This window comes from Theropithecus gelada, chromosome 1, assembly GCF_003255815.1.
Source record: "Theropithecus gelada isolate Dixy chromosome 1, Tgel_1.0, whole genome shotgun sequence".
In the NCBI taxonomy this organism is placed as follows: Eukaryota; Metazoa; Chordata; class Mammalia; order Primates; family Cercopithecidae; genus Theropithecus; species Theropithecus gelada.
This window is the reverse complement of record NC_037668.1, coordinates 71,784,585-71,921,226: the sequence shown is the minus strand read 5'-3', so window position 1 is coordinate 71,921,226 and position 136,642 is coordinate 71,784,585. Positions and strand designations below refer to the sequence as shown.

Genomic DNA, 136,642 nt, shown 5'->3' with positions numbered 1-136,642 from the left:
TGAGTAGGGATAAGGGTATGGGCAGCTTCCTGGGTCATTACCGGCATAAAGTTCACAGGCCCTGGTGACCCACTTCACAGACTGGAATAATTTCTTTCCCAAGAATATTTAAGAAACTAATTTGAATAGGGAGCCCTGTCCCAAATGTGAGGAGTCATGGGAATACTTAATTATTTTCCATTGCTCAGCCTCAGGGAGAAAGAGTTTGTTGTTTTCTAGCAATCATCCTGAGGGATCCTTCTGTAAGCTTTTCTATTATGTCCATTTAATTTCCTCAGGGGTATAGTGTGGTGCTGCTGACATGGGCGGAGTACCTGGCATTAATGCAGTGCATGGGAATACTGGTGTCTCCTTAGCTGTGGCTTTAGCTGCTCTGTCTGCCGGAGCATTTCCTCAAATAAGCGAGGTGTCTCCCTTTTGGTATCCCCGGCAGTGACTAACTGCTACCTCCTTTTCCCAAAGGAAAAGGACAGCATCTAAAAGTTCCAGGATCTCTGAGTGATGTTGTATGGGGGATCCCTTAGCTGCTAATGTTCTCCTTTCTTTTCATATGGCAGCATGAGCATGGAGCACCAGGAACCCATATTTGGAATCAGTGAGTATATTGACCGTTAAGTCTTTTCCCAATTGCAGGGCTCTGATTAAAGCAATTAATTCCACTTTTTGAACGGAAGTCTAGGGAGGCAAAGCTTTTGTCTCAATGATCTCTTGTTGGCTAACCACTTCATAACCTGTCTTCCTCACCCCTCATGCATAAAGCCACTCCCATCTATAAACCACCCAACACTGGGGTTAGGCAGGGGCTCGTCTTTGAGATCAGGCCTGCTAGAGTAGGTCTGTTCTACGGTTTCCACACAGGAGTGAATGAGTTGGGGATCTGTTTGTTGGGACATGAAGCCCATCAACAGAGTCGCAGGGTTTAAAACTTTACCTACTTCAAAAGTAATAGCTGGGTGTCAAGCAGAAGGGCTTGATATTTAAGTAAGTGACCTCCTGTTAGCCATTGGTGCCCTTTTGTCTCTTAGGTTCCCTATACTTGGTGGTGGGTCATGACATCTAATTGTTGTCCCAAGGTAAACTTAAAACTGGCCTCTTCTACCAATAGAGCAGTGGTGGCCACAGCTTGCAAGCATCCTGGCCATGCAGCTGCCACCTGGTCTAGCTGTTAGAAAAATAAGCCACTGGTCTGTGACTATTCCCGAGCCTTTGAGTTAGGACACCCAAAGCTGTCCCTTGTTTTTCAGCCACATAAAGCCATAAAGTGAAAGGTTTTTCTAAGTTAGGGTGTCCCAAAGCAGGAGCTGTTCCCAGCTTTTCTTTTAGTGTTAAGAATGCCTGTTAGCAGGTTCCATCCCAATTCAAAGGCTCATGATCACTCCCCGTTAGAGCTTCACAGAATGCCTTTCCTCTAAGCTCAAACCTGGGAATCCACATCAGGATTCCCAAAAAGACTATTACTTGCTTCTTAGTCTGAAGGGGCTGGAGTGCCAGGACGGTCTCTTTTTGCTTCTGAACAAAAGTCCTTGTCTCCGGAGTGAGCACATACCCCCAATATTTAGCCTTTTGCATAGAGATCTGGGCCTTGTTGGGGGAAACTCACTATCCTCACTTTCCCAGAAAATTAAGGAGCTGAATTGTGTTCCTGTCAGTCTTCCCTAGTGAGGCTGGAGAATAATAGATCATCTACATATTGCAAGAGGGATCCATTAGTTAACTGTAGTTCCCTTAACTCTTTGGCCAATGCATTGCAGAAGAGATGCAAGTGGTCCCTAAAACCTTGAGGGAAGGACTGTCCAGCTAAGCTGAGATGTGGCATCAGTGTCTGGATCAGTCCATTTAAAAGTAAAAATGTACTGGGAGTCTGGGTAGAAAGTTATACAAAAGAAAGCATCCTTACCATGAACCAGTGAGCATCTTCAGAGACATGGGTAAATATTGTGCAAGGATTGGGAACTATTGGGTGGACTGGGACTGCTGTCTCATTAACTGCTCTCTGGTCCTGAACAAATTTATATTCCCCATTTGGTTTCTTTACAGGTAAAATGAGGGTGTTACATGGGGACTGGCACAGGATTGTAGGAATCCAAACTTTAGGAACTTCGTTAGTAGGGGCTGGATGTTATTCTGAGACTTGGGTCTCAAAGGATATTGTGTCTTCCACATGTAATTAACACTGGGTTTTAAAATAACCTGGAATGGGGGTACATCAACAGCTCTAGCAGGAACTTCCATGACCCAAACAGAGGGGTCTACTTGAGAAGCAATATGTGGTGGGAAGAGCATCTCCTTATCCGTGTTGAGGTAAGCACTTAGAGCTAGAAGTGTCCGTTCCCAGCCTGTTGCCTTCTTATGAGGCACTAGAAGTTGAACTGTGGCCTATAATTGGGAAAGTAATTCTCTCCCCAGTAGAGGCATAGGACACTCAGGCATAAGTAAAAACCTGTGGGAAAATGTATGGTCCTCCAGGGTGCAACCAAGGGAGTGGGTAAATCTCCTAATTTTTGGCTGGCCATCAATCCCCATTACTGTACAAGAGCAGGAAGACAGTGGCCCTGAGAAATGGGTTACAACTGAGTAGGCTGCTCGCATGTCCATTAAGAACCCAATATTTTTGCCTGCTCTGTCCAGGTTTACCCAAGACTCCTCTATGGAGATGTTAAGGTGTCCAGTAGGAGTCGTAGAGGACCGCAGGCCCCATCAGTCCTCTGCTTTCTTGGTCATTATGGATCTGGGTGTCTCAGACTCCCCTTTAAGCCTGTGACAGTCCTTCTTCAAGTAGCCTTCTTGTTTACAAAAGGCACACTGGGCTGGGCACAGTGGTTCAAGCCTGTAATTCCAGCACTTTGGGAGCCTGAGGTGGGTGGATCATGAGGTCAGGAGATCAAGATCATCCTGGCTAACATGATGAAATCCCAGTCTCTACTAAAAATACAAAAAATTAGCCTGGCGTGGTGGCGGGCGCCTGTAGTCCCAGCTAATCGGGAGGCTGAGGGAGGAGAATCGCTTGAACCCAGGAGGCAGAGGTTGCAGTGAGCCGAGACTGGGCCACTGTATTCCAGCCTGGGTGACAGAGCGAGACTCCATCTCAAAAAAAAAAGCCGGGCACAGTGGCTCACGCCTGTAATCCCAACACTCTGGGAGGCCGAGGCGGGCGGATCATGAGGTCCGGAGACCGAGACCATCCTGTCTAACATGGTGAAACCCCGTCTCTACTAAAAATACAAAAAAATTAGCCAGGCGTGGTGGCGGGTGCCTGTAGTCCCAGCTACTTGGGAGGCTGAGGCAGGACAATGGCATGAACCCCGGAGGTGGAGCTTGCAGTGAGCTGAGATCATGCCACTGCACTCCAGCCTGGGCGACAGGGCAGGACTCCGTCTCAAAAAAAAAAAAAAAAAAAAAAAAAAAACAGGCACACTGATTTGATTTTGGCCTAGAGTCCAGAAAGCAGTGGGACTCTCATCTGAGCATCCCAGACATTGATCTTCCCACATTTTCCTAGGGTGGGTAACCTTGAAACAGCTGAGGGTCTAAAGCAGCCACTAACAATTGTACTTTTTTGGCCAACTTTTTGGCTTTTGCCTCTTCGCCTGTCTTGTCCCTATTGTTGTAAACCCTAAAAGCAATGTTTAAGGGTTGGCTCACGGGGGTTTGAGGCCCCATTGCTACCTTTTGTAGCTTCCTCCTGATGTCGCGCAGATTGAGTGATAAAATGCACACACAGGAGAACTCACCTTTCTGGGGAGTCTGGGTCTGCATTAGCATATTTCCTGAGTGCCCCAAGCAAACGGTCCTGAAATAGAGCAGGATTTTCATCTTTGTCCTGAGTTATTTCTCTCACCTTGTCATAATTGACTGGCTTAAGCACACACTTTTTCATGTTAAACAAATTAGCCTATGATTTCTGCATTTAAGATCTTGAAACCTGTCTAGTAATCCAGTTGAGAGCCTAGATCTGGAACTGCATCTCCTCCCACATGATATGGCATGGCCTGCGTCATGAGTGGCTACTCCATCTGCATGTTCACGGGCAGTAGCTAGAATTCTTTGTTTTTCCTCTACAGTACAACAAGTACATAGTAATATCTGCATGTCATGCCAAGTTAAATCAAAGAATACGGTCAACTTAATAAACTCTACAAACTTCCCTGGATCCTCTAAAACACAACCAAATTTTTCCTTGCATAAAGCCAAATCAAACATGGAAAAAGGCACGTATCTTGTGGTTGCTCCTCCATGCCTGTCACAATGGACATACTTCTCACAATGGACACAGGTCCAATTTTGGCAGCCGATATGGGGCCCAACTCCTGGTAGTACCGGTTGGGTTTACTTCCTCTGGCAGCGGGGGATATGGACCAGAGCCCGCTGGATAAAGGGCAGGGATGCCTGCTGACTTTGAGGTGGAATTCTGCACTAGAGAAGTGGTGGCCCCCCCACTCAGAACTAGGGGACTGGAGAGGCTTCAAGTGGGGACACAGGCCTCATAGGGGAACAGCTAAGACAGGGTCATCTACAATACGGTGTGCTTCTGGGTGGCTGGGAGTACCATGAGCCAGACACATTCTACAGCTAGCCCTTAAGTTAGGATCCTGGTAGATGGCCAGAAACGCCTGCACGTAAGGAACTTCTTCCTGTTTTCCTTCCTTTTTACAAAACAAATTCTAATTGTACAATATCATTATAACATAAAGAATCGTGAGGCCAGGTGCAGTGGCTCATGCCTGTAATCCCAGCACTTTGGGAGGCCAAGGCAGCCAAATCACCTGAGGTCAGGAGTTCGAGACCAGCCTGGCTAACATGGTGAAACTCCATCTCTACTAAAAATACAAAAAAATTAGTTGGTCATGGTAGCCTGCACCTGTAATCCCAGCTACTTGGGAAGCTGAGGCAGGAGAATTGCTTGAACCAGGAGGCAGAGGTTGTGGCAAGTCGAGACCTTGCCACTGCACTCCAGCCTGGGCAAGAGAGTGAGACTCTATCTAAAAAAAAAAAAAAAAAAAAAAGAATCCTGCCTAGGCCACATCTGTTGGTTTGCCAATTTGTATTGAACCCAAACATAGTTGCAACAGAAAATAAATTTTTTCTTTTTCAATTTGTCTAATTTGAATTTACTCCAATTGCCTAAAAGACACCCTCATGTCAAGTCCTTCAGGATGCTCGCTGCTGCCCCATGTCTAGTAAGGTTCTCTACGGGGGTTTTAGTGACCTAAGCTTAGCAAATGCCTAGTTACTTTTCCCTTTTAAATTCCCACTTTCTACAAAGAGGGTGTAAATATAGACAGCAAGGTGTAACAAAAGTGGATTATAAGCTACAAATGGGCAGTAGAATGTTGGCCTAAATTCCACAGAGAGTTTAGGCAGAAAGAGGCTAAACAAATGGTGACAGTGGAAGGGAGGAAGGGCGGGGGTAAGTAGCATTGCCCAAGGGGAGACCTCAGGGGCCCTGACTGCCAGAGAACCTACCTAGTAGCAGAGACCAAAAACAGTGTTGAGGTGGCCACCTTTCTACTGCTGTTGGTGGCTGTCCACCAGGTCAGGGGCCTGGGAACTCTCAGTCCCCTTCAACCAAGAGGGCTTCAGCAAGGCAGTTACGCAGTTACAAGACAACACACAGGAAGAGGTCTGCAACTGGCTATTAGGAAAATAATAACTTCTAACTTCAGAGCAGAAAAAGGCGAGACCAAGATTTCCCCAGGGGAGAATTAGCTTTTTCTACCTTACCTGAGGATTGAGGTCTCCAAGAGTAAAGATGACAGGTAATGCCTAAGGCTTAGGAAACCTGCTGGGTCACTTTAGCTGTGAAGGAGGGTCTGTTATCACTGAGCAGACTTCTAGGTAACCCAAATCTTGCAATGATGTCTTTAAGTGAGAATCTGGACCCTTCTAATGCTTTTTTCTGTTCCTGTGGGGAAAACCTCATCCACTCAATGAAAGAGGGAATGTCAACACCGAAAACCCCAGAGCATTTTCAGCAATATCAATGCTGAAAAACCTGGAGTGCCTGAATTTCAACCAACGAGGGTCCCCTCACCAAATGCTGAAGAGCCCAGGGCACCGGGGGGTGGCCAACAGCAAACCTCAGGCCAAGCTGGAGGTCACAGAACAACACAACAGGAGGCCTTGCACAGCCGAGTGTCCTGCCTTAAATCATTCCCCAAATATAGTCAACAGAAAATCAAAGTGAAAACTAAGACTGCCAACAAAACATACATCTTAGGACTCAAAATAAAGCAACTGGTGGAGCAACAAAATGGAGTCAGAAGGGAAACAATCAGGGAAAAGGGTGACAAGGACAAGGAAGTGCTTCAGGGTATCCAAATGATGAGAGACTTTTAACTGACCTCTTAGCCAAAGGCTTTTCAATTCCTTAGCTTACCTGATGTTATGGGGTGGGGGCAGGCAAGACACTCACCCATCCACAGCAGCCAAAATGGTGGGGACCAATCTTCCACGTGGCACCCAGGTGAAGGTCTCTTCAGGATCCCCCAGCTTAGGTGGGCTCAGCTGCCATGGTGGGAGGGTCCCACGTGAGGACTGATAACCCTCCAGCCTGCTGGTTCCCACATGAGGCAGCAGCAATATGGCCACTAGCCTGTCTGCTTGGCTCTACCACTTGCCAGGGAAAATGATGGCTCTAAAAGGAGCCTTTGGTTAGTGTTACAACTCTTGCAGCCTCCATCACTGACTGCTTCTCTATTTCTTGCCATCTCTCCACTTGTCATCTTGCCAATCACTGTCGCTTGCCATCTCTCATTGTCTCTCACTGTCTTGCCAACTGCCATCTCTCATTACCACCTTGCCAACTGCCATTTTTTTCTCTGTCTCTCATGCTGTCGTCTTCTCTCTTCTGCCCCATGTTTGGTGCCATGTTGCTGCAAGGCAGGTGAACCTTAGGGCTTTGCCCAAGAAGATTCTTGGTTTTGCTCGGGAAAGAACTGAAGAGTGAGCCGACTGTAGAAGAAAACAGCCTTTTTTTTTTTTTTGGACGGAGTCTTGCTCTGTCGCCCAGGCTGGAGTGCAGTGGTGCGATCTTGGCTTACTGCAAGCTCTGCCTCCTGGGTTCAAGCAATTCTCATGCCTCAGCCTGCTGAGTAGCTGGGATTACAGACACATGCCACCACGCCCGGCTAATTTTTGTATTTTTAGTAAACAGTTTCACCATGTTGGCCAGGCTGGTCTCAAACTCCTGACCTCAAGTGATTTGTCCACCTTGGCTTCCCAAAGTGTTGGGATTATAGGCGTGAGCCACTGCAGCCGGCCAAGAAAACAGCTTTATTGAGGAGGCAGTGTAGTGTTAGGGCTCTGTGACTGCTTCTGTAGAATAGGCCTACCCCATAGGCAGTGTGTAGACAGTAGCAGCTCAGGGCAGCTTGCCAGTCATATTTACGGCCACTTTTAATTACATTCAAATTAGGGGTGGATTATGCAGAAATGTCTAGAACAAGGGTGGTAACTTCTGGGTTGTCAGGTCATTGCCATAGAAAGGGGTGGTGTCCAGTTGTTGCCAAGGCAATGGTAAACTGACATGGCACTGGTCGGCATGTCTTATGGAGAGGTGCTTTTGCCTCTTGCTAGTGTTTTTGCCTTTCAGCTAGTCTCAATCTGGTCCAGAGTCCAAGTCCTGCCTCCTGCCTCATTGGCAATGGTGTGCTGGTAATTATTTTACAACTGGCTAAGAAAGAAACTCTGATTTGTAAAAGTTGCCAATTTCTGTGGTGTAAATAACTTTTATCATTGCTGAACTCACACATTGCTGGTGGCAGCATAAATTGACACAACCACTTTATAAAACCATGTGATGCTATCTACTAAAGGTGTAGATAAGATGTGCACATGCCAGGAGACAGTAACTGTACTCCAAGATGTACAGTATTTCTCGGCTTAACTGGACATCCTGAATCACCCCAGGCACGAATGTTGGGAGAGTTACTGGCTATGTGTTCTTTTCCTACTTAAGTCACCTTAGTCTACTCCAAAAGATACACATTATTTGAAACTGAAAAGCTAGAATGGATAAATTATTATATATTCATGCAATGGAATAGTATACCACAATGGAAATGAACAAGCTGCTACTACACATAACAACACAGATAAACCTTATAGATTGAAAACAATATATAGGCTGAGTGCGGTGGTTCACACTTGTAATTCCAACACTTTAGGAGGCCAAGGCAGGTGGATTGCTTGAGTCCAGGAGTTAAAGACCAGCCTGGACAACATGGTGAAACCCCATCCCTACAAACAATACAAAAATTAGCCAGGCATGGTGGCACATGCCTGTAGTCCCAGCTATTCAGGAGGCTGAGGTCAGAGGATTGCCTGACCCTGGGAAGCAGAGGTTGCAGTCCAGCCTGGGTGGCAGAGTGAGACCTTGTCTCAAAAAGAAAAGAATATATACTGTGTAATTCTAATTATATGAAGTTCAAAAACAGGCAAAACTCCTCTATGTGGTTAGAAGTTAAGCTAGTGGTCACCCTGGTGGGGGCAGAGGACTGGGATTGGGAGGTAGCACGAGAGAGGCATCTTTGCTGGATGGTTATTATTATGAACTAAATGTTGTGTGCCCCCCAAACTCATGCATTGAGTCCCTAATCCCAAATGTGATGGGATTAGGAGATGGGGTCATTGGGAAGAAAATAGGTTTAGATGCAGTCATGAGGTTAAGGTCCTCATAATGGGATTAGTGTCCTCTAGACCAGGGCCTGGTTCGGTGGCTCATGCCTGTAATCCCAGCACTTTGGGAGGCCAGCACGGGCAGATCACGAGGTCAGGAGATTGAGACCATCCTGGCTAACATGGTGAAACCCTGTCTCTACTAAAAATACAAAAAAAAAAATGAGCCGGGTGTGGTGGCGGGCACCTGTAGTCCCAGCTACTCGGGAGGCTGAGGCAGGAGAATGGCGTGAACCTGGGAGGCGGAGCTTGCACTGAGCCGAGATCATGCCACTGAACTTCAGCCTGGGCAACAGAGCTAGAATCTGTCAAAAAAAAAAAAAAAAAAAAAAAAAAAAAAGAAGAAGAAGAAGAAGAGACCAGAGCTTGCTCATGCTCTCTCTACACTGTGAAGACACAGTGAGAAGGCAGTCATCTACAAGCCAGGAAGAGAGCCCTCACTAGAACCCAACTCCGCCAGCACCTTGATCTTGGACTTTCCAGCCTCCAGAATTGTGAGAAATAAATGTCTGTTGTTGAAGCCACCCAGTCTGTCCCATTTTGCTATAGCAGCCCCAGCAGACTGAGACAGTTATGTTTACATAGATGTGTTCAAGTTGTGATGACACATTAAGCTATATGCTTATGATTAATGAATTTTTCTGTGTGAATGATTTATTTCAATAAAAAGCTTATTAAACCCAATGCACTGCATGCACACACAAAAACAAAGAAAATGAGTCATTATCAGAATAAATCAACTTTGCAACACCTCTAACTTGTAGGTAAATGTTACTGTGTTCAAAAATTAAACAAATTATACTGTGGCCAAATACACAGAAAATTTCACCAAGAGAAACTTAGGTTAATAATAAAACAATGTATTTATGTACTTAGGAGAAGCCATCCAAACATAAAGAATATTTCCTAAAGCCCCAAATATTCATTTGTAACCAACCAGCTTCAAATCCAATCATATCAAAGAAAGCCTCCAGCTCAAAACACAAAGAGTGCAGCACCTTCTCCAAAGAAGAAAAACACACATTTTAAGAAAAAAATACTCACCATTAAGCAGAAACCTCTGACTCATCTGTTCTTATCTTCTTTCCCATAAAGCCCTTTCATTTCCCCACTCTGACAAAAGCGTCCTTTTAGCTCACTGTGGGTAGGAAGTCTCATGGTCTTCTGTCTGCTCTGAGTGAATGAAGGGGATCCGTGGAATCAGTATTTCTCAGCTTAACTGGACATCCTGAATCACCCCAGGCACCAGTCCAATTCTGTTGGGACAGTTACTGGCTATGCGTTCTTTTCCTACTTAAGTCACCTTTGTCTACTCCAAAAGAAGCGGAAAGTTCCTACCTCCAAGTTTTGGTTTTCCCACATTTTTTCATCTCTCTGGGCCATTGCCATTAGCTACTCCCACATTTTGCCTCTGTAACCGTTTCCTTGACTTCTGCATGGTAAAGTTAGGAGAAGCCACACAGCCTCCAACACACACGTATGCACACACACACACACACACACAGTTCTCTTATGGTCCCACTTTCCAAACACTCTTCCGTCAATCTTCCCTTTTTTGGATTCAGCCCACCTTTATCGGCCACATCCAGTAAATAATACTATGTAAATTCACAAAGTGTCCACTAGAGGACACTACAATCCTACTGCTAATACCAAAGTGTTGCAGTATGGCGTCTGTAGACTCCCAAGGGAATCTTCCTCTTCCCTATCTAAGCTACCCATGTGTTCCTATCTAATTATTCCTTGTACCAGGCATCTAAGAAGGAAATAGGTGATATAAACAAGGAAGGAAGTAGCACCCCGACTCGTGCTCTTATTCTCAAATCCTTGGTCCCAGGGCAGGATGCTCTCACGATCTAGGCATTCTTTCCCTGAAGATGGATGTGACTGATGGCAGATGGGCTATTAGTGACGTTGATGTCACTGTGCTGGTTCCCCAGCAATGCTCCAGGGGAAGCCAAGAGTTGAGCTGGGCCTCAGATCATCAACCAAACCTCAAGGATTTATCAACCGTGGCAGCCCCATCTCATGACTAGGCTGGAGCCTGTCTGGACCTGGTTCTTCTGCTTCCCACCATCTGTCCTTCTCCTCCCTCCATACCCCACCACCCTTCACCCCAGGACCAGTGCTTATGGTTCTGTCTCCTCAAGGTCGTCATATCAAAATTAACAGCCAACCTCTCATTAGCCCACTTGGAGGAATGGGTGGCTCAATGCTATGAGCAAAATTGCTTCATCTTAGAAAAACAAAAATGGGCAACCCTTTACAAAGAAAACATTTCTATGACCGAGGCTTACTGACTAATACAACATTACTTCTTCTTGTATATTTTAAAATAAAAACAAGCATATCTAAACATAATATTTTCTAATCGCAGGAGGCAACAACAACAACAAAAGTAAGCATAAATACTCTCAAGGACATGTCTGTAGCCTAGGACTAGTACGGAGAAGGCTTTTTTTTTTTTTTTTTTTTCTTTTTGAGACTGAGTCTTGCTCTATCGTCTAGGCTGGAGTGCAGTGGCACGATCTTGCTCGGCTCACTGCAACCTCCACCTCCCGGGTTCAAGCAATTATCCTGCCTCAGCCTCCTGAGTAGCTGGGATTACAGGTGCACGCCACCACACCTAGCTAATTTTTGTATTTTTAGTAGAGACCAGGTTTCACCATATTGACCAGGCTGGTCTCGAACTCCTGACCTCAAGTGATGCACCTGCCTCTTGGCCTCCCAAAATGCTGGGATTACAGGCGTGAGCCACTGTGCCCAGCTAAGAATGCATATTTTTAAGCCACACTGCCTAGATCAGATTCTAGATTTGCTATTTACTAGCCACATGAACTTGAATCAGTTACTTAACCTCTGCACATCCATTTCCTGAGCTGTTACAATGAAGAACATACAGTATGTACTTCCTAGGATTGTTCTGAAGATTAGATGAGTGTGCACATATATATATATATACACACATATATATATGTACCCATACACATATATGTGTGTGTGTATATATATATAGTGCTTAGGCTGGGCATGGTAGACCATGCCTGTAATCGCAGCACTTTGAGAGGCTGAGGAAGAGGATTGCTTGAGCCCAGGAGTTCGCGACTAGCCTAGGCAACTTCAGCAGACCCCATCTCTGCAAATAAAATTTTAAAAAATTAGCCAGGTATAGTGGAATACACCTGTAGTCCCAGCTACTTGCAAGGCTGAGGCAGGAGAATCACTTGAGTCCAATAGGTCGAGACTGCAGTGAGCCATGATTGCCCCCACCAGACTCCAGCCTGGGGGACAGAGTGAGACTCTGTCTCAAAAAAAAAAAAAAAAAAAGTGCATAGAACTGGCCTGGTACTAGCAAGTACCCAATTAATGTATGTTAGCTATTATTATTATTATTGTTATTGTCCTTTACCAAATCTTGTGGATGAATTCTTCATACATAGGCTGACACCTGTTTTATTTTTCTTATGTTCCATGATAAGATCATCCTAAATAGAATATTAAGAAAATGTCTACATACACCAAGACTGGGTGACAATGATGGTGTTAGGAGGGTCTGGAGGGCACAGATCTGACACATCACCTAGTGATGACACTGGGTTATATGCAGCTTAGTTATGCGTGAGTCTGTGTTGCTGATGGCGGTGTCTAGAGAACATTGGATGCAAATGACTGTGGGAGGGACACATTCTGGATGAAAATGGGCTCAGGGCTAAACTGGGGTCAAATAGTTTGGGGATAACACTGGATTGTGTGTGAAAGTATGTTGAGAAAGAATTTGAGTGAAATAGTGTTGCGGGTAAGACCAGGCCTGGATAAAATAAAGTTTTTGTGACAGTGGTGTTGGACAGTGGGTGCTGGCCACCGTTTAACTATTGTCTCTTCAAGAAAAATAAGACACTGATTTGTAGTATTTCCAAATTCCAGGGTGTAAATAGTCCCATCATGGTGATGTCAAGTCCCCAACATGATGTCATGATGAGCATCCTAGGAAGGTTCAGAGAAAAAGGAGAAGAGAGTCCGGAATTGAGCCTCAGACATTTCCAGGCTTGGCAAGAAGAGAAGTCAGCAAAGGAGACAGAAGGTGCTGCCAGAGGAGAAGGAGGACAGTCGGTGGAGTGTGCTGTCCAAAAAGCTAGGGAAGAGGGTTTCAGGTGGAGGAGGAAGTGTCGAGAAAGTTGAATGTTTCTGAGAGGTTGGTAGATTAGCTCACAGGGCAGTCCCGCAACATGAGGTCACCTGTAATCCTCCTGGATCAGACGCTGTGCCAACCCAGGTGCACCGACAACCTTTGCATAACCATCTGTCATCCTGGTCACTCGATTGCCTTCTGTCCTTCTGGTAAGAACATCCCGCCCCTGCGGAAAACAGCCTGTCCTTCCTCCAGGCAGGTGACTCCGATCTCAACCATGGCACCTCGAGAAACTATGGGTGATCATGGCCAAGCTCGGCCAAGCAGAGCCGTTCTTCGGAATTTATAAGTGCAATACTATACCGAAACGGGGAAACACTTCTCTCTTTTCCTCTGATACCATTAAACTGACATGACGTCGGACTGAAGTGGCTTTTGGCAATGGAAAAAACCTGTGTGAAGTAGAAGCCAAAATGAGAAAGGGGAACCTGGATGTGTTCCTCCATCCAGGTCTACTCTTGTTTTCTCCAGCTCTGAACCAATAAACAGCACTGGCATTTTGAACACTTTACAAGCATCAGCTCAGTAATCCCAACAACCTTAGATGGGTATTACCCGGGTACCCCATGTTAGAGATGAGGAGATTTGCCCACGGCCGCAGAGTGCAAGAGCTGGGATTTCACCCTGGGTAGTTGGCTTCAGAGTCTACAGTCCATTAGGCCAGATGGTTCTTTGTTGTTGGGGAGTTTCCAGTGCACTGTAGGATAGTGAACAGCATCCCTGGCCTCTGCCCCCCTAGATGCTAGTAGCACCCCCGTCTTCAGGTGTTACAACCAAAAATGCCTCCAGACACAGCCATGCATTCCAGGGTGGGTGGAGAGCCACGGCTACTGTTCTGCCACCTTCCGGTTCTTTTTTAATTGCTGTCACTGAGTCACCTAGATGACTCCGTATTCGCCACAGCTCAGGCTCACCTAATCTGTGTGTCAACTACAAATAACCCCATGTCCCTTGAACCCTGAGTCATCCCAAATGCATTGCCACCCGGACTTTGTGTTATCTAAAACCCCACGCCAGCTACAAATCGGTGTCCCCAAGACTTTCTGTCAACCACAGTTCAGTCATTCAGACTTGTGTGACTCATTACCCAGTGGTGTCCCTGCCTTCTGCCAACAACCACAGCTTCCCAGAATCAGGGTCACAGAGCTGTTCACAGGACAGAAGGCATACATGGAGAGAGGGACAGAAGGAAACACAGGTGCACATATTCAAAGGCAGGGAGAGCCAGAGAAACCCACAAAAGCAGAAATACACAGAGAACAGGCCACAGCTGGTTACACAGAATAGGTCACTGGCACCTACCAAGGCCCCTGGCAGAGCCCAGTGTCTTTAGCCCCTCCCCCACCTCTGGATTAGCCCTGGGGGCAGGCAGGAAAGCTAGGTTCTGCGGGTAAGGAGCTTAGACCCAACGTGACAGCTAATCACCCACATAAAGCCTCAGTCTAGGTCACAAAGCCCTGAGTGGCCTTGCCCCACCACACCGTAGTTACCCCTCCCTCCACGGACTCAGGTAATGATGCCCCGCCCTCAGTGTCTCATCAAGCCCACACCCAGGTGGGCAGAGGAAAGAGTTCAGACTGTCTCCACTCCCTCTTGCTCTCCGGCCAGAGTGCATGCAAAGGGTGTTGACAGGGGCTAGGGGCCCAGGACAGAGAGCTTGGGCTTCCCAATAGATCGGCCCAGGAAGGATCTGGCCGAGACCAGAGAAACGCTTTTTCCTGAATCAGGAGACCTGCTAGGAGCAACGGCCCCTTCCCTCTGGACACGGTGATCTGCAGGGCCCTGAGGGTTTCCAGGATGAGAGAGTCAACCTATGTTTTAGGGCAATAAAAGGCTGTGAAGGAGCCCCACGCCTCTCCCAAGCTGGCCTGGCATGGTTGCCATGGGGATGCCCCAGTTGCTCCAGAGGTGGCTTCTGGTCCCGGAAGCGAGGATGGCAGAGACAGTCAATCCTCCCACCGAGGCGGGTAGGGGTGAAAGGTCAGTGCTGTCTGGGAACATTCCCGACCATAGCTAGGGGCTGACAGCCCAGGGTTCTCCCCCATGCCTGCTTCGCCCAGCTCACACCCCTGTCTCCACCACTCCCTTCCCCTCCAGCTCCCACTTCCTCTGCTGCTCCCTCTAAAGGGATGGTCTCAGAGTCTGACTCTGCTGCTAGTTAAGTGGTTCAAGCGCAGGGTTCTGGTGTCAGGGCTGACCAGCAGGTCAGATGTGTAGACTCAGGTGAAGAGTTCACGAATGTTGCCTCAAGTAAGGGCTCAGGGAGGTTCCAGGGAGGAAAATGGGTATGAAGACCCAGTATTAAGGTTCTGGAAAAAAAATTAGGCAAGACAGCAGTATAAGGGTTCAGGTTTGGGGCACACATGTCCTGAACACTGTATGGGGCTTCAGAGGACTCAGGGGTAAGGGCCCAATGTGAGGGCTCAGCTGGGGCTCAGTTTTAAGGGTGTGGGATCTGTGCTGGTGTGGTAATTTTTTACTAACCCTTTAGTGGTAATTTGTTACTAAGAACGATCGTTAAAGTACTAAACTTTAGATGAACACCTTTTTAAATGTATGCATTGAAAGGGATTTAAGGTCACCTTTAATTTTTATCTATGCATTAGAGAGGATTTAAGGTCAGTTACATACCAACAGATTTCTCCTCATCTCTCTGAGGTTGGGTTTTCTTATCTATAAAATGAGAATAATAACAGTATCTAGCTCACAGGGTCATTGTGAGGATTAAATGAGAAAATGAACGTAAAGTTCTTAACACAGAAAGTGCACAAAAATAATAGCTTTTTTACAAATGTGCTTAGAGGGCCAGGCACAGTGGCTCACACCTGTAATCCCAGCATTTGGAGGCCAAGGTGGGTGGATCACTTTCAGGAGTTTGAAACCAGCCTGGGCAACACAGTGAGACCCCTGCCTCTCCAAAATAAAACAAAAAACAATGAGTTTTTAGCACCTGCCAGTCATGGTGGCACATGCTACTCGGAAGGCTGAGGTGGGAGGATCACTTGAGTCTGAGTAGTTGAGGCAGCAGTGAGCTGTGATCACACCACTGCACTCCAGCCTGGGTGACAGAGCAAGATCATCTATAAATAAATAAATAAATAAATAAATAAATAAATAAATAAATAGTGTGCTTGGAAATGAAAGAGAGAGAATTAACCAAGATCACCAGAAATTGCTTCAAACCCACGGCGGGCCAGCTAGTGTCACATGTCCTGGAGGCAGTAACTATGAAGAGATCCATTTTTCTCCCTCACCAAGGGAGAAAACAGGGGCTGTGTGGGGAGCAGGTGACAACAGGCACCTTCCACAAGGGAGGGAGATGCTGCCAACCACGCTGGGAACATGCTAAAAACCAGTAGCTCATATGCGCTGTAATGTAGTGGCAAAATAAACTTATTCTTTAATAGTACATTAATATGAACAAAGGTTTAGGGCAAAACAAATCAAGTTGTTTTTGTTTTGTTTTGTTTTGTTTTGTTTGAGACAGAGTCTCACTCTGTCGCCTAGGCTGGAGTGCGGTGGCACAGTCTTCGCTCACTGCAAGCTCCGCCTCCCGGATTCATGCCATTCTCCTGCCTCAGTCTCCTGAGTAGCTGGGACTACAGGTGCCTGCCACCACACCCAGTTAATTTTTTGTATTTTTAGTAGAGATGAGGTTTCACCGTGTTAGCCAGGATGGTCTCGATCTCCTGACCTCATGATCTGCCCGCCTCAGCCTCCCAAACTGCTGGGATTACTGGCGTGAGCCACTGCACCTGGCAAGTTTTCTTTTTAAAGCAAAACTCTAATTTAGTGGTTTTCAAACTTTGTGGTCTCAGGACCCCTTCACACTTTTAAAAATAATTAAGAACCCAAGCCGAGTGCGGTGGCTCATGCCTGTAATCTCAGCACTTTGGGAGGCTGAGGTGGGCGGATCACCTGAGGTCAGGAGTTCAAGACCAGCCTGGCCAACATGGTGAAACCCCTGTCTCTACTAAAAATACAAAAAATTAGCTGAGCGTGCTGGCAGGTGCCTGTAATCCCAGCTACTCAGGAGGCTAAGGCAGGAGAATCTCTTGAACCCGGGAGGAGGAGGTTGCAGTGAGCTGAGATCACACCATTGCACTCCAGCCTGGGTGACAGGGCAAGACTCCGTCTCAAAAAAAAAAAAAAAAATTAAGAACCCAAAGAATTTTAAGTGGTTTTATCTCATGATCTTCAAATGGATTCAAAATTAAAACTGAAAGTTAAAATATATATTAATTCAAAATAACTATATTTTTATTATATTTTAACTGAAAATATACCTATGAAAGATAGCCGTATATTTTCTTTTCTCTGCTGCGTTTTTGTTTTTGTTTTTTAGACCCAGTTTCGCTCTTGTCACCCAGGCTGGAGTGCAATGACGCAATCTCAGCTCACTACAACAGCTTCCACGTCCTGGGTTCAAGCGGTTCTCCTGTCTCAGCCTCCTGAGTAGCAGGGATTACAGGCACCTGCCACCACGCCTGGCTAATTTTTGCATTTTTAGTAGAGACGGGGTTTCACCATGTTGGCCAGGCTGGTCTAGAACTCCTGACCTCAGGTGATCCATCCGTCTCTACCTCCCAAAGTGCTGGGATTACAGACATAAGACACTGCGGCCAGCCAGATAGCTGTATATTTTCTAAAACCAAAATGTTAGTGAGAACAGTGGCACCGTTTTACACTTTTGCAAATCTCTTTACTGTCTGGCTTGTAGAAGACAGCTAGATTCTCAGCTCTTCTGCATTCAATCTGTTGCAATGGGTTGCTTTGGTTAAAATATGTGATGAAAACTCAGCTTCATGATGTATGTAGTTGGGAAAGAGAGGAGTATTTTAATAGCCTTTTCAGTGAATTGTGGCTATTGTTCTTTCTTCCATACCAAAACTCGAGGTGGTAGTTTCTTAAAGGTTAGTTAGTACGTGGACATTTCATACTCTGTTAACGTTACACTCCACTGGTTTGCCTTGCACTTTGAATAGATCTTTTACTCATGCATGGTTTTGTAACATTACTTATTGGTCATTTGGAAAATATTGGTTCACCGAGTTATGCAGATCTCCCGAATGTTGACACATTTCATTATACAATATTTTTTAAAAAGCACACTCATCAGTGCTATCACTGGTCTCATTAGAATTGAAAGCTTTCAAACTCAATGTAAGTAGATAATCAGTTTTCCAAATCCTAATTTTCACTTGAAGACGCTAATTTTGTCATTGGCAACAAACACTAATTTTCTTCTCCTTGCATTGATAGGCTCACTTGATTCACTTTTGAGAAAAAGTATGCCAAAGACCCAAGTCTGATAACTATAGTTTGTCATTTGTTCTTTTAAGTAAAACTGTTGTTTGGTGCATTCAGTTCACAATTCAATTGCGTAAGTGCTTTTCCTTGAGATAAGCATACTTCCCATTTTGTCACACAAAATATTTCAAAGACATATAATCAAGGCTTAAGACTTAGTAAAGTTAATAATGTTACTGCTTCTTCTAGACAATATAAAATAATCAGTACAGTGTGGTACCGACATAAAGACATACAGATCAAAAAATGTTCAGTATCTTTTATTTATTTTATTTTTTTTGAGACGGAGTTTCACTCTTGTTGCCCAGGCTGGAGTGCAATGGCTCAATCTCAGCTCACTGCAACCTCCACCTGCCGGATTCAAGTGATTCTCCTGCCTCAGCCTCCTGAGTAGCTGGGATTACAGGCATACGCCTCCATGCCCAGCTATTTTGTATTTTTAGTAAAGACGGGGTTTCTCCATGTTGGTCAGGCTGGTCTCAAACTCCCGAGCTCAGGTGATCTGCCCGCCTCAGCCTCCCAAAGTGCTGGGATTACAGGCGTGAGCCATTGCGCCCAGCCGATGCTCAGTATCTTACAGGCGTGAATCCAAAATAGATCTGTACATATATGGTCCACTGATTTCTTTTTTTATTTTTTGTAGAGATGGGGTCTTGCCATGTTGCCCAAGCTGGTCTCAAACTACTAGCCCCAAGTGATCCTCCTGCCTCAGCCTCTCCTAGCGTGGGGATTACAGGCATGAGCCACCACCTCCATCTTCACGATCCATTAACTTTTGACAAAGATCACAAGTTAATTCAATAGAAAAAGGACAGTATTTTCAACAAACAGTGCTGGAACAATTGGAAATCCGTAATCAAAACAAGAACAAAGACAAACAAAGCTCAACTCCTTCCCTTGCATAGTTTAATAAAGCAAAATGGATCATAGAACTAAAGTAATAGCTACCGTTATAAAACTTCTAGACAAAAACATAAGGGGAAATCTTTGAGGGTCCTGAGTTGGGTAAATATTTTCTTAGATAGGACTCAAAATGTACAAACTATAAAAGAAAAAAATAATTTATTTTTATCAAAATGAAAAGCTTCTGTTCTTTGAAAGGCACTGTTAAGAAAATGAAAAGATAAGAAACAGACTGTGAAAAATAATTGTGCTCTTACAACTCAGTGATAATAATGCAAACTCATTTTTTAAATGGTCAAAAAGGCCAGGCATGGTGGTTCATGCCTATAATCCCAGCACTTTGGGAGGTGGGAGGATCACTTGAGCCCAGGAGTTCAAGGCCTGCCTGGATGACATAGTAAGACCTTGTCTCTATAAAAAATAAACAAATTAGCCAGGCATGGTGGTGTAGGCCTGTAGTCCCAACTACTCAGGAGGCTAAGGTGGGAGGATGGCTTGAACCCAGGAGGTCGAGGCTGCAGTGAGCCTTGTGCCACTGCACTCCATCCTGAAGGACAGAGTGAGACCCTGTCTCAAAAATAATTTCAATTAAAAAAAAAGTCAAAAGATTTGAATGAATACTTCACTAGGGAAGATACATGAATGGCAAAAAGTCCATGAAAAGATGCTCAAATCATTAATCATCAGGAAATTGCATATTAAAACCACAATAAGATGCCACGGTACACTTATTACAATTGCTAAAGTTTAAAAGGTTGATAAGTTGGTGAGAATGTAGAGCAACTAGAAGTCTCAAAATTGCTGATCAGAATGCAAAATAGTACAGCAACTTTGGGAAACTGGAAATTTCTTATAAAAGTACCTATCATATGCTCCAACAATCGCACTGCAAAGTATTAATTCAAGAGCTATGACAATATACGTCCACACAGAGATCTGCATGTGAATGTGCATATCAATTTTATTCATAATACCAAGAAACAGAAAACAGCCTAAATGTCCATCAACATGTAAATGTTTAAGCAAATTATGTGTTTATACAATGAAATACCAATCCATAATAAAAATAAAGTAACTACTGATACATGAAATCACAAAACAATGATTTTACTGCTTCACAAGGACAGAAAACCAAACATTGTATGTTCTCACTCATAGGTGGGAACTGAATGATGAGAACACTTGGACACAGGGAGGGGAACATCATACACCGGGGCCTGTCGTGAGGTGGAATCTGGGGGAAGGATAGCATTAGAAGAAATACTCAATGTAGGCCAGGCATGGTGGCTCATGCCTGTAATCCCAGCACTTTGGGAGGCCGAGACGGGCGGATCACGAGGTCAGGAGATCGAGACCATCCTGGCTAACACGGTGAAACCCCGTCTCTATTAAGAAATACAAAAAACTAGCCGGGCGAGGTGGCGGGCGCCTGTAGTCCCAGCTACTCGGGAGGCTGAGGCCGGAGAATGGCGTGAACCCGGGAGGCGGAGCTTGCAGTGAGCTGAGATCCGGCCACTGCAGTCCAGCCTGGGTGACAGAGCGAGACTCCGTCTCAAAAAAAAAAAAAAGAAATACTCAATGTAAATGACGAGTTAATAGGTGCAGCAAACAAACATGGCACATGTATGCGTATGTAACAAACCTGCACGTTGTGCACATGTACCTTAGAACTTAAAGTATAAAACAAACAAAACCGATGCCTTTAAAAATAAAATAATAATAATAATTTTACTGCTTCACCAAGGACTTTTAAAGAGAAACTGAGGCTGGGCATGGTGGCTCAATCCTGTAATCCCAGCACTTTGGGAGTTCCAGGTGGGTGGATCACTTGAGGTCAGGAGTTCAAGACCAGCCTGGCCAACATGGTGAAACCTTGTCTCTACTAAAAATACAAAAATTAGCCAGACGTGGTGGTGCGCCCGTGTAATCTCAGCTACTCAGGAGGCTGAGGCAGAAGAATCACGTGAACCCAGGAAGTGGAGGTTGCAGCGAGCTTAGATTGTGCCACTGCACTCAAGCCTAGGTGATGAAGTGAGACTTCATCACAAAAATAAAAATAAATAAATAAATAAGGCAAAACTGGCCCTTTTTTTTCCTCCTATTGTTACTATTCATGCACCACGGTGGAGAAGAATACAAAGACTACTGGTACAGTTGAGTGCCGTGCCTTGATTCACGCTTAGGTGCCAACAGTTTCACCCACTGTTGCTCTTACGTCATGTGCAAATATCGATAAAGTGAAAGTGGCAAATAACAACTTAGTATTCTCAGGAAAATAGCTTTTGCCTTGTGGATCCCCTGTAAGAGTTTTAAAGATTCCCAGTGATCTGCAATCAACACCCTGAGAATTGATGTTCAAATTAATTAGAATAGTCACATTGACTTTTTAAAAATGACACTTCTTTTTAGATATCACTCAAAGGCATGTAAAATGCTTTCACAAATATCCTATGGAAAAAAGGAAGACCAACTCCATCTGTGGTACTATTTGCTTTACTTCCTCGAAAAGTAAAAGGGGGGCTGGGGGAAGGAGAAACCGAGTAGTCCCCTGGGAGTGTGTTCGGCATGTGAAGCCATCCATCATGCAGTCATGGTGAGCAGATGCAGGCCTAGGACCAAAAAGGCAAGTGGCGCTGGGAACTCAGGGCCCTTCGTCACCTTTCGCTACACAATCCCACTGGCTATACATCCCTCCACAACACAGTCATACCAACACACACACACACACACACACACAGAGTCAGGCCAGCCCCTCACGCCATGGCTAATCTCTCACAAGCCCAACCATGGCTGCACTCACACAATACAATCACACAGCCACACCAAAGTCACAAAAAAGCCAACACACCAGGTCACACTATTCTATATTCACAGATGGAGAATCTCAACGGCCATACACTCAACCATAGGTATACTCAAACTAGCAGAGTGGCTCATAATGTAAAACATCTACTGGGCCCTGTGGCCATGCCAGCACATCCCCCCAAGTATATTGTGCATGGGGTGAAATAATAGCTTTTGGACACAGGCCAACCTGAATTCAAGTTCAGGTTTTGGACACAGGCCAACCTGAATTCAAGTTCACGTTCTACCACCTATTAGTTCTGTAACCTGCAGCCAATTATTTAACCTGCCTGAGCTCTCATTCCAGAAAACGCAGGTAATTCCTACTTTGAAAACCTGATGTGATGGCATAAAATAATCAGACAAGGGGCAGCACCTTGTCTGGCCCAATGTGTCCTGGGGAATGCAGCTGTAACTGCCATGTATGGCTTTTGTCACCAGAGGGCACCAGGGCCACAATGTGTCTGGGGAGATTGCTGGAAGAAAATATGCCGAAAAGGCCAGGATTCCTGGGGAGTTTCAGGGTGAGTTTAGACAGGGTAGTGTGGGATGTGTGGGGGGCTGGGCAGTTTTTGGAAACCCCAGCTAGGCCCCGGCCACCCAAGTATGCCGTTGGGTATGGTGGGCAGCTCCCGGGGAAGATCAGATCTAGGAAGGAGGATGGATGAGTGCTCTCTATGAGCCAGGCCCTCTTCTGTGCCAATTTCACACACATTAAATCCTTTAATCCCCACAACAATACCGTGGTTGATAGTCACTGCTAATATTAATAGTATTCCTGGTGAGGAATATTGAGGAAGCTGAGGTCTGCTTACATAGCCATTAAGTGGAGACCTGGAATACAAATGCAGGCAGCCTGGCTTCAGAATCCATGACCCTAACCACAGCTCCACACTGCCCCCAACAGTGACCCCGCATCTCCCCTTGCTGGGGTTCTGCCAGGACTCCCTGACCCTGGCTTTCTTCCCTGGAGTTCAGCCAGCCTCAGCTGGCCTTTCCCCTCTTCCGGCCTGCTCCCCACCTGCTCCCTGGGCCAGCCCATGGTAAGAGGCTTATCACATATGTGTGGGGGACAGATAAGGCAGGGCCCCGCACAGGGCTTATCCAGCCCTGCCATCCCTGCTGGGGAGCTGCCAGCAGATGGAGCCCCGCCCGGGGCCTGGGGTCACTCCTTGTGATGCCAGAGCTCTTTATGATGTCATCATTTGTAGTGACATCATTGCTCTGTCCCTCCTTTGAATCTGAGAGGGTTACTCAGATAGGAGTTGGGGAAGTAGAGTCAGACAGGAGCCCTACCGAGGCTCTAGGTCAGTGGGCCGGGTTGGGCTGGAGTGGAGGACGGAGTGGTGCCAGAGGATCCTCCCCAGGGCAGATGGCTATTTTTGGTGTCGACTGCTCGGCTTATAGCCACCCCTCTTCCTGTCTTCCCAATCCAAAGAGGCTCTGGGTCCAGCAGGGGCAGGAGCAGTGGGAGAAATCTTTAGCCCTGCTGCAGGGCGGCTCCAGGGTCAGTCTCTAGCTCAGGAACCAGTCTGTTCCTCCCTACAGGGAGGCCTGACCCTCGGTACCTCGGGTCTGAGGGGAAGGGGGGCTTTACTTCCAATCCTTGAAATAGCAGTGAGGCAAAGAGGGATTATTAGGCTGGCTGGACAGACAGACATAGCCAGACCCGCCATTATAGTCACACACATTAGCTTGCTGCTGTGGGCTGCGGGCACAGCCTCACGCCAACACCATCACACAGCCATTCATTCTCATAGCCATGCCCGCAGCCACACATGGACCACAGACAGCTGAGCCACACTGACATAACAGCACAGGCACAATGTCATCACCTGTCCCATCTGGGAGAACAGGAACCCCTTCTCTCTCACGGTTGTACTCCCAGAGAGTAGCTCAATTCCCAGCACATGGCAGATGCGCACTAATATTTGGTGAGTGAATAAATGGACATTAAATGCCACAGGGCCTGTGACCGGGCTGAGGCCAGAGGAAACGCCATCCCACCTGCAAGTCTGCTCGACCTCTCCAGACCCAGGATGGGAGCATCGAGGAAGCTGCCAGCACTACCCCAGCCCCAACTTCAGTCACGGCCACTCCTCAGATCATAGGTCATTGAAGGGACCTTGGTAATGCAGGGACCCCACTCCTTCCCTCTAGGTCCAGTGAACTGGAACACTGGCACTCTGAAAATGGGATGTTATGAACATGGGGTGGTCTGGATGTTGGGTACCCCAGGCCCCCTGGGAATGGGGTACTGGGGGCTCTGGGGTTTGGGTCCTTTACAGTGTTAGGTGCTCTGGCACCCCTGACATTGGGAATTCGGGACTTCGGGCGCTCAAAGCTATTTAGGAGTCTGGGTGTTCAAAGCTCCTGAGATTGGGGCTGCCCCTTGGACAAGGCCAAAGTCAGTACTTCCTGTCCATATGCCTGATTCTACCTGGAGCCACGGAGGTCCAGCCTGGAACCCCTGTTCTGAGCCCCATGATTAGCTTATGCTGTCCCGGAGCTGGGGTCGCGGGGTTTCAGGGGGAAAGAAACCACAATAGGATGGCCTAAGGGGTACCTGGAGCCCCAGAGACAGCTCTCGGATCTGGAACCAATCTAACCTGCTTCTCTGCGTTGGGACAGGGCAGGGGAGGTGCCAGACACTGGCCACTGGGCTCCAGGTTCAAGAAAGGAGGAATCTGAGAGCAGAGCCCAGGCAGGCACTTCCCAGTAATGCTTCCTGGCTACTGAGGCTGGGGTTCTAAGGAGGTGGAGACCCCTAGCCATGCCTGGCTTCAACTATAGGCAACGTCCACCTTCCCCCACCTTCTCAGCAGGTCCCCAGCACCCATCCATCAAGGTGCCCCGTGCTCCCAGCTCTTGCAGTGACCACCAGAAGTGGCCCAAGTCTGGCATTATTCGTATTCCTACTAGACACACACCTAAACTGACTTACGTGCATCCCAAAACAGAGGCCTTGATCCTGCAGGCTGATGACACCACTGGAGGAAACCAGCCAGCCCTGGGGGCTCTGACGCTGGATGCAGCCCTCCCAGGAAATAGCTCCACTGGCTGCGGTAACTGGAGGCTCCTGAGACACATCTCAGCCTGCAGTGGGTGGGCCCCCCAGCCCGCTGCAGCCCTGCCCCAGGAAGAAGCAGGCCAGTCAAACTGGCTGACCCCATCAGTTCCCCCATCCCCTCCCCTGCCCCAGTCTGTCCTCAGTCCTGATCCCCCTGCTTGCCCCACAGTGGCCCAGGCTGGCCATGCCCTTCCCACTCTGCGGGCCAGCTGCTCAGAGCCAGGGGCTCACAGCCAGGGACGGAGGCTATCCCAGCTCTGACCTGGGCTGGGCCCAAACCTGCCTCCTTTGGGCCTCATTCTGATTGGAAAAAACAGCCTCTCTAGTCCCTGTCTCAAGGAGATGGCTTTTCAAACCAGAATCTTTCTCACAAATGTCTCCTCAGGACACAGCTCACTGTGCAGTTTCCTGAAGCTCTTTCTGGGTCAAGGTGGGTAAAACACACATTCATGAATCTGTTTCTATGTATACAAATAGACTTTGTGCTCTGCCAGTGTTAGTTTAATAAAGCCCTCTGGCCAACATCCCCAATCTTCCTAAACACTCCAAGGAAAATGTTCTCTTTTCTTCACCGCATGGGCTAAAGTGCCAGGCTGCCTCCCTGTCCCCAGGTTAGTCCCCAAGCCTTCTTCTTTCTGACGGAGCCTCAGAGGGCTGGCCCCTGAGCACCCATCCCCCTCTCTTCTAACTGCCCAGGCCCCAAGCCCCTAGGCCTGAGGGCATCCTGGAATCTTGCTCTCAGCACCCCACACCTGCCTCCCTTCATATGGATTCCCTGAGCCATGAAAACTCTCAGAATCTTCACTGTGTTCTTAGCGCTCAGTGCCCTCTTCTAGGCCTGTCCCCAGCCCAGCCTACTGCTGGAAGGGAGAAGGAGGGAGGCCTTTTCCCCTTCATACTCTTCCTTGTCCGCCTTCCTCTACTTGGGGGCCTCTTTAACATCCTCCATCTACCTTCCCTGGGGTGGTATCCCTTTTGATGAGCCCCAGGGAGGAGGCAAGGAGGAAGATCCTAAAAACAATTTATGGAGGAAGTTAAGTCCTGGCAGGAGAGATGTAGAGGGCTTGGACCCCATCTGCCCAGTCCCAGGAATTGGGCACACACACAACTACACAGACCTGCTGCAGTGCACACAGTCTTCCACAGATGTACCTACACAAATACACAATCAGGGGCTCAGGCGTCTGGGGGCACAGACACAACAGGTTGCCCAGATCCAGGTGTGTGTGCACACAACTCACACAAGAAACACCTGCACTTGGTTTGTAGAATAAAAATCCCAAGCATACTATATCTACTAGGTTTGGGGACAAAGTGAAAATGAAAATAATCTTGCTGATAAGACTAAGGTGTCTTCCCAGATCTGATCAGGAGTCCAATGTGAATAGGAGACAACAGAGAGCTCTCTTTGTACTTTGGCTCTGAGAAAGGTTTGTGGAATGGACTGCGTGTGGCCTGAAAGAGCTTGCATTGCAGGGAATGCCTGGGCTTGATGCCTGTTATCTTGTTCAGTGTCTCTGATAAATTAATAAACTGCAATCTCACTCAACAATTGGTTTCACGTGAGTTTGGCATGTATTGGGGGCTGACAGTCCCAAGGAAAAAAATTAAACTGTTTCATGACCAGAAAATGGTGAGGACTCAGGGTCCAAAGTAGAAATTGCCTCTGTAGGTTGGGCCCCTTCCCTGAGCAGATGCCCCACTCAGGTTGGGGCAAAAACCAGTTCCTCTGACAGTACTAACTGGCCACTTTCCCTGAAAGGTGGTGGCTCTCACAAGGTATGCAAATGTGGGAGCCTCATTCCACATGCCAGGCACCCCTCCCCAGAGGCAGCCTGGAGCAACGGGCTTTACATACACACACATGCATTTCCTTAGCCCCTTCTCTCCATTTCACAGAGGAGGAAACCGAGGCTCACAATGCTCCTTTTGGCAAAGACTTTTTTTTTAGCTGAGATTGTAACCCAGGTCTGTCTCACCACGGAAGGAGGAGGGATCCCAGGTTGGTGTCTGCAGCGCCTGTAATACCACCTCAAAAGTAGAGCTGACCAAGCCGGTGGTTCAGGAGGGAAATTTGAGAAAGGGCTCCAGGGAGCCCTCTAGTTCCAAGGAGTAGGACCTAGGCCTTACCCAGCAGTGCCCACAGTCTCTAGCGGCTCTGCTCCAAAGGGAATGGAATTTGCTCTGACTTCTCTCTAGGGGAAACGCAGGCGCAGAAGGCCAGGGGCCTGGAGGGCTAACTCCAGCCTCAGCCCCCCAAAGTGCCCCAGGCCTTCTGGCTTTATTCCACCCTAGCCCGAAGGGGACCACATCTGCTTGCTCAAGGGCCCCAGCTGGAGGGCAGCGAGGCAGGGGCGGAGAAGGGGGCTCCTTTGTGGAGCCCACTCCCAGGGGTTCGTGGGGATCAATCATCTGAAAGCTGGAGAGACTTGTAATTTTATTCCCTGGGAGGAGGAGCCTGAGAAGTCTGCACGGGGGGAGGGGATGGGATGGAGAGGGGAGGACGGCCAGGGGAGCTCTTCGGGTAGGGGAGGGACTTGGCTAGATCTCCCAAGCCTTCTCCACTCTTCAAACTTTCACCAAACTCTTAGCCCCCGCCTCCCCGAAACCAAAACACAACAGGCTGTGGAAGAGCTGCGAGCGGCGCGGCGGGGCGGGCGCGGCACAGAGCCTCGGGAAGCTGATGCAACTTTCACTTTAAGAAAGCCACCTGGGCGCACCGCGGTGCGGACCCAGCACGCCTGGGCAGGGGGCTGCAGCATGGTAAGGGGGCTGGGGGAAGGGAACGCTGGGGCCCGCGCCTCCGTCGGTCCTGCCGTCGGTCTGAGCCGACGCGGGGCTGAGCCCCAGGACCAGCGTGTGCATGTGTGTGTGTGTGTGTGTGTGTGTGTGTGTGTGTGTGATCGCGCATGTATGCGGGCATCTGTGGGTAAGAGTGTGGGTGCACGCACCGGGATGTCTGTCTCGCCGCAAAGGTCGGGGTAGGTGCGCGCGGCTTGGTGTCACCGCTGTCACCAAGGAGCTGAAGCGGGAGGGAGAGGGAAGCGGGGGGAGCTCCTGCGTGGGGTGGGGGGGGGGGGGCGCCAGACGCCAGTTCGATCGGGGGCGGCGGGCGCAGGCTGTGCGGGTAGCGCCGGAGCCAGAGCGTGGCACGGTCCGTCCGGGGAGCCAGTGGTTCTGCGCTCTGGGGGCCTGAGGGGGTCGATAATCGGCCGTGCCTGCGCCTAGCGTGCGGGCTCCCGCGCGCTCCAACGCCTCTCAGCGTCCGCCAGCCTGGCTGCCTGTCTGGTCCCTCCAGCCGGCCTGCCTCCCTATCTGCCCTCCCGGTGCCGGTGCCGATGCCCGTGCCCGTGCGCCCGCGGGACCCGGGAAGCCGCGCGGGAGAGTCCTGGCGCACTCAGCCTCTCTTTGTCCGCGCTCTGGCCGCGGCTTTGGGAAGGGACTGCGAGAGAGCGAGGAGTTCTTTGGGGGCTGCTACCCTGGAAAGAATCCGTGCCCTCCCCACCCCAACCCTCATTACCGGCACGCCTAGGGCGGGGCCGGGCGGCCGCAGGTGAGGGCAGGGGCCTAGCAGCCCTGGGCGCCCACCCCCGGCCGGCGCTCCGCACCCGGCAGCCACTGCAGATCGCGAGCCGGCGGCGGGGCCGGGCGGGAGAGTGGGGCTTGCCCCGAGGGCCGGGAGGGGCCGGAGCCGGCCCGGGGGCGGGGCCGTGGGGCGGGGACCTCGGCGCCCCGGTACTTTTCCACCGCAGGGGCCGGGGGCGGGGCCGCCGCCTCCACGCCAGCTGAGGCCCACACGTGGCGGCTGATGTAACGCCCGTGCCCCCACATCTCTCTCCCGATTAAAGCGGACGCGCCCCGCTTCGAGGAACCGGGACGCTGCGGGCGGTGCCGCTGCTCTGAGACCGACCGCGCCCCTGCCTGCCGGCCCGGGGCCTCCGCGCCTCGGGCCCGCAGATACCTAAAGGAGCCGCACCCCCTTTCGGGCCTGCTCTCGGCAAGCCACACCCCCTCGCGGATCACTCTTAAAGGAGACTGGACCCCGGCTCGCTGACAGCTTCCGCACAAAGCGCGGTCTATTTCTCCGCTGAAAGGAGCGTGAGGGTGCGGCCGTTGGGAAATGAAAGCTGCGGGGCGAGGAATGGGGAAGGAGAGAATAACCTGAAAGGTTAAAGACTCCCAAAGTGAGGGAGCATCAGAAGGTTGGAGAGTAGTGGGTGAGGGGACTGGTTCTAGCGACTAATGGGCGACACTGAGCATGCTCAAGTGTTTCCAACGACCGCAGAGAAAACGCCCCCTTTACTTGGCCTATGCGGCGACTGCGGCTGTACCCGCTCAGTTCCCGGCTCTGGAAACACAGAAGAAGCACACCTCTGCCCTGGAAGAACTCTCCATCTAGTGGGGAGCCAGACTTGGGCACGAGGAAGCATGCCGCAGTTGCTACGTGTGGCAAGCGTGCTGAGACGTACACAGTGTGGGGGTACAGTAGGAAGGCTGACAGCAACGGGGAGAACCTAGGAAGGCTTCATGAAGATAATAGCATTGGGATAGGTTTTGAGGATGCGTAGGATATATACAGGTGAATATCAGGACAAGGGTGCTCAAAAAAGAGGGAACGGGTGCTGGGGCAAAGGCATGAAGCAGGAGCCTTCTGCAAATGCTGGGTAGTCTCACGTGGCGGCAGATGGCCACAGGTTGCTGACCTGGGCTCCCAGGTAGAACTAAGGGCTGTTTCCTGCTCCCGCAACTCCTCCACTTCCTCCATCACAGTGAATGGAAATTATCCTTCTTCGTCTACCTACCTACTAAACTGTGAGGTCCTTGAAGCCAGGGAAAGAGCCTGTCACCTTTCCATCCCCAGTGAGGACTCCAGGGCTTTTCCAAGATGGACCGTTAAAACTGATTGACCTGACAGCCCTGATACTCAGCGGTGAGACTGTCAAGATGGGCCAGGGTTCTGTGACTGATGTCTCAACATCTGCCTTTGGGTGACTCACACGCAGCTCAGACCAGCTTGTCCAACCCAGCCCTCCTGTCCCCGCACCGAACCTGCAGCCTCACCATCGTTTGTCCTCCGGGATGGGCTTCCTCCCACTGCACCAACAGAAACCAGAGACTCCTTCTTATCCCTCCCCCTACCCAGTCCGATTCATCACCAAGTCTTCCCATGTTACCTTTTATATTTATCTGAAATCTGTGCACCTCTCCTCACCCTATTGTCACCTTCCTAACCTGAGCCCCCTCATTTTTGACCTGGCCCCTTTCTTCCTTTCCTTTCCTTTCCTTTCTTCCTCGTTTCCTTCCTTCCTTCCTCTCTTTCTTTCTTTCTTTTTTTTTTTTTTTAGATGGAGTTTCACTCTTGTTGCCCAGGCTAGAGTGCAATGGTGCCATCTTGACTCATTGCAACCTCCACCTCCAGAGTTCAAGCGATTCTCCTGACTCAGCCTCCTGAGTAGCTGGGATTACAGGCATGTGCCACCACGTCTGGCTAATTTTGTATTTTTATAGAGACTGGGTTTCTCCATGTTGGTCAGGCTGGTCTCCAACTCCTGACCTCAGGTGATCCGCCTGCCTCGGCCTCCCAAAGTGCTGGGATTACAGGCGTGAGCCACCGCGCCCGGCCTGGCCTGGCCCATTTCTAATTGATTTCCTCTCTTCTACTTCAGCCTCCCTCCAGTCCTTTCTCCACACTGTATCTAGGGGGATGGTTTCAAGATGCACATTCCACCAATTGCTTCTCCTTGAAGTTGATCTTTTGCTTAAAAGCTTTCAATAGCCACCCTTGCCCTCAAGATGAAGACCAAAATCCAGACCCCAAAGGCCCTGGCCAGGCCTCTCTGTCCACTTTAATCTTTGACCATTTCCCCCTGACTATCTGAGCTCCAGCCTCAGAGCCTTTCCACATATTGTTTCATTTGCTTGACTCTCTCTTCCTCTTCTCTTCCTCATTATTGCCACTTTGCCTAATTTACTTCTTTAGACCCTTAAACATCACTTCCTCAGGGAAGCCCTCCCCTAGTCTTACACAAGGCCAGGCCCGCCTACTGTAGAGTCTCATAACACAATCTTTCTCTTTACATCCTTTATCTGAGTATGCAATTCTTTATTTTTTTATTTTTTGAGACAGAGGTTCCCTCTTTTTGCCCAGGCTGGAGTGCAGTGGCACGACTTTGGCTCACTGCAACCTCTGCCTCCTGGGTTCAAGTGATTCTCTTGCCTCAACCTCCCAAGTAGCTGGGATTACAGGTGCCCACCACATCGCCCAGCTGATTTTGTATTTTTGATAGAGATGGGCCTTCACCATGTTAGCCAGGCCGGTCTCAAACTCCTGACCTCAGGTGATCCACCTGCCTTGACCTCCCAAAGTGCTGGGATTACAGGCATGGGCCACCGCTCCTGGTCTCAGTTTGTAATTCTTTAAATTTTAGTCATCAGTTTAACTCTTTCCCCTTAGTCTGTAAGCTGCAGGAGTACAGATACCTTTGAGTTCTTGGTGCCTAGCACAGTTCTGGCCCAGAGCAGACCTGCAATCAATATTGCAGAATAAATGAGTCTAGCTGTGGTCAGCCATAAATGCCTGCTAAGCAGTTTAGGCCATATCCTGTTGGCTGTGGAAAACTATTGGAGAGAATCAGGGATTTAGGGCTTCGGGAGGATTAACAGATTGGAGGGGAGGAACATGTGGAGGGCTTGTGGTAAGGACAAAAATTAGGCAGAAACTTCAGAACTTATGAGGAAATTACTATTGGCCCCATTTTCCAGACTGAGAAAACTAAGGCTCAAAGAGGTTGAGTAACTTACTTGAAATCATATACCTAGTGAGTAGCTGAGCCAGAAATCCAGCCCAGGCCTACCAGATCCCAGAGCCCGAGCTCTTTATCTTTTTTTTTTTTTTTTTTTTTTTTTTTGACGGAGTCTCGCGCTGTGTCACCCAGGCTGGAGTGCAGTGGCGCGATCTCGGCTCACTGCAAGCTCCGCCTCCCAGGTTCACGCCATTCTCCTGCCTCAGCCTCCGAGTAGCTGGGACTACAGGCGCCCGCCACCACGCCCGGCTAGGTTTTTGTATTTTTAGTAGAGACGGGGTTTCACCATGTTAGCCAGGATGGTCTCGATCTCCTGACCTCGTGATCCACCCGCCTCGGCCTCCCAAAGTGCTGGGATTACAGGCTTGAGCCACCGTGCCCGGCCCCGAGCTCTTTATCTTGTGCTGAACTGCCTCTGTGACCCGCTACTGCCTGTCAGCGGTGGCCCACAAATGCTTCAGGGGCATGTGTGGGGCCTGGTGTTGTGGATCTTCCACACGTAGAAGGGGCTGGACGCCATGGGCAATCATTTGGTGTTTTCTGAATGGACGGATGGGGCCACGTAACAGGAATGTCAAAGGCAGGAGAAGGAGCAAAGCTTTACACCCAGCTCATTCTCCTGGAAGCCGCCATGAAGCAGTCTTTTCCCTCCAGTCCACGAACTACCTGAGGGCAGGGACTGCATTTGCAGTCAGAGATGTCAGAGTCAGAGATGTCAGGTCTGAAAACCTAGTTCAAGTCCTCACTCGAGCACTTACAAGGAAGGCATTTGACCTCTCCGAGTCCGTCTCTCTGATGGTAAACTGGGAGGAATTCCAGAATAACCTGGGTGAGGGCCCTCTGCAGCCTAAGTTTGGAGACACAATGTCCTCAGTTCACTTACCTGACCAGTGGGCTTAATAATTTCCAACCCGTGACGTGGCTTTTTTGTTTTTTTTTTTTTTAAGACAAAGTCTCACTCTGTCACCCAGGCTGGAGAGCAATGGTGTGATCTCGGCTCACTGCAATCTCTGACTCCCGGATTCAAGCGATTCTCCTATCTCAGACTCCCGAGTAGCTGGGACTACAGGCGCATACCACCACACCTGGTTAATTTTTGTACTTTTAGTAGAGATGAGATTTCACCATATTGGTCAGGCTGGTCTTGAACTCCTGACCTCAGGTGATCCGCCCATCTCGGCCTCCCAAAGTGCTGGGATTACAGGCATAAGCCACTGCACCCAGCTGACATGGCTCTTTCTAATGCCATCTGCTGTTATTACTATCATCATTGTCATTATTAGTCCTTGAATGAGGAGAGGTGGCTTTAAGGGAGTCAAATCTAGAGTTTACAGCTTGAGAGGGAGGCACAGGGGTGAGAGAGGACAAAGTATGATCTCATTTTGAGGGAGCACACCCCCATCTTTCTTTACTTGCCCCCAGAAGACCAAAGCCATGAGCTGGAACCTCTTTAGGAGAAGAAGTTGAGCCACAGGCCAGCCTGGGTCACATCTTGTCCCCACCCTGCCCTAAGAGAAGCTCTGCAGGAGACCAGGCAGCCAGGGCAAAGGGCCTAAAAAAGCCAAGGGCTGATTTGCATAGGCAAAGAGCAGCCTCCTCATCTCTCCTCCAGCCTTCCAGAGACTTCCTGGGCTTGTAGGTGAGAGGTGACCCTTGACAGGTGGCTGTGGGTAGGGCAGAGTTGCCCAGAATAGCCTTGGGAACAGACTCCCTGGGAAGGCAGGAAAGGCTCCAGAGAGAGGCAGGGCCGAATCCTTCCTGGGTCTAGGCCCTGAGGAGGGGTTTCCTCCCATGAGACAATTCTTTTTTTGTTTTTTTTTTTCTGAGACCGAGTCCCGCTGTCGCCCAGGCTGGAGTACAATGGTGGTGGGATCTCGGCTCACTGCAACCTCCGCCTCCCAGGTTCCAGCGATTCTCCTGCCTCAGCCTCCCGAGTAGCTGGGATTACAGGCATCCGCCACCACGCCCAGCTAATTTTTGTAATTTTAGTAGAGACCAGGTTTCGCCATGTTGGCCAGGATGGTCTCGAACTCCTGAGCTCAGGTAATCAGCCCCTAAAGTACTGGGATTACAGGTGTGAGCCACCACGTCCGGCCAAGATAACTCTTTTTTTTTTTTTTTTTTTTTTTTGAGACCGAACCTCGCTCTGTCACCCAGGCTGGAATGCAATGAGACAACTCTTTAAGGCTCTCTGAAGATGGATTTCTCCTGAGGCCTGTCAAAAACTAACCTTTCTTCCATCCCATCTGACATTAAGCCCGTGTGCACCAGCACTGCCATGGGGCTGCTCCTTCCACGTGGCTGCTGCCCCACAGCTCGCCAGCCCCACCTTGCCCCTCAGATGCTTCCCACAAGATCCTGGGCTGGCCTGGATCCCTCATTCCAGAGGTCCCGCCTTTGCTATTTCCCTCCATTTCAATTCAACTAACACTTCTTGTAAGCCCAGTGCCGTGCAACGTGCTGGGCACAGAGGGCAAAAGAAACAGTCCCAAGCCCTCGGGGAACTCACTGACTCATGGTTGATGAACTTAAAAGCAAATAAGTGTCATACGAAATAAGAATACTAGTAGAGATTTGCACAAAACAGAAAAGAGGAAGCAACTTTTTTATTCTTTTGAGAGAGTGGGTCAGAAAAGGCTGCAGAGAAGAGGTGACATTTAGCCCGGTGCAGTGCTGAGGATTTGTAGAATTTCACCTGGTGAACTGCTGTGGAGGGGACAGCTGGGAGTGCAAGAAGGCGTGGCTGCACAGGGGTGTGTGGCTGGCCCAGAGCTTGGTCCAAGTGAATGACATGACAACAAGCCCAGCTGCCCTGGAGCCCACACTGGGTGCCACCCAGATGGGGAAGGGCCGTCCTGGCTGCCTGGCTGGGGTGAGGATGGGGAGAGTGTGCTGACCGGAGCTGATTCCCCTCCGGGAAAGGCTGAAGCCATTCACACAGGCCATGAAGGAATTGGACTCCATCCCAGTTCGGTATTCATTTTTTATCTTTTACAGGATTGGGCATCTGGAGAGTCAAAAATAGACCTTTGCCCATTGGGACACGAAGCCTGGAGATCAAGAGATCCAGGGGAAAGGTTGGGGGCACTGGGAAGGAGCTGGATCTGAGGGTCTTCCAGAAAGAAAGGAGCAGCATGCGGACATGGCTTGGCAGAGGGCCTGGGCCGGCTGGTGGTGGGTGGCTCTGCACTACCTGTCTGGAGAGCCCTGTGGGCCACATGGCCAAGTCTTCACCTCACCCTCTGCTCTCTCCACAGCTCTTGAGGTCTGTGGCCTGAAAGGCGCTGGAAGCAGAGCCTGTGAGTGTGGTCCCCATCACCAGAGCCCCAGCCCACCGCCGCCATGGTAGGAAAAGGTGCCAAAGGGATGCTGGTGAGTACAGAGGCCAGACTGTGGGGAGGAAGGGGAGTCCCAAGCTCTGCCCCCAGGACCTCCTGCCAGCTGCTTGCCATGACAGGAAGGCTTAGGAAGGCCAGCACTGCCAGGGCTCCTGAGTTCCCAGCTGACCCCAGCATGAGCAGGTAGCCCCTCATCTACCAGGTCAGAGAGTGTCAGGCTCCAAGCCCACAGAGCCCACGAAGATCTGCCAGAAGGCAGGAGGTGTGCGCCCCATCCTTGTCACAGAGGTGCTGCGGACAGAAGGAGGTCACTCATGTGCTGAGAGGACAGTGCAGCTTGGGGCTGTGCAGGCGGCTTCCGTCTGTGCTGATCAAGGGCTCCTCCCTCAGACCCTGCCTGGTTTTTCTCCACTTCTCTGGGTCCTTCTCAGTCTGAAAAGTAACAACATTTTGTTTTGAGTGCTCTCCTGAGGACTCTCAGAAAATCTCTCTCCACCCTTTCCCCATGTCCTGGCTTTTCTTTGCCCTCAACCTTAGAGCACAGGGGAGGTAGTGGTGAGGCCAGGAGACACAGCGGGATGGGTGAGATCCTTTCTATTTTTTAAATTTTTTTGAGACCAAGTCTCACTCTGTGCCTGGGCTAGAGTGCAGTGGTGTGATCTCGGCTCACTGCAACCTCTGCCCCCTCCCGGGTTCAAGCAATTCTCATGCCTCAGCCTCCCGAGTAGCTGGGATTACAGGCATGTGCCACCAAGCCTGGCTCATTTTGTATTTTTGGTAGAGACGGTGTTTCACCACGTTGGCCAGGCTGGTCTCAAACTTCTGACCTCAGGTGATCCACACGCCTCGGCCTCCCAAAGTGCTGGGATTACAGGCGTGAGCCACCGTGCCCGGCCTGGGTGAGGTTCTTAAAGGTAAAGGAGCAAGACTAGCTGATGGAGGGACCAGGTCAGCACCAGAAGCAGGAACCAGGAAAGTGATGCCAAATCCTGTCCCAGAGGCAATGGTTGTCTTCCTTCTCTTGAGATCTTCCCTGGGGACAGGCTAGACTGGATGGCTGCCGGGGGTGGGGACCAGGGACTGACCATGGACAGTCCCTCCCTCAGCAGCTCCCATCCTGTCAATCTCCTGTGTTGCTTTTCTCATTTAATGAAAGATTCACTGGCCTGGGGTCTTTACTGAGCCCTCCCCAAACAAGCCCTGTCTCTCACCAAAGATTTCTGGGACTCAAAGTACCTGGTTTAAAAGAACAACTTGGCCTGGGCGTGGTGGCTCACGCCTGTAATCCCAGCACTTTGGGAGGCTGAGGCAGGCGGATCATCTGAGGTCAGGAGTTTGAGACCAACCTGCCCAACATGGTGAAACCTTGTCTCTACTACAAAAATTAGCCAGATGTGGTGGTACGCACCTGTAATCCCAGCTACAGTGAGCCGAGATTGTGCCACTGCACTCCAGCCTGGGCAATAGAGCAGGGCTCTGTCTCAAAAAAAAAAAAGAAAGAAAAGAAATTTTAAAAAATTTAAAAAGAACAGTTTGTGGGAGAGAACCGGGTGGTTCTGTTCCAAGCTCAGGATCTTCTATCTGGCCCTGTTCTGAACCTCCTGCATCCAACCCCTGGCCCCATCCCTCTGGTCTAGCCCCCTGCTGATTGACTGATTGGAGTAAGTCTGAATGAACCAAGCTCCTGAAAGTATTCCTAAGATTCCTGAAATCTGGGTGCTCAGAAATGGGCCCAGATGGAGGTCTTATGACCTGAACACTTGCTAGGGGTGAATCCCATCTGAGAACCCAAACATGGCCCCACCTTTCCTGGAGAGGTCTTGGAATTGCCATGGGCTTGTGACGGGAAGTGGGGTGTGGCCCTGTCCCTTCCTACCATGGAGATTCTGAGCCCCATGAAACCTCTGAGTCCTCCATGGTTGCTCTTCTTTCTCTGGAGTGACTTGGAAGGACTGGGAGGAAGGCAGGCGGAGAGATGTGAGCAGCACAGAGGGCATGGGTCCCAGTGTCCCAGAGTCCCTGCCTGAACTGAGCTTCCCGGACTGTGCTCTGCCGGTCGGCCCAGCCAGCCTGTCTGTGGATGGGAATGCTGCCTTGGGACTCCTGTTCCCAGCACTAGGATGTGCCTAAAGATAGCTGAGGCTCGCTCTCCTCCCCGCTCTCTGCCCTTTGGCTTTTGCCCACTGTTGCTGCGTTTGAGGCTCATAGCATCCGTCCCATGGGCACCCCCAGTGGTTGCTTGGAGATTCTATTCCTGCTTCCTTTTCAGCTCTGCTGATGACCTTGGACTATTCCACTCTATTCTTGGGTTCCAGTTTGGGACTGAAGCCACCTCCGTTCAGTGCTTGTCTCTAGACACAGCCTCTGAGGTGCACAGGGCAGCTGGTCCCAGCCGAACCCCATCTCTGCTAACACAGGCAGCCCAGTCAGCACGTTTGTGTCTTCCGTGTCTTCCTATGGCCAGTAACTAAGGAAGCATCATTCTGACAGGCTTCTTCTTTGGATACCCTGGTAGATCAAAAGAGGATGTTAAGGGGCGTGTGTGTAACCATGCACTTGGACCATCACAGTTCTCTGTGGCTTCTGCTGCTCTGTTTGTACCCTGGCATGCATGGAGCAGGCACTGGCCCCTACCACGGGATCCTCACTTCTATCCCCCTTTACCCAGGTTTGGGTGTGAGGACACTGGCCCTCTAAGTCTCTTCAGTGTCGGCAGACACCCTGTGTTATCCTTGGAGCTTCTGCTGGATGCTACAGCCAGTGCCCCATGGGTAACAAGCAGCTTACCAGCACGTGCCCAGGCCCACATGCCCGCTGCACGTGTCCCTCCCTCACTCCCAGCCCAGATGGTCTCTGCCAGGCCAGCTCAGCTGCCTCCCTCACGCCTCAGCAGCTCCTAGGACAGGGCTGTGCGAGAACCCAGCTGGCCAGGGTGCCTCCAAGCCTGGGAGCAGCTGGGATGCTTGGGGGCACTAGGGGGTGGGTGGGGTGGTCCTTCCATGGAGACCTAGGCCCTCGTACACGTGTGGAGCAGGGCCACCTAGGTCTCAAAGGGCAAGGGGCTGGAGGAGAGGGACCCAGGACAGGAGGCAAGAGAGCCCCCACTAGCTCAGTTTTAATCCTTCACCCACCAATGTCACACCATTTCCCAGGCTGGCTACCTCAGTCCCCTCCCTAGTGCCACTACCCACTCATGCAGAGTCTTGGGCAGTCCGGGCCTTGGCGGGCTTCCTTGACCTCTTCTCATGTCTGAGCACGCTGATTGTTTCTGCCACTGGGAAGCCTCACAATGAACAGGAACAGACTCATTTGGATTAGGGCTCTGGGTGCCAGAGCATCCAAATCCCAGGAGGACTTGCAAGCACCACAGGCCGCCAGGGGCTGCCCCACCCTGACCTGTTCTCGTATGTTTTGCCCTGAGGGTTTGGGCACCTCCTGTCTATAGCATCCGTCATAGGACCTGGCACATAGTGGGGACTCACCCAGCCCAAGTGTTGGCATGTAGCAAGTGCTCAACTAGTGCAGGCTTGGTGCCTTACTGGGAGGTCACCAAGCACAAGGTTTGGCACACCTTGGACACTCCCTTGGTAGAGGGCCTGTCCCTGCCTGGGCACTCACCTAACCCAAGTCTTAGCATGTGGCAAATGCTCAGCTAGTGCAGACTTGGCACACATTAGACACTCCCTTAGAAGACAGCCTGTCACCCTGTAGGCATTCGTCTAGCACACTGCCAGGCACGCAGTGGGTGCTCACCCAGCTCAGAGCTGGGCACACACTGGGTCTTTACCTGGCACAGAATTCGGCATACCTGAGGTACTCCCCTAGTGCAGGACCTAGCACACCATAGGGGCTCCTCACCTGGGGCTGACACACAATGAGTGCTGTCTCAGCATCGGACATGGCACATGGTGGGCATTCTGCTGATGCAGGTTCTCGCACACAGCAGGTGCTTCCAGCACAAGATTTGACACCCAGTAAATGCTATCCCGGCTCAGGGATTGGCACACAGTGGCCATTCTCCTTAGATAAGGCCTAGCACAGTGGAGGTGCTCTTCTAGCCAGGACAGCCTAAGCAATGACCTTCCGCTGATCCTAGATTAGCAGCTACCGGCTCCTCAGTGAAATGGACAGTATCTAGATCCAGAGGAAAAGGCCCAGCCTTCTTCAGCTTCCTCTCAGGTCAGGGGGCCTGCCCTCCCTCATCCTCCCCACTTCCTCTGTAGCCCACCTACTCAGGGAGGCCTGTAGCCCGGCCTCCCACACAGCCGCCCTGCGGCCCTCCCCCATCCCTGGCACTTCTCAGTCCCAGCTCAGCGGGACCTTCCCTCCAGAGTCACAGGGGACAACAAAGACCCTAGCCTCCTTGCCCCTCTGGAAGCAGGCCCACTCTTATTAGGAAAAGTCAGAGGCGGGAGCTGGGGGAGTCAGCCTTCCTAAGTGGGGCTGGAGCAGCTGGATCTCGCTAATGAGGTCTCATTACGGCCAGGGCCCAGCTGGGCTGCTGCCGCCTCCTGTCCCCATGGCCAGAGCCAGGGAAAGCCATCCAGCCAGGGCTGCCTGTTCTGGGCACCCGGCCCAGGCCAGGGCAGCCAGAGCCCAGAGCCCACCCTGGGTGGAAGTGAGCATTTGGGCATCATGGGTGACTGGACCTTCCTGGAGCCAGTGGCCCAGCCAGCGCCTTGGCCCTCAGTCTGCGCCTGCAGGAAGTCAGGGGAGTGTGTCTGGGGACCAGGCACATGAGGCTGGCTGAGTGAGCAGCTGAGTCAGTAGGATCTGAGGCCATCCTTAGGACACTTGCTTGAGCCAAGGCCTGTCCCCATCTTCCCCAAACCAACATGGAGATAATAATGGACCTACCTCATGGGACAGCTGGGAGGACCCAGTGAGTTAACATATGGGAAGTTAACTTGTACCATACTAGGTGAGTGCCCACAGGGTGACGGGCTGTCTCTGAAGCAAGTGTCCCACGTATGCTGAGCCAGGACTGTGCCTGGCCCACAGCAAGCACTTACTATGTGTTTTCTGTTACCATTATTACTACTGCTCACTAGGTTCAGTGATTGGCGAGTGGTATCCCCGTTTTAGAGATGCAGAAACAGAGATCCGACATGTTAAGGGACTTGCCTAGGGTTATATATGGTGAGAAACTGACAGAGCTAGGGTTTGAACCCAGGACTGTCAAACTCTAAAGCCTGTGACTTTTTATCTTATTTTAAAATTTATTTTTTATTAATTTTTTGAAACAAGGTCTCACTTTGTCACCCAGTTTGGAGTGCAGTGGTGTGATCATAGCTCACTACAGCTTCCAACGTGTGGGCTCAAGCAATCCTCCCTTCTCAGTCTCCTGAGTCGCTGGGACTATAGGTACACACCACCACACCTGGCCAGTTTTTTGTAGAGACAGGGTCTCACTATGTTGTCCAGGCTGGTCATGAACTCCTGACCTCAAGTGACCCTCCTGCCTTGGCTTCCCAAAGCAATGAGATTACAGGCCTAAGCCACTGTGCCCCGCCTATCTTTTTATTTTTATTTATTTATTTATTATTATTATTATTATTGAGAGGGAGTTTTGCTCTTGTTGCCCAGGCTGGAGTGCAATGGCGCGATCTTGGCTCACTGGAACCTCTGCCTCCTGGGTTCAAGTGATTCTCCCGCCTCAGCCTCCTGAGTAGCTGGCATTACAGGCATGTGCCATCACGCCCAGCTAATTTTGTATTTTTGGTAGAGACGGGGTTGGTCTCACCATGTTGGTCAGGTTGGTCTCGAACTCCTGACCTTGTGATCTGCCCTCTTCTGCCTTCCAAAGTGCTGGGATTACAGGCGTGAGCCACTGAATCCGGCCCTGTTTTTTCATTTTTAATGTCATCCTGTGCTTGACAAAACTCCTTATATTCCCTATGGGGTTGCCACACTCACCAAACTCACAGGAAAGCTGTTCTTACACCAGAATTCATGCACGTGTCCATCTGACTGATATTTCCTGAGGTCCTACGATAAGCCAAGCCTTCTGCTGACTGACCAGTTTCCAGAGGGCCTGACACCTTCCCAGCACTGGAACACATATGCCCACCTTCTGAGCCACTGGTCTGCGGTATCTTGGGGTCAGCAGGAGACTGGCCAGTGTGTGTGGCCTCAGAGAAAGGGACTGGATGGGTCTGAGTGGCATCCCACCACAGTCATGGTGACTGCAGTCATGGTGACGACACCACTGAACCTACCAGCCCACGCTGCACACACTCCCAGACTAGCACCTCAGCTTCTGGGCATCACGGTGCAAATCCTCACGGGTTCTTATTCCACAGCCCCCCTTTGTCTGGACTCTGGGATGACTGCCCCCTTGGCTAACGCCATCTTTGTTCAGACAGGTGACAGAGCGTGGTTCACTAGGCCAGGGCTTTCTTGCATGGTCAGTCACATTCTCCTAGGAAGACACCCCATCATCCTGGCATGTTGGGAGTCCCCATCTCTGGTGGGGCGGGGGGTCAGGTACAGCCCTAGCAGCCCTAGGCCTTGGTTTCTCCCAGCCTGCACCCCTCCGAGGAGCCTGAGCTGCTCTGGTGGTGCCCTGTGAACTGTGCCTTCCATCCTGCTGCCAGTCATCATCCAGGGCCCAACAGGGCAGACCCCATCACTCATCAGACACCCAACTACCCTACCAGGAGCCCAGCCTGTGGGCTCAGACAGTGTCTGGTCAGCTCTGTGGGGGGAGTGAGCCACCCTCTCGCCCGCTCTGCCCGACTCTGTGGTGTGTGTGTGTGTGTGTGTGTGTGTGTGTGTGTGTGTGTGTGTGTTTTGTTCCAGTTACTTGCTGGGAACAAGGGAAAAACAGAACAAACCCCACACACCCCACTCTCCAGCTCCGGAGCACCCGTGCTGGGCTGCATGGGGACTGGCCGGAGGGGCAGGGCCAGGGGAGGGGGTAGGCAGAGCTTAGGGAGGAGATGAGGTGAAAGTAATTGACGCTGCCCAGCCCAGCAGTGAGAGAGGCAGGGGATGCGTCAGTGTCGCCCTGGAGCTGGCAGAGGTGTGAATGAGCGGCGGAGACACGCGGGCTGCGATCGCTCGCCCCGGGATGGCTGTGGCTCATGGACCTGTGGCCCCCTCTTCCCCAGGACAGGTCAGTCACCTTCCAGGAGGTTGAGCCCCCTCTTTGGTGCCAGGCAGGCTGAGAGGCTGGGCTGCGGGTGGGGAGAGGGGCCGAGTGGTCCGTGCCAGGGAGGGGCAGGCACAGCCAGCAAGCGAGACAGACACCAGCCAAAGTGACCCAGAAAGTTGCAACTGTGCAAAGGAGTGCAGGAAGAGTTAGCTGTGTGGCGGGGGCGAGGGGGAGGAGAGTGGGGGTGTGAGGGCTCCCCCAGCCCAAGGACCTGCTGAGAATCTGCTCTGTGTATCAAAGCTGCATTGTCCTAGCTCCCGGGGAGACGGGCCGGAGGTGCCCAGGAATTGTACTAATCAATACAGCCTCATTGTCTGTGCCACGGCAGTTACTCCTATGGGGAGAGTGGGTGAGGGGGCAGGGAAACGTGGTACATGGTTTCAGTGGTGAAGGGTGGGGGAAGGGGATGGGGCAAGAGTATCAGCTGGAAAGAGAAAGACCCCACAGAACATTTTCCAGGGTCCAGGGCAAGTGCCCGCATGGGCTGGGAGCCGGTGTGTCCTCACCCCTGGACGCTGGCGACGGGTGGAGATGTCAGCGGATGGCAGCGAGGGTGAGGAGACTCAAAAGCTACCCTTCTCCCCTGTAGGACATCCCGACTTGACCTTCAGAAGGCAAAAGAGGGAATGTCCTCTGAGGCGATGTGGGATGGGTCTGGGAGGAGCAGTACGCAGGGCTGCCCTCAAATCTCAGGACTGCTAGGGTCAAGAACCAAAGCCACTTCCCAGAGTGCCTGCCTGCTGCCAGTCGGTGAGGGCAGACGCCGCCCCCAGCCGCTACAGCGCAGGACGGGGCCATTGCCTCCAGTCTTCCCTGCTGGGCTTGTCTGGGGTGGGAAGCGAGGAGCTGTCTAGGGCCCACCCGGGATCCTCCATCACTCTCCCCAGGGCCTCCTGGAGTGGAGCCCAGCATGCCTGGGGGTGCCAGTCATCTGTCTGCTGCCCACAATATTGGCAGGTCCCTTGCTGCCAGTCAGGGCTCTGCAATGGATAAGCACAAGGTGTATTCTTGTCTCTCTCACCTGCTATATGAAGGCCTGGACTCAAGGCACCTGGAGTCCTGAGAGGTGCCCACAGATGGCTCTGAGGTTTTCCTTGAGGCAGGAGGCACTAATGGCCACTGGGGACTGCTTGGCCCGGGGGAGATGTTCCCATGTTCTGCCCCTCCAGCCCCAGCCCCAGACTCTCCCGTATCCAGGTTACTGAGGCCAGAGATCAGAGCTGCAGCTGGGTCTCTCTGCCCCTACTCAGTGCCATGTAGGTGAAGGACAGAAGATTCTGTCATTTCAGGGTAGGTGCTACCTGTGGGCCAGCCTGGGCCCCGGACTGATGGGAGAGAACAAACACCGAGGGATGCCTGGCAGGAAGGAGGTCGTGGGGTCTTCCGAGGCAGCCACAATTTACTGTAATGGCTGTTCTGTCTACATTCCCCAGTGGGGCTTAGAGAAAGTTGCCAGCGATCTGATTGGGCTCAAAGTCAGTCTGGGATGTGAGGTCTTGCCCATTCTCCTCCATGAAGTTTGTCTTGGATGGGACTTCATCCCATGAGCAAACCCTGGGGCTGGAGAGTCCTAAACACAAAGCCTGCTGGGTTGCAGAGGGGCCCGCCCAGCCAGGGCAGCTCCAGGGTTCCTCAGTGTCCACCCAAAGCCGGAGGGGGAAGCTCACAATTCACAAAAATATTCACTGGGCACTGATCTGGGAGGCGGGAGGCTCACACCAGAGCAGAGTCACCGTCCAGGGTGGAGAGCTGGGCTCTGAGTCTGTGCAAGAGCAAAAGGCGGGAGTGCATCCTCAGACTGGCCCTGGTTCGCTCTGGGAGTGGGCTTTGCCACTGCATTTCCTCTTTACCTTTTTCTCTATTTTCTAACTTTTTTGTGATAGCTTATAAAGCTTTTATAATCAGAAAGAAAAGGGCAAACTTTTTTTTTTTTTTTTTTTTTTTGTAATCTGGAAAGCTAGTGGGAACTAATGGAATGTACAAGGGAAAGTCAGAAGTAGCAAAATTCCAGGTGAGGGAGAGCTATGGAATATGAGTAGCTGCTGAGGCTGTCTGGCCTGGGAATCTGGCAGATCGATTGATAGTGAGGTTATCTAGTCTATGGCCATGCCATCCTGAAAGCACCCGATCTTGTCTGATAGTGAGTTTATCTAGTCCGTCCCCTGCTTTCATAGATAGCGATGCTGAGATACTAAGACTGGAAGTGACTTGCCCAGGTCTGTGCTGGAGGAGTGGGCCCTAGAGCACCAGGGCTCTTGCCTGCACCGGTGTCCTACCTCGGCCAAGCCCAGGGCAGAGTGGGAGATCTGGATTCTGCCCTCAGAGCTGAGCAGCCTTAATTCCAGGGGCTCAGCCAGAGCAGTAAATCAGCCAAGCAGAGGGCTGTGTAAAGGACTTATGTAAGTGACTTTGCTCAGTGTGGCTCTCCCAGCTAGGCAGGGTCGGGGCGGGAGGCTGTTAAACCAAGCAAGATCATAAGTCCTTGTGCCAGGGTGGACACTGCTGTCTCGATGACTGGTTCTAAGGGTAAGGGAACATCTGAAGGCTGTGTGTGTGTGTGTGTGTGTGTGTGCGCGCCAGCTTACCCCACCCCACCATAGAAGGAAAGCCTCCATTCCTTCCATGGCTGGGAGAGCTTGGGGACAGGGCAGGGTAATCTTGTCCTGGAGACCACCTGCTGGGCCCATGACAGTGGCAAGCAGAGGCTGCTTTGTCCTGGCGGTGGCCTCTCAGAGCTGCCAGGAAGGGTGACAGGGTACGTAGGGGCTGTTTAGGGAGCCTGCAGAGGAGGGGGCCAAGCCAGAGGGAACCACGCTGCTATGGTTTAATTCCCCACTGAGATGTGAGCAAGTGAGTGAGGGTGAGCAGAGGGGCGCAGATGGTGGTGACAGTAGTGGGGGGTAGGAGAAGCCTGGAGCAGAGCCCATCCATGGGGCTGAGCTGGCTCAGGCAGACAGGCAGCCAGTCTGGGTCAAATTGTGAGCACAAAGGGATCTTTCCATGGGCACCTCAACTGATGACCACTGCAGGGACAGTTCATATCAGTGACACAGCCGTCCACCCAGCAGATCAAGAAAAACTAGAAGCTTAGAATAGGAAAGATTATGCAAGAAGGGAGGAAAAAAAAAAAAAAGCCATACAGTATTGAAAAAGATTTAGCTGCTCAGGAGGGAAGTCAGGGAGTGGTCCCCAGAGAAGATCTGGACGAGGAAGGGAACTAGAGCACCCAGAAAGTGCCTGGATTTTTTTTGGAGGGTCTTTCCTGCAGTTTGCTTGGAGAAAGGTAGGCTTGCTCTGTCCTCCGCTGAGAGCTCAGCCCTCCCCAGCCAAGCCACCTGAACATAGACAGCCCTGGAGTTGAAGTCAGAGGCCAAGCCTGAGCCAGGTTCCCGTGGTCGAACACCACAGTGCTGGGACCCAGGCCCAAGCAGAAGTGGGTGCTGCTTCTGCAAGGATCCTCTGCACATAGCAGACCTTTAGTGTTGTCAGGAACTTCCTGCCAGAGCCCCATCGCCAACCGCAGTTCAGCCCCCGTCCTGGGGGCTGTGGCCTCCCTGGGTTACAGCCCGCACGGCTGAGCTGGTTAGCACACGGCTCATTAACGGGGCAGCGGCTGGCTCTTGAGGGCTCAGGCAGGCGGCTGTCTGTGGCACGTGGCTGGAAGCATCACCACCTTCCCCGTACCCTCCCATGCCAGGGAAGGAGCAGACTTCAGGGATCCAAATGTGGTCCCATTTGGTCGGGGGGTATGGGGCATCTGTCCCTCATCCTGCTGGGAACAGGAGACAGGCCTTGGTCTTCAAGCCTTGGGAACCTGGATCTCTGAAAAGGGCCTTGCCCTTCCCCTGCCCATGGGGCCATCTTGGACCATCAGTTGTTCCTTTCACAGCTCTAACTGCTGCTCTGTGACCCCATCCGTGTACTGTGCTGCTGGCACAATCAGGCATTGTGGCCCTCAGTAAACAACCCTGGGACAGAAGAAAACTGGCATTGTAGGGTCAACATATAGGAGCCCTATTTGGCTGACATTTGTTTGGGACCAGAGAAACCACCCCCAGCAGGCCTCACAGCCTCCAAAAAATGGCCCCTTGACTCTGTGATCTTGCCACACCTGCCCCAGTGAAGGCCCCAGGAGGTGGTGACGTGCTCAGGCAGGATTCTGTAGGGGCATGTCACAGAAGGCACACTCAGGCCGGGGGCCACCCTCTCCCAGGGCCAAGCATGTCTTCAAGCCTCTTCATCAGGGAGGCCTTCCTTGACCTCAGTCCTGCTTTCCCGCCTTGTCCTCCTTCCATAGTCTTGTGATTTTGAGATGATCCCCTCTATGGTCACACTGAAGCCGCATCTAAAGATGATAGGTGTGTACATTTCATTAATGGCTTGCACCCCCACTGGACTTCCATCTCCGAGTGGGTAGGAGCTCTCTGCTGAAGTCCCACTTCCTGGCACAGTGCCTGGCACATAGCCGGTGTCAATAAATCTGCCATTGCATGAATGAATCAACGAATGAATGAAAGAAGGCTTGTTCAGCCACCGATTTGTTCTGGGTGCTGCCTGAAGGAAACCCATGGTCCCTGGCACTGCGCCCCTGCCCTCTGTGGAGTGTGTGAGGGTCACATCACGCCAGGATCGATGCTGGATTGGGTGCACAGGGTGGCTGCCCACAAAGGTGTCTGTGCTGCAGTGCCCACCCATCAGGTCTTGGTGCCTCCTTTGCCCGCATTCCCACCTGGCCTATCCAAGGCACTTGGGGCCCAGGGAGACCATTCGTCCCGTCTGTGTTTGTTCATCAGCATCAGGGTGTGATAGCATTTCACCTGCACCAGGCTGCCTTGCTTATTGGCCAGAGTGACTGCTGTCCTTGAATATGTCTCTTTCAAGTGGAGGGTCAATGTGACATCATTGGCATCTCTCTGAGGCTACGGGGCTCCATCTCTGATGCCGGGTCTGTCTGTTTCTCTCAGGGGAATAGCCCAGCTCTGGGAGGCTGTCTCTGGCATTAAGGTCTCTGTGTTTCTGTTGGTGACACTGAGCCCCTGTCTCCCTAGTGAGACCCCTTGGGGCCCTCGGGTTCTGGTTAATTTCCTGCTCACTGTGAGAGGGAGGTGGAAGGAGCATGGCACTTATTAAGGGACTTCTTTAACCAAGGGACTTGCAGAGCCAGTTCCAGCTTTTGGGCCTGGGGTTTCACAAGGGGCTATCCTCAGTGAGGCCCAGGCCACCAGCCCAGTCCTGCAGGCCCCACATTCTTCCCTGGGGCAAATCCCCGCATCTGCTTCTCCTGACCTTCGGCCCCCTCCCCTGCAGGTGACGCTTCTCCCTGTTCAGAGATCCTTCTTCCTGCCGCACTTTTCCAGAGCCACTCCTTCCATTTCCCTAGCAGAGTCTGCCCTCAAAGTCTGGCATGAGGCCTACAACTCTGGTCTCCTTCCCCAACTCATGGCCCAGCACTCCCTAGCCATGGCCCAGGTCAGCTCCCCAGGGCTCCTCCCCAGTCATGGGCAGTATAGCTAGCTCCCCGGACCCTCCCACCTAGAGTCCCAGAATGCCCTCCCCAGGTCTGGCCCGGCTCAGCTGCTCCCCCATTTCCTCCCAGCCCTGCCCACTCTGTGCCCCCAGGAAGAAGCCTTCAGCCGGGGGAGGGGTCTAGCCTCCCCTCCTCCGCTGTCGCCTGCCCAGGGGCAGCGTGCTCAGCCTGGTGATGTGGTAGGCAACGGGTGGGGGGGCTGTCTGGACACAGGCCCCTTTGTGCCCAGCCTGACTTGGCTGCTTGGTATGAGGCTCAGCTGCTCCCAGGTCCTTACCCAGAGGTGCAAGGGGAGGTTTTGGAGGGGCTTAGGGGCTCCTGGCCCTAGCTCCCTCTTCAGTGTCCCGCCTCCCAGACGCTGGCAGCAGCTCCTCAGGTGGGCTGTGCACCTGGCACTGGGTGCTGTGGGGCTGGTGAGGGAAGCTCTGCTTGGTGCCCTCTGGCAGCCACTACTCTCTGCTTCCTTCCTTGCCAGGCCTGCCTGAAGCTCCTGCCAGCAGAGGGGAAGCCCGGGGAGGGGTATTGGAGGGTCCACGGTTTCCCTGCTGGGGAGGCCCAGAGGGTCAGGCATGGAGCACAAATGCCTTGCTGATGGTAGCTTCTCTCCTGTCCCCACAGAATGGTGCTGTGCCCAGCGAGGCCACCAAGAGGGACCAGAACCTCAAACGGGGCAACTGGGGCAACCAGATCGAGTTTGTACTGACGAGCGTGGGCTATGCCGTGGGCCTGGGCAATGTCTGGCGCTTCCCATACCTCTGCTATCGCAACGGGGGAGGTACCCAGCGGGCACAGGGCAGGGACCACCCACTTGGGTAGAGCCCACCCACTAGGGCCTGGGCCACCCTCTCCCTGGCACAGACCCACTCCAGATAAAGGCTGGCCTCCGGCCTTGGCCTCCTTTGCCCCCATCCCTGGCTTAGGCACCCTTTGCCTAAGGCAGGCCACCCCAGACCCTGGCAGTCTGTTGTTCGGGCCTGGCCCTACCAGTTGGCCCCCTTTGAGGTGAGGAGAGGCAAGAAAGGACCTAACCCCCACTCAAGGCTCCCTGTTCTATTCCCTGGGGTTCAGCAGCCCCCCTAAATGGTTCAGGGTATTTGAGGATCTCAGCAACTTATGCTTGTGAAATCGCTTGGTTAAACCATCAAATCCCACCCAAGTATGGAGGCTCTGGGGCCTGGATTCCACTCTGAGCAGACTTCCTGAGAGCCTCTGTCAAGTTCAAAGACAGGCTGGGGGTGGTGTGCCTCAGCCCAGGCTCCTGCTCAAGCCTGGCACACTCCTCCCTGGGTCCTACCCAATCACGAAGGTTTTGCTGTTGAGTTCTGAGCAGGAAGCCCAGGGTAAGATCCCTCCAAGCCCACTCCTGAGCCAGACCTCTCCCTGCCTACCAGGCGCCTTCATGTTCCCCTACTTCATCATGCTCATCTTCTGCGGGATCCCTCTCTTCTTCATGGAGCTCTCCTTCGGCCAGTTTGCGAGCCAGGGTTGCCTGGGGGTCTGGAGGATCAGCCCCATGTTCAAAGGTGAGGCCTGGGCGGGGCCCTCGCTCACACACACACACACACACAACGGCCTCTGAGGGCCGTGCCAACTCGCCCATCTGTACAAACACGGCTGACCTCTGTAGAGCCCTGATGCTGACCCCAAGCCCCACATCAATGGCCTAAGCCCTGGGATGCATCCTGGGACCCATGTTTACTTGGCCGCCACCCTCCCCTCCTACCACGTGTACACACAAAACTCCTTTGGCCCCCTGGCCAACTTACCCCTACCAAGACCTTGACCTGGCCTTCCTATGGCCCTCCATCTCAGCCTGCCCCTTGGGACCTTAGAGATTATTAACCTTGGGCCGGGCACAGTGGCTCACGCCTGTAATCCCAGCACTTTGGGAGGCCGAGATAGGCGGATCACCTGAGGTCAGGAGTTTGAGACCAGCCTGACCAACATGGAGAAACCCCATCTTGGCCTGGCGTGGTGGTGGTGGCTCATGCCTGTAATCCCAGCACTTTGGGAGCCCGAGGCGGGCGGATCACAAGGTTAGGAGATCGAGACCATACTGGCTAACACGGTGAAACCCTGTCTCTACTAAAAATACAAAAACAAAATTAGCCCTGCCTGGTGGCGGGCGCCTGCAGTCCCAGCTACTCAGGAGGCTGAGGCGGGAGAATGGCGTGAACCCGGGAGGCGGAGCTTGTAGTGAGCCGAGATCGTGCCTCTGCACTCCAGCCTGGGTGACAGAGGGAGACTTCATCTCAAAAAAAAAAAAAAAAAGGAAAAAAAAAGAAACCCCATCTCTACTAAAAATACGAAATTAGCCGGTTGTGGTGGCGCATGCCTATAATCCCAGCTACTCGGGAGGCTGAGGCAGGAGAATCACTTGATCCCAGCTACCCGGGAGGCGGAGGTTGCAGTGAGCTGAGATCGCGCCATTGCACTCCAGCCTGGGCAAGAAAATAAAAAACTCTGTCTCAAAAAAAACAAAAAAAACAAAAAAAAGCAACAAAAAAAAACCACGCCGGGTTCGGTGGCTCACGCCTGTAATCCCAGCACTTTGGGAGGCCAAGGCAGGTGGATCACAAGGTCAGGAGATCGAGACCGTCCTGGCTAACACAGTGAAACCCCATCTCTACTAAAAATACAAAAAAATTAGCCCAGTGTGGTGGTGGGCGCCTGTAGTCCCAGCTACTCGGGAGGCCGAGGCAGGAGAATGGCGTGAACCCGGGAAGTGGAGCTTGCAGTGAGCCAAGATTGCGCCACTGCACTCCAGTCTGGGTGACAGAGCGTGGGCGACAGAGCAAGACTCCGTCCCCCCCCAAATAAAAAAGAAAAGAAAAAAAGAAATTATTAACCTTACCTCCTCCTGCTGGATGCGTGAGGCTCCTCCCCCCTGCCCCTCCCCTCCTGCAGGCGTGGGCTATGGTATGATGGTGGTGTCCACCTACATCGGTATCTACTACAACGTGGTCATCTGCATTGCCTTCTACTACTTCTTCTCGTCCATGACGCACGTGCTGCCCTGGGCTTACTGCAATAACCCCTGGAACACGCGTGACTGTGCTGGTGTGCTGGACGCCTCCAACCTCACCAATGGCTCTCGGCCAGCCACCTTGCCCAGCAACCTCTCCCACCTGCTCAACCACAGCCTCCAGAGGACCAGCCCCAGCGAGGAGTACTGGAGGTGAGGCACCCGTGGGACCTGGGGTGGCGACCCTGTCCCCACTGGGCAGCCATCTGAAGACAAAGTCGGGTGCCTGCTGCAGGTTCAGCTCCCTGCTGGGCTGGGAGAGGGTAGAGGTGAGTGAAGAGGTTTAGGAGAAGAGCCTGATGTACAGAAAGCAATGGAAAATGGAGGCTGGGCGCGGTGGCTCACACCTGTAATCCCAGCAATTTGGGAGGCCGAGATGGGCAGATCACGAGGTCAGGAGATTGAGACCATCCTGGCTAACACGGTGAAACCCTGTCTCTACTAAAAATACAAACAAAGAAAAAAAATTAGCCGGGCGTGGTGGCAGGTGCGGGAGAATGGCGTGAACCCGGGAGGTAGAGCTTGCAGTGAGCTGAGATCGCTCCACTGCATTTCAGCCTGGGCAACAGAGTTAGACCCCATCTCAAAAAAAAAAAAAAAAAAAAAGAAAGAAGGAAAGCAATGGAAGATGGATGTTGAGTTGCAGGATGTTTACAGAGCAGCCGTGAGGAAGGCCGTCAGAAATCCAGCAAACCAGCCTTCAGAGGAGACTCAGGAAAGCAGGGGCAGATCCTGGGGAGCATAAGAGTGTGGGTAAAGGCCCTGTCTCCGATGAGCAGAGGCTGGCCCCAAGGCTGGAGAGAGCCTGCTCTGACGAGAGTAACAGGTGTGGGGAGAATGCATGGGCTTCAGGTGGCCTAGGAAGTGGTACTGCTTTCATAAAGAACTTGCCAGGATTAGGCTTAGACTTGATGATGCAGAACAAAAGACGCCATGGAAGGTCTCTGAGCCGGGGGTGCTGTGATCAAGACATCGTGGCACATTTTGTTTAGAGGCGACGAAGAGACCAGAGTCTTAGGCCATCCTGCTGTGCCCTCCACCCACTAGTTGGAAATTCCCCGTGTCTTGCTGGGGAACCCCTGGGCATAGAGCTTTGGGGGCATGCTGGCAGGCCTCCACCACTCATTCCACAACATTCACGCCTCTGCTCTGCCAGGCCCTGTGTCCCCACGGTGGGTATGAACGGCCCAGAGCCCCTGTCCTGAGGAGCTCACAGGGTAGTGGGGAGACAGATCGCTAATCACAGTAGGGCAGGTGCCTCGGTCCAGGTGTGTGCAGGGGTGTCATGGGGACACAAAGGGGTAGTGCTTGGTGCTAAGGGGATGGGGCAAGACCAGGCAGTCAGGGCTTCCCAGAGAAGGGAGAGAGGAAAATAGAGAGATTGGGAGCCACATGAGCAGGTGAGCAGAGGGGCAGGAGGCAAACTGGAGCTGGGGTTGGAAGCAGGTGGGATGCTGAGTGATAAGACAGAAGAGGCCAGCAGGCATCATATAACACAGGGCCTCCTATGCCAGGCTAAGGGTTTGAGGCTTTCTCCACATGTAATGGAAAGCCATGACTGAAATGCACGAGGGTCCGAGGATACCGCAAGTCACCACAGGTCCTCTAAGCCCAGGCCCGAGTGCTCTGACCCTGAAGGACCCAGTTTCCCTGTGCCAACCTCTGTGCTGGGCTGCAGACACTCAAAGACAGGTAAGATGGGGCCACTATTCTCAAGGACCCAGAGCATAGCGAACACAGCTGCTGTCCCCCAGAGAGGCATGGGCAGACTCAAGCACTCAGTCACCAGACAGGTCATTTCTCTTTTATTTTTAAATTTTTAACATCCTAACATTTATTTTCTTTTTTAAAAACACCTGGAACTGAATGGACAGATTTTTTTTTTTTTTTTTTTTTTTTTTTTGAGACAGAGTCTCACTCTGTTGGCCAGGCTAGAGTGCAGTGGCGCGATCCCAGCTCATTGCAACCTCCGCCTCCCAGGTTTAAGCGATTCTCCTGCCTCAGCCTCCCTAGTAGCTGGGATTACAAGCACCTGCCACGATGCCTGGCTTGTTTTTGTGTTTCTAGTAGAGACAGGGTTTCGACATGTTGGCCGGGCTAGTCTCGAACTCCTGACCTCAGGTGATCCACCCACCCTGGCTTCCCAAAGTGCTGGGGTTACAGGCGTGAGCCACCATGCCCAGCTGATTTATTGAGCACCTACTAGGTACTGGGTACTGTTCTCAGAGGGGAGAGAGGGTGGGGAGGAAGACACTGTCCTCACAGAGCTGCTGTCTGACGGGAGAACAAGCAGATACTGCCGAGTGAGGCATTTTACTACATTTGAGGCATGATGTGGACTGGGCAACTTGATCTAGTCTGGGGTGATGAACCTTCCTGGAAGCTCCCAGAAACACAAAGCCTTGTGCACCCCCACCCCCGGATGCTCCAGTGGTGGTTGTCCCAGGGACCGACTCAGAGATTCCCAGCCCTGGGCCCACCCAGGGCAAAGCTCTAGAGATTTTATCCAGTAAAATCAGAGGAGAAGAGCCTTCAAAGAAATCTGGCTGGTGGAGCCGCTGCACTCTACTCCCCAGTGCGGGCTGGAGCCAGGCCTGCCTAACTGGCCACTGTCCCATGCAGGACACCTTCTCAGCAGGATGGCTCCCTGCTGCCCTCTCCTGGAGAGTCAGGGAAATGGCCCTGAGGAGAGCAACCCAGGCTGGCTTCAGCAAGGGAAGAAAGGAAGCACCCTTATTGTTGATCACCTACTACGTGCCAGGCATATTATCTAAGTAGATATTAGTATTCATATTTTCAGATTCAGAGACTGCCGTTTAGAGGTTAAGGAGGTAGGCAGCAGTTGCTGTCAGAATCTGCGTGCGTTGCGCCCCTCTGGTGCTGCTGTTGCTGGGTGTGCCGCGGTGAATTAGGTGGGGGCGGCTGTGCAGGTGTTTAGTCCACACTTTCCAACAACCCTTTGGACAGCTGCGCCATCTCACTGGAGTGCCACAAAAACCCTGTTAGGTAGCTTGTGTAGGGATTTTTAAAATCGCCATTTTACAAATGAGGGAAGCGAATCAAAAGTCAGATGAAGAGACTCTAAGTGAGAGAAGCTCAAAGGGTAGATTTCTGAGCCCATGTCTGCCTCTCACCCACTCAACCTTGTCACTCAGAGTCCTCCTCTCCCTCGCCACCCTCTTCACAATCTTGCCTTCCAGTCCTCTGTGCTGCTCTGACACTTGCTACTGGGCCCTAAACATATGACAAGGCCTTCTCACCTCTGCCGTCCCTGTGGGGCCCAGATCCTGTCCCCCAGGGTCTTCATGGCAGCTCTGGAGTCACACAGACCCCTCTCAAATCCTGGCTGTCCCACTTATTAGCTGTGGCCTTGGGAGGTCGTTCACAGTCATTTGTCCATGAAATTGGGTGGTCATGATACCTATCTGGTTTTAAAGACAAAATGAGATAATGCAACCTAAATCACTAAGACTGCTGATAGGAGCTCAGGCAGCACAACCATAGCCCCTGTGGGACCTGTTCCTGAGGGTCCTGTTCTCAAGGAGCTTACCACCTGGCTGGGAAAATAAGATATGTCATGTGGAGACGTTTTTAAAGCAATGCAGAATAATTCTGGAGATGTCATGTGTCAAGAGGCCACTTGTAAATATGTTGGGTTCCAAATGTCCTTTGGCTATTTGATCTCAAAAGCATGTGCTCCAAAACCAAAACCAAACAAAAAACAGAATATGGTGCCATAAAAATAAAGCTAGAATTCATCATTTGGTTTCCAGGCTAGCCTTTTAAACTCTTCAGTCCCTAACATTGTAATGCTGTATACATGCAGTCAAAAATAATATAGGCCAGGTGTGGTGGCTCACGCCTGTAATCCCAGCACTTTGAGAGGCTGAGGCACCACAGCCTCCCAAAGTGCTGGGATTACAGGCGTGAGCCACCACACCCGGCTAGGGTGCAGTCTTTACTGAGCATTCCACTGCCCACTGCCGCCCTCAGTTTATCAGAGATAGAGCTAATTGGTGCACATAAAATGCTCACTGGTGGCTTCCTGGAGGACCCACCTGACCTCAGGTGATCTGCCCGCCTTGACCTCCACAGAGCGCAGGGATTACAGGCACAAGCCACCACACCTGGCCAGGGTCCAGTCTTTACTGAGCATTCCACTGCCTCCCTCAGTTTATCAGAGATAGAGCTGATTGGTGCAGGTGAGATGCTCACTGGTGGCTTCCTGGAGGAGGGGACACCTGACAGGATGAGGAAAAGGCATTCCTGAAGGGAGAAACATGCAAACAAGGACCTGGGCTGAGCCCAGCCGGAGACTGGGAAGACCACCCAAGCCTGGGGTGTGGCCTCCAGGAGCCCTTGAAGGGCCTGGGAAAGGCTGCAGAGCAGTGGACTGTGTCGGGCTCCCCAAGGGCTGCAGCAGGTGGAGGGGGATGGGCCGGCCAGGGCTGGGCCCCCGAAGTAGCTCCCATGTCACACAAGGTGGCTGCCGGGACCTCATGACAAAGGAGGGTATGGCCCAGGTGGGCCCTGAGCCTTGGGAATTTGTTGCTGGGCAGCGGGGGCTGGCCATCCGTAACAGAGTCTCCCCTTCCCAGGCTGTACGTGCTGAAGCTGTCAGACGACATCGGGAACTTTGGGGAGGTGCGGCTGCCCCTCCTTGGCTGCCTCGGTGTCTCCTGGGTGGTCGTCTTCCTCTGCCTCATCCGAGGGGTCAAGTCTTCAGGGAAAGCAAGTACCCTTCCCCCAGCAGGGTCTGTGCCCACCCAGAAAGATCCTGACCCCTACCTGGGTCATGTGTGTGTTGCAGGGAGGGGATGCTGAAGGGACTGCAGAGCGGGAGAGGGACTGGGGGCTGGTGGTGATTAGGGAGCCAGGGTGGTGGTGCCCAGGGGAGGGGAGAGCCCGGAAGAGTCCATGGAGCCCTCTTGTGCCAGGTGGTGTACTTCACAGCCACGTTCCCCTACGTGGTGCTGACCATTCTGTTTGTCCGCGGAGTGACCCTGGAGGGAGCCTTCACCGGCATCATGTACTACCTAACCCCACAGTGGGACAAGATCCTGGAGGCCAAGGTGAGAAGTGAAGGAAACCGGAAACCAGAAGCGGGTTGGGGAAGGGCCGGGGAGGTGCCTGCCTCTGCCCACAGCTCCTCACCCGCCGGCCCCTCCCTGCAGGTGTGGGGTGATGCCGCCTCCCAGATCTTCTACTCACTGGGCTGCGCGTGGGGAGGCCTCATCACCATGGCTTCCTACAACAAGTTCCACAATAACTGTTACCGGTGAGTGCTCCCTGCCGGGCTGAGGCTGCCCCCTCCCTGCCCTCTCTGCAGCCTGATCCCAGCTCCAGTGCAGCCATGGGCCCACCAGGCCTCCTTTCCCCTCCTGATCTTGAGGTTCTGGGAATACTGGTTCTGGATAAAGTTGTTGGAGAATGGGGAGAGAGGCTTAGGCAAGAGAGAGAAGAGAGATGGGGACAGTGATGTGATGTCCCAGGGGTCTGTGAGGACTCAGGCAGCTCAGGCTCACTTAAAAATGCCCAGAACAGACCAGAAAAGGAGTTGGGGGCCAGGCTCAGTGCTTCATGCCATAATCCCAGCACTTTGAGAGGCCAAGGCGGGAGGATCACTTGAGCCCAGGAATTCAAGACAGGCCTGGGCAACATAGTGAGACCCCATCTTTCTTTATAAAACATAAAAGAAAATTAGCTGGGCATGGTGGCACACACCTGTAGTCCCAGCTACTTAGGAGGCTGAGGTGGGAGGATTGCTTGAGACCAAGAGGTCAAGGCTACAGTGACCTGTGATAGCACCATTGCATTCCAGCCTGGGCAACAGAGTGAGACCCTGTCTCCCACCCCCCAAAAAATAGTTGGGGGTGCCCTTGTTCCTAGAACTTTCCCTGTCTCCATGTCTCCCTTGGCCCAAATTGGGGACAGGGAAGCTAAACTCTCTTTTCCTCCCCATCAGGGACAGCGTCATCATCAGCATCACCAACTGTGCCACCAGCGTCTATGCGGGCTTCGTCATCTTCTCCATCCTCGGCTTCATGGCCAGTCACCTGGGCGTGGATGTGTCCCGCGTGGCAGACCACGGCCCCGGCCTGGCCTTCGTGGCTTACCCTGAGGCCCTCACACTACTTCCCATCTCCCCGCTGTGGTCTCTGCTCTTCTTCTTCATGCTCATCCTGCTGGGGCTGGGCACTCAGGTATGAGGTGCAGGACGTGGACCGGAGGCTTGGGGAAGGGAGGGGACAGGAACAACGGGCAGGTCCCCCATCTGACAGCCACATCCTGCAGTTCTGCCTCCTGGAGACGCTGGTCACAGCCATTGTGGATGAGGTGGGGAATGAGTGGATCCTGCGGAAAAAGACCTATGTGACCTTGGGTGTGGCTGTGGCTGGCTTCCTGCTGGGCATCCCCCTCACCAGCCAGGTAAGAGCTGAGTAAGGGAAGGGCTGGCTCAGAGTTGCCAGGATATGCAGGGAAGGATGGGGGAGCCCAGGCTGCAGGCGCCTCCCACAGCCGCCCACTGTTCCCCAGGCAGGCATCTACTGGCTGCTGCTGATGGACAACTATGCGGCCAGCTTCTCTTTGGTGGTCATCTCCTGCATCATGTGTGTGGCCATCATGTACATCTATGGTGAGCACTTGAGCCTCCGGCCTCCCGTGACCCGGCCCCTGGCCCGCCCACTCTGTCCTGTGGACCTGCTGACCCCTCCTCTCTCCAGGGCACCGGAACTACTTCCAGGACATCCAGATGATGCTGGGCTTCCCACCGCCCCTCTTCTTTCAGATCTGCTGGCGCTTCGTCTCTCCCGCCATCATCTTCGTGAGTTCCCTGGCTGGCCCCTCCCTTCCCTTGCTGCCCCTTGGCCATGTGTCCATCTCTTGGGACCCAGCGGAGGGAGAGCAGGAGCTCCCGCACCTGGCCGGAGCTCCATACCCATGACTCTGGCCTTTGGGAGGCTAAGGGAGGTTGGAGAGAGTCAGAGAGGCGTGTGGTGACTCAGAGCTGCCCAGGCCCTGGCCTCAGGTTAGGAGAGGAGTGCCACAGCCTGTATTTGACTGCAGACATTACTCAGGCATTCCTGCCTGGCACCCTGGGGGACTCAGGAGTCAATACGGATAGCGTGTCAGCCTCTGCCTGCTGGCCTCATCTCCCATCCCTCTAGGGAGGGGTGTTCCAGGGCCTTGGCTATGTGGTGGGAACCAGTGTTCCAGCAGCAGCCCAAGGCTGGTAGACCAGGCTGTGAAATCAGATGTCAGCTCTGCATGGGGGCAGTTTGCAAGCCTTCCAGGCAGTGAGGTGGGCTGGCTTGGGTGGGGGGTGTTCCAGGTTTTATGAATATTCAACAGCTGAGAAATTCCCATCAGGGAGCTGAATTGGTGGAAGGAATCCACCATGGCAAGGAAGCAGGCACTTTCCACACACCGTCCCCATGTAACCCGTGATGGAGCTCTCCAAGGTGTCACTGTTATTCCCACCTTACAGATGAGGCAACTGAAGCACGGGGATAAGTAATTGGCCCATGGTCACACAGCTAATAAGAGGCAGAGCCACAATTCAAATCAGGTAGTCCAATTCCAAGCCTGGGCCAGCGCCACACTAGAAGCACCTCTGCAGGAGGGAGGAATGGTCCAGGGGCTAAAACCGTATGACTTAGCTCCCTCCTGTTTGGGGTGAGATTCGGGGAAAGCAGGTATTGACAGTGTAACAGTCACTCCACAGAGGACAGGCAGGGCCATCTCTGAGTGACAGTGAGAGGGCTGGCCCAGTGGCCCGGGCAGTGTTCAGAGCCACACTCTTGTCATGTTTAATGCCTCAGTGGCACAGGGGGCTCAGCACCGGACTTCCCCTGTGGCTCATGTTTCTGAATAAAGGCCTGTGGAGGGCTGAGGTCTCCACCCCATAGGGTGTGGGATGTTCCCTAGCTGGCACAGGCTCTCCCTCTGGCCACTGGCCCAGCTTTGAAACAGGAGGAGCGGAAGTGTTGGTGGTGGAGGCAGGGGAGGGCAGGTACCACCACCCCAGAGTACCATGCCTTCTGGGGCAGTGGCCCAAGGGGAGCTCAGCCTCTGTGGCTCGGAGGGTCTCCCAGCATTCAGACTAGATTGATGTCCTAGGGAGAGACCAGGGGGCACCTGCCAAGGGCAGTGGGGAGGAAGGAGACAAGCACAAAAAGGATCTGTAGGGGCACCCTTGGCTGGGATCTGGTGTCTCCACAAGATTGAGGCACAGTGGGCGGGGCCCTTCCTGTGCCTAGGAAGCCAGGCCGGAGTTACCTTTAGGGGAGCCTAGAGTCCTCTCCTTGGGGTAACTCCAGCCTGGCTTTCTGGGCTGTTGTGTTTTCTCTGGGGGCTTTCTTTTTTCATATTTCTGAAAAGCTCTTTTTGACAAACTCCACCCTTCTGTCAGCTCAAATGAGGGATTTGTCCACACGTAGGTCAGGATCTGTTCCATTTAGGAAACCTGTTATAAGCTCCCATCGTGTGCAGCATCCCCGGAGGGTCCTCCAGTTTGGATGTGGGTCTTGCATTCTAGAATATGGCCCTGTGCTTCAGGATGGGGCTGGAACCTCAGGAGGAGGATGCTGGGACACCCTCCCACCCAGGCCCTCCGGGTGACCCGCCAGCCACTGCCTGTGTTTCTGCCTCCTTTCACTCCTTTTGTTGCTGCAGCCACAAGTCTTATTTCCAGTCTCACTCATCTCTTTCCAAGGAGGCTCCCTAGAGCACCACAGCCCGACACTCACCATTTCAGCCCGTGGAGCTTCCCCAGGCTGAATGTCCCTGTCCCCACGGCCATAGACAGGCAGGGCTTTGCCCTACCCTCTTTCCATCCTCCTCTGCCTCTCTGTACCAATCAGTTCAAATCAACACAAGAGACTGTGGCAGGCACTGTACTGGGCACTGCACCCCCAGAGTTGATGCAATCCCAGGAGCTCCCAGGTCTATGGGAATATTAAACCAAGCCACTCTAAGGGAAGCAGGTGGAAAACGCCGAGGGGAGGCCCTGCAGGAGGAAATGGGGGAAATCTGGGATGGCTTCTTGAAGGAGAGGGCACTGGCATAGGGTTTGACAGAGGAAGATGCAGAGGATGATTCCCCAGAATAAATGAAGAGAGGATGGGAAACACTGGGTGTGACTGAAACACTGAGGGCGGGGTCGTGTGGCAGGCAAGACAATTTGAGGTCGCACTGCCAGGTGACAGCCTAAAGGTCCAGGATGTGGCCTTACTTCAGTCGGCCAGGGGAAGCCATAGTGAGTCTTTGAGCAGAACTGATTGAATTCCAAAGGCAGCAGCAGCTCGACTGTGCTCGGCCAGTTCAGGACCGCGGCAAAGACAGATTTCCCTCCGCAGAGCCTTCCCACCCATGGTGTCCCGGTCCCCTGGCCCTGCCTGCTTCTTCCACAGCCCAGATGTTGACAGCTGTCCCTGTTCTGCCCCAAATGCCCCTTTCTAGTTTGGGAAGCCAGAGAGGAAAGGGTGCTGGTAGAGGGATGGCCTGGGTCTGGGCTCTGGGCCGGCCTCACGCCCACTCCCACACCTGCCCCGTGCAGTTTATTCTAGTTTTCACTGTGATCCAGTACCAGCCGATCACCTACAACCACTACCAGTACCCAGGCTGGGCCGTGGCCATTGGCTTCCTCATGGCTCTGTCCTCCGTCCTCTGCATCCCCCTCTACGCCATGTTCCGGCTCTGCCGCACAGACGGGGACACCCTCCTGCAGGTGAGGGCGGGGGAAGGCTGGGTAGCCAGGTGAAATGGGAGGGGCCACCTGGAAGGGGCTTAAGGGCTCCCCCCTGACGTGCCCTGCCCCTGTGCCCCATGCCTACCTCATGCAGCGTTTGAAAAATGCCACAAAGCCAAGCAGAGACTGGGGCCCTGCCCTCCTGGAGCACCGGACTGGGCGCTACGCCCCCACCATAATCCCCTCTCCTGATGACGGCTTCGAGGTCCAGCCACTGCACCCGGACAAGGCCCAGATCCCCATTGTGGGCAGTAATGGCTCCAGCCGCCTCCAGGACTCCCGGATATGAGCACAGCTGCCAGGGGAGTGGCCCCACCCCCATCCCGTGCTCCCAACACAGAGACTGGTGAGGCAGTGGCCAGGTGTCTCGCCTGCCCCCTGCCACGCCCTGGCCAGGACGGCTGCTGTCATCTTGGTCACTACTGCTAGTGCAGTCATTCGTGCTCGTGCCCCCAGTGTTTACACGTCCTTTGGATGCCAAGATGGCAGCTGTGGGGAGGGGTGGGAGTGAAGGGTTGCTGGGAGGTCCAAAGCACTTTGGAGGGGTCTCAGGCCAGGTCCCCAGTGGTCTGGGCGGCTTTACGTGGCCTCTGATACCCTTATACCCTGCCCTGAGCTGAGGTTCTGGGTGGGCCTCCAGCCCCATGGCTAGTGCTCCTGCCCTCAGAGCAGACCCCAGCCTCTGCCAGGCACATTTGGCTCTTCCTCCCTAGGGGCAGGATGAGGGGCTGGGGGCTGTGCAGTGTTACTTGTCAGGCTGTGCTGCCCAGCCCTGTTTATCTGTGTAATTATTTTTGTAAACGTTGTATTCTCTGTGGTTGCCACCTCTGCACCCCCAGCCTCGGGTCCAGTCTGTCTTCCAGGCCTGCTTGCACCTCACTGGGCTGCTCCGGGGTCTCTGCCCCTCATTCCAGCCCTGGCTGTCAGGCCCAGCCAGCAGAGGACCGTGACCCAGCAGCCTGCCCAAAGCATTTGTTTCTGGGGGATGGGGTAGGGGCTGCTCCACAGGAGGTTTGAGCCCAGCGTCCCGGGGAAGGGGACCCTGCACGACACCCCCTTGCCCTTCCTCCATCAGGCTAAAGGCCCAGTCTTCCCAAATGTGCTGCCCTTGTTCATGTGCCAAATGGCCCCAGCCCACATGCCCCTCCCCTCTCCGGAGCGGGAGCCCCCAAGTGTCTGAATCCCTGAAGTGTCCATTTGTCCGTCCTCTGTGCAGTGACAGCCCCGGCCAAGCCACCTCTAATCCTCTGTAGCAATAACGGTGCGCCGCCCATCCCTGCCCATCGTGCACCACTAAGATTTTAAAGTCCATAGATTTTAATGAAATTTCTATTCCTGTCTCTGAGCGGCTGCTGTGCTTTGTCTGGGTCCCCCAGGGGACAAGAGTCAGGCTGGAATGGGACCTCTGTCTGCCAGGCCTTTGTGAAGGCCTGGGAAGAGAAAGGCCAAAGGCTTTGATGATTGGGACCGATGCCCGGCCACTCAGCTCCAGACACCAGGGATCTGGCAAGGGGGTGGGGCAAAGGCCAGACAGACCAACAGCCTTGGGGTCCTGGCGAGAGCTCATCCAAGACCGATCTGAAGCTGGCTGGGCCAAAGAAGCTCAGGCAGCAGTGGCAGACGGGTGCATCCTGGCAGAAGCCAGAGCCTACTCGGTGACCAGCCCTTCAGGCTGGGGCCTGGGATGCTGCACTGGACATGGGCGTGGAAGCTGACCCTTCCCTGGGGCTGTACTGAAGCTGCCGTCCCCAGCGGCGGGTAGCGGCCTGGCCTCGAGGTCGAAGGCAAGGCTCCAGAGGAGGTGCAGGCAGGCAGCACTGGAGAGGTGCAACCCCACAGAGAGGAAGCAGGGGTCTGAGGCCCTGCGTGGAGGACCCGAAGGGCCACTGCCTAGACAGAAAGGAGTAAGTGTGGGGGGTGGTGGTCTGATCCTTCAGTCCACCCTGCCCTGTGTCTACTGTTGTGGTTTACCTGTGGTTGGGAGAGACACAAGAAGGCCCCACAGATGCCTGCAGCTCCTGCTCCATGGCCTTCTTCTGTTCCTTTAGCTCTGAAGGAGAGATTCGGCTGAGCCAGTGCCCAGCTCTTCTAGGGTGTGTACAAGTGCAGGGTGGGAGCAGGAGGCTGGGTGTTCTGGGCCCTGATCTCTGTCCTCACCTGCCAGGGTGGGCTCCAGGGCTGCCTCCGAGGGGTGGCAAGGCCTCATATACTCCTCTTCCAGGCAGCGCTGCAGGGAGAGGCAGGGAGAGCTGTCAGTGCCCAGACTCAAGGTAGGGGTGGGGCAAGGCAGGATACAGAGGCCTAGATCCCTAGGGCATGCCCATGTAGCCCCTTCAGCCCATCCACCATGAGGGCAGCCATGTTCCCCAGGGAATACCAGCCTTGCAGAAGAGCTGAGTTTGGCAAGATAATGGTAGGGCCTGTACCCAGACCCAGGTAAAGGAAGGAGGCAAAAGACCTAAAACGGTTGGCCCTGGCCTTAAGGGCTCAATTAGAATCCTGGGCCTCTAGGATTTTGCAGGTGTACACAAGCATGTATCCCTGAGAAACGGATGCAGGACTCACACAGCCTGTACGCGCACCTATGCATGCACACAGGTACATGGGCCTCACCCAGGTGAGAAGCATGAGTGTCTATGCTCAGCAGTGAGGCTTGGGGGAGAGCGCAGGGCTGTGGCTCACCTGCAGGATGGGGATCTCCCTCTCCAAGGTGTGACACTCCTCCTCCAGAAGGCCCCTGGGACATGAGGGAGCAGCAGCCAGAACCCAAGACATAGGACCAGGGCTCAGCTGAGTCCACCACATGGCCCCAACCTCCAGCCTCAGCAGGATCCCCACCCAACCTGTCCTTCCTCAGCCCACACTGCCCTCTGCTTCTTGGTGGGCTGCCCCAGCATAGACTTCTGGCCCCCACAAGGCTCTTTCTGGGCAGGAAGTGTCTTCCCCTCACCTACCTCACCCTGGCAGGCATCCTTCTCTCTCCCGCACTTCTGCACTGTGATTCTACTTGCCTCCATCTTCCCTCACATCACAGCCCTTCCTCTGCTTAAAATCCTCTGTGGCTACCCCCAGAGTCAAGATATTTATATTTATTTTTAAAACAGGGTCTTGCTCTGCCACCCATCATGACTCACTGTAGCCTTGCCTTCCAGGGCTCCATCAATCCCCTCTCACCTCAGCCTCCCAAGTAGCTGGTACAGGCGTGCACCACCATGCCCAGCTAATTTTTGTATGTTTTGATAGAGATGGGGTTTTGCCATGTTGCCCAAGCTGGTTTCGAACTCCTGGGCCCAAATGATCCTCTTGCCTCAGCCTCCCAAATTGCTGAGATTATAGGCAGGCTCGGCCATGGCATCTGTACTTGGCTGCTTCCTGAAAGCAACCTCACTAGCTCTACAGCAGCCAGCTCTTTCCACCTCTCAGCCTGACACACATGGGTCCCCCCACCCAGTATGTTACCTTCCTCCTCTCTCACAATCCCAGCACGCCAAGATCCATCCCTGTCTCCACCCCTGCCTACACACATGCAGGTGCCCCTGGGCCTCACCTCAGATGTCTGGCCACCTGGTCAATGTTGGACACGTTCAGTTGGTCCTTGATGATGCTGAGATCTCTGTGACCGCTGCTGGCAATGAAGACACTATTACTCTCCCCATGTTGCTCACCCCAGGCCTTCAGGACCCAAATATCACTTCTCCTAGACAACTGTCTTTCTTTTCTCACAAAAACAATATAATATAGTGCAAAGAGTAAGAGTTTGGGAGCCTAGTTTTGCAAATGAGCTCTGCCACCCTTCATTGTGTGTGACTTCAGACAAAGCACTTATCCCTTCTGAGCTTTAGTTTCTTTTCTTTTTGTTTTTTTGTTTTTTTGAGACAAGATTGTGCTCTGTTGCTCAGGCTGGAGTGCAGTACCACCATCTTGGCTCACTGCAGCCTTGACATCCCAGGCTCAAGTGCTCTTCCCACATCAGCCTCCTGAGTAGCTGGGACTATAGGTGTGCACCACCACACCTGTTCAATTTTTTGCACAAACGGGGTCTCACTATGTTGCCCAGGCTTCTTCTTTTTTTTTTTTTTAGAGACAGGGTCTTTGTCACCCAGGTTGGAGTGCACAGGTGCAATCATAGCTCACTGAAGCCCCAAATTCCTGAGCTCAAGCAATTATCCCACCTCAGCCTCCCAAGTAGCTGGGAATCCAGGCATGTGCCACCACGCCTAATTTTTTTTTTTCACTTTTTGTAAAGATGGGGTCTCCCTGTGTTGCCCAGGCTGATCTCAAACTCCTGGCCTCAAGCCATCCTCCTGCCTCAGCCTCCCAAAGTGCTGGGATTACAGGCATGAGCCACTATGCCCGGCCTTTAATTTCTTCTTGTGCAAAGTGCAGACTTTGCCCATCTCAGGCTGTGTGAGGATTAGAAAAAGAAGTTGCTGCCATTCACTTATGAATGTTTTATCTCATTCAGTCCCAGCTGTAAATACCATTTGTAGCCATCCTCTTCAGCTCTCCCTGCATCCCTAACCCAGCCCTCACTCCTGTTCTCTAGGCCAGAGGAGCAATCGCCTGCTGGACTTTCTTCCCTTTTCCTACAAAGCTCTTCTCTCTTTCATCTCCCTGAAAACTGCTCCTCATACGACAACACGCAGATCAAACCACTTTCTCCAGGAAGCTTTGCCTGTCCCCAGGCTAGGCAGGTGTTTCCTCTGGGTTTCGGCAGCCCTCATGTGCTGATCTCTACCACAAGTGGTGGTGGAAGTGCCCAGCCCGTGACTGGAACCTCCTGCATGGAGCCAGGTGCAACCCACCAGTTGGCTAGGGCCCTCTGCCAAGCAGGGACAGATCCCTTTCTCCTACCATCACCTTACCTGGGCCTACCACCTCTCATCTGGAATATCTCCTGTTCTGGCAAATCACACCTGGGCTCCTCCAAGGCAAAGTGCAGGACCCTGGGGCTATACTGGACCCAAGCTTGGGCCTGGTCCCTGCAGAAGGTGCACAGGAAGGAAGATGAGAGGCTCCTTTCTGGAAACCACAGAAAAGGCAACCCTGGCTCTTTGTTAGGGGCAGGGCTAGCCCACCTGGTATCTGGGGAAAGGACCCAGGCCTGAGGCTCCCACCTGCCCTCATAGATGGCTTTGTGGTGGAGACCCTGGAGCAACTGCCGGAGTTCCTGGCGCAAGAGGTCCTTTAGGAGAGGCGGTGGTGCCAGAAGAGAAGAGGGGTCAGAGATGGGGCGGGAGCTGGGGGCTTGAGAGGATCGAGCCTCTTGGAGCAGTGCCCGTAACATCGCCACCTGCAAGGAGAGCTGGGATACCTTGCGACTGGGGAGGGGAGTGACCGGAATGGTGGGGGCTGAGGGAGTGAGGGATGGGACAGAGTCAAAGGGGAGAGGGCCAGGACAGTGAGACCCAATAGGATCTCGGGAGTTCCCCGGCAGGGCCAGGGACCCGCAGGAGGTGGGAAATCACACCCAGGGGCGTGGCCCACCTTCCCTCTCCCCACCTCCGCCCGCAGCTCCAGGCTCAGGTCCACCGCCGCCTCCCCCAGAATCCTCTTCACTTCGGGTCGCTCCCGGAGCGGAATGTGCTCCTCCACCAGCTCCCACAGCGAGGGGGAGTGCCGAAGCATGACCCACCCGCGCCGCCGTCCCCAGCTCGGACCTACAAGCCGCAGGTCAGAGTGCGGGAGGTACCGCGGGTCCGCCGGCAACGCTCACCAAGCCTCGCCCCTCTATGAGGACCGCCCTCTCCCAAGCCCCACCCATGCTCTGCCGCCGGTCCCCTCAGCTGGGATTGCCCCGTCCAGAACCGCCATTCCTTGGCGCGCTCTTCTGCCAGGCTTTTGGCCAACTCGTATGCCGCGGGCCCAGAAGCCAGGCAGTGGGAACCAGCGCCCTAGCCCCACCTCTTCCGCGTGGCCATCACCCGGGAAACCGCGCCGCGACTCTAGGCCCCGCCCCCTCCCGTGTGTGGTCCGGCGGCGGCGCCTGCAGGCTGGGAGTTCAGACTTAGTGCTCCACCGAGCCCTGACCCCAAGCACTTTGGGCTCGGCCCTGGGCACCTTTAGGCCTCAGGGAACGTGTTAAGACCTGAGAAATCTGGGTCCACGGGTTTATTACTTCGTCGCCTCCACTGGCCCGGAAGCAGTGCAAGGACAAACTTCCCCTTAAGGCCAATGGAAGCCCAGGGAGTGGCAGCGTTCCGAGAACCAGGATGGCCCGGATCCAGGTTTTGTTGTTGGGCCAAGTGCCCTTCCACCACAACACACTCAGGGTAACCATGTTCAGGGACCCGACCCCCACCCCCAGACAAGGGAGCTGCTCCATTCACGTTTTTTACTAAAGCACCCACACAAGTTTCTGTGCAATGTACAAACACGAGCCGGCCCTGGGGCTCCTGCCTCCTCTCTCAGACAGGGAGGTGGGAACCAGACTTACTGATCCAAGCCCCACCTGCCTCCCATGCAAAGGCCAACCCCAAGATCCCAGGCAGCGACACAGCATCCCCTCTGGTCCCCTCCTGGGGCAGCTCCTCAGCAGGGGGCGCACCAAAGCTTGCCCCCTACAATGTTGAATGAAAAAGGTTTCCCCTCCCCTGGGAGCAAGGGGGTTCCCAAGAGCTGAGAATTCCCCCTGGAAGAGACACTGCCCCCTAGACATACCTCCCACCCTTCCAGGCCCTAGGGGACTCAAGGGGGGAAACTGAGGCACAGAGAGGTGGAGTGACCTAGCCCAGGCCACTCCGCGAGGCAGTGCAGGGGCTGGCCCGACCCTGACAGTGACTGGGGCTGGGCTAGGGGGAGGGGTCAGGAAGGAGGGTTGACTCCAAAGAGGGCCACACTTGTGAAGAGCCTGCCCAGGCAGGAGGCCCCCAAAGTGGGTTCTGAAACTTCCGGGTATAGCTAGGGGGCCTATTGAAGACCCTCGGAAAACAAAGCCCACAGTCTCAGTCCTGGAGGTCCTCCACAGAGCAGCTGCCAGCCAGGCTGTGGTCAGTCCTCTGGCAGGCAATCCTCGGCACCGAGAGCCTCTGTCCATTAGTGTCAGCCCCGAGGGGGCCACGACGGGGGCCGCCCAATGTCCACTGTGATATTGGTGAAGAGTGGTTGCCGAGACACCTCCAAGACCTGGTACCGCACTGACCCAATGCCGTCCCGCTTCATGGTCAGCTTCGTGTTTTGAATCTTGGTAAACCTAGATAGGATGGAAATGGTCTGTATCAGGGCTAACAACTGTAAACTACAAATAAAATCCTACACCCCCCAATCAACTAAATGGACCCCCTTTGGGCCAAGGGGACCCCAGAGAAACCTTAAAAACAGGGTTTCCAGCCATGATGGGAAGGGACGTCAAACATGCCTTGTTATACCCACTCCCTTTTGCAGTTTAGACACAACAAATGACCAGGATTAACGTCAAAGCAGAGATCACAAGACTGACAGAATGCATTCTTTGTGTCAATAAGATACCTAATTATAAATAGGATCTAAGGCCAGCCAGGCAAGGGTTAAGTCATGCACCTCTGCACTTAAAGAAGAGACTATGCTCTAACTGCCGCAAGGATTTTCTTTTTCTGTAGCAGCTAAGCAAGTACTGGACTTGAGATAACCAATATTAAAACAATTTGCATAATGTGGTAATTTATTAAAGCTAAAAATAATAGAAAAAAATTTGCAGCTCACCCACTGCCAGATGCTGACCCCTACGCCCCTGTTCCACAAGCCATAACTATAGCTTTGGTGGGACAAGAGACTGATTTCAGTAACTTTCTCCTGATAAGACCATCGGCTGTGAACTGGTTCTAGCCAGTTTACAGAGGCTGCACACTTGAGTACTTTTGTCTTTTTGAGGTATAGGGCCTAACTGCAATACATTTAAATATTGTCTCCACCCCAAAGTGAACATGGATGATATATAACATGCATGTTTGTTCAATATGCATATGTCAGGACCCCCTCCATGAATATTCATAGCTCCTCCAATAACCTATTGACCAATCCATTCAACTAAAATCCCTATCTCACTCCTCCCTCCCTCGAAGTGCCTGTTAAGGCTTTGGCTGGAGGCTCTGCTTCCTAGCCAGTGGGATGGCCAGCCTGCAGGTTGTAACCCTTTATAAAGGAGAAATGAAGTCTCCTTTTCAAATTTGATATAGTGATTTTTTTTTTTGTTGTTTTTTTTTTTGAGACAGAGTGCAATGGCGCCATCTCAGCTCACTGCAACCTCCGCCTCCCAGGTTCAAGCAATTCTCCTGCCTCAGCCTTCCGAGTAGCTGGGATTACAGATGCCTGCCACTGCACCCAGCTAATTTTTATATTTTTAGTAGAGATGGGGTTTCACCATGTTGGTCAGGCTGGTCTCAAACTCCTAACCTCAGATGACCCGCCCACCTTGACCTCCCAAAGTGCTGGGATTATAGGTGTGAGCCACCTCATCCAACTGATCTAGTGATTTTTAAATTACCACCACCAAACCCAGTATGGGATCTCTGTGGCCTAAGCTTAAGCCATCCTGGCTCCTTCCAGGGTTGACTTGGCAGGAGCCCTTCTGCTCTTGCATTGGCCCTCAAAACAGAGATCTCACCTGCTTCAGTCAGAAAACAGAAGTCTGACACCCTCACAAATCTCTCAGCTCAGACTTTTTTTTTTTTTTTTTTTTTTGAGACAGAGTCTCACTCTGTCGCCCAGACTGGAGTGCAGTGGCCGGATCTCAGCTCACTGCAAGCTCCGCCTCCCGGGTTCCCGCCATTCTCCTGCCTCAGCCTCCCGAGTAGCTGGGACTACAGGCGCCTGCCACCTCGCCCGGCTAGTTTTTTGTATTTTTTAGTAGAGACGGGGTTTCACCATGTTAGCCAGGATGGTCTCGATCTCCTGACCTCGTGATCCGCCCGTCTCGGCCTCCCAGAGTGCTGGGATTACAGGCTTGAGCCACCGCGCCCGGCCTTTTTTTTTTTTTTTTTTAAAGACAGAGTCTTGCTCTGTTGCCCATGCTGGAGTACAGTGGCGCAATCTCAGCTCACTGCAACCTCTGCCTCTTGGGTTCAAGCGATTCTCCTGCCTCAGCCTCCTGAGTAGCTGAGACAACAGGTGCACACCACCAGGTCCGGCTTTTTGTTTTGGTTTGGTTTTTTGAGATGGAGTCTTGCTCTGTTGCCTAGGATGGGAGTGCAGTGGTGCGATCTCAGCTCACTGCAACCTCTGCCTCCTGGGTTCAAGAGGTTGCCTCTCAACCTCCTGCCTCAGTCTCCAGAGTAGGTGGGATTACAGTTGCTCGCCACCATGCCCAGCTAATTTTTTTGGTATTTTTAGTAAAGATGGGGTTCACCATTTTGGCCAGACTGGTCTCAAACTACTGACTTCAGGTGATCTGCCCACATTGGCCTCCCAAAGTGCAGGGATTACAGGCATGAGCTACCGTGCCCAGTCTTTTTTTTGTATTTTTAGTAGAGACAAGGTTTCACTATGTTGGCCAGGCTGGTCTCGAACTCCTGACCTCAAGTGATCTGCCTGCCTTGGCCTCCCAAAGTGCTGGGATTACAGGCACAAGCCAGTGTGAGGTCAGCTCAGACCTTTCTATGCCTGAGACCAGGCATCCTACAGGCATCTCAAGCGCAACCAGATGCATCATTTTTACTCCCCACGCCTGTGCCATTTTCTCTGTTCCTCATTCTTTAGTGACTCTTTCGCTAGCTATTTATTGAGCACCACCACGTGCCAGGCTGTGCTCTAAGCACCAAGGCTACCGCCATAGCCATGACAGGTGGGGTCCTTCCTCTCAGGGCAAGTTGGCTTCTCTAGGGGAGGCAGGTAACAGAGAAAACATCAGAGTGCTAAGAGAGACAAGAGGGCATATGTGACATTGAGCTGAGGGCAGGAACAGAGCACTCCAGGCAGAGGTCACAGCACATGCTGACCCTAAATTGGGAAGATTTTGCACAGCTGAGTGGCTAAACCTGAATGGGACACCTGGAAAAGCAGAATATTAGCCTGAAGGTTCAATCACACTGTGCAAGGGCAGGGCTCTAAGTCAGAGTGAGCAGTTCATATTTTCATTCTCACAGAATGAAATGTGTAAAGGCTCTAAGAAGTGTTTAACCCAGTTTGGGGGGCAAGCCATAAACAGGGAAACCAGTTAGAGGCCACTGCAGTAGTCCAGGCAGTATCCCAGAGGTTGAACTAGGGTAAAGGTAGTAAAGGGGGAAAGCAAATGGACTCAAATGTTTTAGGGGTGGCAGTGATACAGCTTGCTGATGGATTTGGATATGTAGGGTGAGGAAAAGAATCATCCAGAACTCCCGGATTTTAGGCAACCGCAACTACGTAGAGAGAGTTCGCAGAGTTTGTGAACTCTGAATTTGGTATCAGGCTGGCTGGGAGAAGGGCCTACAGGGTTTGTGAAATGTAAACAAGAGCTTCCTGACGCTGCTCTGTGACTTGTGCTAAACTTTCTGGGGGTGGGAGACTCAGAGTAGTCATACCCAATCCGTGAACCCAACATTCACAGAGTTCTTTAAGCCAGAAACTTCTTGCTATCTTGCCGCCTCTACAACCAAGCCAGACATGTGTAATTGATGGTGGCACCCAGGCAGGCTACTCCTGAAACAGGACCAAGGCTCCTGGTGTGTACTGTGGAGCTCCACTCCTCCCCCAGATGCCCTGAAGCCCCTCTTCTCTTGGTCTCTTACCCGTTTCCTGCTGACCAGTTTTCATCAGAACTGCTTTTTCATCAGCTCCCTGCACTCCCCAGTGCCTCATGCTTCTCCGAGGCACCAACCCCACACCAGGGCTACAAACCACCTCCCCTACTCCTACCCCGTGTTCAGAGTAGAAAAACCCTCCTGCTCAAGCTGGAGACACGGCATCTCCATTCCCCAGACCCTGTCCCACCATGCTCCCTTGGACTCCTTAGATTCCTTCAGGCCGGGCTGACTATCTCTCCTGCTCCACCCAGCGGCTATGCCAGGCTTTCGCCTTGCTAAAGCTCAAACAGTGTGCCTTCCAAACACAAACCCCGCCCCGCCTCTCCCTGCTTCAGGTTCTTCCATGACTCCCCAGTCCTCTGGGACAAAAGTTAAACTCCCATCTGGTATTCAAGACCCCTGACACTTACATGGTGAAAGGGCAACAGAAGAAAAACCCCTAACATCCAGACCTGACTTTCCCTCCGCCCCACTGTCACTATCAGCCTTCAGAGATCTTAAAACCAAATAGCTTCAGACTCTCGGCATGTATCATACACGTTCACATTCCAGACTCTTCCGGATATGATTCCCCTTATCCAGGCTGGTTTCCTCTATTAGCCTGGGGAATGTAACACTGTGCCCAAGGTAGGCGTGAGGCAAATCTTTGTTAAATGAGTAACTATTTCAAACTCCAGTTTACCATCGCCTCCTCCAGGAAGCCTTCCATCACCAATCCCTCTTCTGCCAAGAGAACACCTTGCCTTGATCACCTTGTGCTATAACTGCCTGTTTCCATAACTATTTCCCTGCCTAGAATGAACTTTGTAAGGAAAAGCACAGATTGGGTATGACTACTCTGGGTCTCCCATCCCCAGAAAGTTTAGCACAAGTCACAGAGCAGCCTCAAGAAGCCCAGGAAGCCTTTGTTTACATTTCACACACCCTTTAGGCCCTTCTCCCAGCCAGCCTGATATCAAATGTGGCTACCTCCTAAGAGATACACCCACCTCCTTCAATTTCAGAGGGGTGGGCATTGTGTTTCCACACCCCCTTCCCATCCTGCTCAGGTCCCCTTTGTCGGGTCCACAGGAGCTGTGCCCAGCACCCACTGGCTCTTGTCCTATCTGTCCCAGCAGGGATCCCACAGGTGCACAAGTGAGGTCTGCGAGGGCACCAACAGGAATGCAATCTACTCAATTACTATTTAGGCCTTGACATTAAATTCTAGTCACCTCTAGGAATCGGGCCAGGGGTAAGTGATATTGGGCTGAGGCTGGGCTGGGGGTGGGGGACAACAATCAGGGGTACCAGCAGTCACCTCTAGGACTCAAGGGCCTTGGATCACCTCAGGGAATCAGTGGCACTGGGAGTCACCTCTTTGGAGTCAAGGATGCTTGGAGATCCCCCACTGGGGGGTCAGGCATTGGGCAACTTGGGGTTAAGAGCTGGGGATATTGGGAAGTTGCCTCTGGGGAGTAAGGGGTGAGGGTGCTGGGGTTACCTCTGGGGAGTAAGGGGTGAGGGTGCTGGGGTCACCTCTGGGAAGTAAGGGTGAGGGGTGCTGGGGTCACCTCTGAGGGTTGGGTTCGTTATGCTTGTCACGGTCGTGCTTGATCATGCGGTAGCGGCCGATTCGGATGTCTGGGCGAGAGATCTTCATCCCAGTGAGGGAGATCCTGAGGATAGGGATGGACAGACTGGAACAGACCCCAGGAAGGGCAAGGAACCCCACCCAGTCTGTACCTCACCCCCCACCCACCCAGCCTATTCCCCACCCCGTGCTTACTCACCGGTTGAAGATGTCATCATCCTCGCCACCCCAGCCCCAGTACTCGTTGGGGAAGCCATTGATTCTCAGAAACTGAGCCTTACTCAGGCCTGACACACCTCCAAAGTAGCCAGCATAGGGCAGCCTGTGGCATGGGAAGTCAGGTGTCAGTAAGGGTCCCAAGGAGACTCCAGGGGAAGAACCAGAGACTGGGTTGGGGGGAATGTCCAATGGGGTCCAGGGAGGATCCAGCCTCGCCAGTGGGGTCTGGGCTGGGGCCAGGAGCAAGCGGGGCCCTGGGGCTGGAAGTGGGTCTGTGTCTGGTGGCGGCAGGAGGGCTGGGTCTAGTTGAGAAGACAGCCCTCACCGGAAGCCAAACTTGTCCATGGCAATGGCAAAGTGGCGGGGTTGGTCGCCGCAGCGGTATAGGTTGCGGTCATCCATGGGGACCAGGTCCACATCGCTGAAGATGAAGCAGTCATAGGTGGCATCCTCCTTCAGCGCCTCTAGGAAGCCCACGTTGAGCAGCTTGGCCCGGTTGAAGGTGTCCTCACCATGCTGGGTGAGGGGAGGAGCAGGTCAGCTCTGGGCCTGTGACCAGCAAGCACCTGCCCTTTGCCACTCTCCAGAGCAGTCTCTGGGGATTTACCAGCCCCCTCGCTGCCTGGCTCCTCCAGACTCTCAAGATCTAGTCCAGCTTCTCGACCGGGATCTGGCCTGCAAAGGCCTTTCATATGTGGCTCCAACCTCCTCTCTGGCCACTGCCCTCATATCCTGAGGCCCAGCCACACAACATCCCTCAGCAGCCCCAGAACATGCCAGACTCTTCCTTGCCTCCAGGCCTTGGGGTTAGCAGTACCTGTGCTTGTCACACTCAGGGCTGGAGCGGCTCCCCTGACCAAACTTCCCCACCCCAGTACACTTATTCCCTCCTTCCCGTGGGCTTCCTTTATGCCAATACCCAATGACAACGATGGGTGGAGTTCTCATCTCATTCGCTCATTCAAACACGCCCTGTGGCTCTCTCTCCTTTGTGCTAGTGGGGATTCTGGAGATGGCCAGCCCTGGTCCCACTCCTGCTGTGTATAGAGTCATGCAGTGAGACAAACAACGAATGCCCCAAATGACCAGTGTCTAAGATGCAGGAGCCATGGGGACTGCACCAGGAGCCTCAGGCTCCCTGGAGCTGCATCCAGCTGCCTGGGCAGCCTCTGAGACCAGGACACGTCTGGGCTAGATTCACTTCTCTCTCCAACAAAATGACAAGCAGAGGGCCTACAAGCAGTCACAGCCCAGTGAGTCTGGGGTCCCCTGAGAATTGGGGCTGCAGGAGTCCTGGCCATGCAGGCCTAAGCACCAAACTCTGGACTAGCAGGGAGCATTCAATGGGAGGAGCTGACCCCTGAGCCCCTGCCCCAACCCACAGCCTCCAGGCTAGAGCCAGAAAGGTTCCTGGAGAGGGGCCGGTGAGTGGCCTTTCTGGAATGAGTGGAGAGAAAGGCCCTCCTCTCCACCAGCAAAGCCACTGCCGGAAGAGGTGGGAGCTGCTCCCCTCTGGAACCCTGACCTGCCCAACCCCGCCGGCTCTCTTCCCTCCCTCTCCTGCACCTCCTCTTTCCCCACCCTTGGAGAGACCGTCACTTTCCTCCCAGCTCATCAGCACTCCTCCTGACCTCTCACCAGCCAGGAGCCCTGTGTCTCTCCCACATGGCTCATAAACATGCTCAATCCTCTCCCATCTGAAAAAACAAACCTCCCTCCAGCCACCATCCTACCTTTTGCCTTCCCTTCTCAGCAGGAATTTTTTTTTTAAAGAGTTGTCTCTAATTGGTTACTTCCATTTCGTCAAATCCGATTCCTTCTTCAACCCACTGCAATCTGCTTCCGCCCCCACCATGCCCCTGAAATGGCTCTCGCTGGGCCCACCTTGTTGCTAAATCCACTGGACGAGTTTTGGTCCACATCCCTCCTCACACCCCCACAGTGCCCATGCAGCTGCCATGTCTCCTTCCTGACACTGACTGCTGGGTTTCCGGGATCCCACACTCCCCTAGGTCTCCTCCGGCCCTTCTGGCCAAGCCTCTCAGCCTCTGTAGTGGCCTCTTTCTCCCTCCATCCCTGAAGTGCTGGCTTCCTCCTCTCATGCCCCTTGCTACCTGGCAGGTCAGACGTTGTTGGTTTTAGGGACCAGACCGTCTACATCCTGGTGCTCCCAGATCCCTCTCTCCACTGCAGACCTCCCTTCTGGGTCCAGACTCATTTGTCTAACTGCCTGCTAAACATGTACTTCCCACAGGCACTCAAACTCATCACACGCAAGAAAGGATTCAGAGTCACACTCCCCCAGAACTGGCCCAGCTCCTGTGTCCCCATCTCACTCACAGGCACAGCCATCCCCACAGCCAACAGCTGAGGCGGAAACCCTTGCGCTGTCCTGACGTCGCTCTTTTCTAACTCTCCACTACTTGCGCAACATCCCCACTTCTTCCCCGAGACTCCCGCCCCACTCATCCGCAGGGTCACCGCCTCTCTCCTAGGCATTGTCCTCTCTTCCAGACGGGCCACCCTGCCTCTAATCTCCCCTTTCCATCCATGCTCCATATGCAACCAGAGCAACCTTTCTACAAGGCAAACACACAAGTCACTCTCCCCTTACAACCTTACATAGTGCCCTGCCACCTTTGCGCTGGACTTACTGCCAGCATGCCTCCCAAGACACTTCTCAGTTTGACCTCCAACTCCTCCAGCCTCATCTTTGCTACCCAGCCCACATGCTGGACATACAGTCCACACCTCAGCCAATAAATGGTGAACACAAGGCCAGTTCTCTCACTGGGCCTGCATCCTCCAGGTCCCTCTGCCTAGAATACTGGCTTCTCTAGACCCTGATGCCTGTTCATCTCTCAAGACCCATCTCAGCAACTGCTTCCCAACCCCAGGGCTGGGCCAGGGCCCTCTGTGCTCCCACGGCCCCCTGCTCCACCTCCACTTGCACCCCATCATACAGGAGGGACCCAAGTCCAAGACTAGGAGGTCTCTGTGGTTGGGGGGTGGGGGCGACCTGCATCAGAAGTCCCTTCTGGGACCCAGTGGCCAGTCCTAGCCAGGCCCACCAAAAGCCTTAAGATGCTGAGCTGAGTGCCCTGGCCTCAGCTGTGGCTGGCACCTACCCCAAAGGGTTCTGCAGGCTTCACCTTTCTTTCAGGGTCTAACTCCCTCTCCTCAGGGCCCTCAACACCTCCTCCTACAGCATACCCTAGGCCTGCACCACCATGGGGTGAGGCCTGCCAAGGCTAGAGAGTGGGGCTCAACCCCTTCTGAGACCATACACACCCCTGCCAGTGTGCATGCCAACATTCACATGCACACACTGTGTGTACACATTCCTGTGCACACTGACAAACACAGACTACCCATGCCCAGGTACATCCACATATCCACATGGCCATGGGCAGACAAGGACCCACAAATGCCCCAACCCACATATACACCAACAGGCACATGGGCCCCCACATGGGCACCTGGTTGATGACATAGACACCGTAGCGCAGCCGCTGCCGCCTCAAGATGGGGTGTAGATAGTGGAGCCAGTAGCGCAGGTGGTGTTCCCGGTGTCTAAAGGGGATGATGACCGCCACCGTCTGGGCTGGGGTGCAGTCGGGCGGTGTGTATCGGCCACCCATGAGCACGCCTGGGTTCTCCCTCTGCACCCGCTCCAGGGGCATGGGTGAGGTGAACTCGATCAGCAGTCTGCCCACTGCAGGCAGGACAGTGTCAGGAATCAGGCCAGAATCCACAGATACCAGCCCCCACCCTCAGCCTGGGGGTGGGCTAGGGAACCCCAAGAATAGCCCTCTTACAACAGACCTGGACTCTTGGCACCCCCATGGGTCCGGATGCCATTTCTCTAGTCAAATCAATAAAACACTGTTTCCCCACAGGTAGGCCCTACCCTCCAGGCTCACCAAGACCAGGTGGCGAGTCAGGACAGGGTGGCAGCATAGGAGCCGTGGGACCGGGCCGGGCACTGGGGACCTCAGGGAGCCCGGAGCTAGAGGCGGTGGCGTTGGGCCGGGAGCAGTTGCTGCTGCTGCTGCTGCTGGCAGCTGGGTGGAGAGCACGGGCAGGTCCTCGGGCACTGAAGCGGCTGAAGAAGGCCAGGTGCTGGGCGTAGACGTCAAAGTAGAGGATGACGGCCACGAGGAAGTGCAGCAGGCAGAGAAGGAGCACAGCCTTGCAGACGCGCTCCAGCGTCCCCCCCAGCAGTCTGCTCATCCCGCAGGCGGCCGCTGGCCCGCCCAGTGGGCCCGGGCATCCGGCTGCCGGCCTGAGCAAGGTGGGAGGGAAACAGATCCAGCAGGTCAGGGCAGGACAAGCAAGGCTGCCCACCTACTTCCCACCCAGCTGCCCACAGTCGCGGGCCACACCTCACACTGACCTGCTCATACCCTTTCCCGCTCACAGACTCACGGACTTACCTGCAGACACCCAGGCACAGTTCCCGGCAACTCAATACTCACATCCTCAAGCATACCCCACTACTAAGCCACATACAATTACCTTCCTCCACCTCACTGACACACACACTCAGGCACTCACCCTAATTGCACAACTCTACACACACACTCACGCATTCCCAGGAACACAGACATGTGAACTCTGACCACACTGGTTTGTACCTAAGCATGGAAACATGTTTACCTATAGACCCCCGTGTGCCCCGGTGCCTCTGAGAACAGACACCCCACAGGGCAGCATCCTTAACCCAGAACTCATGGCTTTGGGAAGAGGGAAGAGACGGAATACTGTGCACGTACCATGGAGGAGCACCTTATACTCATGACTGCATTTAGTCCTTCCAGGAGCCATGGTGGGAAGTGGTTTGGTCATTCAGATCCCAGGCCAAGCCAACTGGGACCAGGCTGGGAAGTTGCCCTCAGCATCCGGGAGGCCCAAATACAGACTGGATGTTTACAGAATCCCTTCCCACTGGAGCAAAACGTCAAAATATGGGGCGGGGCAGGGGACACCCCTCGCTTAAGACCTCAAAGCCAGCCCCTTGGGACTGGGACCAAGGCTCTGGGCCCTGTCCAGCACAGCTGGTTCTGATTCCCGGAACGGGATGCTTGGGCCTGGAGACGGGCACAGCACTGGGCATGGCAGGAAGGGGTCTTGCCTGGGCGACGGCTCCAGCTGTGGTTCCAAGAGAGCAGCAGCCACTTCTGGCAGTGCTTCAGGGAGCAGGGCGAGTCTCACAGGCACACAGAATCACAGGGACACCCTGGCCCCAGCTAGTCACCCACACTCAGACACACAGAGAACTACAGTCACAGACACACCCGGGTGACAGTAACACACGAAGTCCCACACTCACAAACAAAGCCACTGCTCCTGGACTTCCACAGCCATACATCCAGGCTCCCAGGCTGCTCACATCCAGACCCACGTGCAGACATTCCTACTCTCCCTCCAGCGCAGGGGTTCTGGGTCAGGCTGGTGGCCAGGCTGAGGGGTGCGTTTGGGCGGGGCTGGCAGGCTGAACACGTGGCACCCGGGGAGGGGCAGGCCGCACAGACCGGGTAGGTATGCAGCCTGCGGGCAGGGGGAGTGGGTGGAGGGCAGGGGACGAGGCAAAGGCCAAGGGGAAACGTGTATGGAACGCCTCCCCGCGCCACGAGGCCGGGGCGAGCGAGGACAATGAGGGAGGCCGGCTGGACGCGGGCGGAGGAACCCAGGAGGGGCGCCAGGGTGGGGGCGGGGTGGGGGCAGCCAGGCCAGGGTCTGGCCGCCGGCGCCTCTCTCACCGGCTCCTGGGTTGGGATCTCGGGGCCGCGCCCGGGGTGCCCCTCGCGGGGCTGGGTCTGGAATCTCGGGGCCCTGGGTGGGGGCCGCGCGCGCCCTTCTCTCACCCGGCGCTCGGGGCTCAGCAGGGGACGCCGCTCCGGCTTGGGCAGGGCTCCCGGCTCCGGCGGCTGCTGACGGTTCCGTCCCCCATGGCCCGGCCCCGCCGCCTCCCGCCGCCCGGTCAGCGGCCACCGCGGCCCCCGGGTCGCCTCCCGCCGCCGCCGCCGCCGCCGCCGCGGGCCATGGAGCCGAGCCGCCCCGGGGGGCAGGGCGGGGCCGGGCGGCCGGGCAGACCCACGGACCGGCGGACCCACAGAACACAGCACCGCCGCCTCCCTCCCGCGCTACGGCGCCTCGGAGGGGCAGGCCCGGCCCGCGCGCCCGCGCGCGCGCCCCCGCGGCCCCCGCCTCCAGCACGCCCGCACCAGCCGCGCGCCGCTACGAGCCCGCCCTGCCGGCGGCGGAGCCCGGGCGCCCAGGAGGCACGGACCCCGGAGCGGAGGAGGAAATGGGTCAGGCTGGTCCAAAGGGTGGGCTTAGAGATCGGACCGGCGAGCGGGTGCAGACTGTCGAGTTCTTTAGCGGGGAGTGGGGATTGGATTGGAGCGCGAACTCCCTAGGAAGGGGACCTGGAGGTTGGGTAGACTCAGGCTGGGGGGTTAGGGATTTGTCAACTCTAATTGGACCAAGATTCAAGGTCGGCCAGCAGAGAGGGGGCAGGACCCTTAAAGGCGTGGGCTGGAGGTGGCTGGGGGTACTAGGGTAACAGGAAACAGGGTCACGGAAGGAGAAAAAGATATTGGACAGGGGTGGGAGGAGCTGGGGGCCCTAGGAACAAGGATCAGAGTACAGGTTTCTGGGAGGGGCTGCTACTGGGACAGGACCACCACTGAAGGCAGAGACCACTGCCTGGGCTCCAGGCCTCACAGGGACGGAGATGATGGTCCCCGAAAGTACAGCCAGGTAAGTAGATGTTGTTAGACAATTGGGGCATGGTGGTCAGAGCCCTGAGCAAACGGGCCTAGAAGGACCACAGGCACAAACACACCCAGGGGCCCATATCTGCACACTCCCTCATCCCCAAACAAGTCTGTTTGGGGGCCACAGAGTCCTCCACCCAGCACCCTTGCCTCCCCAACTAGGAGCAAGCTCTGTGCAGATCAGAAGTGTGCAGTCAGAAAGCTGACAAGGGATTGGCATGAGGCTTGTAAAGGCCTTTTTACCCTTCCTCTGTGAACGGTGGCGCAAGAGGGCAACAGAAGCTGCACTGACCCAGACAAATACCAAGTTTATTTCACAAACACTAGGAAGATGGGTTGAGGGTGGAGGTGGGGGACACAGGTGTACAGCTGCAGAGTCATCAGCAGCAGCCTGCTCCCGGCACTGAGAGCCGGCCTGGACTGCAGTGCCTCCAAATCAACACGCAGCGAGAGGTAAGTGCAGGGAGGGCCCTGACCACCAAGCCTCTGAAAGGCTAAGGGACACAGCTCCAGCTGTCCCAGGAAAACCATCAATAAATAAGAGTGAGGCACGGCCCCACCCACACATATCATCTAGTCACCCATCTTCACTCTGGAGGTCTGCAAAAGAAGAACAGGAAAAATCAGGCAGGGACAGAGGAATACGTAAGGCAGTGACAAATGACAGAAAATGAGACCTAGCACATGGTTGGATGGACAGACCACAAGAGATTTATGACTAACCAGGATGGACACACTGTGACAGACAAGGCAGACAGACAGGGACAGACAACCACAGAGTTACGCTGTGGGACAGATGGAGAGAGGAGGCATATGGATAAAGCTAGTCACTAAGAGTCAACCCAGTCAAGCACCCACAGTCACACTCAGACCCTCAGGCTGATCCTTAGTCACAAACTCACACACTGTCAGACAGACTAGACACACACAATTTAGACAATGCTGTCCTGACAGGCATGTCACAGAGAAATACACATAGCTCCGAGAGGCAGTCAAACACACCATGATAGACTGATATAGACAGACAAAATTCCATCCTAGTCTAGATCACGAACACAGACTGGAGGCACGAAGAGCATGGCAGATAAAATGAGAGAACAGAAAGAGGGAGAGACTAAGTGAGAGCTACACAGATACAAAGCATTAGAAAGGGGGAAAAACAAAACAGGGCTGTTGTCAGTGATACCAAATCAGAGACAAAAATAGCCCCTGCAGGAGAAAACCAGAAGATGGAAATGAGGAGGTGGAAGCTGTTTGGGGGAATCTATAGTTATAGGTAGAGAAGGAGAGCACTTCAGCTTCTCCAGAAGGAGGGTAAGGCTAGGTTGGGGACAAGGACACAGAGGCTCCCCAAGGGGATTCATCACCTGAAGAATTGCGACGATGACCCCAAAGAGGCCAATGGCACTGCCAAAGATCTCCACGATGAGAATCTTTACAAAGAGGCTGGGGTTCTGAGCATCGGCCAGGGCAGCCCCACTGCCCACGATGCCCACGCAGACTCCACAGAAGAGGTTAGACAGGCCTACGGTGAGGCCAGCCCCAAACATGGAGTAGCCTGGGAGGATAGAGAGGGGTGCAGTGAGGCTAAGCCAGGAATGGGGGAGATATGGGCCAATTGGGCCAATCCCCATCCCCACTCTGCAAAGCAGAAAAAGCAGGTGAGAGAATATCAAAATGGGGGTCTAAGCTGGGAGGGGAGAGAGTAGAAGCAGGCATGAAATCCCAGCATTTTGCATTCATACACCCATCCACCCACCTGCATGGTAGTTCCGATGGCCAATGGCCTTGGGGTCCGTCGCACTGAAAGGCTGAGGGAAGAAGAAAAGTAATCAGAAACCACCCTGATGCACCCCATCCAATCTCTAAGCAATGTGTAGAACACACCGGAATGGATTCCCGCCACCACCCTGGCCTTCCGTACCTCAGCCATGTTGCTAATGACAATTGCCATGATGATGCCGTAGATGGCCACAGCCTCACAGAAGATGATGCTGGTAGTGGTAGAGGTTAGGAGTAAGGAGTGGAAAGGAGAAAGAAATGAGAAAGAAACCATCCTTCCTGCCCAGTAAGTCCCCAGTAACCTTTCGCCGCTAACATCCCATCCACAAGGCGGCTTGTCAGAAACAGTATGTCAGATCACACACACAGGCAGCGCCAACACAGCTAGTTCTGACAAAAGTCCGAGGGCCCTGACACTTACCTGACCAGGTTCTTGGTCTTGATCCTGGGGGCCTTCACTCCTCCACCAATGATGGAAGAGCCAGTAATATAGATACCCCTGGTGGAAGGATAAAAAACTGATGAGCAGAGCCCAAGCTGTCACTGCCCTCAGCATGACTAAGACCCCAGTGACACCACCTGCCATGACTCAGCCCCTGCCCCCAGTCCCACCACACCAGTACTCACCAGGCTGCCCCAACCACAGACAGGGAGATAGCTAGGCCAATGCCCAGGTTGGACCACATGAAGGGCGAAGTCTCCGTCAGGAACCTGTTGTGGAGGCAAGAGAAGAAAGCAATTCAGCCCTAGCAGGGAAGTAGAGCACAAAATCTTGGCCCCCCAACCCCCCTTCAACCCCCCCACCACTTCTGCATGTAACAACTGACTGCATATTTCCCAAAGGTCCATGTCCCAGGCAGGCGGTGGTGTGGCTCGAGAGGGACTCAGACCAGAGAAAAGAGGAGAGGCTGCAGGGAAGAAGCTTCAAGGGGAATCCTGCCCCTGCCCTCCCTTACCATGCCACATCAAAGCGGAAGCCCAAATCAAAAATGGTGTAGCAGATTCCTGCAGCAATGAGGAAAAAAAAGGGGGTTACGGGATGCTCTGTAGAGATAAGTTCCTCAACCTAAAGTAGCTGCCGAACTGAAGGGCCGCGCCGAGCTGAAGGACCACCTCCCTGAAGGGGCGTCCTCAGGTTGCCTGAGGGGGCGTCCTCAGGCTGCCCTCAGGTGACAATACAGCTATTTAGACAGATTCCTGTGCTTAGGCCTCCATTTTCTGCCACTCCCTTGCTAAAACCACCTCCCAGACCAAGCACCTGTGCAGGCAGGAGCGCCACCCGCAAGCCTGAATCCGAGGCGGGACCGAGGGAGCAAGCGCTCCAGCCAGGCCCCGCCAGATCCCGCCGGTCCAGTCCGTTCCGCTGTTTACCCAACAAGCTGTGAGTGGGGGAGGGCAAAGCGACCGGGAAAAGAGGAACCGGAGCAGCCGGCTTGTGACCAAGCAGGCCGGTCAGAGCAAGAAAAGGGGGACGGCAGTGAGACGTGGGGGCGGGGGGAGACAGCGATAGTGGCAGGAAGGGAGAGTGCTGCCCTCGCGGCCCCTACCCGCCCGCACCCGCGCCCCTCCTCAAGTAGCTAGAGATCCGGGTCTCCTCTGTCGGGGTCAGAGGCCCTCGCAGGCGCCAGTCCAAAAAGCCCGGGGTGCAGAGCGCGCGGGGGGCCAGTATTCCCCGCAGGCCACTTCCCCGGTGGGTTCTGGCCCGGCCAGCTCGGCCGCGATGCTGCCCCCGCCCGCCAGGACCCGGCCTCACCCACGGCCAGCGCGCAGGCCCAGAAGGCCACGAAGACCCCGGAGTAGAGCAGCGCTAGCCCCGTCATGGCGGCGACGGCGGCGGGGGTCGGAACCGTGGGGCCGGAGTTACAAACGCGTCCCAGCGTCCACCGTCCGCCCCGCAGTCTGTCCGCCCGCCCCGCAGCGTCACCTGACTCCCCCACGTGACGCGCCGGCGCCACGTGACCCCACGCCGGTCCCCGCGCAGCGCCGCCGCCCGTCTAAAACAAGGCGACGCCGGAACCGCAGGCGCTGGGGATTGTGGTAATTGTAGTCACGCGTCTCGGCGGAGGCTCGGGCGCCCTCCTTACTAGGAACTTCGACATCTGGCCGGTCCTTTTCGAGTCTCTCCACCTCGCCCTGCCAGCCCTGTTTTATTCTCTAGCCTGCTCGTGGGCCCCTAAGGCGTCCTCTCTAGCCGTCGTGCGTCCTAGCCAGTGGCGGGTGGCGCCGCGCGTGCCCTCTGCCTCACCTTGCTCAAAGCGTCTCTCCGCCCAGCGCGCCTGTTGGCTGTGGTTCCGCTGCCTGGCTAACACCTGCCGTCCTCCGAAATCGTTCTTCCGTCAAGCCTTCCCTAACCCAGTGGCAGGGAAGCGCGTTTGCTGGGCTCCCACGATGTCCTGATGATGCTTATTAAGCTTCAGTAAGATGTCACTCCCCTGTCTTAATGCCCTGATAGCTCCCATTTCATTCAGGAGAAAAGCCAAAGTCCTCACAATGGCCTGCTAGGCTCCCCACGCCCCTCAGCTGACTTCACCTTCTAATACTCCGCCACTCTCTCTTTTGCCTGCACTGCCCTCCTTGCTATTTGCTTGAACGTCCCAGCCATATTCCCACGTCACTGCCCTTGCACTTGCTCCCTCTGCTTCTCCTAACTATCCATGCGGCTCATCCTGTAACTTCCTTTCAGTTTTTGCTCACTTTCTTGAAAAGGCCTTCTCTGACCATTCTGTGTAATATTCCACCCCCCTTAAACGCTCCTCTGCTTCCCAGCTTTACATTTCTCACGGTACTTACTGATCACCATTTGGCATACCAAGTCTTTTATTTGTCCATCTCCCCCTGGAAGAATGTAAGCACCATGTCTTTTGTGTCACTCACTGGTGTATTTCCAGTACCTGGCACAGAGTGTGTGTCCTCAGTACATATTTGTAGAACACGATTGATGCCCACTTTGTCCGGGTTACCCTGTCAGCTTACAGCTCTACCTCCACCATTAGACTAGGCATTCCCTGAAGGTAGGGACCACATCTCCTTTGTTCACCTTCAATACCCTAGACAATCCCTCCATGACAGGATTCTCAACAAATGTGGGGAAGAAGAGGCGAGTCTTTTCATTTCACCCCTCTCCACCCTTAGGGCCCAGCAACCCCACTTGCTTGAAGTACCCACCATGTTGGTTCATGCCTGTGTTTAAGCCCAAATGTCTTTTTCACTCTTTTTCTCCTGACAATTATTTTTTTCCTCCAAAAGATCTAGCTTAGGTGTTATGCCCTCTGGGAAGCCTACTCTCAGTCCTTGTCAGGTGTCTCCTGTGGGATCCAGCTGTCCCTGGGACTTCCCTCCTCCCAGATAGGGCTGTTTCACTGTATGCTGACTGCATATTTAACTCTCTTTCCAAGTACACTGGAAAGGAATCTGGTTAAATACAGTTAACATCTACATCCCAGGACCTGTGCAGGACCTATAGTATTTCATGCATTAAAAAGAAACAAAGAGAAAAGGTATCTGGTTTATTCAGGTTGCTGTGATCTCCCTGAGAAATAAGAGTCAGTATAGACTAACACTGTCCAACAAACAGAACTTTCTGCCATGATGGCATTATTCTGTAGCTGCACTGTCCCCTCATGTGGCTGTCTGAACACTTGAATGACTAATGTGACTGAGAAACTGAGCTTTTAATCTTAATTAACTTAAATTTAAGTTTAGCCACATGTATTTAGTGGCTACTGTACTGGACAGTGCAGGTCCAGCTCGACCAGTGGTTCTCAACTGAGGGCAATTTTGCCCCCACAGAGAACATTTGCCAATGTCTGGAGATATTTTTAGTTGTCACAATTGGGGAAGTGCTTCTGATGTCTAGTGGGCAGAAGCCAGGGATGCTGCTAAGCACCCTACCATACACCGGACAGGCCCCACAACACACAATTATCTGGCCCCAAATGTCAGGTATGAGTTTGAGAAACCGTGGTCTAGACTGTCTAGCACCTGCCTTTTGACAAGGACAGACCCTCAACTGGAGACCAGGAACTGGGATTGGCCACAGGTCCTGGGCTGCCCCCAGGAAGACAGATGGGTCCAGAGGCCTCAGGGAAGTCCCTAAGCCCTTTATTCCATCAGCCAAACAACAAGCATTTACTGGGCATATGCTTAGCTTGTGCCAGTGCCAGGACAGATCAGAGATGAATCCTATCCTCAGTGAAGGCTGCCTGCTCTCCCTCCTTCCAGGGTCCTTCAAGGATCTTGGCAGGGGGATGGGAGGTTGGTGCAGGGAACACTAAAGGTCCTAGCAGCCATTCATAAGTCCATCTATGTCTCCGGCCCCACACGGTATCAGCCGCTTCCCTCATCCTCATAGGCGATGGCAATCCCTCGTCTTCCACTCACAGCTTCTGTCACTGGTGTCTGACCCAGGCGGGGCTCCAGCCCTTGCCAGCTCCGGGAACTAAGGAACGAGGCTGTAGAGGGAGGGGGCTCAGTCTGAGTGCACTGCATCTGGAGAAAGAGTTCAGCTGAGAGTGGAGACTTGTACATTTACCTGCAGGACTGCTCTCAGCCAGTTCCAGCTGGGGCCGTGGGGTCAGGGCCAAGCTTCCAGAATCATTTGATGACTTCCAGGCAGGTGGGGGTCGGAGATCTCCAGTAATGAGTGACACATCTGGGGTTTCCCACAGCTCTGACTCAGGTGGTGGGAGAGGCACGTGGAAGGGAGAGCCTGAAAGGGAGGAGGAAAGAAAATCCATACTCACCCCCTGACTCCGTGCCCCAGGTTTCCAGCTTAGGCAATGCCCCACTACTCACCAGGCAATAAGTCTGCATAATGTGTGAGGTGGGGAGCCAGGCCTGGAGGTGGCCAGGCAGGGTTGCAGGCAGCTTCCAGCTCACATGGTGCCAGTATAGGCCGGAAGAAGCTACCAGAAAGCTGGGGGGCTAGGGCACCCAGAGGACAGGCTAATAGCACAAAGACATCCACCTCAGGGAAGTTGGCAAGCTTGGCGGGGGTGGGCCGCCCCAGGGCCAACACATAGCTACGCTTGCCGGCAGCCTGAGTCAGGTTCCGCAAGTGGGCCAGTGCCTCACGGTGTTGAGCTACACCCAGTGTGCCTGCCAGCAGCCCTACAACGTGGGCATCTCTGGCCCTCTCTACCAGATATCGTCTTCGTGCCCTTAGCCGTCCAGCCCGGGCACCCTCATCCTGAGTCTTCCCTGTATCTGGGCAGCAGGAGAAGAAGGGTCGACCTGGTGCCCACCCCAAAAGCAGCCGACTCAGGTCTGGGTCAAGGTCTGGGTCAGGGCTGGCCTCAGAGCCCCCCACGTAGAAGGCACCATACTCTTCTAGACGCCTCCCTGGGGCAAGAGAGAAGTAGCGCCCAAAACGCTCCAGGGGCTTAGGCTCTGGACTCAGGGAACCCACTGGCAGGGGAAAAGCTGGGCTGGAGACTAGCAGGTCCAGGTACCGTGGGCGCAGGAGAGTAGCCAAAGCCTCTGGAAGAGAAGGAAGTAGTGTTGATGTTGGAGCCTGGCAAAGCAGGAGCTCCCTCATCCCCAGGAGACTAAATATGACCCAGTAGGCTGGGGCCAAGCCCATATCAAGAGTTCTATGGATGTATACGGAAATGGGGAAATTAAGGCAGAAAGCAGTTGGCCCACCCTTTGTGCATACACAGGCAAAACCCCTTACCCAGGGCATGGGCACAGGCCGGCTCACTCAGCAGCGCCACAGGCGCTTTGGGGTCTGGGTTCTGGGCCTCAAAGGCTTTGACGCAGAGCTCCAAGGCCACAGAACGTTGACCAAGGACGAAGGCGACGGGCAGTGGGCGGGCTGGGGGGCTTAAGCAGGCAGGGCCAAAATGTATGAGAGCCTGAGCTCCAGCTTGCTCAGCACCCAGCACATCCATGCAGCAGCTGCAGGGGAGATAGCATCAGTGAAACGGGTTTTCTTCTGGAAGCGAGTTGCTGTCATCACTGGAAAATGTGGTCAGTGGATAAAATGGTTTCATTAAAGGAAGACATTGTCAATGAAGGGAGCTAGCATCAGGAGGGGAGTCATTACCATTATCATCAAGGAGAAACACCACCATTGAAGGCAAACACTGTCATAGATGTAAAACCCCATGAGCCCCGGATCCCCAGGCCTGGCCCACCTAAGGCCAAGTTCACACCTGCCGTAGGCTGTGTCCCCCAGAATGAACATCTTTGACCCTGTCGTCTCCTCCAGTCGTGCAGCCACAGCCACAGCATCTCCCAATAGCTGGTCAGGGAACTGCAAGGCAACCTATAAGCATAAACCATGGAGTCAGGGACAGCCTCTCTCCCACCGAGGGCTTCTTTAAAGCAATATTCCAGGAGCTCCCACTCAACCTTCAAAGCCCCCGGTCCCAGAGGTGCACTCTGCCCCACGTAGTAGGTGGAAGGGAGGGATGGTCAACGCGCTGCGGACAGACTGATTCCCCCACCCTCTCGCCCTCACAAAATCCCCCAAGATCCGGATCCTCTGGGAGACCCATCCCCACAGAGGCGAGCCACCCTTCCCTAAGTCTGTCCTTACTCGTTCACACCCCAGGTCGCGGATAAATCCAGCGACTCGCTCCAGCTCGTACACTCGGTCCAGGTCCGGGAGAGGAGTGAGCAGTCCTGGCACCCCCGCCTCTCGCTGCAGCGCCGCCTCGGCAGGGCTGCTAAACATCGACTCCATGAGGCACAGCTTGGGTTGTGGGATGCAGCGGGGACCTTCCTGGGACAGCTTCGGGGTCTGAGTACTCAGGAGCAGCACTCAGGGGATCAAAATCGCCTTGTGGGGGTAGGGAAATCACAGTCGGCCTTCGGCCAGTGGGCATCCCCTTCAGCCATCCGAACTCCTGTTTCCCCGCTACACGTGGGACTACCGGGGAGGTTACTTCCGGGTTTTAGAGGCGGGGCTGATAGCGATTTTGCCAGTCCTAAATCAGCACAGCTCCCGCCCTCCAATCCTCGCCACCAAGCCCCGCACAGAGAACCAATGTTCTGCCTGAGTCCCAGGCCAGCCGGAAGTGCATTGAGGAAGGCGCGGAGCCTTGTGGGCATTGTAGTTCCCCTGGCGCTCCTTTCAGGCGCTGGGAGTCCGGTTCAGCCCACCCGCGGCCATCAGGAGCACCAACTTCACTGTTAAGCATTTCACGTGCACGCTATCCTCTGGGCAGTATGACTGCATAATTCTTTCATTCATTCTTTCTTTTATTTTTGACAAGGTCTCGCTATGTTGCTCGGACTGGAGTGCAGTGGCGCAATCTCCACAACCTTTACTTTCTGGGCTGAAGCCATCCTCCCACCTCAGCCTCTTGAGTAGTTGGGGCTACAGGCGCGCGCCACCACATCCAGCTTAGTTTTGTATTTTTTGTAGAGACAGGTTTTTGCCACGTTGCTCAGACTGGTCACCAACTCCTAAACTCAAGCAATCCACTCACCTCAGCCTCCCAAAATGCTGAGATTACAGACTTGAGCCACCGTGTCCGGCTACACTGCATAACTTTAAACTTGGTGCCGACCAGCTCGGGTTTGAATATTGTGCTTGGTCACTTGCTGCTGAGTATCTTAGGAATGTCTCTATGCCCATTTCCTTATCTGAAGAATGGGGAGTTGTGACAATAGTACCTCTTAATAAGATTGTTGTGAGGGTCAAATTAATTTATCTACAAAACTTTACAAAGTAGTTCTTTGGATATCGCATGCAGTGAAAGCATTTGCTATTTAATCGGCCAAATACTGAGCACTTACTGTACATTACGCACTTCATTTTTAGAGTTTACAGTCTTTGGAGTAAGAAATATCCCGAATGGTACCAAGGACATGACTGGCACATCCTCAGGTCACAGGAGATGCTTTGCACAGCCCCAGCCATCCTCAAACACGCTGCTTCCCATCAATACCCCCAGGGCATACCCCATAGACCTCTACCCTCCAGCTCCTCACATCCCCTCTACCCCCCATGTTTACTCATGTGTAAACACTCTCACATGCACCATCACTTGAAATGCCCTCTTTACATACCTCTGTCAGACAAGGAAACTGAGGTTCAAAGAGACTGCCTGTGTAATAAGACACGAATTCAGTAGCACAATCAGCATCAAACCCAGATCTACTGAACAGGGAAGGGATGGGAGGAATGTGGGAGTAACCAATTCCCCATCACCCACAAGGAGATTGAAAGCTCAAGGATAAAAGTGGGGAGAACTCAGTCCTGCTCTTCAGATCTTACTGAGGAGAAGCCTGGGGTACCTGAGAGGCAGCCTAGGTGAAACTATAGCTGAGGAGACAGAAAGGGAGGCCACACTGCTAAGGGAAAAAAGCAAGAGCAGGTCAGGAGCTGTCCCTGGTGCTGACTGATCCCTGACCATCCTGTGCTGGAGGTCCTGTGTAAGCGGGGAGCAGTGAACATATGGACACTAGGTCCTACTTTCCTCTTTTCTCCTCTGCGGCTGAGATCTTCTCTCCCTCACCTCCCTGTCACCCACCCACCCCCCCTCCCCACACACACGCAGTCCCTTTCAATAGCCCTCCTCAACCATATGCAAGTTCGATGCTGTATTTAACTCCACACCAGACACCCCTCCTGGAAGTCAAAACCCCACTCCATTTCTTCACTACCAAATGGACCCAGCCCTACCCCACTTGCAGCCCAAAGCCTCAAGTCCTGTACCTAGGAAGCCTGCTATTCCTGTCAAAAGCTTTCTCCATGAAGCCTTCCCTCACTTCCTTACCATTCTCCCAGGTTGGCATGGTAGCTATGGACTAGATCAACCTTTGTTCAGGGCAGAATAATGCAGGACAGAGCTAGGGGCCTAGTAATCAGCGCTGTTGATTAAATAAATGTATGCATACATGCATGTTGGGACTAATTTAATGGGGATGGCGGGGTTGATGACACTAGTGCAACCACCCCACCCCAAGGGCAATGGCAGTATTCTGAAGGGCTCCAGCCTAGGTGTCTTGGCTACAGCAATATCTCTTCCAACCTGGGAGCTAGAGGGTGTTCCTACTATTCCCTCTCAGGCCTGGTCCAAGCATCCTCTCATCCTTCCCCCAGGCCTTCTGGACCCAGGCTTTCAGTTAGGTGGTGGTGGCAGCAGAAAGGAGGCAGAGACAGCAGTGAGGGTCCAGGTTTACTCTTTGGGGATAGGGAAGGGTGAAGAGAAGGGGTGGGTGGGATGGGGGCACCCCTCAGTAGTCAGCTGTGTAATCTGTGCCATGGAGACCCCGGCACAGCAGTGTGAACTCCTTCACCATCTCCTTCACCCGCCTCTTGTTCACTCGCTCGCTGAAGGAGAAAAGGGAGAGCAGGTTAGCACCAGCCACCACCACTGCCCCCTCTCTGCCTGAGCCCAGGCCCACCCCAGCTCTGCTCACCGAAGGATCTGCTGGCTGAAGGTATCCTTCTGTTCAGGGCTGAGGCGGGCAGAGGGAAAACCAGGTGGCTGCAGGGCCTCCTTGATCCACATGCTCAGGAGGCTGAAGCAGTGCTTGTTCAGGGCGAACAGGATGTCGGCAAAGCAGTCCATGAGGCTGCGGGAGGCCTGGCCCCCAATGGCCTGAGGGAGAGGGGTTCTCAGCACACCAGGGTGTTGCCCCTTCTGCAGCAAGAATGCCTAACTGCCCCAGGCCCTCTGGACAGTTCCTAAGCCAAACCACATCACGGTGAGCGCTTTTTGAGAGCCAGTTGATCCCCACAGCAATCCTAACAACTTTCAGCCATTTAATTGAAAAAGAAACAGAATCTGAGAGCTTAGGGAACCAAAGGCTCAAGCCTCCCAGAAGGCCAGCTGCCTCAGCAGTGTGGGGCCCTCACTCCCATCAAACCCCCCTTTGCTCCATCTCACCTCCAGCACTGCTATGAGCAGCATACGACCGTCTTCCTGTACCACCTTTCCCACAGACTCTACTTCCCCACACCGAGGCAGCAGCTCTGTCTGCAGAGGATGGAGAGGCCCATCAGCCCAGCTCCTTCCCAGCTCTCCCTGAGGACAAGACCTGTACACCCCAGCCCTACTGTCTGGAGTCCTGGGCAGGCAGGGCATTGGGGTGGCAGTGGGTCAGGGTTCAGCATGGGACTCACAAAGAAGCCACAGGAGGCCTTGACAGTAGGTGCCTCAGGGAACTTGAGGGCCAGCACAGCTGTGGGACAGGCAGAAGCAGATCAGTTTAAGGATCCTCCTAGGGGAGCCCCAGGCCCACCCGTCCGTCTCGCCCCACTTACCACACTGGAACACAGCTTTGACATCCAATCGTTCACACAGGAACAAATCTGGCTTCCGCTTCAGAGCCTGCAGGAGGTGGAGCTGGTAAGCCCAGCCCCAGCCAGCTCCAAGGACCATCCCCCCACTCACCTGCCACCCTAGCCCCCAACTTCACACCTCACAGGTAAAGGCTGCCAAAACCAGCTACCCAGCCATCTCTGGGGGACCCGGACCACCTCAGAGTTCAGTAGGTCAGGTGAGGACAGCTCAAGGGATGCTATGTACGTGTATGTGTACATGAATGCACGGGTGTATGTGAGAGAGGTTGGGGGTGGGGATAATGCAGAAAGTTTGGGTTCCAGACACCTTTCCCTCTTCCCTCCATCAGGGCCAGATGTCTTGCAGGCTCTAGGTTGCCAGCAGTGACTTCATGTTGATTCACAGAGGGAGTTAAGCACCCCAGGTTTGTGAATAGGGCAGCAGGAAGAAGAGATGGCAGCCAGACAGGGAGCCCTCAGCCCAACAGCCCTCCTCCCATGTCCCTCCTGTATTCCTGAGGCACCCTCTAGCTCCTGCTCAAGAAGAGGAAAAGTACAGCAGGAGCCTTGGAGCCTCGGCCCCATCTTTCACCCAGGGTACCCTGTGTCCAGGCCCTCTTCGGCCATACACCCACCAAGGAGTCAGTGCTGCTGTGGGTAAGGGGGAAGAGATGAAGTGAAGGGGACAGATGGCCTGCCCCGAGTGGTACCAGGACATGACTGGCACATCCTCAGGTCACAGGAGATGCTCTGCACAGCTCCAGCCATCCTCAAACACTGCTGCTCCCCAGCAATGCCCCCAGTGCATACCACGTAGACCTCTACCCTCCAGCCCCTCACATCCCCTCTACCCCATGTTTACTCATGTGCAAACACCCCCACATGCACCATCACTTGAAATGCCCTCCTTACATACCTCTGTCACACCCCTAACATACACACGCTCTCCCCATCTGGAACACACCCTCATTACACAGTCACACATCACACCTGCACATCCCCAAACCATGTCCACACACCTACACCCTCAGCCTTGCCACAGTCCCCCTGTGCACTCTCCCAACATACCCATCCACAAACACACATTCAGACACCCTCCCCATCAAAGATACACCCTTGAAAACACCCACACACATATCCATCCAGGCCCAGAACACTCCCTGTTCTTCCCTCCTCCCAACCTCCCCCTCCCCCAGAAACTAGACTTGTAAGTTCCAGGAGAGCAAGAACTGTGCCTGCTTTTGCTCACCATTATATCCTCAGTACCTAGCAAAGTAGAGCATGTATCACACACTCAATAAGTATCTGTGGAATGATTAAGCAAAGAAACACTCCATTTACCCCAACTCACAGGTTAGGGGGTCTGCATGCTAGGAACCCCTAACACACAGAAGCCCCCATCACTAACTCCATGCCCCCACAGCCCAACATGCATCTCCAAACCATACTCTGATACAGACATACCAATGACTTAACATACACTCCTATCCTCCATAATACACACTCCCACAACCCAACACACACACACCTCCAACCCATGTCCACGCTCTAAATCCATCAAGGCCTAACACATCAACAAACAACACAAAACACACAACACATCAACATACAGCATACATCAAGGCACACATTCACCCCAGCACCCAACACAATACACATACTACTTACAGGTGATTTCTGTTCCCTTCCCAAACCAAACTCAAAACATACAAAATAAGGTCTCACACACTGAAACACATACAAAACGCAAACACATCCTAATGTGGAGCCTGCACTCCACCTCTCAGCAGCAGCTCAACCTCTCCAACAGCCCAACTCTGGGCTCCACCGTGCACATTCCTCTTCAGCCCCTCGCTTTGGAGCTGCTCCCAGCCTACCTCTCAGGAGCAGGCTGGGGGCACTGAGGCAGGCAGTTCCCGGCAGGAGCACGGGGACAGTGAACCCCAGGCCCTTCAACTCCAGCCCTACCTGTGAACTTCTTGGGCAACAAGAAGCTGATGGGCGCAGTCACCACCCCCTCCCTTTCCCATTCCCCACCCGAAGCCAGCCCAGCTCCCTCCCTTCGGGATCAGCCTCTCCCTGGTCTTTGTAGAAGACTGAGCTAGTTGAGGCATAGGGGCACTAAAGGAGGATGTTGGGTTGTCAACTTCCACGGAAACAGATGAAGAAACTCTATTCAACTGAACAGAAAAAAAAAATTTGTCAACAGAAAGCTAAAAATAGGCTTAAATTGAATTTCAACATAAGAGAAAGAGAAAGAGAGAGAACAGAACGTGAATGAATAAAACTAAAACACACCTGTGCCAGGAGTTGCATAAATGAATCAACAATATCAGGATGATCCCTGGGCCCTAAAATATAATAAAGATGGAACTTAAGAAAAAATTATACAAACAGCAACTCAACCTCATATAGTTATGTGGGACTGAGAGCCTGCAGGGAGACAGCGTGGGGGCACATGAGCAGCAGGAAGCAAGATAAAGAAACAAAACATACAAAAACCATGAACTGGGAGAAGCCCAACAGAAAGAGACGGCAAAGTGAAGGACGGGCCTGCCCCAGCTCCCTCCAAGGGGCCTTCCGCCTACTCCCCACTCCTCCTCGGGCCATCCCCTCGTGTTCCCTTGGTACTTGAGCAATTCTGGACTCCACATAGCTGAAGAAATGGCCACCACACTTACTGTGGCCTCTGGCAGGTTGGGGTAGACCTACACCGCTCCTAGCACATACCTCCCAGCAGCCAGTTATTGAAGAGGAGAGCCGGGATGGCAGGTGGGGGTGGGGGGGGTCAGTCCTTGGTATCTCTTTTTTGTGGTTTATCTGAGGGCCCTAGAAAGGCCAGGGCATCAGAGCCTGAGTAAGTGCCACCTCACTTCAATGGCCTTAGGGCTCTTGATCTGGCAAAGGAAAATAATCTATTTGGTCCACTTAAACCAGAGGACTCTTGCTTAGGTATGGCAGTGCCCAGCATGCTCTGGAGATGGCCTGGCAAGTCACTGGCAGGGAACCAGAGGAGGAAACAGCATCATAAGGCCAAAAACAAGAGCCCCACCCCAGCAAAGCTCCTCCACATGGACACAGACTCAGCAGAGAGCCAAGCTCAGGGCTGAGGACTAGTTCCCATCATCTGGACATGCCAAGAAATAGGGAAAGCAGTCAACGTGTCATCCCATGGTCCAGTGGGAAGGCAGAGCCCGAGGAAGGAATGGCTAAGATTGGGATGGCGTAACAGGTATGGGAGCCATCCTGTCCAGCGAGACAACCAACAAGCCCAACAAATATGATGTTGGACACTTCTGCCTCCAGTTCTGATGATTCCTGAGGCAAGAATATGGCATGCACCTGGAGCTCCTACCCAGGCTTCTCCACTCTGAGGAGGATGTGGTGCAAAACCATCTGCCTAAGACACCACTAAGTAGCTGTGTGATCTTGCGCAAGCCACAAATGCTCAGTTTCCCCATCTGTAAAGCAGATAATCTCTGCCCTGCTTCCTTCTCTAGGCTATGAAGAGTCACCAGTAAATAAAGCCTGTTCCTTTGGTATCTGAACTCTGAGTTATTTAAGTCCTAGAAAGTGAGGCCCAATGTGCACCCTGCAGGTTTGATATTCAGCAGCCACCCTGTTAGAGGTGGGCCAGACAGTGAGAAGGTTCCAAGGGCAGGGAGCCCTCCCTCTTCTTTACTTAACAGCGTCTGTGGCCTGCTGTATTCTGGCCTCATTCTGGGCACTGGGGATGCAGAGAGAAGAAACTCAACCCTACCCTTCAGGGGCTTAGTCTAGTAAGAGAGACAGACATGAAAGCTGATTATTGTGTGTGATCGGTGCTGTTTCAGCAGTGTGTACGGGATGCAGTTTCAGTACAGTTAGAAGCACCCAATTCTGCCTCAGAAAAATTACTTTGAGAAGTGATGCAGTCTTCCTCCTTTGTAAGGCATGAAGGAGTGAGAGTTCACCCAGTAAAGGGCATAGGACATTCCAGTCAGAGGAGCAAGGCACAGGGATCAAATGGGACACGGTAAGGAAGAGGCAGTGTGGCTGGAATGTTGGAGTCATGAGGACATCGGCAGGAGAGGACAGGAGAGGCATGACAGAGCCTTGTCATGTGGGTGGGAATGGAACAATAAGCTGAGGGCAATGGGAACAATGAAAAGGTTTTAAGCCTGGGAAGACAAATGCTCAGATTTGTGTTTTCATGAAGATTATAGCTGCAGCGTGCAGAACAGATTGGAGAGAAGGGGAGATGTCAAGAAAACCCACTAGAAGGTTGCTGATAATCCAGGTGAGACCCTAAACTGAGGCAGTGGCCACAGAGGTGGGTAGAAGTGGACCGACCGAGAGAGAATCAGGAGCCAGGATCAATGGGGCTTGTCCCAGATTGGGTACAGGGAGTGGGAGAGGTGGAGTTGAGGATGACCACACCAGGTTTCTGGTTCAGTTTTCTCCCCAGTTTGGACCTACTCCATGGCCCACAGAAACAGAGGCCAGGATCATGAGACCAAGCACTGAGGATATGAGCTGCAAGTACTCTGGGCACCACCCGAGACCCCTGGGGAGCCTCAAACCCGTGACCACGAATCCAGGCAAGGCTCATGAGGCTAGCTGAGCAGTGTTGTTTTTTTTTTTGTTTTTGTTTCTCCAAATTGGAAGCCTGGATTAGACAACACGAGAAGCCTGAATGAAGCCCCTGCTCCCAACTCTCTCAGGCAAAGGGCCACAGTGAATGGAGGGCTAGGACCACAGCCAAAGGTACTCGACTTCAGGCCTAGAAAGGACTAAGCCTTGATGCGGGGAAAGGAACAAGCAGTCTCTGAGTACTTCACTGTGCAAAAGCCCCCGAGCCAGGGGCCCAGAAGATGTGACTTTAACACCTGTAAACAATCATTTCAAGTATATGGTATCTCCGTTTCACAGATATGGAAATGAAGGCCCAGCAAAGGTAAGTGACTTGCCCAAGGACACACAACTAGTTGGTGGTGATGAACTTAGAATCTAGGTCTAGTTGACTTCAAAAGCCCATGCTCTTTCCACTTTTCGTTATATCCCAAAGTAAAGGAGCCAGCCTAGTGCCCCAAGTCCCTCAGAGCCTCTGCCCACCTCCCACCCCCACCTCCTTCTTCCATATCCAGACTGGCCCTGAGCCCAGCAGGCCAGCAGAAGACATCATTCACCCTCTTATGAACTTCAACCTAAGGTTTCAACTATTTGTAAGGTGCTGTGCTTGATCTCACAGGTTTCCCATCAAGTCCCACGTGTGACTCAGGGGACAGAGAAGAACAGAGTGGGCAGCTTTGGCTCCCCATTTGGGGAAGCAGAGGCAGTGGCAGTGGCAGCAGCAGCAGAGACCCTGGTCAGGACCTACCTTGCTGGAAGAGAGTGAGTGTGACGGAGGTGACGAGCAGGAAGAGGGCCTCAATTGGGGGAAAGTGGGCAGGCTCATGAGCAAAGATGTGGACCAGCTACAAGAAAGCAGGGAATGCTGGTCAGCTGAGACCCAGTCTCACCAGGATAGAGCAATATCCCTGGAATGCAAGTGGGGACCCCAGCCACAGCAGCCATCTGACCCACCCCCACCCAGGGTCAGGAGCTCTGCCCCAACCAGAAGGCCCACCTGTCGAGTGAGGTCAAGAGCAGAGGCCTGGGGGATGGTGCTGTACATCCGACCCAGCATCTCACACAGCTGTGGCACCATGGGGGCAAAGTCATCCAGCAGCGTCTTAACAGACTTCTCAAAGATAGCGCACACCGCCTTGGGAAGAAAACAAAGGGGCCCTGGTCAGCAGGTCATGACTGGCTGGAACAGCGCTGAAGCCCTGCACAGAGGGGGCCTAAAATCGGGCCCTTACCTATAAGCCTTGCCTGGCCCTGCAAACAAAAGAACGTAAGCAAGTCTGACCCTTACCCTGAAAGGCAGGGGCAAAGGCCCTTCACTGAGGGGCAAAGGATGTAACTGTAGAACTTAACTCCTGCTACTGACATCTCTACCATTTCCTCTCAGGGAGCAGCAACAGCAACAAAAACCTGAATTGAAAAGGGACCAAAGGCAGGTCTCTGGTGCTAAAACAGATGCCTGAGTGTCACTCGACCCTAATATTACAGTTCTTGCGTTAAGCACTTCTCATATTGGGGAGTTCTAAATGTCTTCCCAAAAGACTCCTTATCTCTATGGGGCAGGATTCACCTCCCTTGTTTCTCCAAACCATTGTAAGCTGAAGTGTGGCAGTAACATCTTACCCTGCTATACCTCTGAGCAGTCACTGTGGGAGCAGAGGACAAGGGTCAGGGCTCACCTCCACAACCTGGGCATCATTCAACCATTTGCTCAGCACCTTCTGGATAAGCTGGAAGACCTGCTGCAGCACCACCACCACCTGAAGACACAGGAAGAAGTGAAGTGCTTCTGCTATTGATCACTGTGACCCACTTGAGAAGGACTTGGTAGCAGGGAGGAGGGGAGCAGTTCAAACCTATTACCCCAGAATGCACACTGAAGACCCAGTGCATGGGTCCCCTAGGGGAAGAAGTGGTTTGCTGAACTCTCTCATGAATGAAAAAGGAGGATATCCTGAATTCTAGGGATCATCTCAAAGGAAGCCTCAAACTGCAAAGCAGAGATATCACAAGTGCTTCATAAGGTTACAAAAACTTTGTAGACTTAAAAAAAAAAAATCCCCCCTATCTCTGCTCTGTAAAACCAAGGCTATGGACTAGCCTCTGAAGAAGTGCAGATGTTATCTCCTCCAAATAGGCTTGAGGTAGGGAGCCCCAGGGAATGCACAGATGCAGGCTTAAGCTGCTCTCCCAGCTTACGGAGGAGTAGAGAGCAGACTGAGGTCCTGGGAGGTGAGGAAAGGCAGGATGATGACTACCATGTAAAGAAGCAGCTCTGTGGGATGACAGTGGCCCAGGTGTGGTCTAAAGCCAAGAGGCTAACTGAAACTGGGTTGGGGAGTTAAGCAAAGAGGCCACGATGCCCATGGCTTCCTTTTCTCCTGGAGAAATCCTGGAGGGAGTTCTGGGAATAGCAACCAAAGCAGTCTTTGTAAAGAACTGTACAATATGCAAACTACCTTCACTTAAGACCACATCTGCTATCCAGCACAGTTCTATGAATTGAGTCAGCCAGACATTTCAATGTTCTCAGTTTTTAATGGGAAGCTGAGGCTTGCCCCAGATCAAGCAGCTTCTAAGTGGTCACCCCAAAACCTGTGCCCAAGCTTATCACAAGACTTATCACACTGCTTTGTGACAATCTGAGCAACTTGAATTTCCTCTGCACTGGGAGCAACTTGAAGGCCAGAACTACTACATGTGGAGGATGTAATGAGCATCCTTAGTGCTCACAGGGGACAGTAAATGTTGAAGTAGAAGGCCCTACAGAGCTGGAGGTTGAACAGGGGCCCATAATAACATCACTTAAGGGTTGAAGGATATAACGTCAATGTCCCTCATGAGGCTGAGGAATCTCAATGACATCACCCTAATTGGGCTGGGGACAAGGACAACATCACACACAGAGTTGAGTGAGATAATGACATTGCTACCTACAGAGTGAGGCAATTATAGGTCATTCATGGAGTCAGAGGACCAAATATATCACCCCCACGGGGCAGGGAGAACAATGACAACATTACCCACAGAATTGAAGAGTGACAATGACATTCCCACAGGTGGGGGTGGGGGGATGGCAAAGACAATGTCACCCACGGGGTTGGGTCCCTGTGGCACTGGCAGCTTCCGAAGCTCAGGGCCTTCGTGATCATCCTCATGATGACTGATGTCCAATGTGGTGAAGAGGTTGGAGAGAAGCCCCAAGATGTGAACAATGGCCAGCTTGTTGGAGGGATTGGGCTGCAGGGAGAAGCAAACCAAGCTCCAGATCTCCTAGCCCCAGTTTGGTCCCCAGATCACTGAGCCCCAGCTCTAAGGGCCAGCTCCACCTTCACCCCTCATCAGCCACAGCGTACCAGTACTGCTCCCGGCCCCCAGAGCTCACTCACTATCTCCTCTGCCAGCTTCTCCAGTTGCTGGATATAGGGTGAGATAAGCGAGTGCAGGTTCTTAAGAATCTCCTCCACTTGAAGAGCTGACAGCAGGAAGCCCAGCGCCTGCATCAGCCACATGCACTGGCTTGTCTGTGGGGCAGAACATGGATGGTCAGTCCTGGCCACATCTAGTTGTGGGGTAAGAAGGAAAACGGGCCTCTTGGGAGAAGAAAAACACAGAGAATAAGGGGTAAGAGGAAGGGGAAGGCCAAAAAACAGGATTTCAGGGATAAGAGATTCCCACAAGACCCCCAAGGAGACCCCTAGAAACTTCTGAGCCGCACCTTGTGGATCTGTTTCATCAGCACATCCTGCGGGGGAGAAAGAAGGAATGTAGTATCAGCACAGTGCAGAGTGTGCTCTGAAGCTCAGTACCATCCAGGGCTCCTGCATACCTGGGACACGGCCACAATGTTGGCAGCATAGGGAGGCAGGTCATACTTGCACTCTCGGCAGATCTTCTTGAGGGTAGACACAGAAGAGACAGAGAGCTCAGGATTGCCTAGGGCATGCAGTACCAGGGGCAGAACACTGTTGATCATGACGGGGTGGTCAGCCAGCCATTCAGACAGAGCTCCTGGAGGAAGGAGGGAGACAGAAGGATCTTTGAGGCAGGCCAGACTGGCTTTGTACCATGTCTCTGAGGCAAGCAGAGTTCCTGGCAGGGTCAAGTTGCAGCCCTAGCACAGAGCACTGCTCCATTCAGAGGACATATGCATGTGCATGCTCAAACATGAGCCTTACAGCTGAGAAGCAGGGAGAGGTTACTCAACAGAAGCCCAGTACTGCCGTTTCACTGACAGTAAACTAGCCTCACTGAATTCAGCTCAGTGTGCCATCAGATGGACCCCCTAGACCTGCCAGGACAGTCAGTTTGTTACAACACTGACTGTGTGTAGGCACATGGCTCTCCCATTCTGGATAGAATCCAGCATGCTGGCTGTGGCCGGGGTGGGGTGCTGTGGCTCTGGGAATATGGTCATGGGTGTGTGCCAGGTCTCACCAATGGTGAACATGACAGTGTCTGCCAGCTGCACGTTGCTGATGCTGATCCGTGGGATGAGGCCAATGAGCCCAGGCACCACATCAGAATAGTTGACGTCAATGGTCTCTGCGATGGATTGGAAGCCGTAGAGGAGGGCCTCTGTGTGCTGGGGAAAGAGGGTGCCACTGGCTTGGATGAGGAGGAGGGTGTGACAGGTCTGGGAGGGCTGAGGGAATCAGGCTTGGGAGGTACCTGCCAGGAGTAGGGCTCCTCTGAGCTGGTAAGCAAACGACCCAGCTTGTCATAGAGGTTGCTGAGCAGCTCGGCTCCCAACATCTCATAGACATACATGAGCGTGTCTGAGATGTCCACCCTGAGAAGCAGATGAAGGCCTTTTATACTGCCTGGATCCTGACCCTGGATCCTGCCCCCAAGCCCAGGAGCCTACCCCAGTACCCCCACAACTCTGCAACAATGCCTAGAAAACAGAGAAAGGAGTCCCAAAATTCAGAAAGCCTGGCCTTGGGCCCCTTCCCTCATTGCCTTCATTATTTCTGGACTCCATTTTAGAGGAGCTGGCCTGCTACCATCACCTGTAAATTCGGAACTGCTCCTTCTCGTCTGAGGACCAGAATCCATATTCCTCATCAGAAGGGAACTGGGCCTTGTGCAGAAGCACATCCACCAGCTGGAAGTAGACTGGCCGGTACACCTGCTGGTATACAGCCTGCTTCTCTGCCTCAAAGGATAGAATATCATCCTGAGAGAGCCAGGGAAGACAATTAGCCACCTCACCAGCAGCCACAGAAGCCCATGATCCACCTTCTTCCACCACAGCCCAGTCCTACTGGAGGTCACACAGACACACCTGCAGCGTGTACCAGAATGTGAGGGTTAGGGAGCTGGTGGTCTCATTGACAGGATAGTGGCCAGGGATGCCTGTGCAGAACATAATCATGTTGACAAGTGCCAGGAAACTCTGCCAGTGCTCTACTTGGTCCAGCAAGGCCCTGGGGAGGAGGAGACACAGTCAGGTCATTCCACCTCTCCAGGGACTTCCATAACCCCACCTCTTAGAGGGCCCTACTATCCCACCCCCAGCTGCTCCACCCCTTACCGGGAGTGGTTCTCGCCCAGGGCCACAGCGATGCGACAGATGCCATGGGAGGTCTCCATGTCCCCGTTCTGCACTGCCTGCCGCAGTTGTTCCTGCAGACCCAGCACCAGCGGGATGAGCTTCAGGAGCGTGTTCACGTACCTAGAGGCATGAGGTAAGAAGATCCATCAGAGCTCTCTGCTCACCCCCACACTGGCTTTAAGAGAAAGGCATAATCTCCTTGTCTTTCTTCAAAGCTCCCCTCCCCTTATTAAATCCTAAGCAAAACAAGGGTCAGGGTCTACATGGCAGATTTGATGTTCCCTATGTTGGGAAGAACCTTAGGTCAGAGCCCCCAGAACTCTGAGAGGGAAGTATGAGAAGGTTGGTATTACGGGTTGAATTGTGTTCTCCAGGTGGACTGCGAGCTGATTCCAGAATGGGTGAAGATTTTGTTTTTTGAGATGGGGTTTTGCTATGTTACCCAGGCTGGTCTCGAACTCCTGAGCTCAAGAGACTCGGTCTCCTGCTCAGCCTCTGGAGTAGCTGGGATTACAGGTGTGAGCCACTACGTCCAGCTAGGTTACAACTTCTGGGGAGGTTGAGATGAAGTGAATATATTTTGCATGTGGTGATAACATGAAGTTTGGGGCGCCAGAGGGCAGACTCGCATGGGTCAAATTATGTCCCCACAAAAAAGATACGTTTTTTGATAAATCCTAATCCCCAGTACCTCAAAATGTGGCCTTATTTGGAAATAAGATAATTGCAGATGAGGTTATACTGGAGTAGGATGGACCTGAACTCCAATATGACTGGTGTTCTTATAAGAAGACATCCATGTGAAGACAGAGACATACAGGGAGAATGCCACATGAGGACTAAAGTAGAGAGTGGAGTGATGTAGCTGGAAGCCAGAGAACACTGAAGACTGCCAGCAAACCACAGAGCTAGCAAGAGGCAAGGACGGAGTCTCCTACAGGTTTCAGAAGGAGCTCAGCCTTGCCAACACCTTGATTTCAGACTTCTAGCCTCCACAATTGTGAGACAATGAATTTGCTTGGTTTTAAAGCCACCTAGTTTGTGGTACTTTGTTATGGTAGCCCTAGGAAACTGATACAGTCTGGCAGGGGTGATTGAACAAGAGTGGGAGACAGAAGAGTAAACACAGGATCAGAAGCCCTGATTAAAAAAAAAAAAAAAAAAAAAAAAAAAGATTTTGGAAGGCAGCAACAGCTCATGAGAGCATCAACCCCTGCCATCCACTCTACTCTCTACCACCAAATCCCAACTCTTGAGGAGTCTGGTGGCAGCACGGAGGGAGAGAAGTAGATAATGAACTCAGAGCTAAGAGGCCAAACAGACAGGATTTGACGACTGACTGGATATGAGGAAGGCGAAGAATAAAGGCAACTCTCAGGTCACTGGCTAAACAACTAAATAGATGGTGGAGCTATTTACTGAGACCTGTAGGGTGAGGAATGGGGAATAGCAACACCTTTAATGGGAGGTGGAAGGTGATAAGCTCAGTCTTAGATAAGTTGATTCACAGACACCTGATAGGTTATGCAGGTAGAAGCATCTAGAAAGAGTTGGATATAAAACCCTGAAACCCAGCATAGAGGTTAGAGCAAAAGCCATAGATTTGAGAGTCATCAGCTAACAGCTGGTAATTGAAGCTATGGGAGTAGATGAAAATTGCCCAGGGAGAATGTGTTGAATGAGAAAAAAAAATAAGAGGGTCCAGATCAGAGCCCTGAAACACAACGATCTCTAAAGGAGAAGGATAGATAGCCCAGTATACAAAGGGGACTGAGAGAAGCCTGGCTCAGCCCACTGGATCCCTCTTCAGCACCTTGGTCTGTGGAGATGAGACTAAGTAGAGGAAGCCACGCTCTAACAGTAGGGATCAGGTGCTTGGGACCCCTCTGTTGTCAATCATAATGTCACCATAGCAATCTATTTTAGGGAGTGGGGGACTGAGGATCCCAGAAGGAGTTCTATCTGGACTTGCCCCAAGCAGGTTGCTAGGCAGTAGCCTCATATCCTTGGTGGGAGGATGAGAATGACAAAAAGAGGCAACCAGCCCAGGGACATCGGCCTCCTTCTCCACATCCCCATTCTGGTAGGAAAAGTCATCCATGCCAGGATATCCCCAGCCCAGAGACAGCCCCAGGGGGTGCTGCCTGGAGACGGCTGGGATAGCTTCAGTCTCCTGACCCTGACACGGGCTGCACCACCAGACAATGGGCATTTTCAGGCCAGACTCTGGCACAAAGACAAAGGGCAGGGCCAAGGCTATGGCCCACAAGCTCCTCAGCAACTGAGATGGGTGCAGGAGGTAGCGCTCTACCCCCATAGCATCTCCACTGTATTCTAAGGCTCCTTCCTCCACCTGCCAAAGTTTATGCAGATGGCAGATACTCAGTGAAGGTTCTTAATGTGTCTCATCTGAGCCTCATAATAGAACAAATCAAGGATAATACAGCCTCAAAGGGCTCAGAGTATCATATCACTCAAGGTCATACAACTTAGAAGCAGAATCCAGGTTGAAACTTCCCCTTAAACTGCTACAGGTCTGCTTTTCTTTCAGGGCCCAACCAGGATTTCCCCAAAGGATCTATGTGCATCTCAGCCCATATCTCCAGTCCTAACTGATGGGAGCCCCCAACAGCCTGCCTAATTCACTTTCCCTCCCTCCCTAACTCCCAAGGAAAAGCTTTTCCAGCATTAAAAACATATTTCTGGAAAAAAAATACATTTCAAAGGAGAGAGCCAGGAAGCAGCAGCAGCTGTGGAGGAGCAAGAAAAGGGTGACTTGAGTGCAAGCTTAGCTAAGGGGAGGGCCAATGTCAGGACACCTAGGGAAGGCGTGCCTGGATGACCCAGGAGTCAAAGCCACTGAAGGTGACTTTCACAAGCCAAAGCTGGGAAACTAGACTGGGTAGAGCAAGGACCAGGCTCGGATTCTGGGTTGGATGCAGCTCACCCATGGGAAGAAGTTCCTGCATAGATTTCCTACCACCTGAGCACCTGTGTCTGCGACCTGTGAGTGGACAGAAGAACAAGTCTGAGGTCCCAGAGGTTTCTAGGTTTGGGGGAAGGAGACAGGGAGGATGTCTTTACGACTGCAGCTGAGGCTGGGTTCAAGAGGCCTGGCTCCAATCGGTCAGTTCAAGTAGCCGAGGCAGGGCTGCTGGGACTCCTCCGCTGCTGCTCACACGGAGCTCAGCCCAGACCTGCAATTAGAGCTTCACTTCAGGAGCAGAGCTGAGAAAATGGGGAGAGTTGCTAAGCAACCAAGGGGCTGCAGCCAATGGGCGCCAAGGAGGCTGTGGGTTACCTCACTGGCTCCTTGCTCGCTCATTCGTTCAGAGGAGAAGGGGCATCAATTACCTGCCAAAGCCCTTGAGACTGGCTGGGCGGGTAAACTTGGGTGTATCCAAGGACACCTCACATCACCCACACACTTGCCCTGATCTGTTTCCCTTAGTCACCAACTGTCAGAGCCCACCCAGCACTTGAGCTTCAGGCTGCCAAGAGAGGCCTTGATCTGGGACTAGGTATCCACCTTAAGCTGGAAAGCCTGGGAAGCCGGGGGATAGGTATCATAATAACTGCCAACACAATAATGACACCAAATACTGGCAACTGCTGTTTACGGAGTACATAGGAACCATGCTAAAAGCTTCACGTTCTCTTATTTAATCCTCATACCGAAACAATCTTTTATTTTTTAAAATCAACCCCAATGTTTAAAGTTTTAAAAGGCAGTCGTTAAGCACATTATCTATGTGTGTATGTGTGCGTGTGTGTGTGCATATACATATATATACACATACATACACACACACACACATATATATATATGAAACCAACTCCTTTTCAAATGTAGCCACTGAACAATTAGGCCCACTTTCTATCGCATGATTCCGGTTCTACTTCTTATGACCAATTCTAAAAGTAAACGGCCTTAATCCATTTAATAGTAACTATGTTTCTCTTTTAAAAAATAAACAGTTGGCCAGGCATGGTGGCTCATGCCTGTAATCCCAGTACTTCGGGAGGCCGAGGCAGGTGTATTACCTGAGGTCAGGAGTTCAAGACCAGCCTGGTCAACATGGCAAAAACCCGTTTCTACTAAAAATGCAAAAATTAGCCAGGTGTGGTGATGCACGCCTGTAATCCCAGCTACTCTGGAGGCTGAGGCAAGAGAATCGCTTGAACCTGGGAGGCGGAGGCTGCAGTGAGCCGAGATTGTGCCACTGCACACCAGCCTGGGCAACAGAGTGAGACTCTGTCTCAAAATAAATAAATAAATAAATAAACAAACAGTTACCATTAACCATTAACAGTTACCATTACCATCACATAAAGTATAAATGAAGAACATACACACACAGTTCCCATTTTAAAACATGTGACGTATGAATAACCCAAACATACAAATGCATGCTGCTGACCATCCCAACCCCAGCAGAGACCACAAAAGAACTCCCATTACTCAAGGAGTCAAAATACTCTTTACTGAACACCAGGGGCAGGACTTATGCACATTATCCTATTTAAACCTTTACAACTCTGTGGGGTTGATATATCATCCCCATTTTATTAATGAGGAAACTGAGGCTTAGGAATGGTTTATCCAAGATTTCAGATCTAATAAGTGAACATTCTGGGATTCAAATTTAGATGTGACTAACGCCAAGGCTTGAGTCGTTAGCCACTGTCCATGAAATCTCTTTCAATGGTTTTCCCTTCCAATTCTGCCAAGGGTCCCAAAGCCCCATCTCTGAAATGTCAGTGTCAGGGCCTCCAAACTCACTTTTTCTAATCCAGCTCATACCAAAAGTCTCAGTAGGCCATTTTCTCTGCTTAAAATCCTTTAATATCTTTATATCATCTTCAGGATGAAGATCAAAATCTTAAACTTGGCCAAGGTCCTGCATGATCTGGGCCCAGGTCTCCTATAACTCTGGCCCTTAAATCCTGCTGTCTAATCACACCTAATGATTTACAGATCACCAGACCCTCTGGGCTTTCACTCTTCCCTTGCTTGGGCTCTTCCATCTGTCTGGAATGTCCTCCCTATCCATCACTTCCATCTGGCTAACTCTTACACAGCTGGGTTGTCACTTCCTCTGGGAATCCTTTCATAGCCCTCAGACTCAGTGAAAGCCTCCTCTGGGTTCTTGAAGGCCCCTGCATTCTCCATCAGAGGATTCATCATGTTGATTGTACTTGCCATTCATGTGTCCACTAGACTGTGAGCTCCGGAGAGACTGAAGCTAAAGGATTTGTCTCTGTGCTCCCAGAGCTCAGCACAAGGCCCAAAACAGGACATGCTCAATGAACATTTGCAAAACAAACACTTCACTACACTCACTTCTTTAGGGCCCTTGAATATATCATGATGCTGCCCACAAGTCTTTGCAGCTGCTGTGGTTCCTAAAGCCTAGAACACTCCACCCTCCTCCCCCAATCCCTTCCATCCCCACCCCTCCTAACTCAGGCAACTCCTACTTTCCTCCATTCAAAAAACATCAGATGCTACCATGTGCCAAGCACAATGTGACAAAGTAAAATGACAGAGTCCCTGTCCTCACAGAGGTGAGAGAAATCATGTTATGGGCTAAGAAGGAAAAATACTGGGAGCTCTGAGGTAACATAAGAGAGAAGATCAAACTTAGCCTTAAGAATCCATTGAGGACTTCCCTATGCTTAAGCTGAGGCAAGGTGTCAAGTACATGTGATGAGCCAGAGGCTGAAAGGAACATGGGACATTCAAGGAATTAAAGAAACTGTGTGAGAGTGTAGAGAGCAAGGAGAGTAGCATGAGATGAGGCCGGTGATGCCACACTGTGCAGCACCTTTATGAGTCACATTAAGGATTCTGAGCTTTAACCTAAGAGCACTGAGACGCCACTGAAGGCTTCTGATCAGAAAGATTAGATCCCCATTTTCAAAAGATCACTCTGGCTGCTGGGACAATGAAGGGTATAAGAGTGAGGACAAGCTCTACAGTAACCTGGGGAGAGAGACGATGACAGCTTGGACTAAGGTGGTAGCAATGGAAATGGAAAAAAAAATAGATTTGCAATGTGGTCAGGAGGAGAACAGCCAGGACTTGGTGACTAGTTGAGAGAAGGAAAAGAGAGTCAAATATTTTAATTGAATAACTGATAATTAGTTGTTTAATGTCTGCCTCCCTGTCTGAACCATGAGGACAGGGACCATGTCTTCTTTGGTTCCTTGCTTTATCTCCAGCATAGGACCAGGTATCAATACACATTCAATTAATGTTCATTGAACAGATGGATGGATGGATGTGTGGCTGGCCAAAGAGGCTGTCTTCTGCACGGGTGGGGACTAGCTCACCTCTGGGCATCAGGCTGTGAGATGGCATTCACAATGGCCTCCACACTGCTGTCGAAGAGCTCTGAGTCCTGCAGAGCAGCGAAGGCAGCCTGAATGAGCGCCTCACAGTCCTGCAGTGGCACCTCCAGCTGCACCCAGCTGGAGAAACACTTGAGCACCTTCTGACGCACACAGCTGGGTGAGCTGGGCTGCTGTAGTAGTTGCTCCAGCAGCGGGAAGACAGCCCCACATTCCACCGCCAGGCTGGTCCGCACCAGGCCTTTGCGGTACTGGGGTAGGCGGCTGGTCTGGAACTCCTCAGGCAGCACTGTCAGTAGCTCTAGCAGGGCTAGGCAGCGACCCTGGCCATCCACTGGTGAGTCCTCAGCCTGGAAGAGTCGTACCATATCTGCCACAGCACATGGCCAAGCGTCAGGCATCATGCTGAGAGCCAGTGAGGCCAGTGCCACGCACAGCCGAGTCAGTACAATCTTGGAGCCACTGGCAAAGCGGGTGATCTGGGTGAAGAGCTGTGCCTTTAGGCTTTCATACTGGTCAGTGGGGATGTCACTCCAGTAGCGAGAGATCTTGATGTGAAGAGCACTGGCCCCAAAGTACTGGATCTCTGGTACCTTGTCAGGTTGCAGTAGCTGCCAGCTGAAGTGCCAGGCCTGTGGGGAGACCTGGGCCTGCATCAGCCACTTCTGAGCCAGGTTCTTGTTCTCAATGTTGGGGTCATAGTAGAGCTGGTGCAGCGCCTGCAGGACAGCACAGGACTGAACAGGTGCTGGCCACTCTGGATCCTGCCAGAGCCCAGAACAGAGGCGTGACTTGGTCCTGCAAGGGTGCTCCCTCTCCCTGACTGGGGGGCTGAGCAGGGAGAGCTCAGGGCTCTGCAGTGTTTCCTGGGCCTGGGGTCCTGCTGATATCTTGAGAGCCTGAACCTTGTTCATGCTCTACCATATCCTCTTCTCCTTATAGTAAAACATTATGGGTTCAGAGAGGGAATCTCCACAGGAAAAGTGAAAAAAGAGGAAGCTGATCTCCCCAAAGGGGAGGCACTTGAGGGCAAAGCCCAGGTGGAAGGAACAGCTTCGCAGGGATGAAGCTAAGTCTGAGAAGGGCATGGAACAGCTTGAGGGGACTTGACCCTCCCAGGCACAGCTGCTCCCATCAACTCCAACAGCTCCTTTCAGCTCCCCCAGGATCATCCCTAGGTCATTCCAGATGCTGGCACCAAAGCCAGTGTGAAATCAGAGCAGGACAAAAACTTTTTCCAGGCAGCCCTGGGGCACAGATATACTGGAGGGGAGGGTGAGAACACTCCTCAGAGGGCACATGTCCAACCAACTGATCCAGAGAAGCCTTGGCCATAGCTGCAGCCCTGGCAAACACCTCGCCTAGTGCTCTCCATTAGCAGAATCCCCAGGGTCTCAATTCCAATGGGACTTTATCAAGTAAGAAAACAGTGAGATTTATCTCCCAATAGCACATGGAACAGTGCGCCACCATGCCAACACTGCCCTGCTCCAAGGGGTGGGAGAGTGTGGCCAGGACCCTGACCCTTAATCAGGCTCCATCCAAGTAGGCTTAGCTCTATTCGTACCCCTGACAGCCAGTTATGGCCATTGGCCCTTGTTTGGCCCCTCAGGGATGCCAAAGCAGACAGAAGAGATGCATCCTCATTATTTGTTATGGCACACAGGGTTAAGGATAACAAGTGAGCATCTGCAATCATTCCCTGCTTTCAAGTAAGGGAGCCCTATCTCCCCATTCATCCCAGGGTGTATGCATTCCTGCATTTCAGGTTGTAGGGAGCAGATACAAAAAAGAACTAAAGAGGCAGTTCAGAAAGATGGGCTGGGCAGTGGGGGAGCCTGGGAGGGCCATGGCAGGGAGCTATGTGGGCAGGTGAGTAGGGAGGAGCCCCGTAAGGCTCCCAGCTGGGCCAGGACCCTTGGACTCAGCACAAAACAAAGGGAGACCGCCCCAGGCCTGCCTGCTCAGGACTGGTCTGGCTTCCATCCAATAAAGGAAGGACCCTTCTTCAAAGAGTGGAAACAACCCAGATTGTTTTAGTTCCAGATCATTTTCTGAGCCCTTGGCTCAACAAAATCAGGTCCAGGATGGTTTGGCATCAGGATAATTCCAGGAGACTGAGCTGCAGGTCTCCTGGGTTCCCAGTTTCCTACTGCACTGCTCATGCAGTTCCCATAGAGCTGGAAAATAGCCAGTCTGGATGGGAGGCTAAGTCACAGCACCCTGAAGGGACCATCCCAAGACCCTAGAGTATCTGTCCACAGGGGACCTGCCTGTAAGGAAAGACAAAAATAGCCCATTAGGGCACTGCAATACTGCCTGCCCAGATAGACAGCAAATGCCAGGTGCTCTGGGGGCACCATACCAGCGGGCACCCAGCCCAGGCCTGAGCTCTGCCATTAGTGACAGTCCCCAGAACTTCTGCTCTGTCACTGGAGTGCCCACCCCAGAGCCCTCATACCTTCTCCACGTTCTCCACAGTGAAGTCCAAGGCTGGTGCTGCTCCAGCCCCTGCAGCCCCCGGCTGCTCCTCCCGCCGCTCCATCTTTGCTCCCTCCCTGGCAGGGAGGTGGGCCCTGATCTGTCTCCTGCCCCAGCCCCTTGGCTGCTGGCCCCCTGCTAGACCCCGGCTTGGGTGCCCAGGGAGTGGTGGGGTGAGGGGGAGCCCAGGGCGGGCATGGCTGCCGAGGCCTCCCCACCTCGTTTGGGGGTGGGAGGCTGGCCAGAGGCCAAAAGGGGTGCTCTTAGGAGACCCAATGAAAGGGACTCCGAGGAAGGAGCCGTCAATGAGGAGCTCTCAGGCAGGGATCCTAGTGGTAGGTAACAGCTCTGTCCCCAGAATCTGTGTGGAGGGAGTCACTGGGGAGGGAGGCCTGCGGGGGAAACCAAGTCCCTGGCTCTTGAGGGGTCACAAGGTCGATGGCCTGTACCCACAACACCCCCGCCTGGGTGAGCTCTCGGGTGCTATGAAGAGGTCATGGGGCTGGAGGGTCACGGGGGAGAGAGCCCTTCGTGGTTACGGAGGCGTCCGACGAAGCGCGGAGATGCAGCTCCGCGAGTCTGGGGCGAAGAGTCCGTGGAGTTGAGGGGCTGTGGCAGGTCCCTTCCGTTCGGCCTGGCCCGCGCTGTTCTCACCGCCCCGCTACAGCCCAGCTACCGCCGCTGCCTCCGCCCCAGTGACTGACAGACAAGCCCGCCCGGCCGGGACGGGGCAGGGACCTCGGCAAGGCGCGGGCTGCCCCGAGCGCCTGTCCCCGGCACCGCAACTCAGGCCCCCACTCTCGCCAGTTCTGGCTCGGCACGGCCCGGCACCGCCCGGCACGGCCCAGCGGAACTGCGCGGAAACTCATTCCGGGTCTTTAGCCCTGTCCTCGCGCCAGTCCGCGCTCCCCTGAGCAGGCGGTGGAGCGGCACGCCGCCCCAGGCCCCCGCAGAGTCTAGGCCCCGCCGCTGTTCACCCTGGGAAATGTAGTCCATGTTGCGCCTAGCCGGAAGGCGGCGCCCTGCGGAGGCGGCCGGGAGCACGTGGGTTGGGGACCTGCAGAGCCCCGCCTGTCCTCGGCCTACCGCGGCCAGCAGGCATTCCGGGTCAGACCCGCGCGGGGCGCTGCGGCCCAACTGCTTAGTAGGAGAACGTGACTCGAGGGGCCCGAGGACGGAGGTGGGAGCCCGGGCTAGAGGGTGGAGGCTGGGGAGGTTGCCTGGTGACTCTGGCGCTCCGCTGCGAGGGCATCCTCCGGCCCAGCAAAGGTGCAGCCTGGGAAGAAGGCGTCAACACCACCCAGAGAAGAGGAGAGGGGACTTGGCACGCCTCAGGAAGGAAAAAAGGAAGGCTCTTGGGACCACCCAATAAGCAACCGGGAAACCACATACCATGGACAGTGCTCGGGGAATTTCGTAAGGTTTTTGGAAGTAACTTTATGTGTAACTAGAATAAGAGTAGCTTACATTTAAGTGCTAGGAGCAGGACTTTGCATACCTTAGGTTCAGTTTTCTTAGTAGCTCTGAGCTGGGTATTTTTATTCATCGTTTTCAGATGAGATGAGGAAATCGAGCTTGGGGAAAGTTAGGCTTATCTTGCCCTTGGCACAAAGACAGGGTGGCAGACCCTGCCATAGGTCTGGTCTGCCACAGGCCCCGGTAGTTCCTGCCTCTCAGCCCTCCAGTTGTATTTTATTGTTTATTAACTCCTGCCAGCTACCCTAGCAGGGAAGAGGAAAAAAATTAAAAGTGCAAAGAGCTCTGTAGTTTTGTTCAAGTGGAGGAAGCTGGCATTGACAGCAGCTGCTGAGGCCTGAGAAGGTCCATGAAGGCTTCCCTGAGAAGAGAAACTTGATCTGAGCTTGAAGAATAGAGAGCCTGGGAAGGAGAGGGGCTCATTTAGCTGGTAAGCAAAATCCAGTGGGACTCTAAGTCATTCAGCAAGGCTTCATCAATAAAGAATAGCAAGTAGGCCGGGCGCGGTGGCTCATGCCTGTAATCCCAGCACTTTAGGAGGCCGAGGCGGGCAGATCACGAGGTCAGGAGATCGAGACCATCCTGGCTAACACAGTGAAACCTCATCTCTACTAAAAATACAAAAAATTAGCCTGGCCTGGTGGCGGGCGCCTGTAGTCCCAGCTACTTGGGAGGCTGAGGCAGGAGAATGGTGTGAACCCAGGAGGCGGAGCTTGAAGTGAGCTGAGCTTGTGCCACTGCACTCCAGCCTGGGCGACAGAGCGAGACTCTGTCTCAAAAAAAAAAAAAAAAAAAAAAGAAAGAATAGCAAGTAATTTATATTCATTTAAAGGGAATATATGTGGGGTGGGGAAGGGTGTGAGTAACAGAGATGAGGTTGGAAAGACAAGTTGGTAGCAATAGATTCTTATAGGAGTTTGGACATTATCCTAAGTGCAATATGAAACCATGATGGGGTTTCAAGTGAGCTATGATGATTACATTTGCATTTAGAGAAATCTGTCTGCAATATGAAAGACAAATTGAAGGAAGAAAGAGAGGCAGGAGAATTTGAAAGGAGGAAATAGAAAGCCAAAATAAAGTAACTGATTCCAGGCCTGTGCCTAGGGTGGGAAAGACCTTGGGCCTGGTGCTCCTGGCAGTTTCACTGGTGGAGGTGGTGGTGGGCAGGGGAGATGGTGTTGGGAGTGGGGTTTAAGTGTACAAATTCTGGACTTAGTCCTGAGTTCAAAACCTGTTTGTGCCTCTTTCTAGCAATGAGACCTTAGCTTCTTCTGAAACTCATTTTAGTTAAGGGGGTTTTGGGGTGGGGGGCTCAGCCCAGAGACCACACCTTTGTCAGTATGTGTTTTCTTCCTGCTTCCTATCCAGGGCTCCTCCTCAGCCCTGGGGATTCCAGGGATCTGGCAGAGAAAGAAGCCCAGTCTCACCAGCAATGAGTCCTGAACATCCTTTGCAAACACTACTTAGGACAGATGGACTGAAGTAGGCCCTGGGGAGAGTTGGGGGCATTTCCAGAGGCCAGACCAAAGGTGATCTCCAGGAGATTTGGATGTTAGTGCAGGAAAGCTTAGAGCCAAGTGGCGGATAAGTCTTTGGGAGCCAGAAGGGCTCTTCTCTAAGGAAGAATTGTAGACCTATAGAGGCAAGAACCTGTGGCAACCCTGGGAGGGGTCTTCAGATTCAGGAGGGAACATCCCAAAACTCAGCAGATGGGGAGAGGGAGCTTTTGTTGGTCAACTGGAACCACTACCAATCCATGTTCATGTCAAATTAAATGATCACTTTGAAGTTTTTCAGCCTGCCAAAATCATGTGAATTTGGTCTGCAAAACCAGACGACTGCCTGCTTGTAGTTAAGAATTCTAGGCCGGGCGCGGTGGCTCAAGCCTGTAATCCCAGCACTTTGGGAGGCCGAGATGCGCGGATCACGAGGTCAGGAGATCGAGACCATCCTGGCTAACACGGTGAAACCCCATCTCTACTAAAAAATACTAAAAAATTTAGCGGGCGCCTGTAGTCCCAGCTACTCGGGAGGCTGAGGCAGGAGAATGGCGTAAACCCGGGAGGTGGAGCTAGCAGTGAGCTGAGATCCGGCCACTGTACTCCAGCCTGGGCGACAGAGCGAGACTCCGTATCAAAAAAAAAAAAAAAAAAGATTTCTCAGGGGGAGGCTGGGTGCAGCAGCTCACGCCACCAGCACTTTGGGAGGCCGAGGCAAGCGGATCACGAGGTCAGGAGTTCGAGACCAGCCTGGCCAACATGGTGAAACCCTGTCTCTATTAAAAATACAAAAATTACTCTGGTGTGGTGGCAGACACCTGTAGTCCCAGCTACTTGGGAGGCTGAGGCAGGAGAATCTCTTGAACCCGGGAGGTGGAGGTTGCAGTGAGCTGAGATCACACCATTGCACTGCAGCCTGGGCAACAGAGCAAGACTGTCTCACAAAAAAAAAAAAAAAGAATTATCAAGGGGAGATTATTCCCCCTTCTTAGTACCAAGGTTGGATGCAGGCAGTTTTCTTTGTAGTCCCCTGGTTTGAGGGAGAGAGTTAAGTCAGACAGGGGCAGGTTTCTTTCTAATTCCCCCTCACAGTGTGGGCATACACTGGCCTTTGAGGTCCTGGCCTTATGGAGAAGTTTCTAAACAGACTCCCCATGGTGAGGGGCCCTGGGCTTTGTCTTTCTCATAAGCTCAGGGACACCTTGAAAACCAATGATCAGGTTCACTGGGTTCGGCAACTGCCCTCAAGATGAAAGCCAGTGATAGAGCTTTGCTTACCTTTGTAGCTTCTTGCTTTCATTTGTTTTTTTTGGCCTCAGCGCATTTCTTATGTTTTTGCCAGCTTATGGATGCATTTAATTTTAAAGACAGATAGAGTCTAATATTTAAAGTTGTTTTCAGCAGGAAGTTTAGCCCAAGTCCTTAGGCTACCATGTTGCAAGAAAACCTAATGGGAAGCTTTCGGCTCTGCTGCAGCTTGATTTGTGTGCTGCATCTGGCCCTGTTGGCCACTCCCTCAGCTCTTCTGTTTGGTTTTGTTTGTCCTGACACTCTGACCACTCCTGTTTGGTTTCCTTCACTGGCCTGTCCCTGTTCCTCCACCTGCTCCTTGAATGTTGGTTCTCCTTAGTCTCTGCTTCTTGTCTTAGGCCTCATTATCTCACCACTCCCCTGGCTTCAAGCTGTGACTCCTTGGATTTCTCCAGCCCAGACTGTCCTGAGTTTCAAACCTGCATATTCAGCTGCCTCCTGGCCCTCTGAAGTTGCCACAGCACCTGAAGTTGAACATGTACAAAACTGAACTCACATTTTCCCCACAACTTAACCCTATCACATACTAAAATACTACATCCCCTGGGTTCCGTACCAGTCCCCAAAGGTAGACACCTGGAAACCATTTCTTAGCAAGCCCTCACCTCTCTTATTGCCCCTCACATCTCTTCTGTCCTCGCACATTGCTTCTGCCCTAACTCAAGGTACCTGTGCTTGTTGCCTGAACAGCTCTAACTATGGCAGCTCTAGCTGGCTCCCACCTTGCCTCTTCCATCCATACTAGACACAGAAGCCAGTGATCCATCTGAAACACATCTCTAACCAAGCCCACTGAAAACCCTTCAGTGGCTCCTTTCAGAGCAAAGGCCGAGCTCCTTGGTATAACATTCAAAGCCCTTTGTGATCTCTCCAGCCTTTTGTCTTGATGGAGACCCTCCCCAAGTCCACTGGAAGCTGCTGGCAATCCTGGGAGCACACCAGGCTGTTTCACACTTCCCTGTCTTTGTTCATACTGCTTCCTCTGCTGAGAAGGCTCTGTGTCATTCTGGATGCCATCAGGAGAGAGACACCACACAGTCAGCATCATGCAGGGAAAGTTTAATATAAGAATTTTGAACTGTAACAGGGAATTGAAGCTGTGATGAACTGGCTAGTAAAAAGTAAAAAAAAAAAAAAAAAAATCTAAAGAATATAGGACTAGCAGAGTCTTCAGGCTGAGATGGAGAGCCCAAGGAAGAGGCCCTCGCCTCGCTACTCCATTCCTGTCCAGGGCTGAGGAGAACCACAACGTGCAGGACAGGACATGGCCACAACAAACAGTGTAAATGTAGAAGTGAGAGGAAATAAAGGCAATCAGCAGTAACCAGTTTGGGTCCCATGCGTCCCATCCACCCTATAACCCACCCTGTGCAAACACACTCGTTTTTCAAGACTCAGTTCCAATATCACCTTTTCCACAAAGACTTTTCGTCTTCTGCATCTATCTAGGAAAAAACTGATCGCTCTTCCTTTGTGATTGTAGATTCTTCCCCCTCCTTGACACACATACCTATAACCTCAGTCATACTTCTACTGGGGTACTTGTTTACCCCCACCTAGGCTTGCCAGAAAAAATCAGGACAGTTATTTTTTTTTCTGAGATGGCGTCTTGCTCTGTCACCCAGGCTGGAGTGCAGTGACACAGCTCACTGCAACCTCTGCCTCCTGGGTTCGTGCAGTTCTTCTGCCTCGGCCTCACTGAGTAACTGGGACTACAGGCATGCACGCTACTATCCCCGGCTAATTTTGTATTTTTAGTAGAGACGGGGTTTCACCATATTGGCTAGGCTGGTCTCGAACTCCTGACCTTGTGATTCGCCCACCTTGGCCTCCCATAGTGCTGGGATTACAGGTGTGAGCCACCGCACCTGGCCACCTATTTAATTTTGAATATCAGATCAACAACAATTTTTTTCGAGACGGAGTCTCACTCTGTCACCCATGCTGGAGCGCAGTGGTGCTATCTCAGCTCACTGCAACCTCCGCCTCCCAGGTTCATGCCGTTCTTCTGCCTCAGCCTCTGGAGTAGCTGGGACTACAGGCGCCCACCACCATGCCCGGCTAATTTTTTGTATTTTTAGTAGAGACAGGGTTTCACCATGTTAGCCAGGATGGTCTCGATCTTCTGACCTTGTGATCCGCCAGCCTCAGCCTCCCAAAGTGCAGGGATTGCAGGCGTGATCCCGGCCTTTTTTTTTTTTTTTTTTTGAGATGGAGTCTTACTCTATCACCCAGGTTGGAGCACAGTAGTGCGATTTTGGCTCTGCAACTTCCACCCCTTGGGCTCAAGCAATCCTCCCACCTCAGCCTCCAAATAGCTGGACAGATGCACGTCACCACACCTGGCTAGGTTTCTATATTTTTGGTAGAGACAGGGTTTCACCATGTTGCCCAGGCTGGTCTTCAATTCCTGAGCTCTAGTGATCCACCCGTTTCAACCTCCCAAAGTGCTGGGATTATAGGTGTGAGCCACCACACCCAGCCAAATTTTTTGTATAAGTATGTCCCAATGATTGCATTGGACATACTGAAAACAAGTATTTAGGCCAGGCATGGTGACTCGCACCTGTAATCCGAGCGCTTTGGGAGGCCAAGGTGGGAGGATCTCTGGAACTCAGGAGTTCAAGACCAGCGTGGGTAATGTAGTAAGAGCCTGTCTCTACTAAAAAAAAAAAAAAAAAAATTAAAAAATTAGCAAGTTGTGGTAGAATGCACCTGTAGCCTTAGCTAGTTAGGAGGCTGAGGTGGGAGGATTGCTTTAGCCCAGGAGGTGGAGGTTGCAGTGAACCGAGATCGCACCACTGCACTCCAGCCCAAGGGACAGAGCAAGACCCTATCTCAAAAAAAAAGTGTATTTATTGTTTACCTGAAATGCTTTTTTTTTTTTTTTTGAGACAGAATCTCACTTTGTCGCCAGGCTGGAGTGCAGTGGCATGATCTTGGCTCACTGCAACCTCCACCTCCTGGGTTCAAGCGATTGTCCTGCCTCAGCCTCCCAAGTAGCTGGGACTACAGGTGCCCACCACACCCAGCCAATTTTTATATTTTTAGTAGAGACAGGGTTTCACCATGTTGGCCAGGATGGTCTCACTCTCTTGACCTCGTGATCCGCCCACCTCGGCCTCCCAAAGTGCTGGGATTACAGGCGTAAGTCACTACACCTGGCCTGAAATTCAAATTTAACCGGATGTCTTTTACTTTTATTTGCTACCCTACCCCTACTTCCATCTCCAAGTATAGTTTCCTTGATGGCAAAACATGTTTCTCACTGGTCTCTGAATTCCTGAAACTAGCCCAATGCATGACAGTTCATACTCAGTTAATGTGAAGAGAAGGTAACTTATCTGGCTGCAGGGCTGAGAATGATTGGAGGGAGTTGTGACTGGAGACAGTGAGACCAGGTAGGGGGATGAGCAATAAACCATCCAAAAAATTATGAAGACTTCAGCAGAACAGCACTGGGGATAGGGAAAGGGGATGGATCTGCAGGATCTAAGGATTTGGTGACCAATGCTTAAGGGACATGACAGAGCTTAAGAAGTCTAGGAGATTGCCCAAGTTTCTGGCTGTGTCACTGGATGAGGTTGGTGCACTCACGGAGTAGGGAACACTGGGGAGGGTCTGGAAGCTGGACAGCAAGGAAGCTCATTGAGGAGCAGAGCAGGGTGGAGAAGGGTGGACAGCAGATCTGAAGGAGCAAATGGAAGACATCCAGTACAGATATGTTAAGTCTGAGGTCTCCCAGGACATACAGATAGAGGTATTGGAATTACAGACTTGGGGCTCAGGTGAACGTTCTAGGCTGGAGATAAAATGTGAGCATGGTCAGCGTGGAGGTGGTAACTGAAACCACGGGAGCAGACAGTGCTGCTCAGGGAGACAGTAGAATGGGAAGAGGAGAGAGAGTCAGTATCAGAGCTCTGAGGAACATGAGAGGCAGAGAGAGGAAGAGGAACTCAGAATTCATCTGAGAATAAGCCTCTGGAGGAGTGGAAGGAGAACCCGGAGAGTATGGAACCAAGACAGTCACAGGAAGACAGCTTTTCAAGGAGGACTGATACTATCGAATGCTTCTGAGAGTTCAAAGGACTAAATGGCCTTTGGCTTTAGTATTGACCAGAGTCACCTGTGGCCCCAGGAGCTACAATGTGCCACCTGGTGACAGGTTATAGCTACTATGTGGTAAACAGAGGTACAGCTCTGCAGCCTGTTTCCTTTGGGGAAAACAACCTTTTCTTTCTTGCTTGCTTCTTGCTTTCTCTCTCTTTCCCCTTTCTTTCTTCCCTCCCTCCTTCCCTTTTTCCCTCCCTGCCTCCTTCCTTCCTTCCTCCCTCCCTCCCCTCCTTCCCTTCACTCTCTTTCTTCCGTTTGATTTGGGTTGTCCTGAATTGCATACTGAGGCTAGTTCATGTGGGAATGTGTTTTTGGAGCTGTTGCTGTCTTGTTCCGGACNCTCTCTTTCTTTTTTTTTTTTTTTTTTTTTTTTGAGACGGAGTCTCGCTGTGCTCCCAGGCTGGAGTGCAGTGGCGTGATCTCGGCTCACTGCAAGCTCCGCCTCCCAGGTTCACGCCATTCTCCTGCCTCAGCCTCCCAAGTAGCTGAGACTACAGGCGCCCGCCACCACACCCGGCTAGTTTTTTGTATTTTTTTAGTAGAGACGGGGTTTCACCATGTTAGCCAGGATAGTCTCGATCTCCTGACCTCGTGATCCACCCGCCTCGGCCTCCCAAAGTGCTGGGATTACAGGCTTGAGCCACCGCGCCCGGCCTCTCTTTCTTCCGTTTGATTTGGGTTGTCCTGAATTGCATACTGAGGCTAGTTCATGTGGGAATGTGTTTTTGGAGCTGTTGCTGTCTTGTTCCGGACTCTGAGATGTTGAGTACGAGCTGTCTGGAGCCCAGAATGCAGCCTCCAGCTGGGGTGGGCACTATTCCCTGAAAAGCTGGCAGCCTGGGGAGTGTCGACAGCCAGCACCTTTGGCTTGGGCTGTGGCCCTGTCACTGTGAGCATTGTCAGAGATGGCTTCAGTCAGTCTCCTTTACTGGCTCTGGAGCAGCCATGTCTACTGAGTGGCAGGGTTTGGGGACTAGGCTAGGCTTTAAAGTCTCGCCAACAGGGGGCTGCCTGGCCCCAATAACCCTGGAATTGACAGAATGTCCTTCTCTGCCAGCAGCCAGCCTTCTGTAAACTGTATGGCCCTGGGGCCATTTTCTTTGCAGGAGGGAAGGTGGAACTAAGGATCCTGAATCCGTTTGGAGGCAGAGAGGGGCCAACAGGGTGTTTGAAGGGAGCAAAGGCATCAACATTTTGGGAGCATCTAGAACTGGGGCAGTGAATGTAGAAGAGTGGGAGCACACACACATCTCTCCTCGCTGACCCAGAATGGGCACAGCCTTCAGAGAGCTCTTGCCAGCTCCTCACTGTAGCCTGGGTGAAGGGGGCACCTGTGCCAAAGCAGGCAGGCACACAGGCAGATTGGAAGGAATTTCTGTCAGCAGCGTTAAATGCCCTGTCCGTCTCTCATGGTGCTCTCATCCATCCCCGGCTGCAGCTCCTGCCTCTGTGCTGACAGCTCTCACACCAGTCCCGCCCAGACCTCCTCCCGCAGCTCCAGACCAGCAGATCCCACTCCCTCCTGACAACCCCTCTGGATGTCCCACAGTTCCTCAGACTTAGCATCCTTTCCGCATCCATGCCCCCATCTCATTTCCAAAGAAGAAAAATCACAGAGGCCTCCCCAGTACAAATGTACAGGACGTGGGAAACAAGGTTTCAAAGGATATTCAGAAAAGCTCAGGGACAGCCCTGGCCTTTTGGAGGTGACTTGGGGGTGGTGTGAGAGGCCAGGGTCAGCACTAACTTCTCCTTTCTTCCCCACGAAGGTGTGGACTTCTTAGCTTCCTGTTCTTTTCTTTTGTTTCTTTTTTTTTCTTTTTGAGATGGAGTCTCGCTCTGTCTCCCAGGCTGGAGTGCAGTGGCGCTATCTCGGCTCACTGCAACCTCCGCCTCCTGGGTTCACGGCATTCTCCTGCCTCAGCCTCCTGAGTAGCTGGGACTACAGGTGCCCACCTCCATGCCCAGCTCATTTTTTTTTTGTATTTTTAGTAGAGACAGGGTTTCACCATGTTAGCCAGGATGGTCTTGATCTTCTGACCTCATGATCCGCCTGCCTCGGCCTCCCAAAGTGCTGGGATTACAGACATGAGCCACCGTGCCTGGCAGCTTCCTGTCCTTTTCATACCACTTGCTAAATTGAATTTAAATAATTTTTACTGTAATTGTTTACTTATTGTCTGTCTTTCCTGGTTGAAGCTTCTCAAGGGCAGGGATCATGTCTGTTTTCACTTCTGTATCCTTGGCATCTATCATATAATCAGTATCTGACATATAATAGGTGCTTAATAAATATTTGTTTGAGTTAATGATTATTCTTATTCATCACCCAAGATGCAGATCCTTCTGGGGCCCTTATCCTTTCCTGCCTCCTTATCCCCATGGAGCTCTGTGCTTCGTTCACCGGAGCCAGCACCCCACCGCACCCTCTCCCAACCCTCAGCTTTTTTTCAGATGCCCTCATGCCCTGGGCTGCTTCATGGAATGTGGATAGTGAGTTAACCATGCTGGACTGTCTGCAAGCAGAGGCATGTGTATATCTGACAAGGCACCTTCAAGACAATTCCCTGGATGGTAAGACACTGATCAATGACTGTGGGGTGGGACAATGGGAGCTTCTCTGTGTCTTTACACTAAGCAGGGGCCTCAGAGATGCCACAGGTCACATAGACAGGGCTTTCTCCACAGAAGACTCTGCAATCTCTTTCCCCAGAGGTAAGTCCAGGCCCAAGTGAGCAGCCTGCCAGGACTAGTGACTGCACCCTTGCTGCCTGCCCTGCCCCTGCTTGTGTTCCATGCCTCCCATCCCGGAGCTGCTGGGTGGGGGCCGGAGATCCAGGTCAGGTCTGTGATTTCTGAGTCAGCCTGAGGTGTGCGAATGCGATCAGCAAGGCATAATCTCCATCTAGCCTCTTCTCCCCAGCCCCCCACTGCCCAGGAAAAGGATCTGACAAGCCACAGAAGTAAATAAATAACTTAGAAATAATAAATAGGGGCCAGCTCCCATGAGTGAGTACAGGCCAGTTCCAGCACAGGCGCTTTCAACCAAGCAACTGCAATATATGTCCTTCAAAGGCTGTCCCCAAAGCGCCTGGGCGGGGGCTGATGTCTCAGCCACTGTAGGGTTCATCAGAGGAGGAGTCCCAGGTTCGAGGCCTGGCCAGTGCCAGAGTCTGTGAGAAGTGGGTCCGAAGGGCTCCATAACTGAGGTCTTTGGTGTCTTTTAGGCTGGGATGGCAGGGTGAGGGCTCTGGGGCTGCTAGTCAGTTGTCCCTCCACCTGTCCAGGGATGATGTTCATCACTCGCCGGCAGAGGCCTCTCGGCTCTGAGGCCTCCGTCCCTGGCTGAGGCCGCTGGCTAGTGGGACTCTGCGGGAGAGTCCCAGGCAGGAAGAGCTATCGGTAAGGGTCCAGTCTGCAAAGCCCTGGAGTGAGCCTTCAGCCCAGGCAGCCGCAGGCGGTGGCCGAGAGACGGTCCACGGTTCTCCAGGTGCTATTGACGTCCATGAAGGAGACCGCTTCGTAGCGCGTGGGTCGGCAGCAGGGCTGGCTGATGGGCCGGGAGCCCGGGGGCGGTCGGAGGGCCCCAGCGCCCAGTAGGCTGGCCAGGCTGAGGTCGTGCGGAGAGCGCGCGCGGCGGCAGGAGCCGCTGCAGAAGCGGAAACGCACCAGCTCATCGGAGCGGTGGCCCAGGCCGAGCGCGCGCACTGGCACCAGCTGCGAGCGCAGGCGGCAGCCCCGCGCCCCCGCGGCCCGAGGGCGGCTGCCCGGGCCCCCAGCCCGCGCTGCGCGGCCCCCGCGGGGAGGAGCAGATGGGGGCGCGGGCGGCGGCGGCGCGGGACGAGAAGGCTGCGGCGGCGGCCGCCGGGCTCTTCCACTGCACCAGCGGGCCGTGCGTCCCCCTGGAATGAGACCTAGTCACGCGCGGTGTCCCGGGCTAGCCCCTCCCCGCCCCCTCGCCCTCTCACCTACCCGGCAGGTGGCCGGCGGGGGGCGCCAAGACAGGCGCGGGGCCTTCGCGGGGGGCAGGGCTGGGGGGCGCGGGTCCCAGGGAGGCCTCTGCGACGCTGCTCAGCAGAGCCAGAGCGGCCAGGGTGGGCCACAGGGCAGGCTGCGCGGAGAGACCAAGTGGAGTCTCAGGGAGAAAGAGGGCGCCCAGGTGGGCTTGGGGAGGGAGAACCTCAAGGAGGGGCTGTCCTTGGGCTGAGATCAGGCCGGGGATGGGCTCCTAGCTGTGTGGAGGGGAAGCTCAGGAAGGGCGTAGGTTCCAGTATAATGGGTTTGCTGCCTCTGGGAGCCCAGGGGAGGAATCACCTGCGTGCACCGACCATTCAGAGAAGTCCCGCTCCTCCTCCCATTCACCTGGTCCCTCCCTGACCATTTCCCATCCCACACCTAACCGCTGCGCAAGCCAAGCCCTGCTATCCCTCGCCAGTCAAGCCGCCTTTCCTCAGCACCAGGTAGGAGTCACTGGGAGAAGCACTCACCTGCCGCCTAGGCCAGGGGCAGTGGGACAGTGCGGAGAGGCCTCCAAGTCCAAGTTCCATCTCTATCAACACCAGGAGCGCCCATCAGCCTTTGTTGAGCTGTTCCCCCACCCTCCTCTTGAGGCAGCTTGCAAATTAAGAGATGAGTTATCTTTTGGGAGGCCGTCCTGCCACCCCAGTTTCTCCAGGTGAGGAACAAGGGGCCTGGACAGCTGAACTCAACTCAGCAGAAGTAGCTGCACTGGGAACCTTACTATGTGTTAGGTGCTTTGCAGCTATTCTTTCACAACTCCATGAGGTAAATGGTTTAATCCCCTTTTTCCAGATGAGCAAACAAGGCTCAGAGAAGCTCAGAGGTTGTCTAAGGTTACAAGGTCACACAGCTAGAGGGGAGAGAGGGGTCCTCTTTTCCCAGAACCTTCCTGCTCTGTGCTGTAGGGCTGGAGATGCTGGAAGTGGCTGGAGGGAGTTGTAGCTGGACACACTTGGTCCTACAAAGGCCTTCACCCCAGGCTGCGGGAAAGGAAGCCGAGGCCTGGAGAAGAATGAGAGTGCTAGTTGGTCACTCTAAGAGTTATCTAATGATAGTGAGCTCCAAGCCTCAAGCTGTGCTGCCCACCCAGAGCTGCTTCACCTTGCCCCTCTGTGAACTGTGTTCTGGACCCAGAGCCACCTGAGTTCTCTCCTCTGACCATAGGGGTCCCCCGATGATCACAGAGCCAGGGGATGGTGGGACCCTCGGAAAACATGGGGCCTGGGCCATGGCTTCCTGTGGCCACCAGGGGGCAGAGCCTGCCAAGCCTGCAGATTCCAAGCAGGGTGGGCTCTTCCATCCCCTCAGCTACACTCAGGCCTGAGCCACTCCCAGGAGGGCCAGCTAGGCTTCCATACCAGCCTGGTCTCTGAGAGCTGAGCTACCCTGAGAGCTGGTCTAGGGCTGTCCCCTTCCCAGCCTCCTATGGATCTGGCAGTATAGTCATGCTCCTAGAAGTTTCCGCCTTAAGCCATCGTTCCTGACTCCAGCCAGCCGCTCCTGAGCTCCCACTTCTGGCACTCCCAAACACCCTTTTGGGGCCCCAGAGCCTTCATAAGTCCTCATTAGCCAACCTCCTCTTGGGTCCCAGCTGCCACCCTCATCCCCATCCTCTAGCACACAGAATGCCTGCACACCTGTGGAACAGACCCCCAGGCCTTCCTGGGGTGGTCCTCCAGGTCCTGGTGTGCGACTCTTGGCTAAGTGGAATCAGGGCCTCCGGGCCAGGCCAGTGACTGTTCTCAGTGATGGAGGGAAAGGCAGGCAGGGCAGCCTTAGGAGCCCTCTGCGCTAGGGGGAGCCCAGGAGCAGGTCTCTTGAGGGCAGCTCAGGCCCTGCCTCCTACCTCCTTGTGGTCTAGGGCCATTTGGTTTTCTGGCCCTTGCCTCCCCATCCACCAGCCCGCTACTCACCACGGGGTCCTGCACCGTGTTCTTCTAGGTACCTTTCCGGGGACCAGTGCTGGGCTTTCCCCCGAAGCTCAAACGGCGCATGCCCAGGACTGTGCACCTCGCAGTGCCTCTTTTAGCCAAAAGTGTGGCCTTGGCAGCCAGTCTGCACCCTGTAGCGGCAGCGGGAGCGTCACATTACAGTGGGCCGGCAAGGCCAGCACAGTGCAACAAGCGACAAGAGGGACTGAGGGGCTGGGAGGGGCAGAGAACTGTGCCGAGGGCCCAAGAGAGGGAGGATGCAAGAAAGGAGATCAGGGGGGTGGTCCTGTCCACTCCCCCAGCCCAGGAGCGTCCATCCAGGCCTGGCACCAGAAACAGGCAAGTGGGCTGGCTTACCTCGGGTGTGGGGCTCCAGATCCGGGTGGCAGCGAGGGCTGGGGCCCAAGGGACCTGCTGCTGGCGGAGCCCGCGGGCCTTGTCTGGAGGCCGGGCCCAACTCCATCCCTCAGCAGCCTCATGCCCGCCGCCGCAGCCGTCCGGTGTCAAATTCCAGCCCCGGCGTCACCAGATCCTGGGGTGGGGCTGGGAGCGCCCCTGCCCCGCCCCACCTTTCGGGGCTCACCTGGCTGCTCCACCCGTCGGATCCAGTCCCCCCTAGCTTGGGTAGGTCCCCCGAGGTTGGGAGGGGGGTAGATGCTAGGAGGGGCCCCTCGGATATGGAGAGTAGAGAACTCGAGCGGTGGAGAGGCACGGAAACTGGGAGTTGAGTTTGTAGACACGCGAAGTAGAGAGCCGGGAGGCCGGGCCGAGGGCGGGAGAAAGTGAGTGAGGGCGGGGAGCAAGAGGAAGGCCGGTCCCTGCGTGGGGCGGCTGACTGCTGGTGCGTGCAGATTTGGGGGTCCTGGCTGTCTGCCCTGCAGCAACTGCTCTCTGCTCCACCCGATTCTTCTCTCAGCGGCCAGTTCACCTGCCTCGTTGGGTTGCTAAGCCTCTGCGCAGAAGCTTTCAGGGTCTGACTCTGCTCTAGTCTCCGCACAGCTCACCTCCTGTGCTGCTTAGGGCTTGGAGTATGGACACTCTTGCAAACACGGGGGTCACTGGGGCACAGCAAGGGCAGTGTTGGCAGAAGTGGGTACTGAGGGCTGAAGGCGGGGGTCACAGAGGAGGAACATCTGAGCTGAGGCTTGAAGTAGGTAGCTGGAGGGCAGCATTTCAGATGCCTAATTATGGCAATTTGGCAAGTGGGGTGAGGGCTGGGTGAGTAACATGGATGGAAAGATCCTAACACTGGGGACCATGGGAGGGTTTTGAGCAGAATGGTGTGATCAGATAGATATTTTTGTGGATGACTGGCTGTAGTAAAGAGGATGGGGTTGGAGAGAAAGGTGGAGGCTGCTGCAGAGAGGATGAGGTCTGATGCAGGGCGTGAGGGAAGCGTGGGGCTGCCAGGCCCCAATCTGGAACACGCAATTTTGAAAATTTGTTGGTGCCTGACTGGATAGGGTGAGGAGGTAGGTAGGCCCTGCAAAAGTGTGCCTTTGGCGGGGTGACTTGGGGGAGGGGTACATCCCGGTTCCTGGGAGGAAAGGCAGGGGCTCATGAGTTCAGTGTTGGACATGTTGAGTTGGAAGGGCCTGTGGATTATCCAAGTGGAAATGTTCAGGAAGCAGGTGAATTTGTAACTTGGAGGGAAGCACAGAGAGCTGCGCTGTCAAAGATAATTTGGGAATTGCCAACCAACTGGCAATTGGAAGCTGTGGGCAGGGATGAGAGTACTGGGGATGAGTGTGGACCGGCTGTACCCTGGCTATGCTTCAGAACTACTGAGGACCTTTAAAACCTACCCACATCCGGGCCTCAACCTAGACTGGAATCAGACTTTCCGGGTGGACATGTGCAATTTTCAGATTGCACAGGTGATTCTGGTGCATGGCCAGGGCTCAGAACCATAGCTTGTTTGAAAGTAGTTTCCTGCAGTGGTGAGGACTAGAAGTCAGACCACAGAGAACTGCTGCTGGAGTTGGTGGGGCTGCTGCAGGCGTGCCAGGAGCCCCCTGGGATAGGAGGCCAAGCAGGGAGAAATCTGCTCTGTCACCTCCCACAACTGGCTGCTCAGTTGGGGCACCTGCCTTGGGGCTTTTTCAGCCAGCGATACCTCTTATGGGCATTCAGCCTATGCCCTGTGCAACTCCATGGGGCACCATCCAGGCAGGAACATGTGCATGGTAGTGACCTTATTTCCAGTAGAATATGGAGGAGGTTTCTGGGTTGACCTGTCCCTCACTCAGGGCCTCCCTTACCCCCTGCTTCTGCCTAAGGCCAGCCACAGTGGGAAGGAGCATGTGGGAGGCTGCTGGTCCTTGGGATGGCCAGGACTGCAGCCTTAGGGCTCACCAGTGGGAGGGCAATCCAGGGCTGCCTGGACTCTTAGATTGGGGTGGGCGAGAGAGAGGTGCAGGGGCCGGCTACCCCACCTACTGCCTGCCAGTGGCAGTGTGATAGGAAACTCACTTCATGGCCTCAAGTGCAGGCGACAGTCTGGTCTGTCCATTCTCAGGCCTGCCTGGGGATGCTGGGGAAGAGAGGGATCAGACTCTAGGACTCTTAAGAAGGCGAGGTGACATCTTTTCTAAAGTATGACAGAGGATGCCTAGAGGGGAGCTGAAGGGAGAGGGTGTGCCTCTGTGCTAATGATGGGGGGTGGGGCATGTCCCTCCCAGAGGGCCGGGGTGTTGGTAGTAGGGTAGGTCTGTGGGCCTCTGCTTCCTGCAGGGGCTCAGCAGTACATCTTTCCTGTGCTTGCAGGAATATCTGCCCTTCCAGAGGTGGGGCTGTGGCAACCCCAAGGCAATGTCCTAGGACTCCAGTCCTGTGCCTCTGTCTCCTCTAAGAGTGTGCCCTGAAACCTCTGGTCTCAAAGCAAAGAGGATACAGGAGATGCCCAGAGGCCTCTGGATGGCTACGTAGGTCCTGCACTGACACAAGAAGTGAAAGGGGCCCAGGACTGTGTGGACTGAAGAGAGGGCCCGAGGTTTTGACGTAGTTGCTGAGGCTTTAGGTTCCTGTTTCTTCCAGAAAGTCAGAGAAGGCAAAAAGAGACCAGGCTCGGGGAAGAGCTTTATTGCTTCCATGGGGGTGGCCTGGGACGGCTGCCACAGCTTAGGTAAGGTCCTTGGGCCTCACTTCCCTCTGGTCCAGGCTAAAGGCAGAACCCAACCACCTGGCAGTCTTGTTGCTGAAACCTAGACCATGTGGCAAGTTGGTGAGTCCAGGCCTGCGGTAGTCCTGCGGATCAGCCTCGGCTGTGGAGGGGAGCTCTTCCCAGCAGGCCGAGCCAGGCGTCACCCTCCTGAGCTTTAAAGTTCTGCTGTAGCCCTGGGGTGGTCTTGTTGGCTCCAAAGGGACGGCTCCAGGGTTTCCCTATGGGACAGCTAGGGCTGGTGAGTGGGAATACCCCATCTTCTCCCCCAAGAAAGGCCAAACAGTGTCATGAGCTGGAGGGGGCTGGCTTGAGATCCTGCCCACCACCCTGTAGCCCCAGAGCAAGGTACAGGCTGGTCATGGCACTCCTGCCCCACAGGGAGCTAACTGGTAACACTGCCTGATGGGCCCTCTAGTGGGCCTCTTCCTGCATGGCAAGTGGACCCAACTTGAGATCTCCAACCTTATTTAAAAATAAATTATCCCTACCCTCCCCCCTACCCAAATTCACAAAATGATAATACACCAAACACTGATTGGAGAAGTGATTCTGGCAGCAGCCTTGCTGCCCAGTGTCCCCCTGCCTGCATGCTGGGTCTGCTGGGCACAGCCAGGAGCCTGCTGGCCGTCTGGCATCAAGGACCCATGCTGAATGGGGCTGAGTGCTGGTCTCTGAGACTGGCTGCTGAGCAGGCACAGCTCCGGCTGCTCCACCAAGGCCTTGCTGCCCCTGGGGCCCTTAGCACTGTCCTTCTCTGTGTCTGAAGACCCCTGTGTAGGTGGTGCTGGCTGCTGCTGCTCCTGGTGGTGCCTGGGCCTCTATGGCCGTGTGCTGGACCCACTCAGATGCCACTGCTTAGATCAGTGATGACGCGAGCTTTCACCAGCTTCCGCAGAAACTCTTTCTCTCGCTGGATATTGTGCGTCCAGGACTGAAAGGAGAGATGAAGTGATCAGTTGGGCCTTTGCTCAAACCTTTACTGCCCCTTCTGGGGCTCGGTGCCCTCTTCCAGTCACCACTCTCCAATGCTCTGTGACTGTGGAAATCTGAAGGCGGATACTGGTAATCAGTTGTATCTACAAGGTCATGATGACCCTGCTCTAGGAGTGCCACAGCTCATCCTCCTCCCTTCCCAAGGCAGGGAAAAAAGAACCTTCATACCCCTTTCCTTGTCCCAGGAAAACCGTTAGGCTTCCCAACCTCCCTCCTCAGTGCTGGCGGAAGGACCTCGTTCCCACAGACTTCAAGCCACTTCTTGTCAGGAAGCACCTAGGTTATAGACACCCTGCGGGCAGGCAGTGTGAGTCACTGAAGTCCAATAGCAAGGGGTGGCTGAGTCACTCGCTGGCCTGATGCAATCTACTCTCCAGGCCTGGGGTGGCGGATGAAATCCTGCCTCCCAGATCAGAGGAGCCATGGGGCCTGCAGAGAGATGGCGAATCTTTTTTAGAAAATTAAAAATAGGCCGGGCGCGGTGGCTCACGCCTGTAATCCCAGCACTTTGGGAGGTTGAGATGGGCGGATCACGAGGTCAGGAGTTCAAACCAGCCTGACCAACATGGTGAAACCCCGTCTCTACTAAAAATACAAAAATTAGCCAGGCGTGATGGTAGCGCCTGTAATCCCAGCTGCTCAGGAGGCTGAGGCAGGACAATCGCTTGAACCCGGGAAGCAGATGTTGCAGTCAGCTGAGATCGCGCCACTGCACTCCAGCCTGGGCAACAGAGAGAGATTCTGTCTCAAAAAAATAAATAATAATAATAATTAAAAATAATTTTTAATTGAAAGAATAATTGTATATATTTTGGGGGAAGAATGTGATGTTTTGATAGATGTATACATTGTGGAATAATTAAATCAAGCCAACCTCACCTACTTACTAATTTTTTATGGTGAGCACATTTGACTATAGTTAATAATAATGTCACATATTTCAAAATTACTAGAAGAGGCTTCTGGGGAAGACTGTACCCAGGATAGGGTCCTTTCCTAACCCCAGGACTCTCACCAGAAAACTTTGATGAAAAAGGCTTGATTGAATGAATGGATGAATGACAACAGCCTTATCAGAGTTTGTCCCCAAGTGACCTCTCTGTTGCGTTTGTCAGCACTGAGCTTCACCATAACTGTTTATTATTTATTTATTTATTTATTTTTTGAGACAGAGTTTCACTCTTGTTGCCCAGGCTGGAGTGCAGCAGCGTGATCTCAGCTCACTGCAACCTCTGCCTCCCAGGTTCAAGCGATTCTCCTGCCTCAGCCACCTAAGTAGCTGGGACTACAGGTGTGTGCCACCACACCCAGCTAATTTTGTATTTTTAGTAGAGATGGGGGTTTCACCATGTTGGTCAGCCACTATTTACTGGTGCTGAGAAGTGACCTGGATGCAGTGCCCTGTGCCTGTAGTCCCAACTACTTGGGAGGCTGAGACAGGAGGATCATTTGAGTTTAGTCCACCTGAGCAACATATCCAGACCCCATCTTTTGAAAAATAATAAATGAATTAAAAAAAAATAACTTATGGCTCTGTCTAGCCCTTATTCTGATCCAGTCAACCCTCTCCACCTTCCAAATCTTTTACACCTGAAACTCAGGCAGTCATCAGCCCAATTCCCACAGTCATCAGCCCAATTCCCAGTATTCCTCTTCTCAGCATTCCCTTCAACCTCTTGTGCTAACCACAAACCCAGCTGCCCTGAACGACAGTGCCCCCAGACTCCCTCTCCAGTGCTGACTGTTTCTTCCCTCACATTCCACAGTCCACAGCCTCTAAAGGCAGGGTCTTCCTTATACCCCATTGTCCCTCCAGACTCCCTAAAGCCCTCCAGCCCCTTCAAGGCTCCTGTCATCATACTCTGCCATCTGCACTTGCCCCTCCTCATTGCGGATCCCTGGGTGACTCATCCCCATTCTTTGACGACGTAAACATCTGGCTCACTGTCTCTCTTTGAGGGCAGGGACTGTTAGGCACAGAGTAGGTGCCTCAATATTTGTTGAATGAAATCAGGTTTTACAGGGAAAACAGAGGCTTGGAGGAATGGCAGGGCCAGGATTCAAGCAGACATGGACACTCGTTTGCCTCTTTACTTCTCCCTCGTCCTCATCACTCCCCTGGAGAAGTAGTAACCAATTTGATGGGTCAGGGTCAACAGCACCCACTAGGAGTCACTGAGGGCTAAAGGTCAGCAGAGGACTGGATATTTGATGATATTAAGGAATTACTGTTCATGTTTTTAGGTGTAATAATTTAAAAAATAGTCCTTATCTTTTAGAGAAAATGAATGAAGTTTTTTGTTTTGTTTTGGTTTTTGTTTTTGAGATGGGAGTTTCACTCTTGTTGCCCAGGCTGGAGTGCAGTGGTATGATCTCGGCTCACTGAAACCTCCGCCTCCCAGGTTCAAGCAATTCTCTTCCCTCAGCCTCCCAAGTAGCCGATATTATGGGCACCCGCCACCACTGGCTAATTTGTATTTTTAGTAGAGACGGGGTTTCACCATATTGGGCAGGCTAGTCTCGAACTCTTGACCTCAGGTGATCCACCCGCGTCAGCCTCCCAAAGTGCTGAGATTACCAGCGTTGAGCCACCGCGCCCAGCCTGAATGAAGTATTCATGGTTGGAGGGATACATGGTATCTGAGACTTGTTTGAATCAGTGGAGTAGGAGCATGAGACAAAGAAGAGATGGAACAATGTTGGCCGCCTGTGATGCCTGTGGAAGGTGGGGGGCAGGAACATAGCAATTCATATTATCCTCTGTACTTGTAATATGCTTGACAAGTTCCATTATAAAAAAGTAAACAAGAAACTCAGCCCTGGGTGTAGCTCTCTTGGATCCGGCAATGCCACCTCTCTGGTGCTCTTTTCGTAATTCTGCTGTCTATGCAGACAACTTCCGAGTTCCCCTGAGCTCTGAACTGGCTGTGGCTGGTGGAGGATTCTGGTCATCCTGGGGTCTCCAGCCTTACCAGGGCCCTTGATTCTGAGTATGGATGCCCATCCCATGTCACAGTCCACACTCTCAGAAGCTTTTTTTTTTTTTTTTTTTTTGAGATGGAGTTTCACTCTTGTCGCCCAGGCTGGAGTGCAATGGTGCGATCTTGGCTCACTGCAACCTCTGCCTCCTGAGTTCAAGTGATTCTCCTGCCCCAGCCTCCCGAGTAGCTGGGATTACAGGCATGCGCCACCATACTCGGCTAATTTTGTATTTTTAGTAGAAACGAGGTTTCTCCATGTTGTTCAGGCTGGTCTTGAACTCCCGACCTCAGGTGATCCGCCCGTGTTGGCCTCCCAAAGTGCTGGGATTACAGGCATGAGCCACCACACCCAGCCAGAAGCTCTTTTTCTTTGGCTCCTCTTTTTCTTTGGCTCCTCACCCAACCATTAAGTATCCATGTTCAAGGGTCCTGCCAGGATGAGCTGCGCTTCTCACTCTCTGTTCTCTCTCTGGGAAATCTCATCCTTATATCTGAAGAAGCAGCTGTGCTCACAACTCATAGATCTATACTTCCAGTCTGGACTTCTCTGCTGTGTGACAGATTCCTGTATGAAGCCATGTCATCCTCTAGCTACTGCCCAGTCTCTCCTCCCTTCTCTTCCAAGTGTCCTGAGAGATCCCTTACCACGAGCAACATCTGTGGTCTCTAACCACAGATGGTAGGTGCCATCTACTCACTGTTCACTACTGCAATCTGGCTTCCACTCCAGTACTCCTTTGAAATGGTTCTCACCACAGTCAGCAGTAACTCCTAACAGCTACATCCGACGGCCACCTCTCAGCCCTCCTCTTACTGGCTTTCCCAGCACCACATTGTAGATGCTCTTCCTGGAACACTGCTCCTTTGGCCTCCACGATGTGGCACCTTCCCGCTTCCTCTGTCTCCTTTATGAATTCCCTTGACATCCCTTCCATATACCCGGCATTCAATCCTTGGTCCATGTGTCTCCACATCCCACACACTCCTGCTGGGCCTGCAGAGTGAGCTGACCAAGGCAAGTGCAGGTGAAGCGAGGGGAAGCCAAGGTGTTGAATGGCCCATGGGAGACACCCCAGGTAACAGAGGGATTCTAAACCCAGGCACCAACATTCTCAGTGAATCCTCTTCCGGGGATTGGTAAATAACAGTGGCAAGTAGAGGTAAAATAGTAATCATAATGGCTAAGATTTCTGAGTGCTTACTATGTGCCAAGTCTTTTTTACACATGATCACATCCGGTCCTTTCCAAACCCTAGGAGGTAGGTGCTGTTATCATCCCTTTCATAGATAAGGAAATGAAGATCTAACGTCAGCCCCTGAACCAAGGTCCTGAAGTCATCTTTTTTGATTTGAGAAGCTATACTCTTTTTCTTTTTCTTTCTTTCTTTTTTTTTTTTTTTTTTGAGACACAGTCTTGTTCTGTCACCCAGGCTAGACTGCAGTGGAGCAATCTTGGCTCACTGTAACCTCCACTTGAGCCTTCCTGGGCTCAAGCAATTCTCCTGCTTCAGCCTCTGGAGTAGCTGGGATTACAGGCATGCACCACCACGCCTGGCTAATTTGTGTATTTTTAGCAGAGACGCGGTTTCGCCATGTTAGCCAGGCTGGTCTCGAACTCCTGACCTCAGGTGATCCACCCGCCTCAGCTTCCCAAAGTGCTGGGATTACAGTCATGAGCTACTGCACCCAGCCAAGAAGCTACACTCTTTTTTGTATTTTTAGTAGAGACAAGGTTTCACCGCATTAGCCAGGATGGTCTCAACCTCCTGATCTCATGATCTACCCGTGTAGGCCTCCCAAAGTGCTGGGATTACAGGTGTGAGCCACCGCGCCCGGCCGAAGCTACACTCTTAAGCACTCTGCATGGAGTGTGGTGCAACAGATGCTGGGAGCCTCACAGCCAGTGAGGTTTTACATGTAATGGAGGGACAACAGAGATATGGCAGGTGGAAGCAAATGAAAAGATTCCATCAGAGAGGGCTGCAGGGAAGGCAGTGTCTTACCTCATTCCTACACCAAGGCAATCCCTAGGTCCTACTGAGTTAAAATCCTATTTCTTGCCTCTGTCTCATCGCCTTATACTTCCAGCCTGGACCTCCGGCCTCTGACTAATCGCCTTAGCCAAAGATCTGGATCATCGCCTTTCTCATCACCTCTCTCCTTATTGTCTCAGCCAAAGATCTGGTTCAGGAGTCACCATCTCTTGCCCAAAGTGCAGCAACTCCCAACTAGGTTCTGTCCTGCCTTGCCCCCTCTCCGTCATTCTGCAGCCACAGTGATCCACTACATGCTAATGTAAGGCCTCAGACTCACCCATGGCTCCCTACCACCTTCTAAAAAAAGTGCAAACTCCTTCCATGGCATAGAAAGCCCATTACGATTTGGCCATTGCCCATGTCTATGGCTCTCACCCTCTGCATACAACTTTACATAAAGTTTACATAAAAGGCATTTGTAAAAGACCAAAGATATAAGTAAACATAGAAGCCAGGAGGCTGATAAAAGCTGTGAGTGCAATCTGAAGTGGGTGGGGACAAAGCAGCAAGAAGGCACGTGAGGCATGGCAGGGATGGAAGACTTTTGGGGCCATGGTGATGGTGAGGCAGTTCTAGAACGTCCCAGACCCAGAATGAGCTTCTCGCTCCTGAACCATATCCCAGACAGCAGGAGGCCCAGGTGGAAGGCTGTTTCTAGCTTCCTATGGGATTTCCAAGTGCCTTGTATATCCTGGAAATAACTCCCAATCACTTGAGGTAGTTGGACTAAACCTGCTGTAGAGTGAATGTTTATGTCCTCCCCACGAATTCATATTCTGAAACCTAACCCCCAATGTAATGGAATTTGGAGGTGGGGGCCTTTGGGGAGGTGATCAGGTCATGAGGGCAGAGTTCTCATGAATGGGATTAGTGCCCTTATAAGACTCAGGGCCAGGCGCAGTGACTCATGCCTGTAATCCCAGCACTTTGAGAGGCCAAGGCAGGAGGATTGCTTGAGGCCAGGAGTTCAAGACCAGCTTGGGCAACATAGCAAGACCTCATCTCTATAAAAAATAAAAAAAATTAGCCAGATGTGATGGCACACACCTGCAGTCTGCTACTAAGGGGGCTGAGGTGGGAGGATCACTTGAGCCCAGGGGCTTGTGGCTGCAGTGAGCTATGATCACACCACTGCACTCCAGCTCGGGCAACAGAGTGAAACCCTGTCTCAAAAAGAAAAGAGAGAGACTCAGGAGAGCTGCCTTGCCTCTTCCATCATGCAAGGAAAGCGAGAAGACAGCTGTCTATGAACCACCTCTCTGGTGGGTCCTGACCAGATACTGAATCTTCCCGCACCTTCATCTTGCACTTCCCAGCCTCCAGGACTGTGGGAAATGAATGTCTGTTGTTTAAAAGCCACCCAGACTATGGTATTCTGTTATAGCAGTCTGAAGGGGCTAAGAACCAAAAAAGTCTGATACAATATAGATGGTACCTGAAGACATGGACAGGGATGTAAATCTCCCAGAGAACGTGCAGAGTGAGAAGAGAAGGCTGTCTGAGATGGAGTCTTGGCTAGTGCTTTTTTTTTTTTTTTTTGAGACAGGGTCTGTCACCCAGACTGGAGTGCAGTGGCGCAATCATGGCTCACTGCAGCTTTGACTTCCTGGGCTTAAGTGATCATCCCACCTCAGTCTCCCAAGTAGCAGGGACTACATGCGCACACCAGCACTCCCAGACAACTTTTCCTTTCTTTTTTTTTTTTTTTTTTTGAGACGGAGTCTTGCTCTGTGCCCCAGGCTGGAGGGCAGTGGCGCGATCTCGGCTCACTGCAAGCTCCGCCCCCCGGGTTCACGCCATTCTCCTGCCTCAGCCTCCTGAGTAGCTGGGACTACAGGCGCCCACCACCTCGCCCCGGCTAATTTTCTTGTACTTTTAGTAGAGACGGGGTTTCACCGTGTTAGCCAGGATGGTCTCGATCTCCTGACCTCGTGATCCGCCCGTCTCGGCCTCCCAAAGTGCTGGGATTACAGTTGAGCCACCGGGCGGCGCCCGGCCTCTTTTTTTTTTTTTTTTTTTGAGACAGAGTCACGCTCTGTCACCAGGCTAGAGTGCAGTGGCACAATCTCGGCTCACTGCAAGCTCCGCCTCCTGGGTTCAGGCCATTCTCCTGCCTCAGCCGGGATTACAGGAGCCCACCACCACACCTGGCTAACTTTTTGTATTTTTAGTAGAGATGGAGTTTCACCGCGTTAGGCAGGATGGTCTCCATCCTTTGACCTCGTGATTTG

At 53.0% G+C, this 136,642-nt stretch overlaps 8 protein-coding genes across 39 annotated transcripts in view; 1 reads left to right on the top strand and 7 right to left on the bottom strand.

Annotated features, from left to right (window-relative positions):
* Positions 1–27,472: 27,472 nt before the first annotated feature.
* Positions 27,473–61,937, top strand: SLC6A9 (solute carrier family 6 member 9). 11 transcript variants are annotated; one of them, XM_025366000.1, is made up of 15 exons: positions 27,608–27,755; positions 35,053–35,167; positions 47,597–47,758; positions 48,435–48,591; positions 49,208–49,339; positions 50,724–50,994; positions 55,440–55,572; positions 55,779–55,913; positions 56,016–56,119; positions 56,807–57,044; positions 57,136–57,270; positions 57,379–57,478; positions 57,567–57,667; positions 60,401–60,571; positions 60,687–61,930. In XM_025366000.1, the coding sequence occupies exons 2-15, from the start codon at positions 35,138–35,140 to the stop codon at positions 60,879–60,881; spliced, it is 2,064 nt and encodes a 687-aa protein (XP_025221785.1). In that variant the 5' UTR covers positions 27,608–27,755; positions 35,053–35,137; the 3' UTR covers positions 60,882–61,930. The 11 variants fall into 11 exon arrangements, with proteins under 11 accessions (XP_025222117.1, XP_025222472.1, XP_025222555.1 ...); XM_025366090.1 differs by lacking the exons at positions 27,608–27,755; positions 35,053–35,167 and adding exons at positions 41,969–42,250; positions 45,665–45,674 and having other exon boundaries at positions 47,649–47,758; XM_025366332.1 differs by lacking the exon at positions 47,597–47,758 and having other exon boundaries at positions 27,473–27,755; positions 60,687–61,937.
* Positions 61,892–66,503, bottom strand: CCDC24 (coiled-coil domain containing 24). Of its 5 annotated transcripts, none has more exons than XM_025367112.1 (9): positions 66,353–66,503; positions 66,095–66,252; positions 65,671–65,885; positions 65,458–65,574; positions 64,140–64,214; positions 63,275–63,329; positions 62,750–62,819; positions 62,564–62,642; positions 61,892–62,482 (listed from the first exon to the last, which is right to left on the bottom strand). In XM_025367112.1, the coding sequence occupies exons 1-9, from the start codon at positions 66,354–66,356 to the stop codon at positions 62,260–62,262; spliced, it is 996 nt and encodes a 331-aa protein (XP_025222897.1). In that variant the 5' UTR covers positions 66,357–66,503; the 3' UTR covers positions 61,892–62,259. The 5 variants fall into 5 exon arrangements, with proteins under 5 accessions (XP_025222897.1, XP_025223073.1, XP_025222988.1 ...); XM_025367288.1 differs by having other exon boundaries at positions 64,140–64,217; positions 65,710–65,885; XM_025367203.1 differs by having other exon boundaries at positions 61,892–62,478; positions 64,140–64,217; positions 65,710–65,885.
* Positions 66,504–66,909: 406 nt separating this feature from the next.
* On the bottom strand, positions 66,910–79,255 carry B4GALT2 (beta-1,4-galactosyltransferase 2). 2 transcript variants are annotated; one of them, XM_025366983.1, is made up of 7 exons: positions 78,949–79,255; positions 77,005–77,366; positions 76,561–76,796; positions 73,407–73,597; positions 73,062–73,184; positions 72,843–72,947; positions 66,910–67,784 (listed from the first exon to the last, which is right to left on the bottom strand). In XM_025366983.1, exons 2-7 carry the CDS (start codon positions 77,312–77,314, stop codon positions 67,634–67,636), a joined length of 1,116 nt encoding a protein of 371 aa, XP_025222768.1. In that variant the 5' UTR covers positions 77,315–77,366; positions 78,949–79,255; the 3' UTR covers positions 66,910–67,633. The 2 variants fall into 2 exon arrangements, with proteins under 2 accessions (XP_025222768.1, XP_025222676.1); XM_025366891.1 differs by lacking the exon at positions 78,949–79,255 and adding an exon at positions 78,414–78,524.
* Positions 79,256–80,151: 896 nt separating this feature from the next.
* On the bottom strand, positions 80,152–84,101 carry ATP6V0B (ATPase H+ transporting V0 subunit b). 5 transcript variants are annotated; one of them, XM_025367814.1, is made up of 8 exons: positions 83,399–83,857; positions 82,602–82,650; positions 82,273–82,356; positions 82,067–82,144; positions 81,788–81,857; positions 81,623–81,674; positions 81,231–81,421; positions 80,152–80,463 (listed from the first exon to the last, which is right to left on the bottom strand). In XM_025367814.1, the coding sequence occupies exons 1-8, from the start codon at positions 83,463–83,465 to the stop codon at positions 80,437–80,439; spliced, it is 618 nt and encodes a 205-aa protein (XP_025223599.1). In that variant the 5' UTR covers positions 83,466–83,857; the 3' UTR covers positions 80,152–80,436. The 5 variants fall into 5 exon arrangements, with proteins under 5 accessions (XP_025223599.1, XP_025223368.1, XP_025223681.1 ...); XM_025367583.1 differs by having other exon boundaries at positions 80,152–81,421; positions 83,399–84,101; XM_025367896.1 differs by lacking the exon at positions 82,602–82,650.
* A 1,033-nt stretch (positions 84,102–85,134) lies between these two features.
* On the bottom strand, positions 85,135–88,539 carry DPH2 (DPH2 homolog). Of its 9 annotated transcripts, none has more exons than XM_025402975.1 (6): positions 88,187–88,539; positions 87,801–87,913; positions 87,320–87,543; positions 86,440–87,123; positions 86,177–86,353; positions 85,135–86,096 (listed from the first exon to the last, which is right to left on the bottom strand). In XM_025402975.1, exons 1-6 carry the CDS (start codon positions 88,331–88,333, stop codon positions 85,972–85,974), a joined length of 1,470 nt encoding a protein of 489 aa, XP_025258760.1. In that variant the 5' UTR covers positions 88,334–88,539; the 3' UTR covers positions 85,135–85,971. The 9 variants fall into 9 exon arrangements, with proteins under 9 accessions (XP_025258760.1, XP_025258802.1, XP_025258787.1 ...); XM_025403017.1 differs by having other exon boundaries at positions 86,440–86,850; XM_025403002.1 differs by having other exon boundaries at positions 87,320–87,603; positions 88,187–88,527.
* Positions 88,540–90,496: 1,957 nt separating this feature from the next.
* On the bottom strand, positions 90,497–111,837 carry IPO13 (importin 13). Of its 2 annotated transcripts, XM_025390155.1 has the most exons (20): positions 110,866–111,837; positions 108,387–109,123; positions 102,030–102,170; positions 101,781–101,922; positions 101,506–101,672; positions 101,165–101,285; positions 100,931–101,078; positions 100,323–100,504; positions 100,212–100,238; positions 99,883–100,017; positions 99,590–99,733; positions 98,173–98,253; positions 97,494–97,631; positions 97,245–97,341; positions 94,184–94,236; positions 91,868–91,934; positions 91,727–91,785; positions 91,491–91,580; positions 91,021–91,202; positions 90,497–90,931 (listed from the first exon to the last, which is right to left on the bottom strand). In XM_025390155.1, exons 1-20 carry the CDS (start codon positions 110,947–110,949, stop codon positions 90,835–90,837), a joined length of 2,892 nt encoding a protein of 963 aa, XP_025245940.1. In that variant the 5' UTR covers positions 110,950–111,837; the 3' UTR covers positions 90,497–90,834. The 2 variants fall into 2 exon arrangements, with proteins under 2 accessions (XP_025245940.1, XP_025245930.1); XM_025390145.1 differs by lacking the exon at positions 110,866–111,837 and having other exon boundaries at positions 108,387–110,160.
* A 10,413-nt stretch (positions 111,838–122,250) lies between these two features.
* ARTN (artemin) lies at positions 122,251–126,162 on the bottom strand. Of its 4 annotated transcripts, none has more exons than XM_025404573.1 (5): positions 125,596–126,162; positions 125,221–125,369; positions 123,775–123,901; positions 123,260–123,422; positions 122,251–123,189 (listed from the first exon to the last, which is right to left on the bottom strand). In XM_025404573.1, exons 3-5 carry the CDS (start codon positions 123,832–123,834, stop codon positions 122,726–122,728), a joined length of 687 nt encoding a protein of 228 aa, XP_025260358.1. In that variant the 5' UTR covers positions 123,835–123,901; positions 125,221–125,369; positions 125,596–126,162; the 3' UTR covers positions 122,251–122,725. The 4 variants fall into 4 exon arrangements, with proteins under 4 accessions (XP_025260358.1, XP_025260382.1, XP_025260365.1 ...); XM_025404597.1 differs by having other exon boundaries at positions 123,260–123,398; XM_025404580.1 differs by lacking the exon at positions 125,221–125,369.
* A 2,145-nt stretch (positions 126,163–128,307) lies between these two features.
* The window catches only part of ST3GAL3 (ST3 beta-galactoside alpha-2,3-sialyltransferase 3), a 234,131-nt gene continuing 225,796 nt past the window's right edge, over positions 128,308–136,642 (bottom strand). The window contains 1 exon segment of the mRNA XM_025384323.1: positions 128,308–129,332. Coding sequence (XP_025240108.1) covers positions 129,262–129,332 — 71 coding nt within the window. The 3' untranslated portion in view covers positions 128,308–129,261.

Coding starts and splice junctions, on each gene's coding strand:
- ATP6V0B (XM_025367583.1), bottom strand. CDS start 83,465: ATGACGGGGCTAGCGCTGCTCTACTCCGGGGTCTTCGTGGCCTTCTGG. Junction 82,651..83,398: donor GGCCTGCGCGCTGGCCGTGG/GTGAGGCCGGGT, acceptor TCATTGCTGCAG/GAATCTGCTACACCATTTTT. Junction 81,675..81,787: donor TCATTAGCAACATGGCTGAG/GTACGGAAGGCC, acceptor TTCTTCCCTCAG/CCTTTCAGTGCGACGGACCC.
- IPO13 (XM_025390145.1), bottom strand. CDS start 109,318: ATGAACAAGGTTCAGGCTCTCAAGATATCAGCAGGACCCCAGGCCCAG. Junction 99,734..99,882: donor AGAAGCTGGCAGAGGAGATA/GTGAGTGAGCTC, acceptor TTCTCCCTGCAG/CCCAATCCCTCCAACAAGCT. Junction 91,203..91,490: donor TGCTCATAGCAGTGCTGGAG/GTGAGATGGAGC, acceptor CCTCTCCCTCAG/GCCATTGGGGGCCAGGCCTC.
- ARTN (XM_025404573.1), bottom strand. CDS start 123,834: ATGGAACTTGGACTTGGAGGCCTCTCCGCACTGTCCCACTGCCCCTGG. Junction 123,423..123,774: donor GCCCCTGGCCTAGGCGGCAG/GTGAGTGCTTCT, acceptor TTTCTCCCTGAG/ACTCCACTTGGTCTCTCCGC. Junction 123,190..123,259: donor CCCCGCCGGCCACCTGCCGG/GTAGGTGAGAGG, acceptor GTCTCATTCCAG/GGGGACGCACGGCCCGCTGG.
- SLC6A9 (XM_025365928.1), top strand. CDS start 42,164: ATGAGCGGCGGAGACACGCGGGCTGCGATCGCTCGCCCCGGGATGGCT. Junction 55,914..56,015: donor ACAAGATCCTGGAGGCCAAG/GTGAGAAGTGAA, acceptor CCCTCCCTGCAG/GTGTGGGGTGATGCCGCCTC. Junction 57,271..57,378: donor GCATCCCCCTCACCAGCCAG/GTAAGAGCTGAG, acceptor ACTGTTCCCCAG/GCAGGCATCTACTGGCTGCT.
- B4GALT2 (XM_025366891.1), bottom strand. CDS start 78,448: ATGGCTGTGGAAGTCCAGGAGCAGTGGCTTTGTTT. Junction 76,797..77,004: donor TGACTCGCCACCTGGTCTTG/GTGAGCCTGGAG, acceptor TCCTGCCTGCAG/TGGGCAGACTGCTGATCGAG. Junction 73,185..73,406: donor ATGGACAAGTTTGGCTTCCG/GTGAGGGCTGTC, acceptor CCCATGCCACAG/GCTGCCCTATGCTGGCTACT.
- DPH2 (XM_025402975.1), bottom strand. CDS start 88,333: ATGGAGTCGATGTTTAGCAGCCCTGCCGAGGCGGCGCTGCAGCGAGAG. Junction 87,124..87,319: donor GGCCTGTGCCCATGCCCTGG/GTAAGGGGTTTT, acceptor CTTCTCTTCCAG/AGGCTTTGGCTACTCTCCTG. Junction 86,097..86,176: donor GGCTGAGAGCAGTCCTGCAG/GTAAATGTACAA, acceptor CTCCCTCTACAG/CCTCGTTCCTTAGTTCCCGG.
- CCDC24 (XM_025367112.1), bottom strand. Junction 62,820..63,274: donor GGGAGATCCCCATCCTGCAG/GTGAGCCACAGC, acceptor CTCTCCCTGCAG/CGCTGCCTGGAAGAGGAGTA. Junction 62,483..62,563: donor TGTGTCTCTCCCAACCACAG/GTAAACCACAAC, acceptor CTTTCTGTCTAG/GCAGTGGCCCTTCGGGTCCT.